Genomic DNA, 144,179 nt, shown 5'->3' with positions numbered 1-144,179 from the left:
TTCCGAAGCTCTGAGGGCTCCTGATGGGATTAGGTTCAGGTGGTGTGGGCCGAATGATCCCCGAGCCAAAAAAAGGAAGAAAAAAAAACAACCTCCTCCTTCATAGTCTGTGTTGAATGCCCAGAGACTGGCCCTAGTTACTTTCAAGGTAAGCTCTTTGGAGCAACCCCTTTGCCAGCCCTGAGTTTTCTGTCCTTTCAGTAGCTCTGAGGGCTCCTGATGGGATTGGGTTCAGCTGGTGCCCTAACGCTGGGACCTCCCTTGAGACTCAGATGGAAGGACCCAGCCAAGGGGCTACAGGATTCCCAGTTCTCTCTATGTTTCCCTACCGTCTGTGTTGGGCGTCCCGGAGACTGGCTCAGGTTGCTTTCAAGGTGAGTCCTCAGAGCCCTGAGGTTCCAGCTGATGCCGTGGGCTCAGCACTCTGGGTTGGGTGGGAATGGGTCTTGGGACCTTCCTTCTGCCTACCCCTTAGATCCGAGTGATCTAGGGTTCTGGCTTTTGGGGTGTGGTACCTTTTGATCCAGGTCCAGGGGGAGGTTTCCCCAGGTCTATCCTGTTGTTCAGTTGAATTTTGGTGTCCTAGGGCACTCGGTTTGCAATCGGTAAGGAAGGGTTTCCGAGGTCTGAACTTTCACTGCTTCTACGTAGCCATCTTGACCGGAAGTGGCTATTTAGAATCTTAAAAGATGATGCTTTTAAAGTGTTCCATTCAATATGCCAGAAAATTTGGAAAACTCAGCAGAAGACAGTGGATTGGAAAAGATCAGTTTATGTCCCAATCCTAAACAAGGGCAATGCCAAAGAATGTTTAAACTACCAAGCTATTGAAATCATTTCACTCACTAGCAAGATTATGTTTAAGATTCTGCAAGCTAGGCTTCAGCAATATGTGAACTGAGAATTACCAGAAAAGCAGGCTGAGGGGGCAGCTGGGTGGCTCAATGGATTGGGAGTCAGACCTAGAGATGGGAGGTCCTGGGTTCAAATATGACCTGAGATATTTCCTAGTTGTGTGACCTTAGGCAAGTCATTTAACCCCATTGCCTAGCCCTTACCACTCTTTTGCCTGGAATCAATACATAGTATTGATTCCAAATGGAAGGTAAGGGTTAAACAAAAGCAGGTTGATTTTCAAAGAGGCAGGGAAACTAGAGACTAAATTGCCAACATTCAATGGAGTATGAAGAAAGCAAGGGAGTTCCAGGAAAATATCTACTTTGCTTCTTTGGCTACACTAAGGTCTTTGACTGTATGGGTCACCACAAAATGCAGCAAATTCTCAAAAAAATGGGAGTGCCAGATCATCTTGCCAGTCTTCTGTGGAATCTATATGCAGGTCAAGAATCGATAGTTAGAACCAAACGTGGAGCAACTTATTAGTTCATGATTGGAAAAGGAATATGACAAGGCTATAGATTGTCACATTTATTTAATTTGTATGTAGAGTACATCATGCAAAATGCCAGGCTGGAGAAATAAAGCTGGTATTAAGATCACCAAGGGAAATATCAACATACTCAAATATGCAGATTATGCCACTTTGATGATCAAAAGTGAAGAATTGTAAATCTCTTGATGAAGATGAAAGAGGAGAGTGTTGTGGCTGGCTTGAAGCTCAGCATCAATAAAACTATTATCTTGGCATCTGGTCCCATCACATCCTGACCAATAGAGAGAGAAGAAATGGTAGCATTTTATACTCTTGGGCTCTGCAATCACTGTAGACAATGACTACAGTCATGAAATTAAAATATGCTTGCTCCTTGGTAGGAAATCTATGGCAAATCTTGACCCTATACCAAAAAGCAGAGACAATTTCTTGCTGACAAAGATCTGCATAGTCAAAACTATAGTTTTTCTAGTAGTAATATATGGCTGTGAGAATTGGACTATGAAGAAAGCCGAGCAATGCAGAATTGATGCTTTCAAATTATGGTACTAGAGAAAAATTTTGAGAGTCCCTGGCACTGCAAGATCAAATCAGTAAATACTTAAATAAGTTAATTCAGACTATGCATTGGAAAGTCAAATACCGAAGCTGAAGCTTAAATAATTTGTTCACATAATGAGAAAACAAGATTAATTAGAAAATACTCGGATGCTTTTGAAACATTAAAGAGAAGGGGAGAAGGGGATGGCATATAGTTCCATAGAAGAATCGAATATGAACTTGAACTGGTAGAAGGAGATAGTAGAAGATAGAAAGAGATAATAGAGGATAGAATGGTTTGACATGCTATGGTCCATGGGGTTACAAAGAGTAGGATAACAATATGGTATAATAATATCCTATTCTATTCACATACCATGCTTTATTCAACCATTGCCTGACTGATGGGCAGCCTGTAAGTTTCCAGTTATTTGCCACCACACACAGAACTCCTACAAATATATTTATACATATAGTTCCATTTCCTCTTCCTTTGGTCTTTTTGGTCTACAGGTCTAGTAGTGATATTGCTAGATCAAAAAAGTATGTGCAGTTGTGTAACTTCTGGGGCATAGTTCCAAAATGTTTTCCAAAATGGTTCAAGTATATCATAGCTCTACCAATAGGGTTGCATTGGTGTTTCTGTTTTTCTTAAAATCGCTTGAATTTGGAGGATCTTATCAAGGTCTTTGTAGAATATCTCTATTTTTTATCCTCTCCAACAAATGTTGGTGCATTACCAACAATGATTTTAATGGTGATCTTTTTGTGAATACTTATCATAAACACTGAAACTGGAAAGGACCAAACATCTCTTAAAATTATTTCTTGTTGAGTTTTGGGCACACAACAAAATCAAATTTTATAACTCCCTTTATTTGACTTTCCAAGGAGAACTTATGAGCCATCTTTATACTTAAGACCTTAGGTCTTCATTTTTTAATGTAAAGATTAATCCAATTTCCTCCAGTAAAATATCTATTCATTGGTCACTGGACAAAGATTTTGCATTTATGGCAATGCCAGCTATTCAAATATTTTTTGGTCATCTAAAAACTGTGATTCTTTGTACCCAATGCCCCCTTTCCCCTCACTTTGCCACAATCACAACAGACTAATAATAGTAAGGGGCTTCCCACAGCTAAAGGACATTTTGTATTTTTCTTTGTTTCCTGGATTTCTAGGGCTGAAGAATTCATCACCAAGAGGCCAGCCCACTGTTGCTGCAGCAGCTGCTTCTGATTCTCTCTCTAATGAGCAAGTCTGGCCCTCTGAATACAGGCATAGTCTCTTGTTAGCGCCATACTTTAAATCTTTCTGGTTTAGTTGATGAAATTTGCTCTATGAACCCATCCTTTGAGAACCCATTGTCATTTCTTTGCTTTGGTGAGGCAAACAGGACTTTATTCGTTGGTATGTACATGTATGTAGACATAAAAATGTCTATGTATTTGAAATATTGAAAAATTATCCAAGTGTTTAAGATACCCTTATCTTTTATATGTTAAAATAATATCTTTGGTGTCTGCTCTATAGTTAGAACTAAGAAATAGAGCCATATAATAAAATATAACATAACATGTTATATTTTATTATATGATATCATATGTATGTAAAACATAATGTAATGTTGTAAAAGAACATATCACATTACATGATTTGTGATAACATATATTTTTAAAATATATATTTATATATTATATGGCTTCCTTCAAGACTCAACTCAAATCTTACCTTCTGCAGGAGATCTTCTCTAATCTTTACTCTCCCCCATTACATTCTCCTATCTGAGATTACCTTCTCTATACATTCTGTATGTACAAATTTTTACATGTTGGTTCCCCAATTAAAATGTGAACACCCTTAGGTCAAGGAACTGTGTGTTTGTACTTTTTGGTATCTCTTGTGCTTAGCATAGTATCTAGAACGTAGTAAACTTTAATAAATGCTTATAAACTTGTTACAATATATGATAGAGTATATTGCGGTACAATATAACATGGCATGATGTAATGCTATGTAATATAACATAATGTAACAATATAATATAACATAATGTAACCAGACATTTCCAACACAGGACTCCAACTCATATTCCTCTGCTGCTTCATCATCTCTCCATTAGTGTTTTAAGTCTGAACCTCGTGCTAAGTAGACCTTATTACTACTTATTTATAGCCCAAGAGAATCAGAGTTGTTTCCCTCAGCAGGTCTGACAGGGGATTGTGTTAGCTGGATCTGAAAGAGTGGCAAGAAGAAGGTATCCCATAGAGGTAGATTGCACCCAGAGAGGGTTAGTCAAAGGACAGGGGTGTCACTAGGAAAACACCTTCTTTGTCCTTCATTACTTTTCCTTTATTCTGAATATTGTGAAAAAGCAACATTATAAAATAATGCAAATTCTGAAACTATATTATACAGCAGAAATGTTTGACCTAGAAAAAAAAATTGTATTCAGACTATTCCCTAGTGTAAAATAAGCCATAAATTTCATCAAACTTTGCATTTCTAGGCTGCTTCTTAAAGATGACTCCAATTATAGCTGGGATTATTGCAGAGAATTCATGAGAGGACATATTCAGGAAGAACATTCATCTTCAAGCTTTATACAACCTCCCCATGAATCCTAGAGGAATCCATCAAACCCATCATTATTGAGTGAGTGGCTCTGGAAAAGGCCCTCTGCTTGGGGTTATATGGGGAGCATCACAAGAAGCTCTAAAACTTAGTCCTCGTCCTTACATTACCTTCAATCTTGTTGGAGAGATTTGACATAAATACATGCAAAGTAAAATAACAAGTGACTGACTGAAAGGGTGAAACATTCTGCCAAAGAAAAGAATCTTCCTGGGCTCCACCTACACACTTGACTCAATATTCCTTTGGGCAACATTTTTACTTTGGAACATTAACATAAAGTTCATGCACCTCAGAGAAGACAACTCACATTTATATTAGGCCTTAAGCTTTGGAAAGCACTATATACAGTATCTCATTTTATCCCTACAACAAACCATTGAGGCAGGCAATCCAATCATCATGGAGATATAGAGTCCATGGACAATCTTCACACTTCGGTCCATCATGTGCAGTTTTCTCAGATTCAAGAAGATGTGATCTTCTACTCATATTTACTAGATAGCAAGAGGTCACAATTAGGAGTGTGTTGGTATATGTTTAACAATTGGTTCTCCAAGGGGGGGGGAATTGTACAAACACATTATTTTTGTTCATAAAACATTTTTAAGTTTAATGTGCACTTTCTTCGTCCCTTTCTTAAGCTTCGACAATCGAAAAAATAATGAATCAAACTCTGATTTCTTATAATTGTTTATTTCCAAGGTATAATGCTCACATTGCAAATTTAACAAGCAACTTCCCTGAGTCCATTTGAGATAGTTCTAGCACACTCCTGGCATAATATATATAATATATAACGACCTGTGAAGAATAGATCCTGACACCTTCTTTCAATTTATAATCCAGAGTCCTTTTCTGCTATATTTCTTTCAGAGAAAAGGCACCTAATAATGATTAATTTAATTTTTAAAAAGAAAGCCAAATTGCCAGTTTCAAAAATGAAAAAAGGCAAATTGACAATCAATGAAGAGGAAATAAAAGCAATGATTACGAGCTATTTCATCTAACTATATGCCAATAAAACTGGCAATCTAAATTAAATAGATGAATATATACAAAAATAAAAATTTCCCAATTAATCAAAATAATATTCAGAATACTTAAATAATTTCAACTTAGAAAAAAGATATTAAGTAAGTAATAAATGATTTTCCTAAGAAAAACCTGCTCGACCAGATGGATTTAAAAACAAATCAAATTAAACACTAAAAGAATGATTCATTCCAATACTATATAAACAGTTGGAAAAAAGAGGTAAAGATGTCCTACCAAATTGTTTCTATAATACAAATAGGATCTTAATATTAGAGAGAGTCAAAACAACTGAAGAAAACTATACAACTTCCCTAGTTATTTTTAAAATAATATCTTATTTTTCCCCAAGAACATGTAAAAAAATTTAACATTAAAAAAAAGTTTTGAGTTCCAAATGCTCTTTCCCTCCCATTCTCATTCCTTTCTTCCCACCCCTTCTTCATCCCTCAGATGGCAATCTGATATAAATTCTACATGTACAACTATATAAATATTTTTCCATATTAGTTATTTTATGGAAGATAACAAACAAACAAAAAGAAGTAGAAAGAAAATGAACTAAAGTTGTTTCAGTCTGCATTTAGATTCCATCAGCTTTTTTCTCAGATAGCAGATGACATCTTTCATCATGAAATCTCTGGGGTTGTCTCAGATTACTTCATTGCTGAGAATAACTAGGTCATTCACAACTGTTCATCAAAAAACATTGCTGTCACTTTGTACAATGTTCTTCAGCTTCTACTCATTTCACTTTGCATCAGTTCCAGCAATTCTTCCAGATTTTTCTAAAATCATTCTGCTTGTCATTTTTTAAACTTTCAATTCCTTTTATTTTTAAAATGACATAAACACTTTCTTTTATGCAATTGTTTTCTGATCTTTTGCAATTCGAATTTTCTCCATCCTTGTCCTCTCCTGCCCCTTCCCCAGATGGTAAACAATCTGATATTGATTACTTCAATGTTAATCATGCAATACAAATTTTCAGATTCCTTGTTGCGAAAGAAGACATATATTGGTAATGTAAGAATAAACTTGTGAAGGTATGAGGCAAAAAAATTGTATGTTGCAATCCACAATCATATTCTGTGACTATAGATAGCATTGTCTTAGATCCTTGTATTGCTGATAATTGTTTATTCATTCACAGTTAATCATTGTACAATATTTCTATTACTGCATACAATGTTCTGCTCACTTCATTTTACATCAGTTCATATGAATCTTTCCAAGTTTTCTGAAATCATCCTGTTTGTCATTTCTTCAGCATTCCATTACAACTATATACCATACATATCATACAACTATATACCAACTTGTCTTGCCATTCCTAATGAATATTGTTACAAAAATTTTACATAAAATAAACACTATGGTCATACACTATGACCAGGTTAGATTTATATCAGTAATAAAATTACTGGTTCAATATTAAGGAAAATTATGAACATAATTGACCATATCAAAAATGACAGAAATTATATGATTATTTCAATAGTTGCAGAAAAGAATTTCACAAAATCTAACATTCATTCCTACTTTTTAAAAAAATCAGTATAAGAGTGAATAGAGTTTTTCTTATCCAAAACCAAGGGCAAACATTATCTATAATAATAATAAGCTAGAAATCTTTCCAATAAGATTGGGATGAAGCAAGGATATCCAATTTTACCATTATTATTCAATATTATACTAAAAAATACTACCAATTAGACAGGAAAAAGAAATTGAAGTAATAAACCTAGGCGATGAGGATATAAAACTATCACTTTTTGCCAATGATATGATGGTTTATTTAGAGAACTCTAGAAACTCAACTAAAAAGTTAATTGAAACAATTAATAACTTTAGCAAAGTTGTAGAATATAAAACAAACCCACACAAATCATCAACATTTTTATATATTACCAACAGAACCCAGAAGGAAGGGATAGAGAAATCCCATTGAAAATAACTGCAGACACTATGTAATTGTTGGGAGTCTAACTGCCAAGACACACAAGGAACTATATGAACCCAATTACCAAATACACTTCACTGTAAGGATTAAAATTTATGGAATACGGGGAGACTGAGGCAGGTAGAAATTAGTTTCTCTCTGCAAGGAGTATTATATTTTTTAGAGGTTTATTAAAGGTTAAAGATTAAGAATATACAAGTAAGAAACATGTGTCTAGGCCAGAGGCCTAGACAAAATAACCTCACATCATGGAAGAGACGCCTCTGCTCCAAAACGGAAGTTCAAAAAAACTTCAAAAGCCTTTTCCTCAGTTTAAATCCCTTCTCGATCTTGGCCCAGGTGAGATTACAAGGCATTCTGGGGAAGTGGAGCAAAGGCTCATGGGGATTGTAGTCCTGTATTCGAGTCTATTTTTCACATCACACAAATAAAAATAGATTTAAATAATTGGAGAAATGTTAATTGCTTGTGGGTAGGTCAAGCCAGTATAATAAAAAGGAGTATTTTACCTAAATTTATTTACTTATTCAATGACATACCAATCAATTTACCAAAGAATCACATTACAGAGCTAGAAAAAAATAACAATTCATCTGGAGGAACAATAGGTCAAGAATATCAAGGGAATTGGGGCAGGTGGATAGAACACTTGGCCTGGAGCCAGGAATACTCCTCTTCTTGAATTCAAATCCAGCCTCATATATTAATACTTATTTGACCCTGTGCAAGTCACTTAACCTTCTTTGCCTTAGTTCCACATCTGTAAAATGAGCTAGAGAAGGAAATGGTAAATTACTCTGTTATCTTTACCAAGAAAACCCCAAATGGCAGTCATGAAGAATGGAATACAACTAAACAACTCAGCTATGTGGGCGTCATGAAGAACAGAATACAACTAAACAACAATTTAGCTATGGGAAGCAATCTAGTGGAAATTAGGGATAGACCAATATCTCATTCCATGAGCTCAAAATGGGTACAAGCAAATTAGTGGAGCAGAGAAGGAATTGCCTATCAGATCTATGGATAGGAGAAGAATTAATGACCAAATGGGAGACAGAGACTTTCACAGGAGGTAAAATGGATAATTTAGATTATATTAAATTTAAAAGCTTTTGTAAAAACAACACCAATATACCTAAAATTGGGGGGGGGGAGGCAGGAAACTAAGGGGAAATCTTTACAGTAATTTCTCTGATACAGGTCTCATTTCTAAAATATATAAGAAACTGAATCAAATCTATTAAAATAAGAGCCATTTCCCAAAAGATAATGGTCAAAGTATAAGAAAAAATTCAATTAAGTAGCTTTTAATCACTTACATTAGTCTTAAGGATTCCTTTATTTGTTTGATAAATTGTAACTGTGATTTATAATACTTTATATTTCATTTTTACATAACAAACATTAATTTATAAATGTATATATAACTATGTATAACATGCATATATAAAATCAGTAAGAATAATCAAGAAATAGAACTTCCGGTTAAGATGGCGGCTTAGAGAAAGCTAAAGCTCAGATCTCCAGAAAACCCTTCCCGACCAATCTCAAACGATAAGCTCCTAAGGCGCCGAAATTCAAAACGATCAACAGCACAGACCCTGGGAACCCTCCTCCTGGACCTGGACCCGGATCAAAAGGTACCGCTCCCCTTAAAAGCCAGAACCCGAGATCACTCGGACCTCAGGGGTAGGAGCGCAGAGTCCAAGGCTCCCGGAAGCCGCAGCCCGGCCGGGCTCAGAGAGCAGAACCCTCAGGGCCTTCTACAGTCCCGGTGAAAGTTACTGCCTGGGGCTTCCGCTGCAGAGAGCTGGTCGAAACAACAGCAACCCTCAGGGCCGGCAAGACAGCCTCACGGGCTGGATCCTGCTATCCAAGTCTCAGTGAAAGTCCTCGCCCTCGGAGCTTGGGCTAGCTGCAGCCCATCCCCCCGCAGGCTGACGAAACAGCCTCACGGCCAGCGATTCTGAAGGCAACTTCCGGAAAGCGAGCCGGGGGGAGAGTGTGGCCTTGTGGTCCGACCCTTCCATTCCAGTTCCAGTGAGGCATATTCAGTTTAACCCAGGGAAAGCTCATAGACAATCAGCCCAGGACTAAAGCCTCTGATCACCAGACAGAGACAAGAAAAACTAATCCTCCACATTCAGAAATGGCAAACTCCACAGAACCACAGAAGCCCCAAAATACCAAGAAAAATAAGAAGAAAGGGGCGACTTTGGACACATTCTATGGAGCCAAAATACAAAATACAGAGCAGACAGAAGATAATATAAAAGAAAATGCTCCAAAACCTTCCAAAGGAAATGGAAACTCTCCACAAACCTATGAAGAATTTGAATCAGAAATGACCAAAAAGATGGAAGCCTTCTGGGAGGAAAAGTTGGAAATAATGCAAAAGAAATTCACGCATCTACAAAACCAGTTTGACCAAACTGTAAAAGAAAACCAGCCTTTAAAGGCCAGAATCAGGCAGCTGGAAGACAACGATCGTGTAAAAGAGCAAGAATCAATAAAGCAAAGCCAAAATACCAAGAAATTAGAAGAGAACATAAAATATCTCACCGACAAGGTGATAGATCTGGAAAATAGGGGGAGAAGGGATAATTTAAGAATAATTGGACTCCCAGAAAAGCCAGAAATAAACACCAAACTGGACATGGTGATACAAGATATAATCAAAGAAAATTGCCCAGAGATTCTAGAACAAGGGGGCAATACAGCCACTGACAGAGCTCACAGAACACCTTCTACACTAAACCCCCAAAAGACAACTCCCAGGAATGTAATTGCCAAATTCCAAAGCTATCAAACAAAAGAGAATAATCAAGAAATAATTATAAAGTATATTGTGTAATTAAATTAAGATTAACTCTTGAACTTTTCTCCTTGAATAGTGTCCTCTCAGAATTGTGATATAGGGCAGAAAAGACATTATGAAACTTGACCACTCACCTTGCCCTTACCTTCTGGTACCCAAAAAGAGGAAGCCCCAGCAGTGGTTTCCCTAACTGAGAAGAATCAGCTCAAGACTGACCTACCCATTACATAAATACCTATGATTATGCTATAAGCATCTGTAAGTTGTAAGACTTGGGATTTCAGACCATGCTGGGTGATTCCACAGACCTGTGACTTTAGTTCTCAAATAAGACTGCAGCTCTCATAATAAATTCAGGTTTGCTCAGAAGATCTTTGCCCAGTTCCTGCCCCCCCCCCTTTTAAACAAAAGGATATGAGTAAGCAGTTTCAGAAGAAGAAATCAAAGATTTCGATATAATATAAAATACTAATATAAAAATGCTCTAAATCACTAATAATTGGAGAAATGCTGATTAAAACAACTCTGAATCTCACTTTATACTTATCGGATTGGCTAAGAGGCAGAAGGGAATAAAAGGAAGTAATAGGTGTTGGAGGGGATGTGGGAAAACAGAGATCATACCAGAAAGATGTTTGGAACTATTCTCAAATAGGTGTTAAACTGTACATACCCTTTGAGAATCCAGCTTTGACATATATAACCTAAGTGTTAGGGCAATTCACTTAGCTTCTCCTTCCTGACTTTAGTTTTTTCATCTGGAAAATGAAAGGATTGGTCTTGCTGATATTTAAGATGCTTTTTATCCCTTAAATTTTAGCTGGGAATCTTGACTGATATTTTTGTTTTATTTTCATTCCCTTTCCAGAGTCAGTCAATCAATTATAACTCATACTGTAAAATGACATAAGAACAATTTAAAATTGGACTGCCTGTTGACACAAATAAGTTACATTCTCAGCAAAAACTCAGACTGCCTCTTAATCTTCCTATTCCTCTATCTTCTATTTTCTTGCCCTTCTATTTCTTTTTTAAACTAAGAATAGTTAACATGTTTATAGCTATTATTATTAATTGTTATACATTGTTACCATATTATTATAATGTAATTATAATATATGATATCTATGTTATTAACAGCTCTTTAAGGTTGACAAAGTGCTTTACAAATACCATCTCATTTGATCTTCACAACAACCCAGAAATGTAGATGCTATTATTTCTGCTTTTTAGGCAGGTTGGTGGCTCCGTGGATAAAGAGAAAGGCCTGTCCTGGGTTCAAATTTGAACTTAGACACATCCTAGCTGACCCTGAGCAAGTCACCTAATTCCAAATGCTTAGCCCTTACTGTTTTTCCTTTTTGAAACCTACACACAGTATCAATTCTAAGAGACAAGGTAAAGGTTGGTTTGTTTGTTTTTTAAGTATTTCTGTGAGGGTAGCCATCGGGTTGTCATGGACCCCTGGTGAACTAGGGCTTTGCTCACCCAGCATGTGAAGACTGCTTTGGCTGAACAGATGGAAGAAACCAATAATAAGGTTCAACGGCTAAGATGGCGACGCAGCAAAGCACTGTGGAGTGCTTAAGGCATGTTGGAGCACAAAAGACAACATGGCCATCCAATGCAGCTGAGGAAGTCTCCAGATGTAACGACTTTTCGTGCCACTGGACCCAGGCTTCCAATGCCAAGAGAGTGTGACTGTCTCTGTGCATCAACTTTTCCACTTAAATCTTCATGCACAAGTGTCTTTGTGCACAAAAACACACAAAGACAATAGTCATCCATGGTTACCAAGAGACTACGACTACTACTACTATTTCTGTTTTATAGATGAGTAGACTGAGGCCAACTAAGGCTAAGTGATTTGCCCAGGGTTGCTCAGCAAATGACTAAGGCTCAGGTCTCTGAACTTATATTTTCCTGACTCCATGGTTAGTCTTCATAGCCTGAGCCCATGGCCTAGTGGACTCTTATCTATTGTATCACTTAGTTGTTTCTAATCTCCCTCCACTTGCTATTTCCTTACTCCTACTAAAAATGCAGTAACACTCATTAACTTTTAATCAGGTCTTAACTTCCCCATATCTAATAATTTAATCTTTTTCTTATGACAGTGGACCTATATTATATTGGATCTACTCATCTATATTTTAGAGTCCACGTGGTACCATAGAAAGCACTATCAAAAATGAATACATTCCATTCATTCATTTAAAATATGTATTAAGCCTAATATATGTAAAGAATTCAGGAAGAAACAAAGAGAAATGAGATATGGTCCCTATTCTCAAGTAGCTGGCTGTCTAGTAGGTAATATGCATGTATCTGAAGAGCTATAAAATAAAATAGAATAAAGGGACATACAAACCCCTACAGGGTCATGCAAACCATATAGGCAGTTCCACAAGGGTTCTGATGAACCTCTATCATGGAGGGCATTAAAAATAAGGGAACTGATAAAATACTTAGGAATCTATCTCCCGAGACAAACACAGGAACTATATGAACACAACTATAAAACACTCTCCACACAACTAAAACTAGACCTGAACAATTAGAAAAACATTAACTGCTCATGGGTAGGATGACCCAATATAATAAAAATGACCATCCTACCCAAACTCATTTATCTATTTAGTGCCATACCCATTGAACTTCCAAAAATTTTTTTTTACTGATTTAGAAAAAACCATAACAAAGTTCATTTGGAAGAACAAAAGATCAAGGATATCCAGGGAAATAATGGAAAAAAAAATACAAAGGAAGGGGGCCTTGCATTCCCAGATCTCAGACTATATTATAAAGCAGCGGTCATCAAAACAATTTGGTACTGGCTAAGAGACAGAAAGGAGGATCAAAGGAATAGACTCGGAGTAAGTGACCTCAGCAGGACAGTATATGACAAACCCAGAGAACCCAGCTTTTGGGACAAAAATCCACTATTTCATAAAAACTGCTGGGAAAATTGGAGGACATTGTGGGAAAGATTAGGTTTAGATCAACACCTCACACCCTACACCAAGATAAATTCAAAATGGGTGAATGACTTAAACATAAAGAAGGAAACTATAAGTAAATTAGGCGAACACAGAATAGTATACATGTCAGACCTTTGGGAAGGGAAAGATTTTAAAACCAAGCAAGACTTAGAAAGAGTCACAAAATGCAAAATAAATAATTTGGAATACATCAAATTAAAAAGTTTTTGTACAAACAAAACCAATGTAACTAAAATCAGAAGTAAAGCAACAAATTGGGAAGCAATCTTCATAAAAACCGCTGACAAAGGTTTAATTACTCAAATTTACAAAGAGCTAAATCAATTGTACAAAAAATCAAGCCATTCTCCAATTGATAAATGGGCAAGGGACATGAACAGGCAGTTCTCAGCCAAAGAAATCAAAACTATTAATAAGCACATGAAAAAGTGCTCTACATCTCTTATAATCAGAGAGATGCAAATCAAAACAACTCTGAGGTATCACCTCACACCTAGCAGATTGGCTAACATGACAGCAAAGGAAAGTAATGAATGCTGGAGGGGATGTGGCAAAGTGGGGACACTAATTCATTGCTGATGGAGTTGTGAATTGATCCAACCATTCTGGAGGGCAATTTGGAACTATGTCCAAAGGGCGATAAAAGACTGTCTGCCCTTTGATCCAGCCATAGCACTGCTGGGTTTGTACCCCAAAGAGATAATAAGGAAAAAGACTTGTAGAAGAATATTCATAGCTGCACTCTTTGTGATGGCCAAAAAATGGAAAATGAGGGGATGCCCATCAATTGGAGAATGGCTGAACAAATTGTGGTATATGTTGGTGATGGAATACTATTGTGCTAAAAGGAATAATTAAGTGGAGGAATTCCATGGAGACTGGAACAACCTCCAGGAAGTAATGCAGAGGGAAAGGAGCAGAACCAGGAAAACATTGTACACAGAGACTGAAACACTGTGGTACAATCGAAGGTGATGGACTTCTCCATTAGTGACAATGTAATGTCCCTGAACAACTTGCAGGGATCTAAAAAACACTATCCACAAAGCAGAGGATAAACTGGGGGGGGGGGGGGGGGGAGGAAAAGAAATGACCAAATAAAATAATGTTTAAAAAAAAAAAAGGAAACTGGGGGCAGCTAGGTGACTCAATGGATTGAGGGCTAGGTCTAGAGACAGGAGGTCCAGGGTTCCAATCTGCCCCACCATACTTCCTAACTGTGTGACCCTAGGCAAGTCACTTAGCCCCAATTCCCTAGTCCTTACTGCTCTTCTGCCTTAAATTAATTCTAAGGCAAAAGGTAAGGATTAAAAAAAAAAAAGAGGAAGCCCTGCTAGCTGGATCCAGGTACTGTATCTCTACCATAGCTGGAATCAAGAAAGAGAGATACTTTGTTTAAACTATCTTTTTGTATAGTCTTCCATGAATTCCCTGTCTCCTATGTAAGGCCCCAGTGATATTCAGCATATATGAAAGTTTTTTTTATCTTATTTCTAATGAAGGAACACTAGGGAAATAGCCAAGGGGGTGGGGTGGGAGTGAGAAGGGGGACAATAGTTTACCAACTAGATAATCCACCCAGAAACATCCATTGATTGGTTTTTTATTCATTAGTGTTTTGTTTTGGTTAACAACGTTTGAATCAACAGATACTTTCTTAAAAGCACAGGCTTTTCCAAACATTCTAACTCAACCACTATCTTGTATTTGCAATATTTGTTCAACTTATACATTTCCATTTGGAAATATTTTATTAATGTCCTTTGTTTTCAAATAACATTCATTTCCAAAAATATCCTGTATCTCTCCCCATTTCAAAGACTTAATAAAGAAGGCAAAAATTGATCTTGATAGTATATGCAATGTCCCACACCCACAGTCCCTGTCTCAGATGAAAAGAGGGAGATATATATTTTTTCTTCTCTTCTTTGGGACAAAGACTGATCATTATAATTCCAAAATATTAGGTTTCAGTTTTTTGTTCTGTCTGTTTGTATTGGTATAATCTATTTTTTCCTGGTTCTATTTCATTGAGAATCAATTCATGTAAGTCTTTCCATGCTTCTCTTTATTCCTCATAGTTGTCATTTCTTAAAGCTGTATATTTCATTAATTCATGGACCACAACTTGTTTAGTCATTCTCTAGTTTATAGGCATCTACTTTGATTTTTTTGCTACTAGAAAAAAGCATCACCATTTCCTATCTACCCTATATAGGCATCTAGGTGGCAAAGTGTGTAGAATGCTGGGCATAGAGCAGGGAAGATCTGAGTTCAAATCTAGTTTCAGATATTTACTATCAGTGAGACCCTAGACAAGTCACTTCACCCTGTTTTCCTTCTGTAAAGGAGCTAGAGAAGGAAATGGCAAACCACTCCAGGATCTTTGCTAAGAAAACCCCAGATGGGATCATCAAGAGTTAGATACCACTGAACAACAATAACAAAAATCAATCTTGTATATAGCTTGTTTGTACATATTTATTTTTTTGTTTCCCTCATTAGATTGTGAATACCTCAAGGATAGGAATTATCTTTTGCTTCTCTTTATATCCTTACAGTACCTAGTACACAGTAAGCATTTAACAAATGCTTATTAACTGATCAACTGTCAATATTGTGTGATATTTGAGAGCTTTCTCTTTCTCTTTGGTATATGTGTCTAGTAGTGGAATCTCTGGATCAAAGGATATTGATATTTTGCTCACTTTCTATAATAATTTCAAACTGCTTTGAAGAATAGTTGAAACAATTAAAAGACCACTTTACCAACAATGCTTTGGTGTTCTTGTCTTTCATTCCACAACTTCTCCAGTTCTGTCCTTCCTTCACCAGCTCCATCCTGAGGGCATGCACAGCTACCATCCAGTTAACAATAAGAGAATTTTCAGGCCAGCTTCTTACTACATTTGACTCATCTGATGAGAGTGTCCTGATTGGCTTCTGAGCTGGAAAAGCTAATGAAACTAAGTGCCATGCCTAGTAGAAAAGGAGAGTGAATCTATAGCTCTCCAGGTGAGAAGATTAGCAAGGAAGTGGAAAGTGATGGCCATCCTTTATACCAACAGAATAGTGGGTGGCACTGGAGCTTCCCTTGTAGAGTGTGGGACTCAAATAACTGGGTTTGACCTGGGACCTTTGTTTCTAGTTTGTTAGAGAAATTAATAGGTGGCAGCAGCTGTGTCCCTTAGAATGAAAGTGGATGATGGAAAAAGAAAGCATTTGTAGAGTTCAACAACCTCCTTCAGAGAGGCTATCAGAAAGATCAAGTTTGACTGTTTAAACAGACAATGTACAGTGAAGAGATAAAATAGATAATTAAAGAAACTGCCAAGTTGTGTAATAATTTGATGAAGCTTAATTAACAGTGTTCTAGCAGATTGTAATAGTAGTTATAAGATACTACATTTTGTTATAATCATTCTGTACTGCTCACTATGACTCTTTTATGTTTTGTGTTCCCTTTTCTGTGAAGGAATAAAAGCTACGTGATGAATCTGATTCTTGTTTCCACATCGGGTATGCTTTTACTTTTCTCCTTCATAGAAATTTTGTTTTTAGACTGAGAATCATCATTACCATTATATAAAAAGAAACTTTACCTAAGTAACAGGAACAAGGATAATGAACCACTGAAGAAATTACACATCTTTTTGAAAAACCAGGCCTCCTCAGAAATGAATCTATGTAAACTGCATTGTCTAGGTGTTGTGGGGGTGCCAAACTTAGCTTAAAAATAAAAAGAGAAATTTATTAATTTATAGAAAGTAATGTTGCATCTGGCCAGGAACATAGTGTAGGTGGAATAGCAAGATGAAAGGGTGCTCCCAGAATCCATCAATTCTGAGGATTATATACATTTTACAACAGTGGGGACGTGATGTTGTATCATGGTGTGGATGTGATTCAGGCATTTGGTGTGTGTGTGTGTGTGTGTGTGTGTGTGTGTGTGTGTGTGTGTGTGTGTGTGTGTGTGTGTGAGTTCATCTGACCAGGGTCTGCCTGAAGACCCTCATAGTTTAGGGGACAGATGGATGCCTGAGATACAGTCTGATGGTATCAAGGTCTAGCCTGGAGATGCATCTCTCTATCCATCTCAAATCTAAAGAACGATCCAAAGATAATAATAATCTCAGGGTCTTATAGAAGTTATCAGATGTTCTGTTCTTGAGTTAGGAGTCACAAGGACAGAAGGGAGCAAAGGAGTTTCTCTGCTTAAGTTTGCCTGGATTTGGGGGGTATGATGTCCATGCCATAGGTAAAGATTAGGGACTGATATAGATCTCCAAATTCTTTGGCCCAATCCAAGGAGTGTCTTTACTCCCTGCTAGAATTATCTCTTTGCCCCGTGTTAGTAATTTGAAGCAATCTTTTTTTTTTTTCCAGAATAAAATTTTATTGATACTATTTGTTTTTACACTTATTTATCAATGTGTCCTTTCTCTCTGGCCCTCTCAGAAAGCCATCTTTTATTTTAAAAAATAATGAGCCCAGCCTCTATAAGCATGGGAAGAATGCTCAATTGACATAATCCTCATGTGGATTTTGGACTATGCATGGATATTCTGTAACTAATTATAGTCTGTTAATAATCTGGTAAAAAGAAGCCTCACTGACTGGATATTGCTAGAAGTGGGAAAAGCAGTCCAAAGGCATTAATCAATCAAAATCTTTAGCTTTCTTGCCTGATGAAGGTTCTGATGGAAGAAGAGAAATAATGCTGGGAGGAGACATGTTATAAACTCTCTCCAATCAGGTATGTGAACAGTGAATATAAGCATCAGTTCTTTTCCCTTGGCATTTATTTTCTCACTTCAGTTGAAGGAGATTGGAGATGGAAGTCCAGAAGTGGAGCTCATACAAGGTTTGGAGTGAGGGACAATCTTATGAACCCAGCCTATCAGTTGCTGAGATAGGAACTCATCCAGCAGTATTGTTGCATTTGGACTTGAACTTGGTGAGTCCGATGTCATATAAAAACTACATTGTCTGAACCTACTCTCCCTAAGTTTCAAGAAAGAGGGAGGACTCCTTAACCTAGCTGCTAGAAAGTGGTGGTAGAGTGTTTGTACTTTTTATTATATCTTCAGAGTAAAATGTTGGAAAACCTAATTTATTGGTTAAAGATCTAATTAATTGGTTAAAAGGAATTGGGGTGCTAGTCACTGGCACCTAGTAGTAGGGACAATACTCCAGAATGGGTACTAAAGCCAATAGCATTAAAGATAACTCTAACTACTCAGGAGTATCCCCTAGAACCTTAAGAGAGAAATGTAATTTCCCTTGCAAGGGGACAGGAGGAAAAAGAGAATTGTTCACTAAAATTAACCATTTTATTAATTTCATCATAAACATTCCATTTAAATTGCTTTGTTATTTTTTTCATACATTGTTGTTGTCATTGTGTATATTCTTTTCCTGATTCTGCTTAATTCACTTTGCATCAGTTCATATCTTCCAATACTTCTTTGTATTCATCCTATTCATTGTTTCTTAAGCCATCATAACTTTTCATTACATTCACATTTAGCCATACTCCAAATTAGCCAACACACCATAACTCCATGGAAGGCAATGAAGCTGTAGAACTGCAGGCAGAGAGGGCAGAGAAGGCAGGAAATACTGCACTCCCATGTGGCAGCAAAGCCTTGAGGATACAGGGGAGCAGAGAGAAGGACCTGCTGAATACTTCCATGTGGTAGCAGAGGGCCTGAGGCAGTAGGACTTAGAGCTGAGGACCAGCCCAATCCATGAAACAACAGGGGAAAAGCTATTATGGGGTGCTGAATATTCACTAGTTTTGTAACCCTGGGCAAGTTAGCCTCTCTCAATCTCAGTTTCTTCATGTAAAATGAGGATAATAATAATACTTCTCTTACAGGATAGTTTTAAGGATCAAAGGAGATTACCTATACATTATATAAATACTATCTACAGCTTCTACCACTACTACTACCACAACTACCACTATTACTTCCAACATTACCACTACTGCCCTCCTTGAAGCATATGCTCAGCAGGAATCTCTGGGTTAAAGGATAGGGATACTGCAGTTATTTTCTTCATATTTTCCCAAATTACTTTCCAGAGTGGTAGAGACAATTTATGCTTCTGCCAACAATGAATCAGGGGGCCTTTCATTTTACAACCTGATGACTATTTTGATCTCTTGTAATTTTTACTCATTTTCTGAGTATGAAATGATATTTTAGAGATCATTGATTTGGATTTCTCTTAGTAGTAGTTATTTGAGACCTTCTTTCATATAATTGTGTGTATTAGTTTGCAATTTTTGAGAATGATTTGTTTGTATCTTAACCATTTCACTGTTGAGAACGGCATTATACTTTTTATATTTCTATTATGTATGTGTTATGTATACCTTTTGGATATGAGACCTGTGAGATTTAAAATGGTTGAGGTCTTAAACTGTAGTGATTAAAATAGTGGAAGATATAAATTGTGATAGATATAAGAGAGGGTGAGTAAATTTGACCGCAGAAATATGTTTCACTACAGTGTCTTGGGTTTAAAATCAAATATAAGGTGGTCGCCAGGGAAATATTCCCAATTATTCAAATACCCAAGTCAATTGGGTTTTATAGAGATTTTAATTAACAATACAATGAGTAATCAAAGAAAGAGAGAGAGAATAAGAAAGGAATAAGTATGAAGGGCCTCAAGCCAATATGGCCTAGACCTGAGTCTTGAAAGAGAAATCAGTCAGTTTTTTAACACTTACCACAAGGTCTGACTAAACAAGGAATACTAGTGACACCAGGCCAGCATCCTTCCTCAAAGAGTCTTCCAGCCAGAGATTGTTTCAAAGGGCCTCTCTCAAGAGCCTCCAGAGCTCCTACCCCAGAGGGACAGAGCCCCTCAGAGGAGCTCCTCAAGGAGTTCTCCTTCAAAATGAGAGTCAGAAATCGTGATCTTTTGAATGAGATCCAAGCTCTTATTTTTAGGGCAAAATCTCCTCTGTCACCTCCCCTAAGTCCTTACATCTACCAATCACTGTAGATGTTTCTAAAGGACCGCCCATTTTGAATTCACAGCTGAGTAGTTTTAATCTCTTTAGTAAGTCAGGAAAAAATGCTGCTGTGTCGACAAATTTCATTAGAAAAAACCTCTGAATAAGTTATCACCCTTTTAGGTTTAAGTAGTTTACAAGTTGCCCCACCTTTATAGGTACTTAGTATCCCATTGTATCAATTCTAAAACAGTCATGACTCAAAGAACTTCCTGTCCCTTCCATAAACACCGATCAAAGTACTTTCATTGTTTAGCAAGCCGTTTTCTATCCTAAAGCAGTCTTAAGTAAGGTGGAGCAGGGACACTCCCATAGCTAGGAGCCCCCACACTCAAGTAGAGTTCTCACCATCTGGTAGGGAATTTTTTTAAATAGAAGATTCCCCAATGGGAACATTCATAAGTCTGAGAAATTTTGAGGTTTACAGACCCTTATCAGAAATACATAGTACAAGAAGTAGCTAGGTGGCTCAGCAGACAGAGAGCCAGACCTAGAGACAGGAGGTCTTAAGTTCAAAACTGCCTCACACACGTCCTAGCTGTGTGACCTTTGGCACATCACTTGACAGTCTTAGCCTTACTGCTTTCTTACTGCTTTTCTGCCCTGGAATGGATACTCAATATTGATTCCAAGACAGAAAGCAAGGATTAAAAAAAAAAAAGAAATATAAGATGCAAAGTGTTATTTTGTTGGGGAGTGGAGGTGTACCAAAAGTGTCCCAAAGTGTCCTGTATAAATTGTCTCTACTGTTCTGAAAAGAAATTTGGAAAAATATGAAGAAAAGTCCCAAGTGTCCCAAAAGACAATTTCCTTCCTTATCCTGGTTATATTAATTATTCATGTAAAAGCTTTTCAACTTTATGCAATCAAAACTATTTTATCTTTTGAGGTAAACTTTATATTGCAACAAATCATTAAAATTATAAGAAAAATAAATTAGTTGAAAAAATCTTTGCAGTAAACTTCTCCAACATATATCATTTCCAAGATATATTATGGAACTGGTTCAGATTCCTAAGACTAAAAGCCATTCTCTAATTGATAAGTGGTCAAAGGACATGAATAAGTAGTTTTCAAAGGAAGAAATCCAATTATCAACAACTTTTTTTGGGAAATGCCCTGTAATTACAGAAATGTAAATTAAAGCAACTTTGAGATTCTATCTCATACACATTAGATTGGTAAAGATGACAAAAGCAGAAAATTATAAATATTGGTGGGGAGCAATGCTGTGGGTAAACAGAAATATTAGAACACTGCTGGTAGATCTATGAATTGGTCTAGCCATTTTGGATAGAAATTTGGAACAACACCCAGAAAGTTATCAAGTTTTGTTACCCTTTGACCCAATGATACCACTACTAGGTGTCTACTCCAAGAAGATGAAAGAAAGTGGAAATGGTTCTATATGTACAGATATATTTAAAGCAGCTCTTTTTGTAATAGGCAAAACTAAGATGATGTCCTACTATTGTGAAATGACAAAACAAATTATGGAATGTAGGTATAATTTAATATTATAGTGCTATAAGTTATTACTAAATGGACAGTGTCAGAGGAACCTTGGAAGACCTGTGGGAGTTATACAGAATGGAGTGAGAATAATTTATACAATGATAACATTAGAGAAAAACAACCACGTCTCCATGGACACATGTCCAAAATACACACAGAGAGTAACAGTGGTAAAGATCTAGTCCAACTTTTTCTTTCTTAGCTTCAGTTCTATAATTGAGCTCCCAGCATTCCTGTCCCATTTTTTTGACGGACATTTCTTATACCTTGTTATTCAGATGACCATACCTTTAATTAATTTATGTCATGGCATAATAAGCTATTTTTGCATGTGATAATGAAATGTTTCAACTTTTAGATCCTAACTTTGGGCCTTGAAGTGAAAGGGGCATAATATCTATGAGAAGGAGAGATGGTTAAAGTATGTCAATATTGACATATTTCTGAATATTTGCTTTTCTGGATTGGTCCTCAGAGATAGAAGCCCTAGCAGAGCTAGGAAAGTGACTAGAGCTTATAGATGTGTATGTGGGAGATTATATCTGGTGTTCAATGGTTTAGAAGGTATCTATTTGCTTTCCTTCGTAAATTACTGGGAATCCAGAGCAAGAATATGATGGGACTAAAGGAGAAATGAAACATAGCAAACCATACAAGGACAGTCAAGCAGATAATCTCATCTGTTGTTGGAAAAATTATTCATTGACCTTGGTTAGGAAACACTTGTAGCTTTCTCTCAATGATTGTTTCAACTCCGTAGTCTTAGACCAGACAGTCTTCTTTAATAATTGTAGAAGTATCTGGTCACCTCCTCTATGCTGCCCTTGTACAGAATTTTTTCTCATCTCATAACAAACTCTGTGCATTGCATAGCAAACATTTACCTTAGGAACTTTCCTCTTTCTGATTCCCTTATTCTCTATCCATCCAGTTCCTATGAAAAGTATTGTGTTTCTGTTTTAAATTTCTACAGAAAGCTGCTGATTGGCTGTGTTCTCCAAGCAAGCTGAAAAGCTTGGAAGCCAAATTTAAAACAAAAGAAGCTGACATTGTTACAGAAAGTAGTCTTCCTTAGCATGCTAAAAACAAACAAGCAAACAAATGAAAAATCTTTTTTTTTTTCAATTTTGGTGCTCAAGTTATTTGACTCTACTCAGAAGATCCACTTGGTGGGTTTCATTCTCCCTGGACTTTCCAGCAACCTAGGCAGAAAAATTCCTCAACAGGGAGTAGAATCAGGACAAGAGAATAAATTAGCATGGGATAAGAAGTCATGTTGTGTTTTGTATAGGAAAACTCACAAAGGGGTGAAGATCCCAGTGGCTTTGCCTATCTATGTTGAATCAGGCCACAGGACCTGAGGCAAGGGTAGGACTTAGGTAGAAAGTTATAAATTAGAAGAAGTAATTTCTGAAGCTCCATTAACTATGACATTTGGTGAAGATGTAACTAACAGAAATTGCTTCAGGCAGACCACATAGAGTAGAGAAGATATGTTGAGGTAAGAGAGGGAACATCTTCTAGGGACCAAAGAATGGAAAGTTCCACATAGGTCAAGAAAGCATCAACACTTGAAACCTAAGAGAAGATAGTTGAGGGCTAGGGTAGCTTAACTCCTTCCCCTATGAACATTAGGTTAATTTTTCCTTAAAAGGGGGAGAGAAATTCCCTTAAACTTGATTAACCCAGGGGGCCGATGTTGATTTCAAATCGTTGACTTAATTTCCTTATCATTTGAAAATGAGAGACTCACTGCACTCGTTCAACTACAGATGTCCTCAATACCTGTCCTTGTTGGATATCCTTCTCTTTTGGGGGCTAAGTTAATCTTTTGTTAACAGTTTAATGAATGACCCATGACTATCTCACCTTGTTCCATTATCCAACCTAAATTACCAGAAAACTTATCTAAGTCAGAGCCAACCCAGAGTAGAAGGCTTCATTCATATCACTAGCTCTTCCCCATGATATTCCCCTGCCAAAATTAATTAATTAATCAATCCCTCTTTGTAACAAACAAGCATAGTTGAACAAAAAGAAGACCAAACATTTCACTGACAATATCTGAAAAAATGTATGCCTCATTCTGTACTAGAAGTCCCTCACCTCTCTGTCATAGTAAAGATCACATGTTTAAAGAAAAAACATTAAAGGAACAACCTCATTGAGAGAAGTGGGAAGTAAGAGTTAAAATGTTTGCTTAGAAACTTCTGGATCATGTACCTAAAGACATGGAGGACTAGATATTTTCTATGATGGTCACAACCTCTCCAAGAAAGAAATTATGTGACAAAGATAAAACAGATGAACCATTTCCATTATTTGGGACATCTGGAATTCAAAAGAAGGGGGAAAAAACCACCTCCTTATCTTGCACATTTAGCATCTTTCTACTACCCTTACAACCCCCCCCCCCCCACACACACACACTATGCTGCCAGCTACAAGGCTGCACTGGCTAATCCAAAGACACAAAACAAATGGGCTTCCAAAAAATTTCTTTACCGAATTAGGAAAAAACATAACAAAGTTCATTTGGAAGAACAAAGAGTCAAGGATACCCAGGGAAATAATGAAAAAAAAATACAAAGGAAGGTGGCTTTGCAGTCCTATATCTCAAACTATACCAAACTATACCAAAAAGCAGTGATCATCAAAATAATTTGGTACTGGCTAAGAGACAGAAAGGAGGATCACTTGGGGTAAGGGACCTCAGCAAAACAGTCTATGACAAACCCATAGAGCCAAGCTTTGGGGACAAAAATCCACTATTTGACAAAAACTGCTGGGAAAATTGGAAGACATTGGGGGAGAGATTAGCTTTGCATCAACACCTCACACCCTACACCAAGATCAACTCGGAATGGGTGAATGACTTGAATATAAAGAAGGAAACTATAAGTAAATTAGGCAAACACAGAATAGTATACTTGTCAGAACTTTGGGAAAGGAAAGACCAAGCAAGAGGTAGAAAAAAGATCACAAAATGTAAAATTATTAATTTTGACTACATCAAATTAAAAAGTTTTTGTACAAACAAAATTAATGAATCCAAAATTAGAAGGGAAGCAACAAATTGGGAAACAATCTTCATTACAAAATCCTCTGACAAAGGTCTAATTACTCAAAGTTATAAAGAGCTAAACCAGTTGTACAAAAAAAATCAAGCCATTCTCCAATTGACAAATGGGCAAGGGACATGAACAGGCAATTCTGAGTCAAAGAAATCAAAACCATTAATAAGCATATGAAAAAGTGTTCTAAATCTCTTATAATCAGAGAGATGCAAATCAAAACAACTCTGATGTATCACCTCACACCTAGCAAATTGGCTAACATGACAGCTATGGAAAGTAATTATATGCTGGAGGGGATGTGGCAAAGTTAGGACATTAATTCATTGCTGGTTGAATTGTGAATTGATCCAACCATTCTGGAGGGCAATTTGGAACTATGCCCAAAGGGCGATAAAAGACTGTCTGCCCTTTGATCCAGCCATAGCACTACTGGGTTTGTACCCCAAAGAGATAATAAGGAAAAAGACATGTTCAAGAATATTCATAGCTGCACTCTTTGTGATGGCAAAAAAATGGAAAATGAGGGGATGCCCTTCAGTTGGGGAATGGATGAACAAATTGTGGTATATGTTGGTGATGGAATACTATTGTGCTCAAAGGAATAATAAAGTGGAGGAATTCCATGGGGGCTGGAACAACCTCCAGGAATTGATGCAGAGTGAAAGGAGCAGAACCAGGAAAACATTATACACAGAGACTGATACACTGTGGTACAATCAAATGTAATGGACTCCTCCATTAGTGGTAATGCATTGATCTTGAACAACCCAGAGGGATACAGGAGAAAAAACACTATCCACATTCAGAGGAAAAACTGTGGGAGTGAAAACATGGAAGAAATGCAACTGCTCAATGACCTGGGTCAAAGGGGATGTGAGGATGTAGACTAAATGAACATCCTAGTGCAAATACCAACAACACGGAAATGGGTTCTGATCAAGGACACATGTAATAACCAGTGGAATTGCAGGTTGGCTATGGGAGGGGAGGGTGCAGGGGAGGGAGGAATAGAAAATGATTTTTGTAACCAAGGAATAATGTTTGAAATTGACCAAATTAAAAAATTAATGAAAAAAAAAAAAGAAAAACAGAAGAACATTTGCTTCTGCCTTAGATAGACAGAAAAGGTGAATGAATGCAGCAGCCAAAGTCAGGAATAGCAATAGTGACAGTGACAGCAGAGAGACCAATAAAAGACTCTTCTAAATATATTCAGGAGACAAGGATGAAGACAGAAGTCAGATGATGGTAACAATGTACAGAATCTGGCAAAACCCTGACTACATCAAGATTATCCACCCTAAAATGAACACACTCTTGTGAAAAAGAAGAACTAAGCAAAAATGTTTAATTCAATGACCATATCTGATGCTGTATCCATTATTCTCATCTTGTAGTCCCCCATATCACTACTGTGATGAAGTAGGAGTATTTTGATATTTCTTCTTTAAGAACTTACATTTGGTTTTTCCACTAATCAGAGTTCCACTTTCTTATAATGACCTCTTCTTTTACATTGTTATAATCATTATCAATATTACTCTCTGGGATCTACTTCTTTCCTTCTCCATAAATTCACATAAATCTTCCCTGAATTTCTGATATTTATTGTTTCTTACTACATAACAATATTCTATGAATTTTTAAACTATTTCCCAATCAGTGGGCATCCATTTTAATTCAAGATTTTTGCTTCCCCAGCATGTTCCTATGACTTTTAGGCTATATATGGGACTTTTGTTTCTGTCTTTGCTTTCCTTGGGATATATGCCCCAAAATGGAATCACTGGGAGAAAAACCAATATATTTTTCTTGAATAAATCCAAGGTAAAATCCAGAATGATTAAACCTCTTTGTAGTTCCACTAAATACTGACTAGTGGCACCTTTTATCATTTATTCCAATTTGTATGGAATATTTTCTTTGGCATTTGTTTTATTTTAATAGGTTTAGAAGATTTTTTCATGTGATTATTTATAGTTTTGATCTTTCAAAAACTACATATGCAAGAACCATTTATCTATTGGCAAATGGCTTTTTGTGCTGTATTATTTTTGTGTCATTTTCTGGCATATTTTAGATATGACTCTATAGTTTTGAGGTCTAGTAATTTTTTTCTTTCTTCATTGTTTGTTTTCTTTTTTATTCTTTCTGTTGGGATGCTGCACTTTTTATACTTCCAAAAGAATTTTGTTGCTTTATCTAGTATTAAAAAGTATCTCTTGGCAATTTATTTTATACAGAATAAAATTTTAAATTAATTTAGATGCCATTGTTGTTTTTCTTCTATTTTCATGGTTCAACCACGAGCAGTGAATTGTTTTCTAATCATGTCTCCTCTGATTTCTATGTAAATTTTAATTAACCTAAAGAATATTTGTCTATGTTACTTAGCTTGGTTATTTAAAGGAAGATTCTAATTTGAGACAACTTGACAGAATTTTCTCACATTAAAAATGTGTATAAGAATGTATTATGCAATTTTCATGAACTATCTTTGATGGAATGTATTTTGTTGAGGGTTTTAGTTTTAATATTTATTTTACAAAATAAACTATATCAATAATTTTAAAAATGATTACTTGCAAACATGTAGTATTATCTTTTACCTCTCCCCTTCCTATGCATATATGAAGAAAAGAGAGTTATTATGAATATTAATAATGAATGATATGTTTCAATCTGCATTCAGACTCCATCTGTTCCTTCTATGGTGGCAGATAACTTTTTTCTTCATGAGTCCCTTGTATGTGTTTGTATTTATTTCTGTGTATAGACTCATATTTATGTTGATATTGAGTCATTTTAGTTGTGTCCAACTCTTTGTGACTCCCTTTGTGGTTTTCTTGGGATAGGCACTAGGTTAGTTTACCATTTCCTTCTCTCAAGTTCATTTTACAGATGAGGAAACTGAGGCAGGCAAGGATAAGTGAATTATCCAGGGACATATAGCTAATAAGTGTCTGAAATGACATTTGAACCCAGGTCCTCCTGATTCTAGACCCAGTGCTTTATTCACTTTGTCACCTAGCTGCCATATATACATATATATCTGTATATATAATCTGGCTCTACTGGAATTGAAATTGCTCCAAAGCATGGATCTAAGTCCAGAGATGAGAGGCTCCCATTTGTGAAGATGGGAATAAGCACAATGTTGCTGCTCTTTGTACCTAGCAATGTTTGTTTTTTTTTTTCATTTGAATAAGTTCATCTAGTAAATTTAGAACATTATTTCCTGGTTATATGAATCTTAAAACTACTCAGACTCTACTTCAGAGGATTTGATTAAGTAATTCTCTTATTGTAACAATGGAGGTACTTGATCAGGAATGTATTGAGAACTCTTAAAATTACTCTACCCTACTCAGACAGTGCCTTAGGGGAAGATAAAGTTGTAAACTCCTAATGGAACAATGAAAGTTCCTAACTCATATTTACAGTGAAGCTAAAACCTTAAGCTTAGTCTATTTTTAGATCTAATACAAAAGGGTGCTAAGTATCTATAAAGGTTAAATTAATCAAAAAAAGGTCAAGTAAATTACAAAAGGCAAGCTTAACAAAAGAGGTGTGAAGTTTTAGTCTAACCAGAGAAAGTGAGAACCAAATAAGATGAGAACTAAGAATGGGCAGTCCTGGGAAAAAGGTGTCTACTGTGATTGGTAGATGTGAAAATTTAGGGGAGGTGACATAAGAGAAAATTTCTTTAAAAGAAGAATTCAGTTCAGTTTGGAGTTAGTTCAGTTTGGAAGCTGAATTGGATATCTGAACTCAGTTCAGAAGTTCAGGAGTTCAGTGGAGGACTAGAGCTTGCTTGAGCTGATCTTGTGGTGAGTGATAAAGACTGACTCACTCTACCTTAGGCTCAGGCCTCGGCCATTTTGGCCAAGGCCCTTTCTACTACTCTCCCTTTCTTTCTCTCCCTCTCTCTCCTTCCCTTAATTCCTTCATTTGTATTAATTAAAATCTCCATAAAACCCAGCTGACCTGGGTATTTTCATATTTGGGAATTTTCCAATGGCGACCACTTATTTTTAGATTTAAAATCAAGACACTAAAAATTACCTTTACAGTTTGGCCAAAACCTTTGCAGTTTTGGCAATTCACAGTCTAGGAAAACCACATTTTCACAGTTACAGTTATAATAATCACATTATTTCCCTCCCTCCCCAACACCCACCTTTCCCACAGCCCATGTCAATTTCATTGGGTATTACTTGTGTCTGATCAGAACCTATTTCCATGTTGTTGTTTGCACTAGGATGGTCATTTAGAATCTACATCCCCAATCATATCCCTTCGATCCATGTATTAAAGCAGTTGTTTTTCTTCAGTGTTTTTACTCCCACTGTGTTTCCTCTGGATGTAGATAGTGGTTTTTCTTGTAGGTTCCTCCAAGTTGTTCAGGGTCATTGCATTGCCACTAATGGAGAAGTCCATTGCTGTCATGTTAGTGAATCTGCTAGGTGTGAGGTGATACCTCAAATTTGTTTTGATCTGCATTTCTCTGATTATAAGAGATTTAGAACACTTTTTCATGTGCTTATTAATAGTTTTGATTTCTTTAACTGAAAAATGCCTGATCATGTCCCTTGCCCATTTTTCAATTGGAGAATAGCTTGATTTTTTGTACAACTGGTTTAGTTCTTTATAAATTTGAGTAATTAGACATTTGTCACAGGGTTTTTTAATGAAAATTGTTTCCCAATTTGTCGCTTCCCTTCTAATTTTGGACACATAAGGTTTGTTTGTACAAAAACTTTTTAATTTGATGTAACCAAAATTATTGATTTTACATTTTGTGATTTTTTCTACCTCTTTCTTGGTTTTAAAGTCTTTCCTTTCCCAAAGATCTGACATGTATACTAGTCTATGTTCACCTAATTTGCTTATAGTTTCCTTCTTTATATTCAGGTCATTCACCCATTCTGAGTTTATCTTGGTGTAGGATGTGAGATATTGATCCAAACCTAATCTCTCCCATACTGTCTTATAATTTTCCCAGCAGTTTTTTTGTTATCAAATAGTGGGTTTTGGTCCCCAAAACTGGAATCATTGGGTTTATCATAGACTGTCTTGCTGAGGTCATTTACCCCAAGTCTATTCCACTGTTCCTCCTTTCTGTCTCTTAGCCATCACCAAATTGTTTTGATGATCACTGCTTCATAGTATAGTTTGAGATCTGGGACTGCAAGTCCTCCTTCCTTTGCATTTTTTTCATGATTTCCCTGCATATCCTTGATCTTTTGTACTTCCAAATGAACTTTGTTATGTTTTTTTCTAATTCAGTAAAAAAAGTTTTTTTGGTAGTTCAACGGGTATGGCACTAAATAAGTAAATTAATTGGGATAGGATTGTCATTTTTATTATGTTAGCTCATCCCACCCATGAGCAATCAATGTTTTTCCAATTGTTTAGATCTAGTTTTAATTGTGAGGAGAGTGTCTTGTAGATGTGTTCATATAGTTCCTGTGTTTGCCTCGGCAGATAGATTCCCACATATTTTATATCATCTAGGGTGATTTTAAATGGAATTTGTCTTTCTAATTCTTGCTGCTAACAGATGGGTTGGAAATATATAGAAATACTGATGACTTATGTGGGTTTATTTTGTAGCTGGCAAATTTGCTAAAATTGTTGATTGTTTCGACTAGCTTTTTGGTTGCTTCTCTAGGATTCTTTATGTAAACCATCATATCATCCTCAAAGAGTGATAGCTTGGTCTCCTCATTGCCAATTTTAATACCTTCAATCTCTTTTTCTTCTCTAATTGCTACTGCTAGTGTGTCTAGTACAATGTTAAATAATAGAGGTGATAATGGGAATCCTTGTTTCACTCCTGATCTTATTGGGAAGCCTTCTCATTTATCCCCATTGCAGATGATGTTAACTGATGGTTTTAAATAAATACTGTTTATTATTTTTAGGAAAGGCCCATGTATTCCTATACTTTCTAGTGTTTTCAATAGGAATTGGTATTGTATTTTATCAAAGGCTTTTTCTGCATCTATTGAGATAATCATGTTTTTGTTGGTTTGCTTGATGATATGGTCAATTATATGAATGGTTTTCCTAATATTGAACTATCTTTGCATTCTTTGTATGAATCCTACCTGGTCATAGTGAATAACCCTTGTGATGACTTGCTGGAGTCTTTTGACTAGTATCCTATTTAAGATTTTTGCATCTATATTCATTAAGGAGATTGGTCTATAATTTTCTTTCTCTGTTTTTGACCTTCCTGGCTTTGGAATCAGTACCATATTTCTGTCATAAAAGGAATTTGGTAGAACTCCTTCTTAGCTTATTCTGTCAAATAGTTTGTATAATATTGGGATTAGTTGTTCTTTGAATGTTTGATAGAATTCATTTGTGAATCTATCTGGACCTGGGGATTTTTTCTTAGGGAGTTCTTTGATGGCTTGTTCAATTTCTTTTTCTGATATGGGGTTGTTTAGGTAATTTATTTCTCCCTCTGTTAATCTAGGCAATTTATATTTTTATAAGTATTCATCCATATCACCTAGATTGCCTTATTTGTTGCCATATAATTGGGTATAGTAGTTTTTAATGATTGCCTTAATTTCCTCTTCATTTGAGGTGAGGTCTCCCTTTTCATCTTGGATACTGTCAATTTGGGCTTCTTCTTTCCTTTTTTAATTAGACTGACTACTACTTTGTCTATTTTATTTGTTTTTTTTTTCAAAGTACCAGCTTCTAGACTTATTTATTAAATCAATAGTTCTTTGACTTTCAATTTTATTAATTTCTCCTTTGATTTTTAGGATCTCATATTTAGTCTTCATCTGAGGGTTTTTAATTTGTTTACTTTCTAGTTTTTTAATTTGCATGCCCAATTCATTGACCTCTGCCCTTCTTAATTTGTTAATATATGAACTAAAGGATATAAATTTCCCCCTGAGTACTGCTTTGGCTGCATCCTACAGGTTTTTAAACAATGTCTCGTCATTGTCATTTTCTTCAATGAAACTATTAATTGTTTCTACGATTTGTTCTTTAACCTATTTTAGAGAATCATATTGTTGAATTTCCAATTAATTTTTGATTTACCTCTCCATGTACCCTTGCTAATTATTATTTTCACTGCATTGTGATCTGAGAAGGTTACATTTATTATTTCTGCTCTTTTGCACTTGTTTGCAATGTTTTTATGCCCTATTACATGGTCAATTTTTGTGAATGTACCATGTGCTGCTGAAAAGAAAGTATATTCCTTCTTCTCCCTATTTATTTTTCTTCACATGTCTACTAACTCTAATTTTTCTAAGATTTCATTCACTTCTCTTACCTCTTTCTCATTTAATTTTTGGTTTGATTTATCTAGTTCAGATAGAGGAAGGTTCAGGTCTCCCACTAGTATAGTTTTTCTATCTATTTAATCCTTTAGCTCCACTAGTTTCTTCTTTAGAAATTTGGAAGCTATACCATTTGGTGCATACATGTTGAGTACAGATATTTCCTCATTGTCTATACTGCCTTTTATCAGGATGTAATTTCCTTCCCTATCTCTTTTAAGTAGATTTATTTTTACTTTGGCTTTGTCAGATATCATGATTGTGACTCCTGCCTTCTTTTTATCAGTTGATGCCCAATAGATTTGGCTCCATCCTCTTACTTTCACCCTATGCATATCTGCCTTCCTCACATGTGTTTCTTGTAGACAGCATATGGTAGGGTTATGGATTCTAATCCACTTGGCTATTCGCTTGCATTTTATGGGTGAGTTCATTCCATTCACAGTCAGAGTTATAATTACTAGCTGCACATTTCCCAGCATTTTGATTTCTATTCCTGGTCCTTCCTTTTCTTCTTTCACTATTTTCTTCTACACCAATGTTTGTTTTTAATCAGTCCACCTAGTTCCCACCCTTATTTTACTTCCCTTTCTACCCCCCTCCCTTCTTATTTCCCCCCTTATTTTCCCTATAGTCTTTCTAAAGTAACCCCCCACCTTCTCCCTCCCTTGTACTGCTTCCCTCCCCACCAGTCCATTTGTTACCCTACTACTCCCCTATAGGGCACAAATCTATTATCTGCTCCAATGGATTGGATTGTTCTTCCACCTTTGAGTCAATTTCAAAGCACATAAGAGGTGAGTATTTCCTATCTCCAGCTTCTTTACCCTTCCAGTGTACTGATGTTCTCCCCCTCCAGCCATGAGCTTCTTTGTGACATATAAATTTAACTCCATTTGTTTCTTTTCCCATTTCTATTAGTATTATCCTCTTCTTTTTAGCTCTGGTTGTATATATACGTATATATATATATATATATATACGTATATGTATTTATGCATGCATATATCTATATACCTATTTATGTCTTGTCCTTTCATCCTATACAGTTTGTCACTCTTCCTTCTAAGTGTAATTCTTCTAGCTGCCCAGGTGATAACAATAGTTTTTAAGAGTTACAAATGACCTCTTTTCTTATAAGGATACATAACATTTTAACTTATTGAGTCTTTTAAAAAAAGTTTTGTTTTGTTTTGTTTTGTTTGTCCTTTTTCAATTTTTAAAATTACCTTTTGATGATTTTCTTGAGTTCTGGGCTTGGGCATCAAATTTTCTGTTCAGGTCTGGTCTTTTCTTTGCAAATTCTTGGAATTCTTCTATTTTGTTGAATGACCATACTTTCCCCTGTAAGAATATAGTCAGTTTTGCTGAGTAGTTGATTCTTGGTTGTAGACCTAGTTCCCTTGCTTTCCAGAATATCATATTCCATGCCTTTCTGTCCTTCATTGTGGATGCAGCTGGATCCTGTGTTATCCTCACTGTGGTTCCATGGTATCTGAATGACTTCTTCTTGGCAGCTTGTAATATCTTTTCATTGGTCTGATAGTTCTTGAATTTGGCTATAACATTCCTAGGTGTTGTCAGTTGGGGATTAAGTACAGGAGGTGATCTGTGGATTCTTTCAATTTCCACTTTTCCCTCTTGTTCTAGAATATCGGGGAAGTTTTCTTGAATCATTTCCTGCAGTGTTGTGTCCAGGCTTTTTCTTTTGTCATGGTCTTCTGGTAGACCAATGATTCTTACATTGTTTCTCCTTGAACAATTTTCTAAATCCTCTGTTTTATGAATGAGATGCTTCATATTTTCCTCAATTTTTTCATTCTTTTAGGGTTTTTTTTTAATAGTGTCCTGCTGCCTTGTGAGGTCACTTAATTCTAGTTGTTGTATTCTGGTTCTTAAAGACTGGATTTCATCTCTGGCTTTTTGGTCATGCTTCTCTTTCTGGTCTGATTTTCTTTGGAGGGGTTCTTTCGTCGTCTTTATCTCATCTTTCATGTCATTTGCCTTATTTTCAAGCTGATTGATTTTGGCTTCAAGACACTATTTTCTCGTTTTAGTTCAAGTGCCTCTGTTTCCAGATGACTTATCTTAGTTTTTATGTTCTTTTTCCAATTGTCTTTACCCTCTCTTAATTGTGTTTTGAATTGCATTTTGAATCCTTCCAAAGCCTGTATCCAATTCGCTGGGGTTTCTGATTTATCATTTGCTGATCCTCCCCCTGTGAATCTTAAAAACTACTCAGACTGTACTTTAGAATATTTTATTTAGCTATTTCCTTATTGTAACAATGGAGATACGTGGTCTAACAAGAATCAGGAATGTCTTGGGAACTTTACATTACTCCACCCATGCTTAGATATACTTTAGGGGAAGATAAAGTTGTAAACTCCTGATTGAACAATGAAGGTACTTAACTCATACCTTATTGTGAAGCTAGAACTTAAACTAAGTATATTTTTAGATCTAATACAAAAAGTGCTAAGTATCTATAAGTGTTAAATTAGTCACAAAAAGGTCAAGTAACAGTACAAAAGGCAAACTTAACAAAGAAGTGTGAAGTACTCAGAAGATATAATCTAACCAGAGAAGGTGAGAATTAAAGAGTGGTGAGAACTAAGAATGGGCAGTCCTGGAAAAAAGCATCTTCTGTGATTGGTAGATGTGAAAATTTAGGGGAGGTGACATAAGAGAAAATTTATTTAAAAGGAGGGATAAAAAGTCAGTTTAGGCAATTCAGTTCAGAGTGGAATTGGATTCTGAACTCTGTTCAGGAGATTGAGTTCAGTGGAGGACTGGAACCCAGCTTGGAGATGGTCTCGTGGTGAGTGATAAGACTGACTACCTTACCCTTAGGCTCAGGGAGGCCACTTTGGCCAAAGCCTTTAACTACTGCCTGGATCAGCCTGAGCCAGAGCAGTTTAAATTCTCTCTCTCTCTCTCTATTTCTCTCTCTCTCTCTCTCTCTCTCTCTCTCTCTCTCTCTCTCTCTCTCTCTCTCCCCTTAATTCCTTCTCTCTATATTAATTAAAATCTCCATAATTCCCAGCTGACTTGGGTATTTTATTATTTAGGAAATTTCCCTGGTGGTCAATCATTTAGATTTAAGTCAAAACACTAAAAGTATCCTTACACCCCTCTGTTCCATCCTCTGTATAGAAGCTGTGTATTGTAATCTCTTTCTTCTTTTTCTGTTGTTTGTTCATATTCACCCCTTCTTTGCTCACCATATTTGTCTGCTTTTTCTCCTCTCATTTTTTTGGTTTTGGGGGGCTTCTGTCAGTCTCCCCTCTTGAACCTTTGATAGAAGATCTCTTGGTGCAGTCTGTGGGGGAGGGTTGTTGGGGTTTGAGCTTCCCTGTCCTCTGGAGGCTTTTGATTGTATTAAAGTCCAGCAGTCAATGAGGGAGGGGTGTGGAGCCTGGGCTTCCCTGAGTTCTGAAGACTTTTGATGGGATTAAGTTCAGCTTGGTTGGGCTAGGTTTGCTCTGAGGCCAAAACCTCCTGGAAGGCTGGAGCAAATATCGAAGATCTCTACAACTCTGCCCAGGCTGCCAGGTCTATGCTCCCTTTCCAGCTCCTTCCCCCCCATCTGTGTTTGATGCTCTGAGCTTGACACAGCCCTGCCCACAAGGTACACCCTCCAGACCAGCACCTTTGCCCACCCAGAGGTTCCCACTGCCACTGGAGGCTCAGCGCTATAGGTGGGTGGGTGGAGGGGTCCTGGGACCTTCCTTCTGCCTTCCCCTTAAACACAAGTGTTCTCAGATTCCGGCTTTGGGGGGTAGGGGGCATACCTTTTGAATTGAGCCCAGCAGGAGGTTTCCTTGGCTCTGTCTTGTCAGTAGGTTTGATTTTCAGTGCCCTAGGAGCATTCAGTTTGTGATCTGTAAGAAGGTTATTCAGAGGTCTGAACTTCTGCTCCTTCTAGGCCGCCATCTTGACTCTGCCTCCTAGCAGTGGTTTTTAATGTTAGATTGGTATAGTTGATGAAGTGCTTCCCAACTTCATCATAAAAAAGAAATTAGAAAGCAAAGTCTTAGTGAATAACTACAGTTTAATAGTGTAACAGTTTATGAGGAGGGGAGATAAAAGGTATAAGCTAAAAACTACATACTTCTACCTGAACTCCATCCTTTTATGGTTCCTAGGTAGATGCATGACCAAGTAGAGGATCAAGGAAGAAACATTTCCTTCACTTATTGAAGGCAAAGTGATAAATCAGAGGTATAGGAGACTACAGGTATATATAGACTACAGGTATAGTATTTTTAGACATGGCCAATGTGCATATTTGTTTTTATTGGCTATGCTCATTGATTACAAGGGATGATTGTTAAATTTTTTTGGTGGGTTAAGTATTCCAGGAGAGAAAAAGATGAATGGAAGGAAGGAAGGAAGAATCCAGAAGGAAATGTAAACAAATGGGATAACTTTGAAACTGATAGTCTGAATTTAAAAATCTATACATAATGATTATTGGTAATCTATTCTTTTCATATGGAAATGCTTTTGTTTATTAATGTTTTCAAGCTCCAGATAGCAAAGAAAAAAAATTTAAACCCTTACCATCTGTCTTGGAATCAATACTGTAAAGGCTAGGCAATGGGGGTCAACTGACTTGCTCAGGGTCACACAGCTGGGAATTGTCTGAGGCCAGATTTGAACCCTGGACCTCCCATCTCTGGGCCTGATTCTCAATCCACTGAGCTACCCAGTTGCCCTCAAAGAAAAAAAAATTTTAAAGAATATTCAAAGCATTTTCTGGGTAGGAGTGGGAATGGGGTGTGACACCCACAAACCAATGCAAACCCTAAAGATCATTGCAAATCAACTGCCTACTTTTCCTCTAGGTCTTGGTCTTTCATTTCTCACTAACTTTGGAAGAGGTGCTACATGCACAACACAAATGCAAAAAGAGACTTCTGGTCAAGATGGCGGCATAGAAACAGCGAAAGTTCAGACCTCAGAAACCCTTCCTTACCGATCGCAAACAGAGTGCTCCTAGGACACCAAAAATCAAGCTGAACAATAGGATAGACCTGGGGAAACCTCCCCCTGTACCTGGATCAAAAGGTACCACACCCCAAAAGCCAGAACCCTAGATCACTTGGATCTAAGGGGTAGGCAGAAGGAAGGTCCCAGGACCCATCCCTCCCAACCCAGAGTGCTGAGCCCACGGCAGCAGCGGGAACCTTAGGGCTCTGAGGACTCACCTTGAAAGCAACCTGAGCCAGTCTCCGGGACACCCAACACAGACAGTAGGGAAACATAGAGAGAACTGGGAATCCTGTAGCCCCCTGGCTGGGTCCTTCCATCTGAGTCTCAAGGGAGGTCCCAGCTTTAGGGCACCAGCTGAACCCAATTCCATCAGGAGCCCTCAGAGCTACTGAAAGGACAGAAAACTCAGGGCTGGCAAAGGGGTTACTCCAAAGAGCTTACCTTGAAAGTATCTAGGGCCAGTCTCTGGGCATTCAACACAGACTGTGAAGGAGGAGGTTGTTTTTTTTTATTCCTTTTTTTGGCTCGGGGATCATTCAGCCCACACCACCCGAACCTAATCCCATCAGGAGCCCTCAGAGCTTCTGAAAGAACAAAAACCTCAGGGCCAGTGAAGGGCTTACCTTGAAAACAATCAGGGCCAGTCTCCAGGCATTCAACACAGATTGTGGAGGAGGAGGTTTTTTGCTTCAGGGATCATTCGGCCCAAACCAGATGAACCTAATCCCATCAGGAGCCCTCAGAGCCCAGGCAAGCCATGACCCCTCCCCCCTTAGAGAGCAGGGTCTGCTGAAAAAACAAAAACCTAGAGGCGAAATCAAGATGGCAGCCTAGAAGGAGCATAGACCTGCCAGCCTGGCCAGAGCTTTGGAGATCCTCCATATCTGCTCCAGCCGTCCAGGAAGTTTAAAACTCAGAGTAAACCCAGCCCAACTAAGCTGAACTCAATCCCATCGAAAGCCTCCAGAACACAGGGAAGCCCAGCCTCCCCATCCATCCTCATTGACTGCTGGACTTTAAGCCAATCAAAAACCTCCAGAGGACAGGAAAGCTCAAATCCCCAACAACCCTCCCCCAGAGATTACACCAAGAGATCTTCTGTTAAAGCTCCAAGAGGGGAGACCGATAGAAGTCCCCAAAAAACAAAAAAAGGAGAGGAACAAGAGCACAGACAAATATGAGGAGTAAAGAAGGGGTGAATTTGAACAAACAACAGAAACAGAAGAAAGAAACTACAATAGACAGCTACTACTCAGCAAATGGAACAGAGGGGGAGAGATCAGCAAACGATAAACCAGAAATCCCAGCGAATTGGATACAGGCTGTGGAAGAACTCAAAACACAACTAAGAGAGGCTGAAGACAATTGGGAAAAGAACTTAAAAATTAAGATAAGTCATCTGGAAACAGAGACACTTGAACTAAAACAAGAAAATAGTGACCTGAAAGCCAAAATCATCCAGCTGGAAAATGAGGCAAAGGAGATGAAAGATGAGGTAAAGAGGATGAAAGACAATCTTCAAAGAAAATCAGACCAGAAGGAAACAGATGACCAAAAAGCCAGAGATGAAATCCAATTTTAAGAACCAGAGTAGAACAGTTAGAATCAAGTGACCTCACAGGGCAGCAGGACACTATAAAACAAAACAAAAAGAATGAAAAAATTGAGGAAAATGTGAAGCATCTCATTCACAAAACAGACGATTTAGAAAATCGTTCAAGAAGAGACAATTTAAGAATAATTGAACTACCAGAAGACCATGACAAAAGAAAAATCCTGGACATAATACTAGAGGAAATTATCTAGGAAAACTGTCCCAAGATCCTAGAACAAGAGGGGAAAGTGGAGATTGAAAGAATCCACAGATCACCCCCTGTATTTAATCCCCAACTGACAACACCAAGAAATGTTATAGCCAAATTCAAAAACAATCAGATGAAAGAACAGACACGACAAGCTGCCAAGAAGAAGCCATTCAGATGCCATGGAAACACGGTGAGATTAACACAGGATCTGTCTGCATCCACACTGAAGGACCGAAAGGCATGGAATACAATATTCCGGAAAGCAAGGGAACTAGGTCTACAACCAAGAATAAAATACCCATCAAAACTGACTATATTCTTACAGGGGAATGTATGGTCATTTAACACAACAGAAGAGTTCCAAGCATTCATAAATAAAAGACCATACCTGAACAGAAAATTTGAAGTCCAACCACAGAACTCAAGAGAATCATCAAAAGGTAATTTAAAAAGAGGGGAAAATAACAACTACAACAACAACAACAAATTTTTAAGAGACTCAATAAGTTAAAATTATATGTATCCCTATAAGAAAAGAGGTCATTGGCAACTCTTAAAAACTTTTGCTATCACCTGAGCAGCTAGAAGAACTACACTCAGAGGGAACTGTATAGGATGAAAGGACAAGACATAAATAGGTATATAGATATATGCATGCATAAATACATATATATGTGTATGTGTATATATATACATGACTAAAGCTAAAAAAGAAAAGAGGTTATGACTAAAAGAAATGGGAAAAGAAACAAATGGGGGTAAATTTATATGTCACAAAGAAACTCATGGTGGGAGGGGGGAGAACATCGATACACTGGAAGGGTACAGAGGTTGGAGATAGCAAATACTCAACTCTTACGTACCTTGAAACTGACCCAAAGAGGGAAGAACAATCCAATCCATTGGGGAAGAGAATAGATTTGTACCCTATAGGGGAGTAGAAGGGTAAAAAACAGACTTGTGGGGAGGGAAGCAGTATAAGGGAGGGAGAGGGTGGGAGGGGGCATTTTAAAAAGACTACAGGGGAAAATAATGGAGGGAATAAGAAGGAAGGGTGGTAGAAAGGGAAGTACAAGGGGGACTGATTTAAAGTAAATCACTGGACTAAAAGGTAGAGCTGAAGAAGAAAGGTTAAAATTAGGGAAGGATATCAAAATGCCAGGGAGTCCACAAGTGACAGTCATAACTTTGAACGTGAATGGGATGAACTCACCCATAAAACATAGACGAATAGCAGAATGGATTAGAATCCAAAACCCTACCATATGTTGTCTTCAAGAAACACACATGAGGTGGGTAGACACCCACAAGGTCAGAATTAAAGGATGGAGTAAGACCTTCTGGGCCTCAACTGACAGAAAGAAGGCAGGAGTGGCAATCATGATATCTGATAAAGCCAAAGCAAAAATAGACCTGATCAAAAGAGATAGGGAAGGTAATTATATTTTGTTAAAAGGGACTTTAGATAATGAGGAAATATCACTAATCAACATATATGCACCAAATAATATAGCACCCAGATTTCTAATGGAGAAACTAGGAGAATTAAAAGAAGAAATAGACAGTAAAACCATATTAGTGGGAGACTTGAACCAACCATTATCAAATTTAGATAAATCAAATCAAAAAAGAAATAAGAAAGAGGTAAAAGAAGTAAATGAAATCTTAGAAAAATTAGAATTAATAAACATATGGAGAAAAATAAATAGGGATAAAAAGGAATACACCTTCTTCTCAGCACCACACGGCACATTCACAAAAATTGACCAAACATTAGGTCACAGAAACATGGCACACAAATGCAGAAAAGCAGAAATAATAAATGCAGCCTTTTCAGACCACAAGGCAATAAAAATAATGATCAGTAATGGTACATGGAAAACCAAATCAAAATCTAATTGGAAATTAAACAATATGATACTCCAAAATTGTTTAGTTAGAGAAGAAATCATAGAAACAATTAATAATTTCGAGGAAAATGATAATGGTGAGACATCCTTTCAAACCTTTTGGGATGCAGCCAAAGCGGTAATCAGAGGTAAATTCATATCCCTGAGTGCATATATTAACAAACTAGGGAGAGCAGAGATCAATCAATTGGAAATGCAAATAAAAAAACTCGAAAGCGACCAAATTAAAACCCCCCAGCAGAAAACCAAACTAGAAATCCTAAAAATTAAGGGAGAAATTAATAAAATCGAAAGTGATAGAACTATTGATTTAATAAATAAGACAAGAAGCTGGTACTTTGAAAAAACAAACAAAATAGACAAAGTACTGGTCAATCTCATTAAAAAAAGGAAGGAAGGAAAGCAAATTAACAGCATCAAAGATGAAAAGGGGGACATCACCTCTGATGAAGAGGAAATTAAGGCAATCATTAAAAATTACTTTGCCCAATTATATGGCAATAAATACACCAATTTAGGTGATATGGATGAATATATACAAAAATACAAACTGCCTAGACTAACAGAAGAAGAAATAGAATTCTTAAATAATCCCATATCAGAAAATGAAATCCAACAAGCCATCAAAGAACTTCCTAAGAAAAAATCCCCAGGGCCTGATGGATTCACCAGTGAATTCTATCAAACATTCAAAGAACAACTAATCCCAATACTATATAAACTATTTGACATAATAAACAAAGAGGGAGTTCTACCAAACTCCTTTTATGACACAAACATGGTACTGATTCCAAAACCAGGCAGGTCAAAAACAGAGAAAGAAAACTATAGACCAATCTCCCTAATGAATATAGATGCAAAAATCTTAAATAGGATACTAGCAAAAAGACTCTAGCAAGTGATCAGAAGGGTCATCCACCATGATCAAGTAGGATTTATACCCGGGATGCAGGGCTGGTTCAATATTAGGAAAACCATCCACATAATTGACCACATCAACAAGCAAACCAACAAGAACCACACAATTATCTCAATTGACGCAGAAAAAGCCTTTGATAAAATACAACACCTATTCCTATTAAAAACACTAGAAAGCATAGGAATAGAAGGGTCGTTCCTAAAAATAATAAACAGTATATATCTAAAACCATCAGCTAATATCATCTGCAATGGGGATAAATGAGAAGGCTTCCCAATAAGATCAGGAGTGAAACAAGGATTCCCATTATCACCTCTACTATTTGACATTGTACTAGAAACACTAGCAGTAGCAATTAGAGAAGAAAAAGAAATTGAAGGCATCAAAATAGGCAAGGAGGAGACCAAGTTATCACTCTTTGCAGATGACATGATGGTCTACTTAAAGAATCCTAGAGATTCAACCAAAAAGCTAATTGAAATAATCAACAACTTTAGCAAAGTTGCAGGATACAAAATAAACCCACATAAGTCATCAGCATTTCTATATAACTCCAACACAGCTCAGCAGCAAAAACTAGAAAGAGAAATCCCATTCAAAATCACCTTAGACAAAATAAAATACCTAGGAATCTATTTCCCAAGACAAACACAGAAACTATATGAACACAACTACAAAACACTCGCCACACAGCTAAAACTAGACTTGAGCAATTGGAAAAACATTAATTGCTCATGGATAGGATGAGCCAATATAATAAAAATGACCATCCTACCCAAACTTATTTATCTATTTAGTGCCATACCCATGGAACTCCCCAAAAATTTCTTTACTGATTTAGAAAAAAACATAACAAAGTTCATTTGGAATAACAAAAGATCAATGATATCCAGGGAAATAATGAAAAAAAAACACAAATGAGGGGGGCCTTGCAGTCCCAGACCTCAAACTATATTACAAAGCAGCAGTCATCAAAACAATTTGGTACTTGCTAAGAGACAGAAAGGAGGATCAGTGGAATAGACTGGGGGCAAGCGACCTCAGCAAGACAGTATACGATAAACCCAAAGATCCCAGGTTTTGGGACAAAAATCCACTATTCGATAAAAACTGCTGGGAAAATTGGAAAACAGTGTGGGAGAGATTAGGAATTGATCAACACCTCACACCCTACACCAAGATAAATTCAAAATGGGTGAATGACTTAAACATAAAGAAGGAAACCATAAGTAAATTGGGTAATCACAGAATAATATACATGTCAGAGCTTTGGGAGGGGAAAGACTTTAAAACCAAGCAAGACATAGAAAGAACCACAAAATGTAAAATAAATAATTTGGAATACATCAAATTAAAAAGCTTTTGTACAAACAAAACCAATGTAACTAAAATCAGAAGGAAAACAACAAATTGGGAAAAAATCTTCATAAAAACCTCTGACAAAGGTTTAATTACTCAAATTTATAAAAAGCTAAATCAATTGTACAAAAAACCAAGCCATTCTCCAATTGATAAATGGGCAAGGGACATGGATAGGCAGTTTTCAGATAAAGAAATCAAAACTATTAATAAGCACATGAAGAAGTGTTCTAATTCTCTTATAATCAGAGAGATGCAAATCAAAACAACTCTGAGGTATCACCTCACACCAAGCAGACTGGCTAGCATGATAGCAAAGGAAAGTAATGAATGCTGGAGGGGATGTGGCAAAGTAGGGACATTAATTCATTGCTGGTGGAGTTGTGAACTGATCCAACCATTCTGGAGGGCAATTTGGAACTATGCCCAAAGGACGATAAAAGAATGTCTACCCTTTGATCCAGCCATAGCATTGCTGGGTCTTTACCCCAAAGAGATAATGGACAAAAAGACTTGTACAAAAATATTCATAGCTGCGCTCTTTGTGGTGGCCAAAAACTGGAAAACGAGGGGATGCCCATCAATTGGGGAATGGCTGTGCAAATTGTGGTATATGTTGGTGATGGAATACTATTGTGCTCAAAGGAATAATAAAGTGAAGGAGTTCCATGGAGACTGGAACAACCTCCAGGAAGTGATGCAGAGGGAGAGGAGCAGAACCAAGAGAACATTGTACACAGAGACTAATATACTGTGGTATAATCGAACGTAATGGACTTCTCCATTAGTGGCAGTGTAATGTCCCTGAACAATCTGCAGGGATCTAGGAGAAAAAACACTATCCATAAGGAGAGGACAAACTGTGGGAGTAGAAACACCGAGGAAAAGCAACTGCCTTAATACAGTGGTTGAGGGGACATGACAGAGGAGAGACTCTAAACGAACACTCTAATGCAAATATTAACAACATGGCAATGGGTTCGAATCAAGAACACATGTGATACCCAGTGGAATCACGCATCGGCTACGGGGGGTAGGGGGAAGGAAAAGAAAATGATCTTTGTCTTTAATGAATAATGAATGGAAATGATCAAATAAAATATTATAAAATTTAAAAAAATGAGGCATACCAAATAGAAAAAAAATGCAAAAAGAAGATAACTACCTGATCCATTAGTTATCTAGTATACCATCAAAATATACCCTCAAATATCATCTATTACAACAACAAGCCAAGATTATCATGTGGAAGGCCTTCCCATTCCTTGCATGCTTTATTGCCACACAATGCAACTCCTTTTCAGATAATGACAATAGAATCCTTTCTTGGAAATAGAAAGTATGCACCAGTCATCTCCTGAAAGAAAATGAAAACACCACATATAGAAAAATATTTATAGCAGCATTTTTGTGATAGTTAAAAATTGGAAACAAAAGTATATACCCATCTATTAAGGAATAACTAAGCAAATTTTAATATATGAATGTAATGTTTTGTACTGAAATAATGTATGTGATGAATTCAGAAATGCATGGGAAGGCAACGAATAGTAACACACTAAAAAAAAAAGTCCCCAAACAAAAGTAAATGCAGTAAAATTATAAAATTCAAGAAGGACTCAAGTGAAGACATGTGAAAAAACATCCCCACCCTACTCCTGATGGAGGTGAGAAATGCACAGGTATTACACACAGCTCAAGTTTGGGGACTTTTTCAATGTATTAATCTGTCATACTGATTTCCTGCCTCACCCCCATCTAAAAAATACTATTTGTTATATTGGATGGCTCTCTGGAAAGGGATAGAGATGGGAGATTTGTGATAACTATAAAGATGTAAGAAACAAAAGCTATTAAAAGAAACTTATTTTTCAAAATTTAAAAATACTTATATTTTTAACACAGCTGAGGCTCTATGGCTCTATGAGGCTCTAACCTGTATGAGCTTCCATAGCTGAGGGAAAATCTAATCTAATTTTACAGATGAGGAAACTGAAGGCAAGGTTAAACGATTTGTCTATGATCATAGAAGCTTCAAGTGTCCAAGGTAAGATTTGAAGCCACTCCCTCTCATTTCAGAGCTAATTCTCTTCTCCTGCAACAGGCTGCTTTCTCAATTTTATAATCTATAATCTAGTTCTCTAATACATAGTTACATTTTAATACTATTTATGTTATTAATACTTAAATAAGAAAATACAACATATATTTCAATATCATTCTAATTCTTATACTTTTATAGGCATGTATCCCATGTAAATATAGAGTTCCATTTTGGTGTTGTTCACTTGTTTTTCAGTCATGACTGACTCTGTGACACTATTTCAGGTTTCCTTGGCAGAGATACTGGAGCAATTTCCCATTTTCTTCTCCAGTTCAATTTATAGTTGTAGAAACTGAGGCAAACAAGTTTAAATGACTTGGCCAGGGTCACATAATGAAGGAATTGAGTAGGTTAGAACAGCAACTATTTAATGAGTAAGTCATACTGACTCCATCTTGTGACTTAATTCTGGAGCCAGATTCAGTTCTCTTTCAATTCAATTTTGAGTTTAGTCCAACTTCTGCCTTGTGAGAAAACTTTATTCAGTTGTAGGAATTAGGAGAAAACCCTATTTTATTGTTTCAACCTAGCCCTACATGGCTAGAAAACTGGACTACCCCTTCTCCCTCCCAATTTACAAAGTCTCTTAGCTTTCCTTCAATTAGAAAGTAGATTCCCTAATGTTGTATTGTTTCCTTTTAATTAATTGGCCTTATTTTATTAATTGTATTTAGTGTATACAAGTCTGTCTCCCCCTGTATTCAATGGCAGCACCCCAAAATTCCCAGACTTGACAATCTGGGTCATACTCAAAAGGAATTTTTTTCCATTCCCATATTCCAAATACCAAAACAAGAGAGAGAGAAAAGCCACAACTTAGTATAGCTTTAGGCTAATCAGTTTTATTCCTTTTGCAATCTTTTCAAATTATAGTCTTTGGTTTGATTGTTTAGTTGTGTCCAACTGTCCATGATTCCATTTGAGGTTTTCTTGGCAGAAACTGGAGCATTTTGCTATTTCCTTCTCCAGCTCATTTTATAGATAAGGAAATTGAGGCAATAAGGGTTAAGTGACTTGCCTAGGGTCATGCAGCCAGTAAATGTCTGAGGCTGGATTTTAACTCAGGAAGATGAATCTTCCTTACTCTTAGTCAAGTGCTTTATTTATATTGCCATGGATTACTACTATATAAAAACCAGTGATGGCTTGTCTAAAATAGCTAAGAAATTTGTTTCAGCTTCAAGTAGATAAAAGGCAGAATGCCTGAATACAAGAGGATGTGTTTTAAATTCCTGCTTCCTATATAAGGACTCACTTTTGTATGGCTAATGGGACCATTCAGCAAGTAAATCTGTAGCGCTCTCACTTTTCAAACAAGTAGATTATTATACCAGAGAAACAGTTAGAAGAATATCGATAAAATATAATGAAGAAAGAGACTAGGAATCTGAAGGACCTCTATCAAATCCTGACTCTAGTACTGGTTGGATAATCTTTAGTCAATCAGTTAAGTCATTTTAGACATCAGTTTTCTCATTTATAAAACAAGAATAATATTTGCAGCATTCAAATGTACTGTCATATAGCTAAAACTGAAAATTTCAAAGTAAAACAAAAGAAATAAGAGGAAGATCATAGGCGCAATGCCAAAACAGTATTAATCCAGTAAATTGTATTTACTGGTCTGAAAAGCTGTGGGGAAATCCGTTTTCTCAGTGAAATTCCATATCACCCACCAGGTGGCACTGGCAAGCAAAGCTGAGCCTTCCATCATTCCCTGAGCTAGGTGACTTGTCTGACACACTTTCCTAGTTCAAAGGAGGTGTGGCTTTCCTTTCATCATCAGGACAACCAGGCTGCCCCTACTGTTTTTGTTTCCATTTTTTAATTCATTCAAATTTAATTAGGATTGCATTGGTCTAATATATTCTAAGTATTATACAGGTCTTCTCACTTTTCCCTAATAGTTCTAAATTGGCTTTAAGAACTCCAAGTCATCCAGTAATACCACTCCTGGGTCTATATCCCAAAGAGATTTTTTAAAATGGGAAAGGACCTATTTGTACAAGAATATTCATAGCTGCACTTTTTGTGGTGGCAAAAAATTGGAAATTGAGGAAATGTCCATCAATTGGGGAATGGCTAAACAAATTGTGGTATATTATAGTGATGGAATACCACTGTGCTATAAGGAATGATGAACAGAATGATCTCAAAAAGAGCTAGAAAGATTTACATGAACTGATGCACAGTGAAATAAGCAGAACCAGAAGAACATTATACATAGTAACAGCAATATTATGGAATAATCAACTGTGATAGACTTAGTTACTAACAGCAATACAATAATCCAGGACAATTCTGAGGGACCTATGACAAAGGATGCAGATGAAAGTGTATAATTTATCACTTGTTTATTTGGGTATATGTTTGGAGATCTTGGTTTTATAAGAATATTTATTTATTATAAAATCAATAATATGGAAATGCATTTTGTATGATAATACATGTATAGCCCAGATTGAATCACTTGTCTGTTCTGGGAGAAGGAAAGGAAGAGAGGGAGGGAGACAATATGGATCCTATGACTGTGAAAAACTTTATTTACTAAAATTAAAAAAAAATTTTTTTTAAAGAACTTAGATCAGCTCAGATCAGCTTCCATTGACCAGATTGTTTCCTGGGGAATTGTCTGAATGGGAGACCATCTTTCTCTAGAATTGAGAATTTCCTTGCTCTTTTTCTTTCTTTAATTTATACCCAAATCTGAATAACCTGAATAATAAATAAACTAAAGCAAGCAATATATATGTTGGACAACATCTTTATTGCAGGTTTTAGAAATCAAAATAGAATTTAAGGGAGTAATGGAAAGTAGAATTGAAGAAATTAAGTAGCAACAGGGAGGCTTGATTTCCCCAGAAATGGAAAAAGCAGATATAGGAAGGAGCAGGAAGAGAAGAGCATTCACCATCATCCTCTTCCATGCTTGCTTGAGTGAGCAATGAATTGGTTAATCACACTTCTTGGTCCCACAAGACAATCAAAAATTCCAAATGTTAATTTTTTAAAAGCTCTTACTTTCTATCTTAGAATCTATACTTAGTATCACTTCCAAGACAGAAGAACGGTAAGGGCTAGGCAATTGAGGTTACTCAGGGTCACATAGAGCTAGGGAGTGTCTAAGAGCAAATTTGAATCCAGGACCTCCATTCTCCCGACCTGATTGAGCCACCTAGAAGCCCATCTCAATGCTGATCTAATATTCTTCTCTAACCAAGAGTACGCAAAAGCAACACTATCTTTTTATTTGCTTGTCTTTCTGTAAGTCCCATTTCCAAAGTTTGGAGGAGGGATTTGAGAATCTGAATACTGTCTGAGTATCTGGTCAAATCCCTCCCGGCATATTTATATCATTTTGGGGGCATGCCTAAATTGGGATTATATTCCATTATATGGCCACAAAAACTTGCATTTCCTTAGAAAATCAGCCATATTTTACTTGACAAAAATGTATCGCAAGCATCAAATTTAAAAAAGATCAATAATAATTATACCAGTTCCAGGAAATAATCTCAAGGTTCCATTCACAGCAAATATATATTAATAGTACATGATGGTTGTTTTTATTTTTTATTTATTTATTTGGGGGTGGGTGGGGCTTAAGAAAGACCTCAGTTTTTATTTATTTTTTTCCATTTGAATTAGTTTATTTAGTCAATTTAGAACATTATTCCTTGATTACAATAATCACATTATTTCCCTCCCTTCCCTCCACCCACTGTTCGAGCAGCAATCGGGCAATTTCATTGGGTATTACTTGTGTCTTTGATCAGAACCTATTTCCATGTTGTTGTTTGCACTAGGATGTTCATTTTAGAGTCTATGTCCTCAACCACATCCCTTCGACCCATGTATTCAAGCAGTTGTTTTTCTTTGGCGTTTTTACTCCCAGTGTTTCCTCTGGATGTGGATAGTGGTTTTTCTCGTAGATTCCTCCAAGTTGTTCAGAATCACTGCATTGCCACTAATGGAGAAGTCCATTCCATTCGATTGTACCACACAGTGTTTCAGTCTCTGTGTACAATATTCTCCTGGTTCTGCTCCTCTCACTCTGCATCACTTCCTGGAGGTTGTTCCAGTCTCCATGGAACTCCTCCACTTTATTATTCCTTTGAGCGCAATAGTATTCCATCACCAACACATACCACAATTTGTTCAGCCATTCCCCAATTGAAGGGCATCCCCTCATTTTCCAATTTTTGACCACCACAAAGAGCGCAGCTATGAATATTCTCGTAAAAGTTTTTTTACTTATTATCTCTTTGGGGTACAAACCCAGCAGTGCTATGGCTGGATCAAAGGGCAGACAGTCTTTTAGCACCCTTTGGGCATAGTTCCAAATTGCCCTCCAGAATGGTTGGATCAATTCACAACTCCACCAGCAATGCATTAATGGCCCGACTTTGCCATATCTCCCCCAACCCCTCCAGCATTCATTACTTTTCTTTGCTGTCATGTTAGCCAATCTGCTAGGTGTGAGGTGATACCTCAGAGTTGTTTTGATTTGCATTTCTCTGATTACAAGATATTTAGAACATTTTTTTATGTGCTTATTAATAGTTTTGATTTCTTTAACTGAAAATTGCCTATTCATGTCCCTTGCCCATTTATCAATTGGAGAATGGCTTGATTTTTTGTACAATTGATTTAGCTCTTTATAAATTTGAATAATTAGACCTTTGTCAGAGGTTTTTGTAATGAAGATTGTTTCCCAATGTTGCTACCCTTCTAATTTTGGATGCATTAGTTTTGTTTGTAAAAACCTTTTTAATTTGATGTAGTCAAAATTATTGATTTTACATTTTGTGATTTTTTTTTCTAGCTTTTGCTTGGTTTTAAAGTTTTTCCTTTCCCAAAGATCTGACATGTATACTATTCTGTGTTCGCCTAATTTGCTTATAGTTTCCTTCTTTATAGTAAAATCATTTACCCTTTCTGAGTTTATCTTGGGGTGTCTGATGTTCATCCAAACCTAATCTCTCCCACACTGTCTTCCAATTTTACCAGCAGTTTTTATCAAATAGTGGGTTTTGGTCCCCAAAACCGGGATCTTTGGGCTTATCATAGACTGTCTTGCTGAGGTCATTTACCCCAAGTCTATTCCACTGATCCTCCTTTCTGTCTCTTAGCCAGTACCAAATTATTTTGATGACCACTGCTTCATAGTCTAGTTTGAGATCTGGGACTGCAAGTTCTCCTTCCTTTGCATTTTTTTTCATGATTTCCCTGGATATCGTTGATCTTTTTTTCTTCCAAATGAACATTGTTATGTTTTTTTCTAATTCAGTAAAAAAGGTTTTTGGAAGTTCAATGGGTAGGGCACTAAATAAGTAAAATAATTTGGGTGGGATTGTCATTTTTATTATGTTAGCTTGTCCCACCCATGAGCAATCAATGTTTTTCCAATTGTTTAGATCTAGTTTTAATTGTGTGGGGAGTGTTTTGTAGTTGCGGTTCATAGAGTTTCTGTGTTTGTCTCTGCAGATAGATTCCTAAGTATTTTATGTTGTCTAGGGTGATTTTAAATGGAATTAATCTTCCTAATTCTTGCTGCTGAGATGTATTGGAGATATATAAAAATGCTGATGAATTATGTGGGTTGATTTTGTATCCTGCTACTTTGCTAAAGTTGATTATTTCCACTGGCTTTTTGGTTGAATCTCTAGGATTCTTTAAGTAGACCATCATGTCATCTGCAAAGAGTGATAGCTTGGTCTCCTCATTGCCAATTTTAATACCTTCAATTTCTTTTTCTTCTCTAATTGACACTTCTAGTGTTTCTAGTACAATTTTAAATAATAGAGGTGATAATGGGCATCCTTATTTTACTCCTGATATTATTGGGAATACATCTAGTTTATCCCCATTGCAGATGATGTTTGCTTATTGTTTTATACATATATATATATTATTTATTATATTATATATTATATTATATATAAAATATAATTATTTTTAGGAAAAACCCTTCTATTCCTATACTTTCTAGTGTTTTCAATAGGAATGGGTGTTGTATTTTTATCAAAGGCTTTTTCTGCATCTATTGAGATAATCATTTGTTTTTATCGGTTTGCTTGTTAATATGGTCAATTATGTGGATGGTTTTCCTAATATTGAACCATCCTTGCATTCCCAGTATGAATCCTACCTGGTCATAGTGAATGACCCTTCTGATCACTTGCTGGAGTCTTTTTGCTAGTATCCTAATTAAGATTTTTGCATCTATATTCACTAAGGGGATTGATCTATAGTTTTCTTTCTCTGTTTTTGGCCTGCCTGGCTTTGGGATCAGTACCATGTTTGTGTCATAAAATGAATTTGGTAGAACCCCTTCTTGGCTTATTCTGTCAATTAGTTTGTATAATATGGGGATTAATTGTTCTTTGAATGTTTGAAAGAATTCATTTGTGAATCCATTTGGACTATATATTTTTTTCATACTAACATTTGGAAAGTATTATACAATACTGCCCTTTGGATTTTTGGAATAATACTTAGATAGGATTGTTATATAACATTAGGAAGTTACATATTCTTTGAGCTTCTGGAAGACATAGAGGTCTTCGGCTTAATCATATTCAAAGATATATACTCTAGTTCCTCAAAGAATTAATTTGAGCTTGGCAAATGGTACAGCACATTGGGAAACTGGAAAAATGATCAGAAAGCTTAATTTGAAAATAGCAAAGTTCAAGGACTAGGAATATTTGGAATGTAATCCAAATGTGAAATAGACTATCCATATTGTAAAGACAAGGGTCATTTAAAACAATGCCTACTGATAACGTTTATAACATGTAGACATTTAAAGGATAATTTTGGTGATTATTCCATGGAAACCTAAACCCTACACTGGTAGCTTCTCTAAATGGCTTACATCTTTAAAACTGTTTAACTTGCAACATTTGATTTTTGTAGTGGGGTCTAGCAAAACCTTCACACAGCTGCCTGCAGATACCTCTTTGAGGTGAATCATTCTTAAAGATCATTCCCCATATGAATAAGAGACTAGTTTAGGAGAGTAAAACATGAAACGATAAATTCAGGTCTTCAACAAGCTTCGCCATCTTTCTTTTTATAGATTACAGAAAGTCTGTGCTGAGGGATGTTTCCGAAGTACAATCCAAGGTCATCCTCCTCCAAGTCTCCAGGAAATTTAGAAACTGAAGACATCGAACTAAAACTTTATAGCCTTTTCCTTTTCACCCCTCCCTAAAGCAAAACAATTATTATTTTATCTTCTTCCTCAGCTTCTAATTAGCCAGTCTAGAAGACCTTGCTCTTCAAGAAGCCCAGCTGGCTCATTTGTATCTAAGGTCATTCTTAACTTGCCCCTGTGCTTGGCATAATGAGCTGAAGAAAAGGGGGAAATTGCTACTAATTAGTGCTACAATCTAAAGATTTTTTTGTCTTTAATAGCCCAAGAGTATTATTGCACCAGCTTTATCTGTGAAACACAGTGCTGGAAAATCAAACCAAGACAAAAAGAGTAGTGAGTGTGATTTCTGTTTCTTTTGTTAGAAAGCATGTTGATTTTATTCAAATGACTAAATGCTCTAATGGTGTTCTTGTTATAGAATTTTTAGGATTAGCTGAAGTTCACGCTATTAAAACCAACTCCAAGCAGTCACAAGGGATCTCCCCCAAAGATTTTTTGTGACCGGATTACTGTTAATCACCCAAACAGCTGCTGAAAAGTGAGAATTACTAATACCGAGATCATGTATTCCACTGTAAATAAACTTTTGCTCCTATGGCATCAGATGCCAAAGAATAGAGTGGCTGAGCTAATAATATTTTCATTGACCGAAGAAGAGAAGAGACCGCTCCAGAGCAAAGACTGTGTTTTGGGCTAGCATATTTTCTATCTCCAAGACAAAAGACTATAGATTAATGTTTGCGGATGGGGGTCTGAAAATGAGAGGGATATTGCTATTTAAATGGTGAAACTTTTAGCTGTCCTTTTTCCTCTGGGTCTCTCTTTTCCACTTCCTACCTCAGTGTCTATATCCTCTAAGAAGACATTTGCTAAGTGTACATACTTACACTGTCTACAAATGTTTACAATGACTGATGTACAAAGTGATGACTGTAGTATCGTTCTTTATAATACTATCACCGTGCATTTGGTAAGGTAATAAATATAGCCATGGTTTCTAGTACTGTTGCCCTGAGTACGATGGGACCATCTGTGTGCTGGTAAATTTTTAACAAATGACTCACTGGGGAAAAAAATCGAAGTGGTCCAGCCACTTCATGACCTTCTTGTGTGGGTCTAAGCACCTAGAAGAGAAGTCAGGAGCTGGGAGAATATGGGTGGAAGGATTACAGATTAAGGGAGAAAGGACATAGGTATAAGAAACACACAAAGAGACACAGGAATCATCAGTGTCACGTCAGCCTGTCAGCTTCTCCTCAGATGGTCAGAGAGAGAGAGCGCACGAGTCAGATGAATTTTTATATATTTTACTTTATCTATTTACTTTATTAAGGGATGTAGCAATGGGGACTATGAGATGTCAATCAAACAGTCAGCACATCAGAAGTTTTAACGTAGTAGTGACTACCAAAAGGAACAGATGGCAACATAATAGTACCGCCAGGTACCCAGTAAGAGGCTCATGTGAAACCTCCCCCTTTCTGGCACACTGGTACCAGCTTATCAAATGTAAGGGTCAGTCTTTGACATTACAAAGGACCTTTAGAACTTGTCTGCTAGCTTTCAGACTGCAGAGAGTAGTAAAGGTTTGATTTTTAAATTCCACACAATTTAAACCTCAATCAATTTAAGGATTCAGAAATCAGTCATGTGAAATATTAGAAATATATCCACAAGTCTGGCCCACAAACACTACTCATTAAAGTCAGCTTTTGAATATAGTTCTTCAATGTCTTCATGATTTGTTATAACTGAAACCCTTCAAAAATTGACTCATGATGCACTTTTTTCTTTTTTCTTTAAAAAATTAAAAAAAAATTTCCCCAAGATTACAGGATTCATGTTGTCTCCTTCCCCTCTTCTGTCCCCCTTCCCAGAGTTGACAAATGATTCCACTGGGTTATACATGTATTATCACTCAAAACCTATTTCCATATTATTAATTTAATCTTTAATATTAACATTTTCTCCATCACTTTCCTTAGTCTCAATAATCAACCATACAATAACTCAATCTAATTTGTAGTGTTTGCTTATTTCTGAGATGAGAATACTCTGAAAATATAGCAATTACCTCCTCAGAAAGCCCATAGGAACTGGCTCTAGCATACGCCCTGGTGGGACCATATTTCTATGTTATTATACAATCTAAATTAAATGTTATACTCGAGATTGTTTAATGACCCTTTTCTTTATAATCTTTTGTTTCCTAAGAAGATAGCTACCTGACTGACACAACATAAAGCCCTGACTAGAACCTGAGTGTCTATTCTGCCTAGGAGAGGTAAGTCACAATTAATTGGATATCTTTTTGATAAATGTAATACTGGTTCCTGCATGTGCCCAGATCACCTAACATGGAAAAACCTTGCTTCCCCTACATTCCCCTATAGTCTTTTTTGATTGGTTGCATTGACTGAATCTTTAAAAACTGTCAGACTGGAACAGTCTCTTTCATTCCTGCTATATTAAGGGGAGAAATAAGAGACCCACAGTTCACCCAGAGTGGGATCACCAAGAATAGAACTGGAGGGCAGTGGCAAAATTCCTCCCCAACCATGAAACAGTCTGAGAATGTTCATTTCTGTTCCATGTTCTTTGTCCTTCTCTTTTTTAGACACTTTTTGGTAAACCCCACTGCTCCCAGGAATTTGAGCCAGGATCTAGGTGTAGGGATTGGGGCCCCACATGTATAGTGAGGCTCCATGTGGGAAGAGGGGTTATCCCTGTGTGGTATGAAGGGAAGCAGAATAAACATCTCCAGCTTTTTGTCAGCCTACCCTTCTCTAAGGGAGACCAATTCCTGTCAGGAGGAGGAGGAGCAGGAGGCTACTCTGGTCTCCTCATGGAGAGGGAGTACTAGGCTAAAATTCTATCTGTCTGATTCCTTAAATCTGGTTAATCTAGAGGATATGATCAGGTTCAATCTAACCTCTGATCACTGTTTCTAATTATTGGGGAAAGCAGCACCCTAAGCTCTATAGAAAAGGTTTGACGTCTTTCCCACCCAATATCAGTGCCCCAAGAACACACACAGTAAATAGCAAAGAACCCATTTTTCCAGATTGTAGAAAAACAGAAATCAGAGAACGTAGGCACAGGAGAGTGGAGAAGTTCCATTGGGAGCAAGATAGTTCAGCTCAACCAAGACAGTGTCCCAGATCTCACCCAAGGGGGAAACTCCCTGCATTCTTAAGAGAAACAAGCTGGGAACAGGGAAAGGATAGAGACTGCTGGCTTCTTTCTTGTCTTTCCAGGGACTTTTCCTTTAGCAACCTGAAGTGGGGTTAGCCTTGTCCATCTTTTCTCTTGAACCTGGATGCCAGGAGCTCCCAAAACAACTTTATGCTTGAAGAAAACTTAAAGTTTGATCCATCCCAATGGGAACTGGCCTTGAAGAGTCCAAAAAGGGATTGCTGGAGTCAGGAACCTCCTTATCTCACCCACTCTACCCAATCCCTAGCACAAGGCAGATCACTCATCTCAACCAATAGAGACAGTCCAGTACTAGTGAGGTCTGGGACAGGTGTTACACAGGCAAGATGTTGCAACCTGTCACCCTGGGTGAGAAGTCAGGCTGTCTAGTACTTGAGCCAAAAGGGAGTTTGGGTTTTGGAATTCAGGGCTGTATTCCATTGGGATTATACCTTTTGGAGCAAATATTCCTTTAGAAAAGTTAATCCAACTGTTCATTGGAACTGAGTTTCAGAGAATTGCTCCCAAAGACATTCAGTGGAGACCAATCTGGAGTCTACATAGAGGTCTAGGAAAAGACCCTCAGTTGATAAGATTAGAAGAAACTACTACTTAATTGAATCAGTTCCAAGTAGGTTTTTCACTAGGCAACCATAGAACTCTATTCCCCTCCTTAAAGAATGAGATTGTCCAACAGCAACAGCATCAAACATTCCAATGAAGCATCAGCCTCTGAGGTCTGGAATTTCTGGAATTGCCAGCTGTGAGCCCTTCATGATGACTTCACAGATCAAAGCTGGCTTGACAGTTCAAAAGAAGAGTCAGGAATTCTTTCTGACCTATGGCCTGGAGGTTCTCAGGCTGGCAGTGTGGTTCCTCACCATGAACCTTCCACACATATCTAATGGCCTGATTAAGGCCATCCAGGACCTTGACTCAAGGTTTTTGAACAAGATGTATGTATAAATTGAGTAGCCGATTCTGTTGTGTATTAGTGAGTCTAATCCATTCACACCCAAGTGCTCCTGGAATAATGACCTATATTTTAGTATGGAATAGGGGATTAGTGGATTTTCTTACTTTAACAACCATCCACTGGCAGTGCACACACACACACACACACACACACACACACACACACACACTCACACACACATGCACTCACACTCACAAACAAAAATGAGGGTGTAGCTGAGGTTCATGATGAGATGTGTTGGGTTAAACAAAGAATAGGGAGTATACTTCACAGATGAGTGTCATAGCTACAACAGAAATCATTCTGAATAAATATGAATATAGAGATTCAGAACATTTATTTTGCCATAACTGTGGCTAAGCGTATCATTCTACTGACCAAAAGAGCAGCAGAATAACATTGCTTTCAAATTCCCATTGCCTTTAAATTAAACTGTTTGGATTCCATTTGGCTCTGTAATCTGCAGAACTTTCTGGCTATTGTTGAGGAGATTTGAGGGCTGGAGACTCAAGGATGTTTGAATATTGAATTTTGTCTCTCCCTACTGCAGGACTGCTTTCTGCTTTACCCCAATTCAAGGCAATTCCCACAACTCTATTATCTCATTTGGCATATTGCCATAGCACCTATAATTGTTATTGCTATTCTATTGTTTTGATGCATCTAATGGATTAAATTAAAACACAAAGAACTTTGTATTTTGAACCAACTAGAATAATTAGAGTGGTTCCATGGCTAAGAGAAGTGGGTCTGAAGTTAGGAAGATTTCAGTTCAAATCTGACCTCAGATACGTCTTAGTTGTGTAAAGATTAAAATTTTGGGGAGACTGAGGCAGGTAGGAATTAGTTTCTCTCTGCAAGGAGTATTATATTTTTATGAGGTTTATTAAAGATTAAGGATTAAAGAAAATACAGGACAAGAAAAACACGTGCCTAGGCCAGAGACCTAGACAAGATAACCTCACATCATGAAAGAGACGTGTCTGCTCCAAAACGGAAGTCCAAAAAGAGCCTATTCACAACCAGGTTTAAATACCCCATCTCGCTCTCGGCCCAGGTGAGATTACAAAGCATTCTGGGGAAGTGGAGCAAAGGCTTGTGGGGATTGAAGTCCTGGATTCAAGTCTATTTTTACAGTTGTGTGACCCTGGGCATGTCACTTAACCCTGACTGCCTGACAAAAAGACCTCTGGATCCACAGGAGAAGGAAATGGCAAACTATTCCAGTATTCTCACCCATGAAAATCCCAATGATAGCTATGGTCCATAGGATTTCAAAGAGTCAGAAACAATAGGGCAACAACAGAATAATTCGATTACAGACTCTGAGAACAGGGATTATCTTTTGTTTCTTTTTGAATCCCTTGTACTTAGTACAGTGTCTGGCACATAGTAAGTGCTTAATAAATGTTTGTTGACTAACGTGTTTTATTATTGATTAGCAGCTACAAAATGAGATCCTAGAAATTAAAGAACATAGAGTTTCTATCTGTACTTGGTACAAAAAAATGGAGAGAGCCTCTGTACATGTTACTTGGCAAGCTCTTGCCAGAGTCCTCCTTAATAGGAGATGGTCACCTACTGGAGAGTCAGTGTTACTTTAGAAAGGGCTTTAGAACAAGGTAGTGTTTGCTGTCTGACAACTCCAAGAGAAATGCTTGGAGCAGAACAGAAATCTGTACAAACCATTCATTGATTTGATCAAGGTCTTTGATACTGTTGGTCTTAGGGGCTTATGGAGGATCCTGGTGAAATTTGGTTGCCTGGAATTCATCCGTCTTTTATTTCACTTCCATGATGGTGGGCTTGTATGAGTTCTGGATAATGGATGATATTCCTGTGCTTTCCCAGTCACCAATGGAGTAAAGTAGGACTGTATGCTGGCCGCCATGGTTTTTAGCACCATGTTTTCCTTAAAGTTGTCAAATACCTTCAACTAGGACAAAAATGGTGTCAAAGTCAGCTACCTCATTGATGGTAAACTATTTAACTTGAAAAGGCTACAAGCAAAGATGGAAATAGAAGACAAATTGGTATACGAGTTTTTATTGGCAGATGACTGTGCACCCAATGTCACCTGAGAAGCAACAAAGCATGGATTGATGCTCTGCCACTTGTGGTAATTTTGGTTTGAAAACCAACACCAAGAAAACAGAGGTTCTTCACCAGCCAGCACCACACCATCCATACGTGGAAGTTACAGCAAATGGAGAGATGTTGAATGTCATGGATAAGTTCTCTTACTTTGGCCATATTCTTTTCAGGGATGCCCACGTAGTTGCTGCACACATTACCAGAGGTAGCTCAGTGTTTGAGAGGCTCCAAAGGAAAGTGGAAGAGAGAAGAGCTATTAGGCTTCCTACTAAGCTGTGTAACAGTTAAAATTTAGGGGAGATGGGGAGAAAAGTGTCTGCTGTGATTGGTAGATGTGAAATTTAGGGGAGGTGACACAAGATAAAAAGATCTTTAAAAAAAGGATCAGAGGCCAGAAGAAGGATATTTGATTTGAGATTCGAGTTGGATGGAGGATTCTCTGACTCGGTTTGGACTGGAGGAACTGAACCCCTGGAGGAACTTATGTAGGAGACCTCAGACTGCTTTTCCATTTTAGACAGTCACTGTTGGTGAGTGAAAGGCTTACTTAGTGACCCTGCCTTTCTGGGAGGTCTACAGAGAAAGGCCCATCGTCTTGAGACTTTTTTCCTCTGGCTGGGGCTTAGAAATTCTAACTGATATCAGAAGAAGCCAGATCTCTCTCTCTCTCTCTCTCTCTCTCTCTCTCTCTCTCTCTCTCTCTCTCTCTCTCTCTCTCTCTCTCTCTCTCTCTCTCTCTCTCTCTCTCTCTCTCTCTCTCTCTCTCTCTCTCTCCCCTCTATTGTAAATAAACTACCATAAATTCCACTTACTTTAGTAATTCATTTTGGGATTTAGAAATTAAATCCCTGGCGACCACCGAAGTAATATATTTCAGCCTCAACCACAATTAATTTTAACAGAATTGACACAAGGGGAGGGCTCACAGAGAGGTCAGAAGAAGAGTTGATACAAAGATACTCTTAAGGTCTCTCTGAAGAACTTAAGTATCAATTAAGGACACAAGGGAAATACTGGCACTAAACTATCCAGCATGGTGTGCCGGCATCAAAGAAGGTGCAGTGCTCTATGGGCAAAGCAGAATTTCAGAAGCTCAGAAGAAATCTGAGATGCACAAAACTAGAGACATCTCTATCCCAAATATTCATATGAGCTATTTGTGCCCAACTTATGATAGAATCTTCTAAACTTGTCTTGGACCGATCAGCCATAGCTGCCACCTGCCACCCCCCCCCCCCCACTGTATTGTGACCTCAATATTGTGATACCATTTTGGTCCTCTTTAAAAATGAAGGACTAACAACAATAAACAGTGAGAGGTCTGGGCCCTCATTGGTCAATTCCCTTATTACCCTTGGAAAACTATATAGAAATATATATAAGCAGAACCTGAACAATTTACACTATGAAGAAAAGCAACTTTAAAACAATTTAAAAAGAGATGAGAACTCTGTTCAATTAGATGACTAGTCATCCCAAGGACCTATGATGTCTCTACTTATGTCATCCCAAGGACCTATGATGAGGCTCATCTCCTATGTTTAATTTGTTACAATTTTTTTGATGGAGGGAGGGGATTTATAATGATAAAAAGAAAAAAAGAAAAAGTGGTCAATAGACTTTTTTTTTTCCCTTAGTTCATAGAAGAGAATTTACAGAAACAGAAGTAGACAAGCAGGACAGCTTTGAATTTATTATACACTTTATTTTAAAAAAGCAGATTGTATGGGATAAATATTCATGATTTCATGTACAATTATTTTTATTATCATGTTCTACTTTGTATATGGAAAGGTTTACTTTGGCATTTTCAGAATTTTTTAAAAGAGTAACCTCTTTGAAGTTCCCTCTCTTCTTTGCACGAGTGCAAGTGGGATATTGCTTATGCTGTCCCTTGCTTAATTTAGCTAAATTGCTTTTACTCCCCTTTCATTTTTCATTTTCTTATAAGAGACAGCTACCTGGGTATGGGTAGTGGATGGGGTGGTAAAAGCAAGCAAACAAAAATATTTGTAATTTAAGAAAAAAACAAACTTGTGCAGGGGTTACAAGGCTCTCTAGCATTTATTAATCACCTATTATGAGCCAGGAACTGTGCTAATCACTGGGGCTACAAAGATAACTTCATCTTGGTACCTTCGCTCTTAGATGATCTCCAATTTATTGTGCATAGTTTTGTTTTTGCATAATCCTTTGCTTGTGTCCTCCAATAGACTGTGAAATCCTAGAGAGCAGGAACTGTTTGTTTTGCCGTTCTGTGTATCCAGTAAATGGTCCCTGCCCTCAAGGAGTTCACTTTCGAATAGGAGAGACGACCTGCAAAAAGCTTGTGTACAAATAAGATACCGTAGATGTCATTCAGTTGTTTTAGTTGTCTGACTTCCTGATCCCATTTGAATACAGACAGGATAAAGTTAATAACCCGGGTTAGGAACTTCGGGAAAAGACTGGGAAGTAGCCTCAGGGAGGGGACGGGTCCAGGGGGCGGGTTCTTGGGCTTAGGGGGCGGGGCGCAGAGGGCGTCCTGCGAGCTCCAGCCGTTGCCGCTCCCCTCCCCCTTCCTTTCCAGCCGCCACGTCAGGCCACGTCCCCGCTCATGCGCACGCCGGGCCGCGCGGTGGTGGTTTCCGGGCTGTGCGACTGCGGGCGGACTCGTCCGGGCCGGGTCCGGAGTTCAAGGGCCAGGCCTGGGAGTTGGGGAGGAAGCCTGGGGCAGGGGTCTGAGTAGGGGCAGGGAGGAGTCTCGTCCTTTCGGAGCGAGCGGCAAGATGAATTTCTTTCGTGGGGTGATGGGGGGTCAGAGCACCGGACCCCAGCCCTCCGGGGCCGAGACGGTGAGAGCAAGGAGAGGGAGGAGGAGGGAGGACCTCGGGGGAAGGGGCGGCCCCCGCTGCGTTGGCAGCCCCGCGGGCTGGGGGAGGAAGGCGGAGGGCAGGGGATGTCTCGAGCCTGGTGGGCCCTCGGTGGGGGTGGGGCGAGAGTTAAAGCCCAGCTGTCCGAGGAGCCGGGCGCCCAGGCGCCCTCCGGGGTCCACTCTGGGGCGGGGGGCGGGGCGGCGTCTCGGGAGTCAGTTTCTTTGTACCTGGTGTCACTTGGGCTGGCGCTGCCTGTCTCAAGTCCGGCGGACCTACTCGTCCTCCCTCCCTCCTTCCCTCCCTCCTCCCCTCTGTCTTGCTCTTTACCCCTTGTGTCTGGGGTAACCCAGGGAGCCCTTCTTAGTCATGTCTAAAATAGTTCTACAGGTGTACTTATAGGTACATAATATTTATACACACACGTGTCATCTATTCTGAATTGTGCATCTTTTCAGAACCATGTTAACTATATAAATATACGAGACCAATTATAGGTTGACTATATAGCTTGTGTATAATTAACTAAAGTAATATATAACATGAATATGATTACATGGATACAGCATAAGAAGTCAGTAGCTCATACATAATTAACATATGTAATGTATAACATGCATGCACATACATAGTCACATACCCACATATGAGCTTATATTTAACTGGCTTATATATTTATATAGCATATGTGTATTACTTGCTTTCTATATTGCTTATGTATAATTGGTGCATTCACATGTTACAAGCTACATATACAGTATAACATACACATACATATTGTTAAATATATACATATACTTTGTAACCAACACATGCAACATATATGTATATGCATGAAGTGACAATATGCATATGGTTTTATGTGTGCTGTTTTTATATTAAATATTCAGCTTATGTATAATTAACACATTACATGCATACTGCTATACATATACATACAGTTTATGTTATCTTTGTTGTGTATCTTTGCAGCTTATATGTAATTAACATGTAACATGCATATAGTCATAATATACAGTTTTATATTATCTATAGCTTAGATGTAATTAACATAATATGTAACATACACATCACTACACAGATTCACATTGTGTATATAATAGATTTTTGCATAATAGATATACATACATGTATTGTATGCTTACACATACGTTTATCTTCAGAGCCTTAATACTTGTTTGACCCATGTGGACAAGTCATTTTATCTCTGCCTCTTCAGTGCCCTCTGTAAAATGAGATATGCCAGGGTTGTTATAAGGATCCCAGCTTAATACTGGTAAAGCACTTTAAAAAGCTTACACCTCCCTGTATATGGTATGTATGGTATATTGACATCAAATGTGATTAGTTCAGAAATTGGGTGGGTGGGCAGAAGTGATCTGTTTAATTTCAAGTCCTCTATATCCTGCCCCAATCTACTTCTTCCACCTTAGCTTTCAAGAATGGAGTGGCAAACCATACTTTTTGCTGTTTTATTTCCTTTTTTAAATTTTAAATGAACTTGGAGCATCAACAAATTAGTCAATAAGCATTTATTAATTGCTTACTATGTGTCGGTGCTAATAATGGGGATATAAAGAAGGATAACTGTCCTTGCTCTCAAGGTGCTTATATAGCCTAATGGCAAAAACAACAGGAAACACATAGTTCAATATTCAAAGAAGAAAGTGGATTTTTCGTGAAACAGAATTTTGATTCCTTAACACTTTTTCCTCCATTTTCCTTTTTTTAATTAATGAGCATTTTAAAATAATTTTTATTGATGTCTTGTTTTTATATCATAGTTTTCCACATTACCCATCCCCTCTCTCCCAGAGAGTATCCTACATAACAAATAGTACTTTTTTAAAAACAAGAAAAGAAAAAATCTGCACAATTCATCATACAGTGTATAATCTCTGTGAATACCCCTCCTTCCACCACTTCTCCAAAGGGGTAGATTTATTTATTTTTAGGATTTTTTTTAACCCCTTACCTTCCATCTTAGAATCAATACTGTGTGTTGGTTGTAAGACCGAAGAGTGGTAAGGGCTTATGGGGGTTAAGTGAACTTGCCCAGGATCACACAGCTAGGAAGTGTCTGAGGCCAGATTTGAATGTAGTACCTCCCATCTTTAAGGCTTGCTCTTAATCAAAGGGATGGATTTTAAGGGTCCTCTCATTTCTTCTTTTGAGTCCTGCTTGATCGTCATAATTTTGGAATATACTCATCACTTTTTAGTGTTATAGAATTACATTTCTTTCTTTTTGAATTAATGTGTTTTAGAATATTTCATTGATGCTCTTTTTTTTTTAACTTTGCTGTTCTCTTTTCTTCATATCTTCACCCACCCTCCCACGAAGATAAAAGTTTACCCTTGTAGTAAGTATAATTAAGAACAGCAATTTCTCATTCTTCAGCTCTAGTCCATTACCTGCAAAGAGGTGGGAAGCATATTTTTCTTACAGACTTGTGAAGTTGTGATTGGTCAGAGTTAATTCTTTAAAGTTTTTTTTTCCTTTATATTGTTGTTATTGTCTAAATTGCTCTGGTGCTACTCCCTTTACTCCACATCAGTTCACACAAGTCTTACAGGTTTCCCTGAATCCGTCCCTTTTGTAATTTCTTATAGTAAAGTAGTATTCTATTATATTACTATAATTTGTCCTATTTCTCAATTTATGAGGTTCCACTTTTTTGCCATTTCTTTACTATAACAAAAGTGCTGCTTTTATATGTATTTCTACATATAGATTGCAAAATTTAAGACGTGGAAGGCCTTTTTTTTTTTTAATTGTAGTATAACCCATATACCAGGAATTTCCCATTAATCTCCCCTCAGATACTTCCTAGCTGTGTGACCCTGGGCAAGTCTCTTAACCTTTATGTGCTTCATTTTCTAAACTGTAAAATGGAGACCAAAATAGCACCTACCTCATAGGGTTATTGTGAGGATCAAATGAGATAATATTTGTAAAACACTTAGTATAGTACCTGGTACTTGTTGTTCAGTCAGTTCGGTTGTGTCCCACTCTTATTGACCTTATTTGGGGATTTCTTGGTAGAGATACTGGAGTGGTTTGCCATTTCCTTCTCTAGCTCATTTTACAGACAAGGAAACTGAGGCAAACAGGATTAAGTGACTTGTTCATGATTGTACAGCTAGGAAGTGACTGAAGCCAGATTGGAACTTACAAAGATGAGTCTTCCTGACTCCAGGCCTGGTATTCTATCCATTAAGCCACCTTTCTGCTTGGCATGTAATAATGCTTATTTCCTTCCCCTCCCCTATAAAATACAAGTGGTCATCTGTCATCTGCTTCAAGGTCTCCTAGGATGCATAGTCTACTCTGTCTTGGAGCAGACCCCACTCTCACCTTGAAGTGGACCATTCCACTTTTGGATTACCAACTAAGGAATTTTTTTCCTGACATTATACCTAATTTTGCCTTTTTGCAACTTAAACTTAGTGCTCCTCCTTTTTCTTGCCCTCCTTCACATGCCAGCCCTTCCAAGACAGCTCTCTTCTGCACTGAGTCTTTCACAGGATAATTATGTCCATTTCCTTTAACCGTCCTCATCTGACATGGACTCAGGATCCTTCCCTGCACACTCTACAGTTTCTCAGTGTCCTTAAACTGGCACCTAGGACTGACCACAAATACTTCATATGAGGTCTGAAAAGGGAAAAATATAGAGTTGGATTGTCACCTCCCTGACTTTGGAAGCCATGTCTCTCTTAATACAGGATCATGTAAGCCTTTTTGGGCACCTTTTCACATTATAGAATCATGTTGAGCTTTTGGTTCACAAAAACCTCCAGATCTTTTCCTAATCAGTTGCTTCCTATCCAGGCCTCCCCTACATTGTGATTGTCACTTTTTTTTTTCTTTTGGTTGTTCCTTAAGTGCAAGTCTGGATACTCATCTCTGTTGAGTTTCTTCTATTAGATTTGCCAAGGGTTAGCAAACAACAGCTTAAGGTCAGCCCCTATTTTTGTATACTCTCAGATAAATTAAAGTTCTATGGTATTTAAAAATTTAAAAACCATTCTTAGCTCCAAGCTGCAATTGGTGGACACTTGGCTCTAAACTGTTAATATTATTTTTGGATTCTGACTCTTGATCTGGGGTTTTGGCTATTCCTCCCTGCTTTGATCCCAATCATTGATAAAATGCCAGAAAGGGCCAAACAGATCCCTGTGGTACTCCACTGGAAACTTGCTATGTTGCTGTTGAAGCATTCACAACTGCATTTTTTAACCCTTATATTCCTCCTTAGAATCAATACCATGTATTGGTTCCACGGCAGAAGTGTGGTAAGAGGTAAGCAGTGGGGATTAAGAGACTTGTCCAGGATCACACAGCTAAGAAGTGTCTGAGACCTCCCGTCTCTGGATCTGGCTCTCAATCCATTGAACTATCCAGCTACCCTGCAACTACTTTTTGAATCTGACCATCTACCTACTTCTGAATCCATCTTGTATTATTGTCTAACTCTAAGCCATATCTGTCCATCTTCTTTAATGTATGAAATACTTTATTAAAACCTTTGCTTAAAACTAGGGAAGCTTCATCCACAATATCCCCTTCTACTAGTTTAATAATTCTGTGAAAAACTGGAAATGAAGTTTGTCTCTTCTTGATGAAACTAGGCTGATGCTTTCTAAACACTTTCCCCTTCTAGCTTTTTGTCTGCCATTTCTTTTTAATAATCTATTCTAGACTTGAATTAGGAGTTACAATCAAACTCATTCTAATAGGACAGAATTTTTTATTATCTCTTGGGTATCACTCTGTTAGTAATTTTACTTTTTCTTTTCTAGTGTAAAGTCATTTTCCTTTACAGAAAACAAAATAAAGTAGATTTTCTTCATTATCAGTTACCAATCTCATCTCATCAAAGATCTGTCCTTTTTTGATCCTTTTTCTCCCCAGCATAGCTACAAAAGTTTCTCTTGTTAATTGTCTTTACCTTTTCTCACTAGCCTCTGAGTTTTAGATTTCCTACCACTTTTTATAGGACTCTTATTTATCTTCTCAATTTATCTTCTCAATGTGATTCCTTTTTAACATCAGAAGTTGTTTTGTGAGTTCTTGTGTCGTGTATCTATAGTGGTCTCTCCAAACAAATCCACAGTACTATTGTTGGCCTTTATGTCATCAGAATTTTATTCTCGAATTGTTTGTAATATGTTTTCCTAGAATCTATTGTGCAAATCGGACTATGTCCTGACTATATCCAGCATTCTTTTTCTCTTTATTTTAATCTCTTTGGGGTGTATATCCCAACTAATGGAATGTCTAATTGAAAAGGTTCACAGTTAGTGATATTTTGCGTGTAATTTTAAATTGCTTTCCAGAATGGTTAGATCAAGTAACAGTTCTACTAACAGTGAATTGATATGCTCATCTCCTTATGACCCTTTAATAATTGCCATTTTCCTTTTTTAAAATGCCATTTTTGCCATTCTGATTAACTGACATGGAATCTTAGGGTCATTTTACTTTGTTTCTCCTATTAGTGATTTGGAGTGTTTTTCATTGGTTATTGATATTGATAGCCTTTTGAGATGTCTGTCTTTTGATCTTTTTGGAAGTGGTTATTGTTCTTTTTTTAATTATTAATTTCCTATATATCTTGAATGGCAGACCTTTATCAGAAATTTTGTTGCAAAGATTTTTTTCCCCTCAGTTAACTATGAACCTTCTAATTTTACTGCATATGTTTTGTATGGGCAAAATATTTTCAATTTTATGTGATCAAAATTAGTCAATTTCCTATGATCCTTTTTTACTTCCCTAGTTATAGTTATGAAAGGCATTTCTTTCTCTGCTCTTTTAAGATTACGATATTGTGGTCTATGGAGTGAGTTATTGGTCTAAGACTAAATTTGGGGGCAGCTGGGTAGCTCAGTGGATTGAGAGCCAGGCCTAGTTTCAAATCTGGCCTCAGACACTTCCCAGCTGTGTGACCCTGGGCAAGTCACTTGACCCCCATTGCCTAGCCCTTACCACTCTTCTGCCTTGGAACCAATACACAGTATTGATTCTAAGATGGAAGGTAAGGGCTTTAAAATAAATAAAAATAAAATTCAAAATTTGATTCTGCCTTACTGTCAATTTTCTCAGCAGTTTTTATTGAATAGTGCTTTAACCTTCTAGTTAGAATCTTCTGTTTTAATGAATACTACTAGTTTTTTGCTTCTGGGTTTTATGTTTTGCTGATGAACTTTTTTTGTTCTTTTAACCAGTCCCAGATAGTTTTTGATAATTGTTGTTTTGTAGTCTTGGCTGCAATCTTGGTTACTATTAGGCCCTCTTCCCACTTTTCCCCTTGAGGTTCTTGATATTGTATTTTATTTATTTTTTTATTGTGTAATTTATTTAATAGTGTAACCCTTCTGGAGCTTAAATAATATGGGATTTCAAATGAATTTAGGTAGCATCATCATTTTTATTATATTGGCATGACCCAATCCTGAACAATTGACAAAACTAATTATTTTAAGTCTTATTTCTTTAAAGAGTTTTGTAGTTGATTTCATGTATTTTCTTTTGGGTGTTTATAAGGTAGAGTCTTAGATATTTTATACTTTCTGTAGTTATTTTATTTCTTCTATCACTCCCTTATATTACTATAATTAGCATTTCTAGATCTGCATCAAATAATAGTGACAGTGATCATCCTTTCTTTAGTTCTCAGCTTAGTGAAACAGCCTCTCCTAGTCTTTCTAACATGAGAAAAGGCTAATATTACTTTCTAGATAAATACTTTTTGCTGTGTTAAGAAAGGAAAGGCATAGGGAATGGACCTGTGATTTCATTGATCTTAGGGATTCCTTGTTAATGAATCTCCATCTACCAGTGCCTTCTCAGCAATATAAATTTTATTACAATATTGCTATTACAAAAACTATTACAGTATTGCCTACAGTACTGAGAAGATGTGATTTACCTAGGGGTTACACAGTCAGGAGTGCCCCTTCCCTAGGCTTTTCATGCTGTCCTGACCTGTGTTTACTTTTGTCTGTCTTTCTGTCTCTCTCATCCTTTTTGTGTATTTGTTAGCAAATATGGGAAGCGTGGTTTTGTTATATCTTTTCACTTTACTATCTTAACCGAATGTCTACTTTTTACTGTTCTTCACACAAAACATTCCATCCCTCACCTCTGTGCTTTTGCACAGGCATTCTAAACATGGAATTACATTTTCTGCTCACCCTTTCCTCCTAAAACCCCTATTTCAGAGCCTACTGAAAGCATTCTTTCTCCAGTCTTTTACTGGCTCCATCTGTCAATTACCTTTTATTCACTTTGTATATGTTTATTTTTAAATTTTGTTTTTTAAACCCTTACTTTCTGTCTTGGAGTCAATGCGTATTGGCTCCAAGGCAGAAGAGTGGTAAGGGCTAGGCAATGGGGGTTAAGTGACTTGCCCAGGGTCACACAGCTGGGAAGTGTCTGAGGCCAGATTTGAACCTAGGACCTCCCGTCTCTAGGCCTGACTCTCAATCCACCGAGCCACCCAGCTGCCCCTACTTTGTATATGTTTAGCATGTATTTATTTTGTACATACTTTGGTGCTTGTGTTCCCTTGTTCAACAGTAAGCTTCCTGAAATTCTCTAGCCCCCAGTCCTTATCACAGTGCCTTTCATACAGTTAGTATTTAATAAATTTTTGATTACTTGATCAAGAATTTTGCATTGTGACCTCTTTTTTTTTTTAATTGGAAGCCAAACTTCCCCAGGTTCAAATCATGCCCGAGATACATACTAACTGTGTAAACTTGGTTCTCTTTCCTCACCTGTAAAATGAGGGTGTGGAATGTGATCCACCTGCAATGTTCCTTCTAGCTCTTCATCTATAATCTTGTGATGAAATTTCAGATAAAAGTTGGTTTATTTAAGTTGTAGCCATACAATGTAAAGGGAGTGAGTGAGGCAGAGTTTCTGAGTATATTGAGGCTTGACCTTGGAGTCAGGGAAACTGACTTCAGGCCCAATATTTCTGATATAATTGCTTAAGCCAGGACTTAATCTGTCAATGCTCCCAAGCAGTCTCTTTAATTTAATTTCAGAGCACTTGCCTGCTAGAGATATGACACCAAGACTTACCTATCCTCATGAAATTACAGCACTAGATGAGGGGGGAGTAATATGATTAATCCTTGGGCTTGATTTTGTCATTAATCTGGAGTTGTACCAGGTAGTTTTATACCTCTCTTGATGCTTTAGTTGAATTTATATGATTGTATACAATTTAGTCTTTAAAGCAAACTTGAGTTTTGGATTTTTGGTTCTAAAATAGATATCCCCCTCTCAACTAGTGTAGGTAGAATGGGTAGAGTATTAGACTTTGTCAGGAAGTGTGAGCTTCATTTTCCTTAGTCACTCTAGGCAAGTCATTGAATTTCTTAGCCTCAGTTTCTTATCTGTAAAACAGGGATGATAACAGCACCTACTTTATAGGGTTGTAGTGAGGATAAAGTGAGACATGTAGAGCTCAAGGTAAACTCTAAAGCTTTATGTAAATGCTAATAATTATTGTTGTACAGAAAATTGTGCATGCTTCATGTGGTTATGGTCAATTCAGTTCATCAGTCGTTATGTAAGTGTCTGCTGTGCACAGGCACTATGCCAAGGCTGTAGGGAGTTCTGTGTTAATGAAACTTGAGGATCCAGTATTTATAAAGCTGCACACATTCTTTGTGTTTCACACATCCTATTCAGCTCTAGTTTTTCATTGCAAATACTTGAAAGCCCAATGGTTCACTAAAGGGCTACTCTTTCCCCTTGCGGGGTATAGTCAGCTTTTCAGGACAAGTTCCTTTTGACTGTAAGCCTGTGCTTTTTGCCTTTTGAAGTGTTATATCCCTAGATCTCAGGTCTGTAGTGGCAGCTACAACATGTGAGATCCCCATGGTTTTTTGGCTCTTTCGGGTTAGAACTCTGGGTTCAGACTTTCCTGAGATACTTCCTTTTTGGAATTCATTTCAGGAGGTAATGGGTGGATTCTTTCTGTCTTTGCCCTTATATTTTAATATTTGGGAAGCTTTAATTCATCATTATCATATCTGGTTTTCATTTCTTTTTTAATCATGGTTTTCAGGAAATCTGATGGTTTTTTAAAGTGATCTTTCTTGACCTGTTTTCTAGACCTTTAAAAAAAAATACACACACACACACACACACACACACACACACCCTTAATTTGCTTCTGCATTTTTGATCTTTAGCTTCTCTTTTCCTGCTGTCTTGTGGTATCATTTGTTTCTGTGGGATCTTTTAGTTGTCAGGGAGCTCATTTCTTAGGTAAGATTCACTACTTTTTCTGCTAAGTGACTTATAAATATTTCCTCCAGAACTTTATTTCATTTTTTTATCTCTTGTTTCATTTCTTCTAGGTATTCATGTTGTCCTTGTGAAAAATCCTTTTTATTTTGGTAACCCCTTTTAATCTCAATAATTTTTGATACTAGTCAGTTTTTTATTTATTTAGCTTCATCCCAGGACCCTACTCTGCTTTTGGTCTTGCTTTGGTTTTTCCCCCTTTCCATCCCCCAGGATTCTTGCACTGATATTCATCTTCTAGGTTTAGAACCTTGTTAGATCTTTGAGGTTCAGAAAGTTGGCTCTTTAGGGTCCTTCCTGGCATTTCAAGACCTGGACATCAAAGCCCCTGGACCCAACTTTCCCAGTGTTAGTGTGACGGTTACTGATTCCTTTCTCTTTTGTCTGGTGTTCCTAGCACCCCACCCTGCAGTCTTCTTGAGGGAACCTTGCTCTGTAGCTGCTTTCAGACAGTCTTGCTGGCATTAACTGGCTGTGGCCAACTCTCCTCATGCTGATGCTGGCTTTGCTGATTTCCCCAGCCTTCCTCTTTTCTACCGACTGACTATTTTTGGGGTAGAATAAACCACTTATTGTAATTCATCATTGATTTCCTTCTCATTTTTCTAGTTGTGAACTTTAGAATTTTGCTATATTTAAGGGACCTAAGCCACCTACCTCCATTTGGACAGTTATATTGTCAGAAGCTGTTCCCACTATCAACCCAGTTTCTTGATTTGTTTGCTAGCTTTTCTCAGTCACTTGCTAGTTAATGATTCCACATTTAATAGTCTGTCTCTAACATGACATCACTCACGTTTCTCCTGTCTTATCCAGCAGTAACCTCTAATCTTTGCCTAGTAGAGCCTTTGTACTATTAGAGTAAGTTAACTTCTGCTATACCCAGAAGGAACTTCTTAAATATTTGTTGAATAAATAAATTATACTCACAGATCTATTGTCTGAAAGTGGCACTTGGATACAAGGAGCAGGCCAATCTTTTCACATTCTAGCTTTGACATAAAAGGAAAGACAACAGGGAGCAGGTGTCTTCAGGAAAAAAATAGACTATGGAAGGATAAAGAAGGAAATAGAAAAAATTCTAAAGATCATAAAGTTATTATCCTTTCCCTCACAGAGTTTACATGAACTTGGCAAGAAATAGGGGCTGGTACTAGAGAAGCTTCTTTTTCACACTTTACCATGAGGGAGTCAGGGATAAGACAAGGGTTAGTAAAAGATGCAGATCCACCCCAAAGAGGTATAGGAACTGTGATATTACATTAGGTTAGTGATGAATTAATTTGTTTTTTCTTCTTGGTAGGAGGAGGAGAAGGAAAGCCTAGGCCAAACAAAAAGGCAGCCAAGTTTGTCTTTGATAGCTTATCAGTTCTTTCCCTGTGCCCTTTAACTAAATTCCAGTGTTTAGTTGATGTTGACTCTCATGTGCTGGTCTAGGCATAATATCTGCCAGGCTGTTTTCTAGTTTTCATCAAATAGGAAGTTCTTTTCTCATTTTATGTTTTCTGGTGTGTTAGGGATTGGGCTATTCCATTATTTCTGATTCTTCCTTGTCTGTTGCATTGATCTACCTCTCTACTTTTGATCCTTTGTTTTGTAATCTTAAGAATAGAGTGAGTACTGTGTTGTCTCTGGTCTTGAATTGTTTTACTGGACACAGAACTAGATGTTTTTTCACCTTGAGCAAAAGCAGTTTGAAAAGGGACTGGAGATGGTGGGTTGGGGGAGAAAATGGGTAGGGGAAGAAGAGGAAGATCCAGTATTATCTTCTGGAAGAGGATTTATTCTGTCCCTAGCCATACAGGATACCAGTGAGATCTCCTAAACTTTCTATTAGCAGTTTTTTAAACATTTTATTTCTTTTTTAAATGATGGATGTTTTATTTATTAGAAAAATAAATTTGTTTTTGAAATTTTTATTTAGTCAATTTGGAACATTATTCTTTGGTTATAAGAATCATATTCTTTCCCTCCCCTCACCTCACCCCTTCCCATAACCAACGCGCAATTCTACTGGGTATTACTTGTGTCCTTGATCAAAAACTATTTCCATGTGGTTGTTTGCACTAGGATGTTCATTTAGAGTCTACATCCCCAACCATATCCCCCTCGACCCATGTAATCAAGCAGTTGTTTTTCTTTGGTGTTTCTACTCCCACAGTTTAACTCAGAATGTGGATAGTGTTCTTTCTCATGTGTCCCTCCAAGTTGTTCAGGATCACTGCATTGCCACTAATGGAGAAGTCCATTACATTCGATTGTACCACAGTGTATCAGTCTCTGTGTACAGTGTTCTCCTGATTCTGCTCCTTTCACTCTGCATCATTTCCTGGAGGTTGTTCCCGTCTCCATGGAATTCCTCTACTTTATTATTCCTTTGAGCACAATAGTATTCCATCACCAACATATACCATAGTTTGTTCAGCCATTCCCCAATGGAAGGGCATCCCCTCATTTTCCAATTTTTGGCCACCACAAAGAGCGCAGCTATGAATATTCTTGTACAAGTCTTTTTCCTTATCTCTTTGGGGTATAAACCCAGCAGTATCAGCAGTTTTTCTGAAAAAAGAGCTTTTAAAAAAAATTGCCAGTTTTGTGTTCAATCTTTTAACTTGTTTAATGCTGTGCTGTTTCTTCTACAATAGATCCAGAAACTTTGTGATAGAGTAGCTTCATCAACTCTTTTGGATGATCGAAGGGATGCTGTCCGTGCTCTCAAATCATTATCTAAGGTTTGTGACAATTTTATTTTAAAGTATGACATTTAGATTAATTTTTAATTCTTTCTAATAATATCTTTATTTTATGGACAGAAATACCGTTTGGAAGTAGGTATCCAAGCTATGGAACATCTGATCCATGTTTTGCAGACAGACCGGTAAGTTTCTATATCTTATAATTTTTAAGTTAGTCAACAGGAATTTAAAAAAAAATATATATATATATATACACATATATATATATATATATATATATAGCTATATATGTGTGTATATACACACATGGAGTTAAAATTACAGAAATTATTAATGTAAAATATCTCCTGCCTTATCTCAGTCTCCACTTAATCTGGCCATTTTGGGTACTGGAAGGAGGCAGATATTGGTCCAAATTGGAAATGCAGCTAGTTAAGGGACTGTTTATAACCTAGACCTTGAAAGGCGGCAGCAGATAAGGGCCAGGAATTGTGTGGCTATAGAATAACAAGAACTCACATATGATTTATGGTCTACATGAACATTTTATTTACAGTAATCTTCTGAAATAGGTACATGCAATATTATGACCATTTTATAGATGGAAAAACTGAAACTCAGAGAGATTTAAGTGCCTACAGTCAGTCAAACATACCAGTAAAGTCTTAGAGTCTCAGGATTCAAATTGAGGTCCAAGTGTAAGTACTTTTTGGATTTTCACATTATTTGAATTTACCCAGGTTCTTAAATGGTTCCGATTATGCTAAATTAGTTAAGATTTTATGTAGCTTTTCCTCTATAAACAGTTAAGAATTAAGAAAGTTGGTTGATATAGCCGATATTCCCATTAGGTGTTGGGTATCTGAGAAAATTTGTATGTCAAGGATATTTTTCCTTTCTAAAATGTGAAGTATGAAATTACTGCATATATCATAAATAATACATTAGGCCTTTCTTGAATTTCCCAGTTGTTAGTTATTTCCCAAGTAACATACACATTTCCCACATCATCTTGTGTTTATTCACTCGTGGGTGTGTTGTTTCTGCTTTGTAGGATGTAAATTCTTTGAGAGTGAGGACTGTCTTAACTTTTATATTTGTATTCTTGACTCAGAATAAGAACTTAATAAATGCTTGCTACTTGATCGATGTATTACCCTGACATTTTTTCTCCAGAGTGTTAGAATCAGCATTAATGAGTTCAGTTTCCCATTACCCAACTGGTTTGGAAAATTTTACCCTATAGAAATTTTTAATTAGTTGTAAGAGTTTTGGTCAAAACAAGTATTAGCCTTAAGCATTTGATAATTTCTTTTTTACAGTTCAGATTCAGAAATAATAGGTTATACTTTGGACACACTCTACAATATAATGTCTAATGATGTAGAAGAAGAGGAGCAAGGTAAGTGTTTAGTTATTTCTGTCTTTTTAGGAACAAGTTTATTGTTTAAAAATTTATTATGGATATACACAAGCATTTAAATTTGTAAGGTTTTTTCTCCAGCTACAATCAGTGCAGTACAACTTTGACTTTTAGGATTAGTGCATAAAGTTGTTCCAAAATGAAGTGTTAAAAGTTTTAGTGCTGGGGGCAGCTGGGTAGCTCAGTGGATTGAAAACCAGGCCTAGAGATGGGATGTCCTAGGTTCATATCTGGCCTCAATCACTTCCCAGCTGTGTGACCCTGGGCAAGTCACTTGACCCCCATTTCCTAGCACTCTGTGCCAATACACATTATTGATTCCAAGATGGAAGGTAAGGATTAAAAAAAAAAAAGTTGTGGTGTGAATGCAACTATATATTTTTATTTATTGATTTGTTTTTGGTAAGATAGCATAATTTAAACTTAAAATGCCTGAATTTGTGGAAGAACTTATATGCTGCACACGTTTTGTTTTTTGTTTTTGTCTCTGTGACTGATCTCCAAGTTTGCAGATAGAAGAGACAACTGCTACTTGGACACATATTTTGGAGCCATTTAATTGTTTCAAGCTTCCTGTATCTGAAAAATGTTAAAACTAGAACAAGATCAGTTTTTGTATCATTTCCCTGGGGAGAAATGTTGGAAATGGTTACAGGATGAAAGTGTTTGGCATGTTACTATAAAATGGAATTGGATTGCCATTTATTGGTCCTTTTGCCATCTAAGTATAACTTCTTTATCATTAGTGTATATGGTTTTTAAAAGATTAAGCTTATATGAACTTGTAGTAAATTATAGGTGTGTATAATCATTCTTTACTAGAGTTTGTATCTCTGCAGTAACATCTATAAACAGAAGTAACTTGTAGAGAATTTTTACTTTTTCAGTTATATTTTGTCAAAGTTATTTTAAGAATACACACTATTCATAAAGAAATATATATATATATATATAAATAGTTTGGTTACAATAAAATTTATTAAGTTTGTTCTATCTAATATTCATTATTAGCCTTTGCATTTTCAGGTTTTGTTTTCTATCATCTTTTCATCTAGATAGTAATCCACATAGTTTTCCAACTACTTTTGTTAGCACCATAGGCATTAATAGTTAAAAAACATCACCTTTGAATTGAAAAAGCAAACATTTATCCATAAATTGAAAAAGCTAAGATTTATTAAAAAAAAATTATGGGGGCAGCTGGATAGCTCAGTGGATTGAGAGTCAGGCCTGGAGACAGGAGGTCCTGGGTTCAAATTTGGCCTCAGACACTTCCCAGCTGGGTGACCCTGGGCAAGTCACTTAACCCCCATTGCCTAGCCCTTACCACTCTTCTGCCTTGGAACTATTAAATAGTATTGATTCCAAGATGGAAGGTAAGAGTTAAAGAGAGAGAGAGAGAGAGAGAGAGAGAGAGAGAGAGAGAGAGAGAGAGAGAGAGAGAGAGAGAGAAATTATAAACCTGGTAATGATTTCCATAATCAAATCTATCTTGAAGCAGCTCATATCTTAGTTTTTAAGACTATTCAATAGAATATGTTAATTTATCCACTTGGATTTATTCAGTGAAATGTTGCATTTCCTCTGGCAAATAATACTCTTTGCATTAAGAATTACTTCATACCCAGTATTTCTGAAGTAAGCTGTAATTAAGATATATTTTTGGGGTAAGAAAAGAGATATTCTTTAACTACCTTTTCCTTAATTCAAATTACCTAATGTTCTTAAGCTAGGGTTGTTTTCCTGTAACATACTCATTTTTACTTGGTATGGTTCAGCAGGATTGACACATTTTGTGTCCCTTTGTAGAGAGAAGCCTCTAAGATTGTTTCTTAGTGTGGTAGAATTCTAAACATACTACTGCACCTCATGTCCTGATGATGGAAGTGGTTTCATACAAGAGTTTTTATTGTTCTCAAAAAATTAGAAATAACCTATTAACTACGTCTCATTGTTGCTCAAATTTTAGAATTAAGCAATCAGCATAATGTCCCATCTTTTGTAATATGAAATAGAAAAAATTTGATAGAAAGTAGAGATATTTTGAAGTATCATTATTTAAACAGCAAAAACTGGTGTGAGCTTGTTAGGGATTTTTATGCCTTACAGTGTTGAACAACAGTGACAGGAATTATTAAAATTTTTGATAGTTAGATCTAGTTACAATTCCATTTTTTATTAAAACGCACCCTTTCTTACTCTCCTACTATTTACTCCTAGCATTTTGCCCACAACTCAATACTAGTAATCTTTCATAGATGATAAATCTTCAATTAGCACTTTTTGGTATTCTTGGGTTGACCTGAATGGTAATAGTAGGATCTGTCGCTAATTGATCATGTAACTTTGGCCATAGCATTTTGCTGATCTTCAAAGTCCACGAATCAAAAATGAGAGGACTAGTCTAATTAATTTATAAAATTTCCTCCAGTTCTAAATTTCATATCAGTCTTAGAGATTATGTTGTGAGACACTTTATAGTATCTGTTTTCTGGACTGTAAGAGATAATCAGGCTTATTATACATATGAAGGCTTGAAAAGCTTATCTAGGAAAAATGATTAATCATCCAATTTCCAACTAGATGTAAAATTCAGTTTTCCCACTGAAGATTAGAGAGTATTTATAAGTAAGAAAATGAGAGTCCATATTAGAGGATGAAACATTGGTGTTGCTTGTAATATCTTTTTAAATTTTTTTGTAAGGACTTGGAGGGAAAACAGTTTCAGGGTTACATCTTGGTCTTCTTTTTGTGTATTTGAGTTTTTCTTTTCTTTGTTTAAAGTGTAATATCAGAGGTTTCTGTTTAGAAACTGAAGAGAGAACTCTGCAATACCAACAGGGCCCGTAGGCAAGCAGGAATTACAATAAGGATTATTTTTTATGTACTATATGTAAAATTCAGGGATAGACAATGGGAGATACACAAAGAAAATACTAATCCAGTTTTGAAGTTGAGGAAACTGGGGCAAACAAACATTAAGGGACTGAGCTATAGTCACAGAACTAGTGTTTGAGGCTAGACTTGAACTCAGGTCTTCTGGACCCTAGCTTCTGTGCTCTGCATTATGCCTCTGTTTAAGGCATTAAAACTTAACTCTCTGCTAAGAGAGTTGCAACCAAAGTGCTATCTAGGGTCTGAAGGGGGAGAGCTCATTGCTACCAGTTTAGGAAACCTTCACAATATATTCATGACTTATAGGAATTTACAAAGCATTGGTAGAAAAATGAACTAGAAATTTAAGTGGAAAAAGGTAAAACCTCATAGCTAAAACTGAACCTTGATAGGATCATTATGACTTAATATTGAAGAATGCCTTATTTAAAAGAAGGAAATGAGATCAAAGGGATAGTAGAATAGTATTCTGTATCATGTTAGCTTTCTAGGGGCATATCAGTGTACCAAAGTGTGAAAGTATGGCAGAGGACCTTTGGATAAGGTTCAGTGGACAGAGAAACAAGCAGGACAGGAACAGGAACATAATATTGAATGCTCAGCTAGAAGATTAGGAATCCAGAAGCAGATCACAAAGGTGACACAGAGGCAGGACATTCTCCTACCTGGTTACCTGCTGGAAGTTGCTTTCTGGTTGGGGTAGAGGAGCTGAGAAAATCTTGAACTGCTTTAATAAAATGTTATCCTTCAGAAGGTAGAAAAAGCAACAAGGAGACTACTATTCTGGATCCATCCCTGATGAGCCAGGAGGAACTGGCTTTTAAGTAGAAATAATGGAATCCTAGGGAGGAAAGGGGCCATGCTATCCTTAAGTTCACGATAGAGAAGAACCATTGTTGTATATAGGCTTTGGGAGAACTCTTGTGAAAGCATTCAGAAGAATTGGTAGGACTCTGTGATCCTGAGATACTACATTGAGCATAAACTTCTTCTTTTGATGAAACAAACAACAAATACTTTGAGGGAAGAAATGAAGTAAAAGGTTTCTGAAGAGAGTGGTTTGGATATCCGAAAAGTTGTAAAGCTACTCAGATTTTTAAAGTATGAGTACAGGCAATGGCAGTAAGAACAGATAACTGACAGTGAACATAAAAGTGACATAGTCCAAGAGTGTCAGTATCTCTTAAGCTCAGAATGAGCCAAGATTTGTGATAAATGCAACAAAAGGAATTTGAGTGTGTATTGGAGATGAGAGAAGGAAGATCAAAGGACCGTTTGGGGTGGATGGAACTAATGAAGAAAAGAAGGTAGACTTACTAAAGTCATATTTTGCTTCTGTTTTCTCTACCTAGGAGACTGGGAAGCATAGAACAAAAATGATTAACAGGGAATTGAAACCCAAGATAAGTGAGGAGATTCTAAGGGTAGCTGCCTTCATATGTCGAAATCATCAGGCCTGGACCAAGTATACTACACAGGGTACTGAAAGAACTTATGGATTTGATTGCTTAGTTGCTGGTGGTGATTTGTAAAAAATCCTGGAAGGTGGGGAAAGGTGTCACAAGACTGGAGATGGGCAAGTGTGGGCCTCATTTTCAGAAAGGAGTAAAAGTTTCTTTTAGTTAGAAGCTTGACTTTGACTCCTGGCTAAATTCTAGAAGGCTTTATCAAAGAATTGATTTATGAGCACTTAGAAAGGGAAGTAGTGATCACTAATTACTGTCAAGGGTTCATCAAGGAGAAATCAGACCAGACTTATTTGATCTCCTTTTTGTGCAGGAATACTAGAGGAGGAATAGGTTAGGGAAATTTCAAGCATCACAGTAGATATCATGTGACTCTCAATAGCTGGATTTGAAAAAGGCATTTTTTAGTTTTTAATTTTGTGAATAAGATGGAGACAGGTAAATATGTAAACTGGTTGAACAATCAGACCCCCAAAATGGTGATAGATGAATCAGATTAAACATAAAGAGTGAAGTACCATTGAAATGTTTTTGATCCTCTTATCATTCTTTTTCTCAGTAACTTGAATGATGGCATGCATATTGCACTTATTTGTGGATTCCATGAAGCTGGAAAAGATAGCTAAAATTTTGCATGACAGAATTGAGATGTAGAAATGTCTGAATGTAATAAATTGTAAAGTAATAAAGATGCTTTATTTGAGAGGGGAAACCTCAAATTCTCAAGTACAAATGGAAAAGACATGCCCCAGATAAATATCTGATTGCTTTAGTGCAACAAATAACAAATAGTAAAAAAGTGAATAATCAGTCGTGCTCCATTAGAAAAAAGCATAATATAGGAATACTCTACTCAGGAGATCTGGTTGAACCATATCTAGAATATTATTTTCAGTTGTGATCTGTATGTATCAGATAGGACACTGACAGGCTAGAGTTCTTCCAGAGGCTGGCAACTACAATGGTGAAGGATCTGGAAGCCATGTCAAATAATAGTTGAAAGAATCAGTTAAGCATTTCTTAAGCAACATGTCATACTAGGAGCATTGTGCTAGGTACTAGGGATGCAAATAGGAAAGTAAGATAGTCTCTGCCCCTCTTTAGAAAATGACATTCTGTTATAGGAGACACTGCATATTCACATATGAATAAATACAGGATACATAAAAATATGAAATTGTGTGTGTGTTGGGGAGGGGCACTAAAAATTAGAGAAAGAATTTGTTGTTTGTATCTTTGGAACTGTCTCCCCTAGTCTGGAAGTGCAGCAGTCACTCATGGGACTTTACCCCAACATTCACGGTCATGGAAATGTTAGCTTCCTCTTCATTTTTTTAGCCTGGCCTACTTTGCCCTTCCTTAAGCAGCCTGATGGTCTCTTGTTCTCAGGAACTTGTCATACTGGTGCTGGACTTGGCATGATCAGCCAATGTGAACTTTAGCTGCAGCTCAGAACTAGAAAACTCGAGTGATCTGTCTGCCATAGCATCCTCAGAAACAGGGTCTCCAAGTATGTGTCACAGCACCAAAGGCCTTTGGAAGAACATAGCACTTGGGTTGAACCTGGAAGAGCTAGAGATACCAAGAGGAACTAGGAGTGTTTGATTTAGCCAAGGGAAGATGGGGAAGACTGGGAGAGTGAGGACATGGTGGCAGATTTTCAGGATTTGAAGAACTTTTCTATGGAAGGGAAGGAACATTTGTGTATAAGTTAAAAAGAGAGATTTTGGCTCAATGAAAGAAAACTTTGTTACAATTAAGGTTGTTTGAAAATGGAATGGACTGGCTTGTAAAGCAATGAATTACTCATCACTGAGAGTCTGAATTATTATAGAAACACTTTGGGTTGCTAGTGGAGAGGAAATTCTTGTTCAGGAACAAGGATGTATGTATCAAATTCATGGCCATATGCCTGAACCTGATTAAAATATAATTGGTTGCCTGAGACACTTCCTAGCTTTGTGATCTTGAACAAGTCATTAACCCCAATTGCCTAGCCCTTACTTAGAATTGATTTTAAGATAGAAGGTAAGGATTTATTTAAACACACACACACACACACACACACACACACACACACACACATATTGTTCAACAAAGTAAAGGAAAATACAAAACAACATAGTAATGTTCATTTGTGGTTTTCTAAGATGTAATCCACTGGAATTTGGCAACATAATATTAGATGACTTCAGATTTCCCTTTAAACTTTAAGATACTGTGGTTCTATGAGTTGGCCACATTTGAACTAGACATAGGAAACAGCACGAACCAAGGCACAGAAATTGGTCATATATAGTAGAGTAGCCCTCTTTGCACTGCAGTGTATTATGAAATGAGGCAGAAAAAATGGACTGGCATCAGATTGAAGGACAGAAAACAAAGGAATTGGAATTTCCATGCCTTGTGAAAGTGAAATCCTTTAAAATTAAAGAGTTATTAAAATATTCTGTTAGAAATTTGTGGGAGAGTGAAATATTGACCAAGTTGCTCCTCAGCTCTGTCATGGCCCTTTGTTACCCTTTCAGAAGGCCATGCCTACCCAGCTGCTGACTGGTGGCAGAAGGTAAAGGACACATGGCATCCACTTGGAAATATTTCATCTAATGGGTTCAAATTATCTTTGAACTTCCAAGTTTAAAAAATGTGCCTAGTGGCATACTGGCTCAAAATCTTGACAGCGTTATTTTAATATCTTATGTGAGTTTGATTTATTTCTTATAACCAACTAATGTCTTAAGGTAATAAATAGGTAATGGGAACTGTTTAAAAGCTCATATTGTTTTGTGTATGGTGCTGTGTAGGAAATGCTTATCTTTTTCAACCATTCTCTCTTCTTTCTTTTATGTCTACCTTTGCAGATGATATGGAAGGTAAAAGAGATGCATTTATATGTGCATGATGCTTTTTGGCATAATTTTTGATAACGTAAAAACTGTTATGTGATTTCTCCCCCTTCATCTTTTGGTAAAGATTTTCATATTGAAAGTGGCCTTATTTGAGAATTCCTTTGTTAAAGTCTTTAATGAAGTTATATTTTTATTGATTGCATTTGTATTTTACACGTGGATATTTTTGTTCTCCAGAACTAAGGAAATGTTTCCAGGGCAGTTTTATAATTAAAATAATGGGATGTTTGACACTATGACAATGCATATATCAAACCAGTTCGGATTTTCTGCCTGGAAAAAGATTGCCTTACTGTATTTTTACTTGTGTGTTTTTAAATCTATTGATACATTAAATGAAACCCAGCAAACCCTTGAAAAGCTAACTTTAACCCCCTACAAATTATAAATAGAAAATATTTTATTGTTTATAGAATTCATCATTATCATTTATTGGAACATCATTACCATATCTTGATGTTCCCCTTCTTTGCTCTATTTTGTAACAAAGATAGTTAAGCAAAACCAACTACTGCAATGATGTTGATTCTGACAAAGTATATATACTGTTATGTACTTGTAATTTCCCACCTCTCTACTGAGTAAAGAGTTGTGTTTTTATCATCTATGAAATGTCCTTTTAATGTGGACCATAAATATTAACACGGACAATTTGAAAAACAATTTCCTGAAAGCATAAAAATACTGTTTAGTTTAAACTTAAAATTCAATAAGTATAATTTTAACTTTTATTTTTGTGTGGATTAAGTGATTTGATTTTTAAATGAGGAAAGAAATGCTACACAGTCATAAACTGGGTTGAAATGATAATTGAACAAATACCCAATCCAACGTAGGCTTATTTGTGAAAAAATGACAAAGGAAAATAGCTTCTTAGTATGTTTAGTGTTATCTTTTATGCTGATATCATTGTTTAAATTAAATGAGAACTATCTGTGTCTTTTTGGAATAACTAGAGCAGTAGTCCTAGAATTTGTGGTGGCAATTGGAAGGAGCTACCATTAGATTTTTTTTGGTATGAAATATTTGCCATAATTGAATTCTGTTTTTTCCAAGTTATGTGGAATCTTTATTATATGCTAGTAATATACAAATATTTTGTTGAAAATAAGTAATTTGGGAGCCTGAATTATTTTGGCAAAAATTTTACTTCTAAAAAAGTTGTAAAATGTTGACTCATTGGGTTCTTATACAATGCTTTTCAGCAGTGCGTGTTCTGTTCTTTATTCTTCAAAACAAAAGCAAAACGGTCTTGACAGAGGCTGTAAAATTCCACAGCTATGAGAAGAAATTTGTAAATTTACCAAATTCTTTCTGAGTAATATCACTGATTATAAAAATTAGAAATGATTTAGTCCAAGGCCTATCTTTTTACAGATGGGGAAACCAAGACCAAGAGAGAAAAAGTGATTTGTCCAAAGTCATCTAGGCTCTAAATGGTAGAGACAGAATTTCAGCATATGCTGTCTTATCCCAAATCCAGGACACTTTCCACTGCTCTATAATGTTTTTTATTTATTCTGTTTTTATATGCGTTTTTTTCCTCATTAGGATGTGAGATGAAGCATGTCATGACAGCTGACCTCAGTTGCTTCAAGTTTCATAGTTGGGAATTTGGGCATTTAACCTTTCAGTGCCTCAGACAGTTCCCAAAGATTCTCCATTACAAATCAGGGGCTTATCCACATTGGTAGAGGGAGTTTTTTCACTGGGAGTTCCCTATATTGGGGAAGTCACAGGTCTAGCTCTCCCTGTTTAGTCTCCTTTCCCATTTCTAAGGCTCAATATTACATATGAGTATATACCTATCTTGTGACTTTTTAAAATATTTACTTAGTATAGCACATCTTAGTATTTCTTGACTCATCTTTTGCTCTTTTCCTATTACTGTTGCAGTCTGTAATTTACTTATTCTGCTCTTTGTCCTATTACAAATATCTTAAATTAGAAAGCCACTTCTTCAGTTTACCAATATTCACTTTATCAATATCAGCATAAAAATTGGAAAATTTCAAATAAATCAGGAGCATATTCTCTGTTCTGCAACTTTGTGTTTCAGTTTTTTTTTTTTAATTTAGTTAAACTTTTGTTTAAATTGATCAGAGTCAGGGTGTCATATTGGATAGTCTTTGAGGGAGCTTCATTGGAGACTGTGGCTTCGTTGGGGTACTTGGAGCTCAGCTTCAACTTGGACTCTGACTCCTGGACTACTTCGTTCAGATTCCTTGTTTCTGATACCTACTAGCTGTGGTTCTGGACAAATAACCTTTCTGTGCCAGTATCCTCATTGATGAAATGGGAGGATCAGACCCGATAATTTCTAAGGTCCCTCCCAGATCTAAATCTATGATTCTATGATCCTAACAGTGTTGAGGTAGCAGAACATTTCTCTTAGTTTCCCATTTGAAATACAAAGTAAATGACTAACAAGAGAAGGCGCACAATGTTTCACCAGCCCCCCCATTCAGGGAGATCTTGTGTTCTAATATTGATCTGTATTTTGCTAGCTGTGTGGCTGTGAAGAAGTTGCTTATCCTCTCGGTGTCATTGTTTTCTCATGCAAAAATTATGATGGAACCAGACTGTAATTTTAAAAGTCTCTTCTAGCTCCATAACTCTATGGAAGTTGCTTGTTTTTGCTAGGTAACAGAAGGGAAGGGGCACTCCCCTTTGTACCAGTTCTTTTTTACTCTGCATACCAAGAGGGTAATAATTCCAAACATGGTTCTGCCTCTACCACTACCAGCTGACTCAGGTCAATTAGGGTTACCAGGAAGGTTATCAGGTTCTCCTTCCACCCTTTTTCTCTGTATTCCTTTCTCCTTAGAGAGATTACTTAAAGAATACTTTTTTCTTTTAAACATATCTTGAACAAAGCAGCTAGTTTTTAAACCAACTTTTCCAGCACAGATTGTTCATTCCTTCCATTTTAAATCTATGAGTGGAGATATGCTTTCCCTTTTTGTCTTTTTAAGATCACAGAATTGGTAGTTTCATCTCCACCTTTGGGGGGTGGTTCAGACATGCAAAACATTTATCAGACATGTACCATTGGACCACAAGCATATTTGTAATTGAGCAGTATTTTGTTTTTCCATATATGGAATGCTAGACTGAGCTCAGTCCAGGGCCATGGATCATACTAAAGAAGCTCTATGGTATTTTAAGGACTGATGCAATCAACATAATATCAAGTACAAATAGGACCATTTTGAGAACCTTGCTATTGCTATTTTTAAGGAATGCTCTCTAAATTTAGCCTTTGTGTGAGAAATACTTTATGACACTTGGCAAATGCCTTTGGTGAGCATATAACCCCGTTCTGCCCTTTGCTTGATATTGATTATTCAAATATTGGGCTTTAAACAAATATGTCTCTGGTTGCATCTGTTGGGGATTCTTTATGATCTTATATATGCATGAGAGGTAGTTTGGAGGAGAACTTTTAAGACTGAAGTTTGCTGCATTAAATAAAAATGTTTTTCTTAAATCAGCAATTAACTTTGCCTTTCAGTAAGTTGTATGATTGTGGAAATTTGTTATTGCTGTAGAATATAATCTGGGAAAGCCTGATTGTTCCCTTCTCATGTGTTCCTGAAAGATGATACACTCAGGTTATGTTCTGAGTGTTACAATAAAAATTATAAAATGGGTATTTAGGTTCAGAATTAAATATTATATATTATCATTTCTAATCTTTAAAAATCTTTCCCTAGTTGAAGTCTTTGAAATAGTTCCCTGTGCCATTTCAATTTTCTCTGAGCCATTTTCCATTTTAGTGGGTAATTCCACTGTCAATAATGATGCTAAGGAAATAGAGGCAAATCACTTTTATTTTGCATTTTTTTTGTTTTCCCCTTTTAAAAATTTCATTTATTATATGCTTTTAGGATGAAATAGATTTTCACAGTACAGCTCTCTTGCTTCCCCCAAGGCTTTGTCCTAGATCTTGATCTTTTCTCTGTACTTGGTCTCTTAAGGGAACCCATCAATTTCCATGGCTTCAACTTGGCAGGTGGCTTCTCAGATCTTTGTATTCAGCCCTTCTCTCTTTCTGGAGCGCTCTAGAGTTGCTTATCAGATATTTACAACTGGGTGTCCTATAGACATCCCTAACAGCAAAATAAAATTCATTATTTTTCCTTTGAAAGGGATTTGTTTTTTTGAACTTCTTGAGAGGATACATTTTTTTTTCAAGTTATCAGATTATTTTATATTTCTTACTTTCATTCTAATTCCTCCATTAAACTAACTGCTTGAGAGCAGAGGTTGTGTTTTTTGCTTTGTTTTGTTTGTTTGTCTCCTCAGTGCCTGGCATGTAGGAAGCACTTAATAAATGCTTGACCCTATCATATCTTATCAATTGCAAAGTCTTGTTTCCTTTTCAACATTTCTCCACTCATATAGGTCACTGTCTTGGATTAGGACATCATCACTTCTCACTGGCTTCAGCTGACCTTTCTAGGCATATAATATATTTAGTTCCTTTCATGCACTCTGGATCAACCACACTGGCTTTATTGGTTTTTTTCTCATGCTTGACATATTCTATTTTCTTTATTTTAATAGAATATTTCTGTTCTGTTTTCTTCTGAATTCCCTCATATTTTATTTTATATATATTTTATAGTTTACTTTGGTATATCAGTTGTTTCTGCCAATAGAATATAAGCTTCTTAAAGAATATAAGCTTCTTAAGGGGAAAGGATTGTTTCTTTTGACTTTGAATCTCTTAATGCCAGGCACACAGGTACTTCATGAACATAGAACCCAGGGACACTTTTTTTTTTTTAACCCTTATCTTCTGCCTTAGAATCAATATAGTGTATCGGTTCCATGGCAGAAGAATGGTAAGGGTTAGGCCATGGGGGTTAAGTGACTTGCCCAGGGTCACACAGCTAAGAAGTATCTGAGTTCAGATTTGAACCTAGGACCTCCCATCTCTAGGCCTGTCTCTCAATACACTGAGCCACCCAGCTGCCCCCAGAAGCACTTTTTTAACACAATGAAAAGAATTATTATGTAGCTATGTAATGTTACAAGGGAATCACTTTAAAAGACTGATATATATTAATTTAAGGTCGCCAAGGAATCAGCTATGTAATTCCTAAATGAAAAACTCAAGTCAGCCGTCAGCCTTTTTTGGAGTTTAATTACAATAGGAGCAAGAAAGGAATTAGAGATATATATAGAGAGAGAAAGGGGAGAGAAGGGAATAGGGCTTAAATACCCCTTCTGTTTAGGCTGGGCCAAAAGGCCCAAGCCCTTAGATAGCTGGGGCAAAGAAAAGAGATCAGTCCCTTTCACTCACGTGTCCAAAATGGAGAAACAGTCTCAGAGGCCCCCACCTTCAGCTTCCTTCCGAGCAAGCTTCCTCAGAGACCAGGAACCACACCGACCAAAAACTCAATCCTCTCTCCCGAGTCTCCAGACCCTCCTATCTTTTAGGGACACCATCCAAGTTGCCTCCCCTCAGTCCTCACATCTACCAATCACTCTTCATCAATTTCCCTGTCAATGGAGGCTCTCGCTTAACCCAGGACCGCCCAGAGGTTTCTGGCCTTTATGTCTGTTGAAGGTCATATTTTCAAATGATTAAATCTATACTCCTTTGCTACAGCCCTTTCTAAATCCTGTTAACTTGAGTATGGTAGAGATTGGAATAATTAAATTTTGATCTAGGCTGCAGCCCTTACTCAATCCTATTAGGACTGAATAGGGTGGAGTATCTCCATTGTATCAATTCTAAAATCAATCAAGACTCAAAGAAATTCCTGTTCTATGCTTAAGCATAGGTCAAAGTCCTTTCCATTGTTCAGCAAAGGGTCTCTGTCCTAAAGTAATCTTAAGAAGGGAAGAGAAAGAACCTCCCATGCCAATGGAGTTCCCATTCCAATAGACTATCAGTAAGAAATTTTCCAAGTATGAAATATCCCAATGGTGAAATTTTCAACAATTATAAGTCTAAGGAAATTTGAGGTTTACAGTAAGGAGTAACATTAGTCTTGCCTTCTTCACATCTGACCTTGATTTTTCATGGTTTTCAGGAGGCATCTTACATATTTAAAGTACATGTAGTATACTTTAATGTTTTTTGAACTGTAAAACAAAGCTGTTCAATAAGCAAGGTGCAGAGTATTATTCTCATTTTCATTGAAGAGGAAAATAAGTCTTAGAAGTTGTGTGTATTATCTTGAGTTCATGCAGTTAGCTCAAGATCAAATCAAGGTGATTCAACTTTTACCCTTTGATTGGTAAAATCAGTGAAGATATAACATGAAAATGGATGATTATCACTATGTGGAAGGTGTCCATTACAGCATTAAGATGGAAAAGATTCAGGGGCAGATAGGTGACCCAGTGGATTGAGAGCCAGGCCTTGAGATGAGAGATCCTGGGTTTAAATTTGACCTCATATACTTCCCAGCTGTGTGATCCTGGGCAAGTCATTTAATCCTCATTGCCCAGCCCTTATTGCTCTTCTGCCTTAGAACCAATTTGCTTCTAACATAGAAGGTATAGGTTTAAAAAAAAAAAGGGTAGAAGAGATTCCTTATAGATTGTGAGATCTAAAATACTCCTGCTTATGGATAACATTGTGCTTATTGCATTAGTCAAGCTTTGGAACATGTTGTAGACTAAATGAAATCCATAATCATTTAAGTTCAGCCTAACCATCTTCATAGAAAAAACCCAAGTGATTGAAGAATGCCTCTTGTCATTATGCTATGCAGAATATCATGAACAAATGGTATCTAGATTGCATTTGGAAAATTGCTTGGTGTTTTTCATAATTCCGGTATCTTCTTTTTAATTATTATTTTAATTAATTTTTTTAAACTCCTACCTTCTGCCTTAGAATGAGTACTGTGTATTGGTTCTAAGGCAGAAGAGCAGTGAGGGCTAAGCAATGTTGGTGTTAAGTGAATTGCCCAGGGTCACACAACTGGGAAGTGTCTGAGGTCAGATTTGAACCTAGGACCTTCCATCTATAGGCCTGACTATCCACTGATTTACCCAGCTGCCCCCTACAGTATCTTCTTGAAATAAAACCTATATTTTCAACTTAACTATTTTTTTTTCTGGCAACATTGTATGACTGTCAGGTTCTGCCACAACCTCTTAGGAATTAAATGTTCTGGGGCACCCAAAGGGCAATGGAAAGGGTTAAGGCAAGTATAAATTGCTTCTTATTACTAATAAAGAATTACGTAACAGAAGAGAATGCAAGCTGAGCAGATAGCTGAACAAAAGGCTAACCGATGGATGAACTTAATCTACAAGATCATATTGATTAGAATATCAATCAAATAGGTATTAATTCCTACAGTATCTTTTTACTGTTTATCTTTTAAATGTTATTGCTGAAGTGAGTTTGGGTTCATGTGCACCTTCTGGTGAGGGGATGTATTTAGTTGTGATAAACTTCAACCCATGAAAGAAAGAGGTAGAAGGTGACTGATTAATAATGAAGAAAACTATACTCACTATCATTTAATGAATCAACAAAGATTTATTAAACCCGTTCTTTAAGCCAGGTCTTCAGAATACAAGTGTTAAAAAATGAAACAATACCTACTCTCAAAGAACAACTTTATGGGATCTTTGCTAGTGTAAAAAGGAATTCTTTATTCTTTTTTTTAATTTAACAGGAACCTGGAGGTCCTCTTACCAGAGATGTGTAGAGATTAGCCAGCCCACAGTGATGGGAAGTAGAAACCATAGAGATAGGAAGTGAGGTAGGAAAAGGGGAGAAAAGGCTGTCAGAGTCAGGCAGTCAGTTGCTGACAGTTAAGGCTGGCAATTGTGGAGAAGTTGGCTGCTGGGCATGAGTTGGTTGGCATTTAGTTGCTGGAATATAAAAGGTGGGCCTGAGCTTACTGAGAGGGCTTTTTGGCTTTAGCCTTTAGAGGGCTTTTTGGCTTTTGGCTTTTGGTTTGGGCTGTTTTTTTTCTTTCTTTCTTTCTTTCTTGAACTTTTTGGAAGATAGCTGTTGACAGACATAATTGGGGTTGGATTAAACTTTGGGTTGGAACTTTGTGGGGTGGTTGCTGGTTATAGGTAGATATAGGCAGTTCTAGGTAGTTATAGGATAACTAGTATAGACATTAGGAAATTTTCTTTTTCTACCTCTTTCCTATATTTCTCTCCTTTACTATATTCATTTTACTATATTTTTTAATATCTATTTTAATTAAACTAAATTGTTAAATTATTAAAAGCTGCTCTCTTGTTTTGTCAAAACTCCCAATTTAACCCATACATTTAATGTCTAGCCAGCTAGGAGATGAACCCTCAATCTTCTGATCATTTTCCTTTTTACTGAAACTATCCCTAAATCAAGTTCCTAACAGTTAATTCGGTTATAGCTGTTGATCCTTTATGTTAAACAGCACCATCTACTTACAGAAGTAGAACTGCAAACAAAATTAACAATTAGATTAACTATGATTCTGAGTAGTCTAGTTTAAATTGTGATGCTGTTTCTTGTCTATCTAAAATGGCTTATTATCCAACAGAATATTACACAATGGCTTTATGTAGCACTGTTCCTAGCCATTCTTACAGTGATAGGAGACTTGACATTTTTCCTATTCCTCCTCAGGAAGATACAGAATAATAGTTTTGTTGAACTAAAAGCTCACCTTGAAGAAAAACTAGAAAATAACTTGAGTGGCCTTAAGAAGCTGGAGAAGAGTTTGGGAGGAATCTGAAGACTTCTATAAAAAAGCATTAGAAAAGCTTGAGAAATCCCCAGAGTAAGAAGAGAGATTTCTCTGTCAACACTCCCTCATCATTAGAGCTGACTCAGTCTCTGTCCAGTCCTGCTCCCCACAATTCTGCTCATACTAAAACTACCTCAACTCCTCCTCATCTTGTTCTAGCTATCTCTAAATCTACCCAGACTCCTCCCACTCAACCTATTTCCCTGCTGACTTCCATTACCTGTTCCATAGCAATTCAAATAAAAAAACAAGAGACAGAAACCAAAAATAATTCAGTTAAATTCCTATTCCCCTTAAAAGAAGTACCCACCTTTAATAAGAGTGGAGATGTAATTTCTCTAAGGCATCATACACCATTTACCCCCCAAGATATTGAGAGATTCTAGCAAAATCTCCCTTCTTTTGAGGATGATTATCTTTTGAGGATAAAAAAGCTAGAAAGCCTTTTTCACACATATAATCCTAGATGGATTGATATTGAAAATTTGCTCCAAGTTTTTTTGACAGAAAAATAAAATTGTCTCTCTTGTCAATCAGGCTCAGGGAAGGAGAGGAGTTCATTGTCCTCCTCAAGATCCAAAATGGAACCCCAACAATGAGCAAGATTACACAAGACTATGCCAGGCTAGAAAGTCATTATTAACCACTGTGAAAACTTGCTCTGATAAGCCTGATACTTGGACAAAATTTGAAAATCTTAAACAAAATCCCAATGAAAATCTGTCCCATTTTATGGATAGACTTATTGTGCTGGGAGGTAGCTATAGGATCTTGCCAGAGAAAGGGATGTCAGACAAATAAGGAGATAGTTTGTGAAAAACTGTTGTAAAGTGGTCAGAAATTATTTTAAGATCAGTTGTCTGAATTGGGCTAATATGGTCTTTCAAGAATTGAGAAGAGTAGCAGTTTATGTATTTAATGGCTGTGAAAAGCAAGAGGAGAACAGTGACTTAATAGTGACATTAAGGTAAGTAATTAGAAGTTTAAAAGAGGAAATTGAATGAGAAAAAGCAAATCAAGCAGTGGCCATAGCCTCTTTGCAAGAATACACAAATCAAACACCAATTTATTGCTTCTGTGGAGAAAGGAGTCATGTAATGTTAAAACTGTAAAGGTAAAAAGTAATGGTTGGACAATAATTATGTTGTTTCCAATATTTATTATATCTCAAATAAGAAATTTATTTACAAAATAGAGAGGAAAAAATAAAGTGGAGAAATGTGAAGGGGATAGAAAAGTTATCTATACTATCTTAATCCAGGCAGAGATTAATTAGCACTCAGCTAGAAAGGCCAGTAGTGAGTAATCACACAACCTCCTCTAAGATGGAAACTAGTCTTTCCAGAAACTAGGAAAGGAGTCAGCCTTTCACTTACCATTGAAGTAATCCAGGAGTCAGAGTCCAAGTTGAAGCTGAGCTCCAAGTACACCATCCAAGCCAGTCTCCAATGAAGCTCCCTCAAAGACTATCTCCAGGAGACACTCTTTTCAGACTATCTTCTCAAAGACAATCTGTCTCAAGCCAAAGGTTTTTGTGGCTTTTATGATGGTTCCTTGTCCCTTTCCCTCTTCACAGGGGTCAATCACAGTTTCCATATTGTCTAGAACTGCCCAAAGGCAGTGTCTGTGGGATCGACTTCTTGCCTTCTGAAGGTTAAGTTCTCATCTAAGGGTGTAAATTTTCTAAAATTAACCTTTTGGAGAGGTGCATACTCATCCTGACTAATTGAGTTTCTGAGGGTATGAATTCACTAAGTGGTTTGTGAGCTCCTCCACCTAGTTCAAGCTTGTGTTGATTCAGTCAAAAGGTAGACAAAGGAGAGTTAATTCTGTCTTCACAATCTAGTGAGTGTTAGCTTAGCATAGACAATAGAGTAACAGACTCTCTTTCACAGTACTCAATAACATAAATTTTAGAAATAATGGGAACTCTAGGAATAACAACTTTAGAAATTATGACAATTTTTAGAAATAATAACAATAGAAATGCATATAGAAATACTAATCCAAATGAGGCAAGTGATAATTTATAAAAATATATCCAAAATGGGACTCGTCCACTCAATACTCAGGGTGGAAATCCCCCTCAATGAGAGGAACCCCAGAGAAATGGCCAAGGACCTTCATGAAGGTCAGGAGGGGAGAAAGGACTCTGGAATCAGAGAATGAAACCTTTGATTTCCCAGACACTGATATCTTAACACATTATCCCAGTCCAATCTCCTCTACATAGTAATGAGCCTCATGTAAACTTGAAAATTGGGGATACTTATTATGTGTCCCCACATAATAATAATAATAATAATAATAATAATATTGCCTCTTAGACACTGAAGCTTCCAATTCAATGTTGATGAGTAAACTATATTGTTGTTGTTTCCTTAACACTGCTCTTCTTGACTGATCTCCCCAGGTTTTACTTCTCACTTAAGTTAATTCTAGAAATACCTGGGGCTTGGGTAAAAGGAAAGTAGATTTCCTGGAGTAAAAAAAAAAAAGATAAAACTTTGTTAATTTCAGCTTAACAATTATTCTCCATAATAAAAAAAATGCAGTTTTGTTTTCAGAGATTTTTGGCTGTGAGATGGAATTCTGTTGGGGTGGTGCAGGGCTGCTGAGAGGGAGTGAAAGTTTTTCCCCAGGTTTGGCCCTCATAGCTAGTTAAGAAACAAAGCAGCCTGCTAGCTGGTTTTTAAGTTTCTAGAAAATAAAGATAAGCCTTGTGTGTATTTAGATACTTTGAACAATAAACAGAAATACTCAGTACTATTTTTTTTCTTTTTTTGTCAGCAGTGATGTGATTCTCCCCCCCTCCCTTCCCATTTTAACTATGTCTGCTCATTTCCATATCATGTTGATATTAAATGTCATACATGGGGTGGGAAAGGAAATTCCAATAAAAAACCTTTAGGTTTTTGCATGTTGCAAATAAAACAATTTGAAATTCTAAGAAATTATCTTTTCTGCTGTGTGGAAGATTTAATTTAAGTGACATTAAAATAAAAAAAATTTTTAAGAAAAATCCTTATTCTAAATGACAGATTGAAAAATGGGATCAAGTGAATAGGTTTTGATAATGTTTATTTTTCATTATTTGTCTTAAGCTTTTATTTAACTGAATGAAAATGACCATTATTTTCACTGTTTCAAGGGGCTTTTCCCCATTTTTGGAGAAACAGTTCAGTGTGGGAGTGGTGGGAAGAGTTAAGTGTAATATTCTTAGATAATGTTAGAGGATCAGTATAGTAAAATTAATAATCTTCTGAAAGAGTTAATGAACAATTGATGGGTAACTTAATTTCAGAATTGTAGTTAATAAGAATTTAAGTCCTTACTATATTCCAAGTAGTATAATAAGCACTGGAAGTACAAAGAAAGGCAAGCAGCAGTCTTAGCTTTTGAGGAGACTACATTTAAGAAGTAAGACAGAATGTAATTAACAAGATATATCTATGGAGTAGGTGGGAAGCACTCTGAAGGGGTAAGACTAGCATGTGGGGGCACTAGAAAGGCCACCTGGAATAAGTGAGATTTGAGATGTATCTTGAAGGGAATCCAAGAATATAAAAGGTAAAAATACTTTAACACTTGGATATTTAATGACTGAACTTTTAGGAGATGTATCTGATTACAGTCTTAACTTAAAAATATGTATTTTTGTTAGAAATTTTTTGATCTTTGTTTTTGTATCACTTTTATTTCCAAATATACCTCCTCTGTTCCCCCAGGCCCCCTCACTCCATTTAATCTTGTTAAAAGGGAATTAAAAAACCGAGGTTAAAAAGTATCACCCCAATCTGATAGTATATGCAGTGTTCCATAACAGTGGTCTTCTACCTCTGCCCAGGAAAGCATAGATGTTCCTTTCTTCTTTGGAGTCAAACTTGCTATAATTACACAGCATTTGGCTATTTGGTCTTTGGTTTTGTTTTTAGATTTTATATTATTATACTTATTGCATGTGTTATTTTCCTGGATCTGATCATTTTATTCTACTTTGATTCATATAATTCTTTGAATTCTTTTAAAGTCTCTGGTTTCTTATAGCATAGTGATATTCCATTCATATTTGTGTGTGGATAGTTATCCCTTAATCAGTGTTCCTCTAGCTTTCCTACTAGTGTTGCTCTAAATATTTTGCCTTTCTTTGTAATTTGTATCTTTTATCTTTTTGGAACATATACTTAGTAATAGAGTCTTTGGATCAAAGGCCATGGACCTTAAACATATGCTGATTGAAGGAGATCTAAAGATTGAATGTTGACTGAAAATTAAATCTAAACCTTTAAAAAAAGTTACTGGTGCTTATGAAAGTAATTCTATTGAAAGACTAGACTTCCATTGTTAGAACTATATCCTTCATAATTATAATATTAAATGTTAATACTTAGAACATTAAAATTCGACAAATTAATTGCTGAAAAGCCTCAAAAAAGGAAGCCTCAAAATAATTTAGCAACATACTGAAGTATTTTATATTTGAATGTTACAGAAGACAATTCTTCAAAGCAGAGTGATGATTTGGGAAGCCAGTTTACAGAAATTTTCATTAAACAGCAAGAAAATGTTACACTCCTTTTATCCCTCCTGGAGGTGAGTAGAGCACCTTACATATTTTAGAATTTTGTGAATTTAGAAGAGATGTCATACATTTAATCTTTTTTCATTGTTATGATGCTACCAAACATAATTTAGGTCTTCTGGTTGTCTCTCATTTCTCAGTTTTTATTATTGCATTATTTGAGATAATCATTGCTAGTCATGCTTCTGGCACTCCCTGTGTGATTATGGTCAGACCTTTAACCTTTCTTGAACTTTAGTTTCTTCATCAATAAAAATGAGAGGGTTGGAATAGATGGTCTTTGAGGTCCCTTTTGATCCTAGCTGATTTTCTTGTCTTAATTGCTTTTTTAGTCCCAAGCGTAATCTTGATGTATCCTTTACTTTTTGCATATTTTAAATGTTTCTTGATAACAGCAAATTGTTATTTTGTTTTCTCATCCATTCTGTTTTTTTAATTAGGAAATTTAATCCAGTGACACTTAAAAGTTATAATTATTACAGTTTATGTCTTTCATCAACTACTTTGAGTATTTATGACTATAAACTTATTGCCTCATTAAATTAGCGCATATCTCTGTACTTTTGTTTTATTTATACAAATCTGAATTTTAACCTGATCTCCCCTGATTACTTCCTACAGCTTTTTCTGTTCTCAGTCTATTTGAGTTTACTTGTGTTATTCTCTGCTCCTATGTTTATTTAATAATAATAATAACAACAATAATAATAATAGCTAACATATACGTAGCACTTAGTATGTACCAAGCACTTTTCAAATGTTATCTCATTTGATCATCACAGCAAGCCTGGAAGGTAGATACTATTATCCCCATTTTACAGTTAAGGAAACTGAGGCAAATAGCGATTAAGTGATTTGCCCAGGATCTACCAGCTGATAAACAATATAGAGTATACCTAATCCTCCCTACCTGCCCTTACCAACCCAGACCATATCCATTCTTCCACTCCCTTTCTTATTTCTTACTCCTAGTTTTCTTTAGATTTTATTCCCAGACATGATAGTTCTAGATAGAGGAATTAAAGTACAGTGGAAAGTATTTCATAATCCTAACTTCAGGTTCTAGACCCATTCTTTTTCATTTCTCTTTTTGATATCTTGCTAGTCTTCCTCTGAAGCCATGAATCTCTTGTACTCTCCCAAAAACATGACTTTCCAGGTAATCTCCTCACTTCTTCCTCATATGAGGAATTAATATCAGGATAGATATAGGAGTTCTTCTGAAGTGTCATGCCCTGTCTGCAGAGTTTGCTACAAGACTTGGCTCCTCATGTCTGAGGAATAGGGATACATTCTTCCCTTTGAGTTTTGCCTATCGGTGTTCTACTCTATTTTCTTACCACCCAAAGTCAAGAAGAGAAACTGAGAGTTAAATGTTCATCTCCTATTTGAGCCCTGACCAATGATTATCTGGAATTTCCATTTAATTTCTTTCTCTGTATAACTGAGTATTCCTACTATTTCAGCTCTTATAATGTTGAATTATTGAGAGAATGAGATTTTTTTTCTCCCCAAGATCCTCCTTTTTTCTATCTCTTCTGTTTTTGATTATTATAAAAAACAAGATGTACTAATTAGATTTATGGTTTCACACTCAAGTATTTTAAGGGTTGTTCTGCTTAGTCACACAGAGCAGAAATAGGGGCAATGAGTGAAAGTTGCAAAGAATAAAATTTAAGCTTAATGTAAGGAAAAATTTGCTAGCAATTAGTAATATTGAAAAATGGAATGGGATATCTCAGACATTATTAAAATGCCCTTCACTTGAAGCAAAGATTACTGTCAAGCAAATTGTTAGGTAGACACTGAAATGCTTTATTTTAACTCAAATTCTGTAACAATCTTACTTCTTCTAATAAGGGAGGCTACCTTGGAAACCTTATTCTAACATTTTTCCAGAATTCTGATTTTGGATTTTAAGGATATTTCACCTGTTATTTTTCCTATGGGATAATTTGGCAGAGGACAGGAAGAATTGGATAAAAGAAGGCTCAAAAGAGAAAATTGGGCAGATGGGACTCCTCTTCCCATCCCTCATCCCAGCGTTCCACCTATAGATGCTAGAAATTAAAGCAATCCTCAGTAATTTACCAGAGATTCCAATCTTCTTTGGATAAGGAAGTAAACATCAAAGGGGGGTGGGGGGAGATGTTGACATATTGGACTTTGTGAGATGTTTTTTATATAATTTTAAGCATTATGTGAAAGGAAGTAGTGAAATTTGATAGAAGACAATAATAAATGTGTGGACATTTCAAGGCACATTGAATGAGGATATACCATTTCTAAAAATGCTTTCTGCTATTTATCTAATTTCTGTGGTTCTTTTTTTGTGTGCAGTTAGTAATAAATTACTGATTTCAATTAATGCTCTCTTAATTTCCTTTACTTTTCAAATTAGTTTTAAAAATTCATTAAAAAATTTAAATTGAAAAAATTTATATGCTCTGATCAGTTTAAAATGGCCTAAAAGTATATATATAAATGCTTTATAATCTCTATTGCAGGAATTTGATTTCCATGTTCGCTGGCCTGGGGTGAGGCTTCTTACCACACTTTTAAAGCAGCAGGGACCACAAGTGCAACAGATTATTCTTGTTAGTCCTATGGGTAAGAGACTTGCCTAATTTCAGTTTATAAAAATGCTTGAAAATGGAATTGTAAGAGTGGTTTTACTCTTGACACTTTGATTCATTTTTTTAAGATGTATTTCTGGACTACAGATGTTCATGTCGTATGATTTGCTTATCCTAGGTGTTTCAAGATTGATGGATTTGCTTGCTGATTCCAGGGAAGTTATACGTAATGATGTAAGTAAATAGAGGCCCAAGAGACTGAGGTTGTTCTGTTTTCACTTTAAATGTTTCCTTTCCAGACATAATTTTAAAAACAGTAGAAGCCTGATACTGTTTCTATACTTGATTTGTAGTTTTATATGAGTTAGAAAGGAGAAGAGAATGTTCATCTGGTTCCATAAAGGATAGTATAAGATGACATTTTTTTTCCTTTTGTTCCTTTTTATATAGATCATAGTTTTAACCAAAATATTTGTTGCTATTTAGGCCAGTGTAGCACATCAGTCCCTTTCTCAGAAATGGTGCTAGCATAATGCTGTGTCCATTCCTTTCTCTACACATGTAGAGGAAAGCACTGTGGACACTGAACTCTGTGAGCTAGTCAAAACATGCCAACGTAGGGTTTTGTCCCTGATTTAGAGAGCTCTTAGTTATACAGATTTTGTTGTGCCCTAAGCCCAAGGCATTGGAATATATGCATTTGAATTTATTAAGTCTGGGTATTTTACTGATTAATAGTTATAGAGCATAATTAGCTTAAAAGAGTATTCACTTTCTATTATACCTTTAAAGACTTGCTTATAGAGATACAGTTTTAGGTTCCTTGCTATTTCATGAAATTGCCCTTTATTATTTTTCCAAATAGCTGTATAAAATTAAAAAAAAATCTGATAACTTCTCTGGACCTCAGTTTCCTTATCTGTTAAATGAGGGGATTAGACTAACTTATTTCTGAGACTGCTTCTAACTTCCAAAATTATGTGATTCTATCATTTTGATTGGCTCATTTCCTATTAATATTTTAAGCTATTAAACATTCTTTCTCTTATTCCCCACTAGGGTGTCTTGTTACTGCAAGCATTGACAAGAAGTAATGCAGCAATTCAGAAAATTGTTGCTTTTGAAAATGCTTTTGAAAGGTTACTGGATATTATCACAGAGGAGGGAAATAGTGATGGAGGTATGGTATGAACATACTAATAATATGAAGTGTTATTTAACCTTTTTAGATTAAATACAAGGAGTTTTTTAAATACTAAGAAATGAAGAAGTGATAAGTCATAGAAAGTGAAAGCATTTACTTTAAAATCATGATGCAATCCAGATTCTGTGACTCTTCCCTATCTTTTCATATAATATGCTACCCATTACAGAAAACTGTGCCACCTCTTTCACTTGTGGCTGGTGGACAGGGGCTGAAAAAAGTAAAAGGCAGGGAGGTAGTATGTTAATAAAGTATTCAATAATAAAAGTGCAGTATGTAATAATCATAGCTGGTAGCTGACTCAGTAGATGGAGTGCTGGGCCTGATGTCAGGAATTCTTGAGTCCAAATTTGGCCTCAGACGCTTATTGTTTTGGAATCCTGGGCAAATCACTTAACTTCCATTTCCTCTAATCCACTAGAGAAGAAAATGGCAAACCATTCTAGTATCTTTACTAAGAAAACCCCATGGACAATCTTGGAGTTATGTGGTCCATGGGTTCATGAAGAGTCAAATATGACTGACCAACAAATATGATAATCAAGGAAATGGTAAAGTCATAATTGGATGTTTACTATCAGAAAATAAATTCAGAATAAATGAATTATTATAATAGTTATTTTTCTAGTTACTGTTTTGGAAATAGCATTGAGAAAAAAACATTCCTTTTTCATAGAACTATGTATCTTAAAAAGATGGAAATTTTTCTATCTTATTTTAGTTCCTAATAATGTAGTATAGAAATTAAAATGTATTTCAGATATGGAGTGGAAATATACTTTGCCTTTAGTTATATGATGCTAGCCACCTCTTCCCCTTACAAACACAAGAGAAAAAAATTTAGGATTTTATTATGGCATTACAAATTTATTTTGGTAGAGTTCAACAAATAATTATAGAACCTTTCTATTGTGTCTTCCCAGTGTGTGGGAAGTATTTTGTTTTAAATGTGAATAAATACATGTGAACTATTTTGGTTTAAAAAATGAGATTACTTCTCGTTAGGGAAAATCAGGCAGTGTCCAAGAAAAGATGAAGTTTGCTTTGAGCCTCTAAGGATCAATAGGATAGGAAGGGAAGAACTTTCCAAACATGGCAAATATGAGCAATGATCTGGAAGTAGCCAAGCAAGGGATGTGTTATAGCACTGATTAGTTCATTTTGACTGGAACATTGGGCTTACAGAGTTTCAACATAGGTTGGAGCCCTATCTTAAAATATCTTTAATAGTATACAAAGACTTAATTCTTTAGACAGTGTAGAAGTACTAAAGTTTGTCAGTGGTGGAGGTTACTTGATCAGACCCACTTTTTAGGAGATTGCCATATGGAGGGATGGCCAGGAAGACTGGCAGTAATCCAGATAAAAGGTAACAAGGACCTGAACTAAGACTGTGGCTGTAGAAATGGAAATGGGGGATCATTTTGGGAAATGTTGCAGAGTTAGAGCTGATGACAGACAAGTGAGATAGATAGGGAGAGAGAGAGGAAAGAGAAGATGTGAAAGGCATTAGTAACTAAGTTATAGTCTTAACTCATATTCACCTTAACTTTTTAATGTATAATCAGACAGTGATGCTCTAGAATTTTCTTTCAGATCATAACTAAAACAAGTTTGTCTTTTCAGGTATAGTGGTTGAAGATTGTCTCCTCCTGCTTCAAAATTTGTTAAAGAACAATAATTCCAATCAGAATTTTTTTAAAGAAGGTTCCTACATTCAGCGTATGAAACCTTGGTTTGAAGTTGGTGATGACAATTCTGGCTGGTCTGCACAAAAAGTGACTAATCTTCATCTGATGCTTCAGGTAAAATGTTCTTTGACACAAATATAATGGGAACTTTGTACAGCTCTTTCAGAAGAAAGTATATAACATAGTTGACTTGTGGAGATTCCTGATAGGATTTCACCCAATGAAGAGTTGATAAATCTTTTGTTTTAATCTTATAGATATGATTTCTTGACTTAGAGAAATACCATTGTAAGTTAAAGCCTTTCAAATCCAGTGAGGTATTTTCTGTTTATGATGTTTTATATGATGATGAAGGTTTATCTGTTAATGATGTTTTATAACTTTATGCAAACTTATAGAATAATGTAATAGAAACCATAATTTTAGAATTAATGCAACAAGTTTTTCTCTTCAGGTATTTATAATACTTCTCTATGACTGGTTCTAGAAGCTAATGGTAGAGCTAATATTAGACTCTGTCTGACTCTGCAAAGCACTTATTTGTCACTTATTCAGTGTTCTTTCCATTATATGTAGTATCAATTGCTCTAATTCTGTCAAGGTCCATTGTTGTCTGTGACAGGAGAGTCTGTGACTACAAATGGATGAATCTCTAATTTGAACCTTAAATTATTCAGTGCATGCATTGTTCTAGGCATTGCAGATACAAAGATAATGAACATTCTAATTGATCTTTGCCTCAGTCTCTCCTCACTCCAAGCCATTCTTTACTTAGCTTGAACTTCCTGAAGTGCAAATTTAGTCTCATTATTGTTCATGAACTCCCATGGCTCCGTTACTTCCAGGATCAAATACCAAATCCTGTTTGGCTTTTAAAACTCTTTATAATCTGCCCCTTTCCAATTTTTTCCCACCTTCTTTCCTTTTCCATACCCTGGTTTCCTTGCTGTCCTCACCCAAAACATTCATTCTCCCAACTCCATGTTTTTCCACTGGCTTTAGTAGGTGTATCTTCATCTGAACACAAATAGCTTCAATAAAGTAAGACTTGTCTAAAGTGAATTGAAGAAGAGAGACAGGTGGGAAAGTAAAAGGTTACTTCTAACTAGGGTGTCTCATGCTAATTAAGTCTTGAAGGAAGAGAATTATTTCAGCAGCTAGAGATGTGGAAGGAGAGAAGGTTGTGCCAAGCATGCTGGGGAGGGCTGAGCAAACACAGAAGCAAAAGGAGAAGGAGGGATCAGGGTATGGGATCCAGAATGCGCCAGTGTGACTGGAAGGTAAAATATACAAATAATAATGGTTTGAAATAAGTCTGACAGCTTATTGATAGCATGCTATGCTTTCAATATTTTCTTTTAAACATTGAAGAGTGTGCTCTACTAGTTACGAAGCTATCCAGATTGTCCAAGTAAGAAGTAATGAAGTTAGGGAATAGGATAGGCATAATGAGAGACTGATGGAAGAATCATGACTAGTAAAAAGGATCAAGAGAACTTAACTTCTTTGAGGTTTCAAACCTTTGTGATGGAAAGGATGTTGGTGTTATCCACAAAGGAGCATAGTTGGGAGAAAAGTCAGGTCTAGAGAGAGAAAGAGAGATGGTAAGTTCTCTTTTGAATAGACTTCATTTGAGATATTAGTATAGCATTCAAAAGGAGAAATCTTCTAGGCATTTAAAAACAAGGCACTGAATGGAGCTCAGGAAATTGAGAGCTGAAGATATGTAAGCCCTCTAATAGAGGTGGTAGCTGAAGCCATGGAATTTGTTAAAATCTCCAGTGAAGAAAAAAGATGGTCAAATACAGAGTTTTGGAGAATACTCACCTGGTACATTTGTGGCTTGGGAAGAACAGGCACAACTCATGGAGGGGATGGAAAAGGAAAAGTCTCAGAAGCAGGAGGAAACCCCAGAGATAGTGTCAGAAGAACCAAAGGAAAGGATAGTATCTAAAAGTGCCATGACAGTCATCATTGTCTAATGTAGATGTAATGTAATATCAAGAAGGGTGAAGACTGAGAATGAGGATTCATCAGTGAAGGATCTTGAGTGACATAGAAGAGAATGGTTTTAGTAGGGTGGTGAGGAGGAGACAGGTTTTTTTTCCCCCTGAATTCAGAAGAGAATTCTATCAAACTTTTATTTTATTTTTTGAAAATTTTATTTAGTCAATTTAGAACATTATTCCTTGGTTACAAAAATCATATTCTTTCCCTCCCTCCCCTCCCCCACCCCTTCCCGTAGCCGACATGCAATTCCACTGGGTTTTACATGTGTTCTTGATCAGAACCTATTTCCATGTTGTTGATGTTTGCACTAGGATGATCATTCAGAGTCTACATTCCTAGTCATATCCCCCTTAATCCATGTAATCAAGCAGTTTTTCTTCGGTGTTTCTACTCCCACAGTTTTTCCTCTGAATGTGGATAGTGTTCTTTCTTGTAAATCCCTCCAATTTGTTCAGGATCATTGCATTGCCACTAATGGAGAAGTCCATTACATTCAATTGTACCACAGTATATCAGTCTCTGTGTATAATGTTGAGGAGACAGATTTTGAATAACATTGGGAAAGAGGAATGGATTGGTAAAATTGTAATGACCTGCTCTAAAGGTGAGCTAAGTAGATAGTGCCAAGTTGAGCTAACTTAGACAACACGCTTATGTAATTAAAATAAATTGCTTCAAATATTTTACAGCTTTCATTGATTGTCTCTTTAGTCTTGGCTTGGTTTCCAGAAGAGTCATTAAACTTGTAGACCAATTGTGATACTTATGACTCTTCCACCTTTCTTTTTTTTTTTTAAACCCTTACCTTCCATCTTGGAGTCAATACTGTGTATTGGCTCCAAGGCAGAAGAGTGGTAAGGGGGTCAATGACTTGAGCAATGGGGGTCAAGTGACTTGCCCAGGGTCATACAGCTCTTCCACCTTTCTACAAGTTGCAGAATATTTGCCACCCATTGCTTAGGCTTTATTTTGTGGTTTCCTTCTATTTTATTTTCATTTATTTATTTATTTGTTTTTTTTATCTTTCTATCTACCTATTTATTTATAAGATTTTATTTAATTAGTCAATTTATAATATTTTTCCTTGGTAACAAGAATCATGTTCTTTCCATCTCCTCCCTTTACCCTCTCCCATAGCCAATGTGCAATTCCACTGGGTTTCACATGTGTCCTTGATAAAAATCTATTTCCATATTGTTGATCTGTGCACTAGGGTTATTATTTAGAGTCTGTAACCCTAATGATATCCCTATCGACCCATGTGAGTAAGCAGTTGTTTTTCTTCTGTGTTTCTACTCCAACGATTTTTCCTCTGAATGTGGATAGAGTTCTATCTCTGAATTATTCTGGATCATTGCATTGATGATAAAAATAGAGAAGTCCATTACATTCAGTTGTACCACAGTATATCAGTTTCCGTGTATAATGTTTTCCTGGTTCTGCTCCTTTTACTCTGCATCAATTCCTGGGGTCATTTCAGTTCACATGGAATTCCTCCAGTTCATTATTCCTTTGGGCACAATAGTATTCCATCTCCAACAGATACAACCATTTGTTCAGCCATTCCCCAATCAGAGGTGTAATATTTATAGGGGAAAATGAGTGGGATATGAAGAACAGGGTATACAGAAGGTTTTGTAGCAGGGAATGGAGGAATTGAAGGGAGAGAGGGAATATGGTTGCCAGTGAGGTAAAAGGAGAGAGATGCCCCATGCCGAGAGGCTATTTTTGAAAAATGGGGTTCCTGAGAAATGGGCCACTTATGATAGCCTGAGGGGATGTCTTCTCTATAGATTGATGTTGCAGATACCCCAGAGCAGGTAAGCACGGACCCTCCTGAGGGACATGCCTCCCCCCAGACTTACTCACCCAGCAGGGATTCAATAAGGACTGTTTTATAGTTGAATGACTGTCCTGAGGTTCAGCTCCCTCTTTGTCCCCTGAAATATGTTAGTCCTCTTATCTGACTGCGATATTTCAAATATTTTAATAACAAGTTTGGATTGGGGAGGTATCAGGGAAGAGGGATTCCCTAGATGAGGTTTGAGTCTGTCTCAGTTTTTGAGCTGAGGCCAGGCCTCACAGGCTGGTGGAGGATTTCTGTTATTCCTGTCTGTGCTAATCCGTGCTAGATTTCTTAAGTTCAAAGTCTTAGCAATAGACAGCAAGAGGAAGAAAGTTCTGACCTTAAGAACTGGTTGGGCCTGTATCTTCAGGCTGATGCCCCTAAAGACCAGCCTTACAGTTCAAAATGCTTCCCTTACATCCTTTTCTTTTTCTTCCCTAATTGCTACTGCTGGTGTTTCTAGTACAATGTTAAATAATAGAGATGATAATGAGCATCCTTGTTTCACTCCTGATCTTATTGGGAATGCTTCTAGTTTATTCCCATTTCAGATGATGTTTGCTGATAGTTTTAGATATATATGGTTTATTATTTTTAGGAAAGGTTCTTCTATTCCTATTTTTTAGTGTTTTCAATAGGAATGAGTGTTGTATATTGTCTAAGGCTTTTTCTGCATCTATTGAGATAATCATGTGATATGGTTTTCCTTATATTGAATCATACTTGCATTCCTGGTATAAATCCCACCTGATCATAATGAATAACCCTCATGATCACTTGTTGGAGTCTTTTTGCTAGTATTCTATTTAAGATTTTTTTTTCATCTGTGTTTATTAGGGAGATTAGTGTATCATTTTCTTTCTCTGTTTTTGACCTGGATTTGGAATCAGTAACAAATTTGTGTCATAAAAGGAATTTGGTAGAACTCCTTCTTTGCTTATTCTGTCAAATAGTTTGTATAATATTGGGATTAGTTGTTCTTTGAATATTTGATAGAATTCATTTGTGAATCCATCTGAACCTGGGGATTTTTTCTTAGGGATTTCTTTGATGGCTTGTTCAATTTCTTTTTCTGATGTGGGGTTGTTTAGGTAATTTATTTCTTCCTCTGTTCGTCTAGGCAGTTTATATTTTTGTAAGTATTCATCCATATTACCTATATTGCTATATTTGTTGCCATATAATTGGGCATAATAGTTTTTAATGATTGCCTTAATTTCCTCTTCATTAGAGGTGAGGTCTCCCTTTTCATTTTTGATACTGTCAATTTGGTTTTCTTCTTTCCTTTTTTAAAATTAGATTGACCAATACTTTGTCTGTTTTATTTGTTTTTTCAAAGTACCAGCTTCTAGTCTCATTCATTAATTCAATAGTTTTTACTTTTAATTTTATTAATTTCTCCTTTAATTATTAGGACCTCTAATTTAGTTTTCATCTGAGGATTTTTAATTTGTTCACTTTCTAGTTTTTTAATTTGCATGTCCAATTCATTGACCTCTGTCCTCCCTAATTTGTTAATATATGAACTCAAGGATATAAATTTCCCCCTGAGTACTGCTTTGGCTGCATCCCATAGATTTTGAAAGGATGTCTCATCAATGTCATTTTCTATAAGGAAATTTTTAATTATTTCTATGATTTGTTCTTTAACCTGTTTTGGAGAATCATGTTATTTAATTTCAAATTTTTGGTTTGCCTCTCCATGTACCTTTACTAATTATTATTTTTATTGCATTATGATCTGAAAATATTGCATTTATTATTTTTGCTCATTTGCACTTGTTTGCAATGTTTTTATGCCCTAGTACATGTTCAATCTTTGCGAATGTACTATGTGCTGCTGAAAAGAAGGTATATTCCTTTTTGTCTCTATTTATTTTTCTCCACATGTCTACTAACTAATTTTTCTAAGATTTCATTCACATCTGTTACCTCTTATTTATTTTTTGGTTCGATTTATCTAGATCTGATAGAGGAAGGTTCAGGTCTCCCACTAGTATAGTTTTACTATATATTTACTCCTTCACTTCCACTAGTTTCTCCTTTAGAAATTTGGATATTGTACCATTTGGTGCATACATGTTTAGTACTGATCTTTCTTCATTGTCTATACTGCCTTTTATCAGAATGTAATTACCTACCCTATCTCTTTTAAATAGATTTGTTTTTGCTTATCTTTGTCAGATATCATGATTCAGACTCCTGCCTTCTTTTTCTCATTTGATGGCCAATAAATTTTTGCACCTTGTTTTAACCTTTACCCTGTGTTTGTTTACCTGTGTCGTGTGTTTCTTGTAAACAACATATGGTAGGATTTTTGTTTTTAATCCACTCTGCTATTTACTTGGTTTTATGAGTGAGTTCATCCCATTCATGTTCAGTTATAATTACCCCCTGTAGATTCCCCAACATTTTGCTTTCCTCTCCTAGTCCTGCCCTTTTTTCTTTCACTATTTCCTTCTACACCAGTGTCATTGTTTTTAATCAGTTCCCCTAATTCCCACCCTTATTTTAGTTCCCTGTCTCTCCACCCCCCTCCTTATTCCCCTCTTATTTTCTTTATGGTCTTTTAAAACTATTCTTCCCCCCGCCCCCCCCCCCCCTTGTATTGCTTCCCTCCCCACCAGTCTGTTTGTTACCCTTCTACTTCTCAATAGGGCATGGATCAATTCTCTGCCCCAATGGATCTGATTGTTCTTCCCTCTTAGAGTCAATTTCAATGCACATTATAATTAAGTATTTCCTGTCTCCAGCTTCTTTACCCTTCCAGTGAATTCCCCAACTCCACCATTGGCTTTTTTTATGAAATATAAATTTACACCATTTTGACTCTTTTTTTCCCCATTTCTTTTAGTATTAATCTCTTTTTTAAACCTCTTTTATATATATTTATTCATCTGTGTATTTGTATAAATCTTGACATTTCGTCCTATATAGTTTGTCACTGTTCCCTCTAAGTATAATTCTTGTAGATATCCAGGTAATAATAACAATTTTTAAGAGTTACCAGTATCATCTTTTCTTATAGGAGTACAAATAATTTGAACTCATTGGGTCCCTTTAAAAAAAGTGTTCTCTCCCCCCCCCCCCCCCCCAGCCCCTTTCTTAATTACCTTTTGGTGATTCTCTTGAGTTCTGTGCTTAGGGATCAAATTTTCTGTTTTGTCTTTTCTTTATGAATGCTTGGAACTCTTCTATTTTATTAAATGCCTATACTTTGCTCTGCAAGAGTATAGTCCGTTTTGCTGGGTAGTTGATTCTTGATTATAGGCCTAGTTCCCTTCCTTTTTGGAATATGATATTCTATGCCTTCCAGGCCTTCAGAGTAGATACAGCCAAATTCTGTGTTATCATAACTATGGTTGCATGGTATCTGAATGACTTTTTCTTAGCAGCTTATAATATATTTTCCTTGCTCTGTAGTTCTTGAATTTGGATATAACATCCCTGGGTGTTGTCAGTTAGGAATTAAGTACAGGAGGTGATCTATGGATTCTTTCAATCTCCACTTTTCCCTCCTGCTCTAGAACTTTGGGGCAGTTTTCTTGGACAATTTCCTGTAGAATAATGTCTAGGCTTTTCCTTTTGTCATGTTCTTCCAGTAGTCTAATAATTCTTAAGTTATCTCCCCTGGCTTTGTTTTCAAGGTCTGTTGTTTTGTGAATGAGGTGTTTCATATTTTCCTTAGTTTTTTCATTCTTTTGATTTTAATTTATAGATTCTTGCTGCCTTGTGAAATCATTTGCTTCTAGTTGTTGGATTCTAGTTTTTAAAGACTGAATTTAATCCCTGACTTTTTGGTCATCCTTCTTTTGCTCTTTCATTTTCTTTGTGTCATTTTTTAGCTGGTTAATTTTTGCTTTCGAGACACTATTTTCTGTTTCCAGATGATTCATTTTGCTTTATAAGTTCATTTCCCAGTTGTTTTGAGCCTCTCTTAATTGTTTTTTGAATTGTATTTTGAGTTTTTCCAAAGCCTGTGGCCAAATTGCTGGAATTTCTGTGTTTTTGCTTGGTGTTCCTTGGTTCTCCTCTGTTCCATTTTCTCATTCTTCTTTACCTGGATAGAAGCTATCAATTATAATTTCTTTTTTCTTTTTCTGTTGTTTACTCATATTTCCCCCCCTTCTCCCCCCCCCCCCCCCCCCCGTAATTGCCTGTAGTCTTGCTCCTTTCATTATTTGCTGGATCTGTTATTCTGAGCTGTTCTGTCCTGAAGGGGCTTCTTCTCTGCTCTGCTGATTGACTAGGTTAGGCTGATGGTATTGATGAGCCCTGAGGCCAGATCTTCCCCAGCAGGCAGCAGAAGATGAAAAGGAGCTGGGCTTCCCACCTTGTTACCAAGGTTGTAGCCTATAGTGGGTGCAGCACAGCCTTTGGGATTGGGGTGTTGGAGCCTGAGCTTCCCTGCTCTCTGAAGGCTTCTTATCTGTCCAATGATAAGATAGAGCCAGGGTGGAGTTAATCTGCAAAGCTGGATGTGCCCTGAGGCCAAAACCTCCCAAGAAAGGGGGAGGAGGTAAGATGAAGTATCTCAGCTGTGACTAAGCTGCCTTCTTTGCTGCCTTCTCTGCACCTTTCCTCCAGCTACCTCCCCTCTGCCTGTACCCAACACCCTGAGCCTGGCACAGCAATGCCCCCAAGGTACTCCCTCTGGACTATCGCCCTTGCCTGCTCAGAGATTCAAGCCACTGCTGGAAGCTCAGTACTGTAGGTGAGGGAGGGGTCCTGGGACCTTCCTTCTTCTTTCCCCTTCAACCTGAGTGTTTTAGAATTCAGGCTTTTTTGGGGTGTACCTTTTAAGTTGAGTCCAGCAGGAGGGTTTCCTATTTCTGTCCTGTTGTTTGATTTGATTTTCAGTTCCCTCAAAGCATTGTGGTTTTGATCAGTGAGGAAGGGTTCTGCTGAGGTCTGAAGTTGTGCTGCCTCTAAGCTGCCATCTTGACCACGCCTTTTTCCTTCTATTTTAAAAATAATTCTGTTTTCTCTTTTCTCTAACCTAGCTTGTTCGTGTCCTGGTATCACCTACAAATCCTCCAGGTGCTACCAGCAGTTGCCAGAAGGCGATGTATCAGTGTGGGTTATTGCAACAGCTTTGTATTATCTTAATGGCTACTGGTGTTCCTGCCGACATTCTGACTGAGGTAACGTAGATGATTTGTTTGGAGAGAGGCTAATTGGAACTGGGAATTAGTTGTTCATTTCATTCACATTTACTTGGCATCTGTTCAATGAAAACTACTATTAGAGAAGTTCTAGAGCCATGATGGTGAATCTATGGCACCAGAGCCAAAGATGGCACACAGAGACCTCTCTGTGAGCACACATGCTGTCACCTACCAGATTTAATTATTAGAAAGGCAGAGACTCAGGTGGAGTTGCTTCTCTCCCCCTCTCCACCATGCCTCCCTGCTCACACTCTGCCCAGCAGCCCAGTAGAAGCATTTACTCCCTCCCCCAAGCAGAGTACTCAGTCCTCTCCTTCCTCTGGTTGGGGTGGGGTTAGAGCATAGCATGCAGTCTTGGGGTTTGGGGGACAGGGCACGGCATGTGGTCTCTAAAAGATTCACAATCACTTCTGTGGGATACCAAAAAGATTGAGAGTTCCAGAACTTGCTCTCTCCGGAATGATGTGTACATAAATATCATTAGAACCTGGTAAAATGTGAAAGTGCAGCAGGTGAATGTCTCAATGATTTAGTGCATAGAGTATGGGAGCCAAGAGTCAGGAAGACCCTAATTTAAATGTGGCCTCAGATAAGTGTCTAAACTCCCTGGATGACCCTGTCTGCCTTAGTTTCTTCATCTGTAAGATGGAGACAATAATAGCACTTGCCTCCAAAGGTTGTTGTAAGGATTGAATAAGATAATGCTTTCATAGAAATCCTGAAAACACTATATAAAATGCTGACTGTTAACATTTTAAGATGATACATGTCCATTTTCACTGCTGTCTCTATCTATATCCCATTACCACTTCCCCTACAACTATAGCTCTTCCTTAGAGTTTAGCTCTAAGCCTTGCCCTCTTTCCAGGCACACACTCTTATAGCCTCATCGACTTCAATAGCTTTGGCTGTATTATCTCTATGCAAATGATTTACAGATTTATATATTGAGTCCAGGTCTTTTCCCTGAGCTTCTGATCTACAGTAACACCAGTTGCTTATTGGATACTGGAGACATTTTAGATTCTTCATATCCAAAACTGAACTTTTTTCCCCCCCAAACCCTCTCCTCTTCCAAATTTCCTTGTTTGTGTTGAAGGCACCACCATTGCATCCCAGGTTTGTAGCTTCAGCATCATCTTCAGCTCCTTACTCTCCCTTGTCTCACATACCCAGTCAGTTAAAATCTTGCTGCTTCTGTAACATATCCAGAAAACTATTCCTTCACTTACACATCTACCATCCTATTTCAGGCCTTATCACCTTGCACTTCAATTAGGAGGAAACAGCCTCTTTATATTGGTCTCCCAGCCTCCTCTCTACTTGCTCCAGTCCACCCTACACACTGCTGCCAAAGCCATTTTCCTTAAGTGTAAATATGACCATATGACTACTGTAGTCAACTCTTTTAGCTTCCTCTCCTCCAGAATAAAATATAAACTACTCTTTTTAAAGCCCTAGACAACCTGGCCTCAACTTATCTTTTCAGCCTAAGTGTGCATCACTTCCTTCCTGCGTTCTGTGATCCATACAAACTGATTTCAAAAGGTTCTTCATCGCTTATCTCTGTGAATGTGCTCCTTTCTTATCTTTGCCTCATAGTCCTTCCCTTCCATTTTTTGCATGAAGCCTTTCCTGACCTTCAGTTTCCACTGTTAATGCCTCTCCCTATTAACTACCTTTTATTTAATAACTTAAAATTACCTTATGCTGAATATGTGAATACATATGGGGTGGTGCTTTTTGCATAGTTCCATTTTTTGTATTTGTATCCCTTGCACCTCATTCAATAACTGCCCTGTAGATACTTGTTAAAGATTTATTGGTTGTTAGTTTGGAGCAAGGTTCTTATTTTTTCATGTGTCCTGGACCCATTTGGCAATATGATGAAACTTATGGACTTCTTAGAATAATATTTTTAAATGCATAAAATAAAAAACATAGGATTACAAAGGAAGATAATGACATTGAAAGGGAGTTATAAAAATATGGTTTTGTACACAGGTTCTTAAGCACAGTTTAAGAAACTCTTTTTTAAAAATTCTGTTCTGAATTTTCTTCCTTCTACTAAGAAGGCAAAAAAAAAATCATTACAATAAACATGTAGTTGTACAAAACATACATTTAGCTATGTCCAAAAAGAAAGAAAAAATCTACTTCAATCTCTACTCAGTTCTCTACATGGAGATGGATAGCAGGTTTCTTCATGGCACAGGGTCCCTAAAAAGTTTGCTAGCCCTGATTTAGAGGTAAACATTTTTTTTTCAAGGCTGGGCAGAAATATTTTGCAATGCTAAAGAAAAAAGTTACAATTATATTGATTTTTAAGAGCTTTGGTTATTTTGTGCTTAGATGAGATTTCTTAGTTATAATTTCATTCCGTGGCAAAGAGTTTTTTTGTTTTTGATTTTTTTCCTCCAAATGAGTCTTCCCTGAAGTGTTTTGGATTGGCGAAACTTTTTTTAAAAGTTATTTTCAGGATGTTAGTGGAAAGTATTTTACAGGGAGATTTAGATTTATGAGTGCATTTGTAAGAAATTTATATGAATTTTAATTGTTTCAAATTATTTCCTAATGATCTTTGCAGTTTTTCAAGCAGACTTTGGAGATTAAACTAAAAGGGAAGCACTTAAAGTTTTTCCTACTCTGAAACAAGCATTACTCTTCCTTCTTTGTTTATTGTGAATGTTCAAATTCTTCTCAACAGACTATTAATACTGTATCAGAAGTTATTCGAGGCTGCCAAGTAAACCAAGACTACTTTGCATCTGTAAATGCACCTTCAAACCCACCACGGTAGGAAAAAAGGGATATATCAGCACCAATAAAAAATTCCTTTGGAAACATACTTAATTGACTTCAATTTGGTAGGAAAACATATATGCATCTTTGTCTTCTAAATCCTTAGTAGTCAAGAGATGAATCTTTTCTGCAAATCAGATGTACTGGATGTTTGATTCTATATTTGGAACTTTGGGCACTTGGTTTTTTCCCCCATTTTTAAAATCAGTCACTAGAAATATCTACCTGTATGATTAGAAGTAATTACCATTTGACAAAGCATGCTGCCTTTCTTCTCCAGAATAAGACTTCCCCTACACTTCACCTTTACCTGTGTCTTGACTAAAAATAAACCTGATGTAGTGGGCCCTCATTCTAGAGTTATTGAACTGAATTAACTCTTCAGCTGGCCTGAATCCTTATTGCTTGGATTCTTTACCCTGAGGTAGAGGAAAATAGATTTAGTTTTTTTATGTTATTTTTTGGAAATATTTGGATAGAATTTTAGTGGTGAATTCTGGATAGGTATTTCCAAAAATGACTGGTGGTGTTGCTCCCATTTGATAGATGAGGAAACCCCAAGAGGGTTAATTTGTCCAAGATTAACCACCTAGTAAAGGGGCATGAAAAGACTTGTCATGTCCCAGGGCCTCTGCCTCCAATAGTGTCCTTTACATTCTCTTATACAAGAGGGTGGTGCTTTGTCTCTAGGAGATAATTATGGATGAATAGGCAAATCAGTTTTTCAAGTTTTCCTAACTGGAGGTGTTTGACCTTAGAAAAATTAGATAGCCCTTGGGGGAAAAAAATTCAAGCAACCCTTCCTACATACCCATTAACTGTCATTTTGCTCCCAAATCTCAAACTGAGTCTTCTGCTTTGTGTGCTTTGGTTCTGATATGCATTTTTCTTTTAAAAATGAAACAGGCCTGCAATTGTTGTGCTTCTGATGTCCATGGTTAATGAAAGGCAGCCATTTGTCTTGCGCTGTGCTGTTCTCTACTGTTTCCAGTGTTTCTTATATAAAAATCAGAAAGGACAAGGGGAAATTGTGTCAACACTATTGCCTTCTACTATTGATGGTAAGTAAGGTTTTTAAAGAGTTTCTAAATTGAATCTAAGGCTTATATCTAAAATATTTTGCATCCTGAGTCCATCCTCCTATTTCTGAAGATTAATCTTAATGTTAAGTATTTTCATTTGAGTAATTCTTTACTGGTAATATGTTGTGGCCTTTTAGGTGACCCACAGTTTGAATTATTTGGGGCCTGGGATTCCATTGTTTGCAACCTTATATGACATTGGTAGAATTACTTAAGCAGGAAGGATAGAGATAAAAGTTAATGTCAAATTCATCTTGTATTTTAAAAAGAAAAGCAAACTACATAGTAGATGTTCACAGTTCATCATATAGCTCTCCCCTTATGTTCTATAATGAATATGGAAAAGCTCATTTAATTTTGTTAGGTTCAAAATTTTAAAAATCAGTATTTATGAACATCAAAAAACAAAAAAAAAATTTCTAGACCTTTGTTTCAAGAAAAGGCTTGATGTCATTAAAAGCACTACATAGTTTCCCCAAAGGAACCTAGTCTTCTTCCTCTTTTCTCTTTCTCCTCCTCCTCCCTACCTCCCATTCAATTCTAGTCCCAGTCCATTGTACCTCCATAACTTCTGTCCAAGATTTGCTGAGAGAGTCATAAAACTCAGCAAGGATTCTTTTTATTATTAGATGTTTTTAATTGTGATTTTTCATAATAGGTTCTTGAGGTCAATAATGTAGATCAAAATTCACAGCAGAGTAAATGTATTTTTCCTAAATAAACCCTTCTCACCAATTTTGCTTTCTAGAAATTTAGCTTTGTGCTCTGTAAATCCCAACACCAAATTTTATTTTACATCCCAGAAGCCCCCAGTCTCCTCATTCTACCTTCCTTCCTTCCATCATTCTGTAGACATTTGTTAACCATGCTCACCATACCTTTCTCATTCACTAAACAGTTTAAAAAGACCAAAATCTAAAATCCTCAGCAAATAATGCGAAGTGCAGCAAAATAAATATCTTCATTGGCTATTTCCAAAAAATTTATATCTCATTTCTGCATATTTATTTCATAATCACCTCTCTGGAAGGAGAAGGGGATGGGGAGAAGGATAGGAAGGAGATTCATCTTTAGGTATCTGGACTCAGTATATTGTACTGAGCAGAGTTCTAGTCTTTCACAGTTTTTCTCTGTAATGTTATTGTCATTGTATATTTATTGTATTGTATTGTATATTGTATATATATATATTCTAATTCTGCTTATTTTATGTTAGTTCATATAGAAGTTTTTGCAGTTTCCTCTGAAACTGACCATTTCATCATTTCTTATGGCACATAGTTATATTTCCATTATATTTATGTACCACAGTTTGTTTTGCCATTCCCCAAGAAGTGGATGCCTACCTAGTTTCTAGTTTTTGACTAAGATGAAAAACTGTAGAGCAGGGGCTCTCCCTGGAGTCGTTGGATAGATAGACTGACAGACTTGCCTCTCAATAGAATTGATGTTGTTGGTAATCCTGTGTAGTTTGTTTTATGAACTTAAAAATATTCATATAAGGAGGAGTCTGAAGGTGACATTAAGACTCTCAAAGGGGTCCAGGAAACAAAAATGTTTTTAAAAGTTTTCATGTTACAGAACAAACCATAGGAGCAATCAGACCCAACCCTCAAATTTTACAAGTGAGAAAATTAAGTCTCACAGAGATTAACTGGCTCTTCCCCAAGGTTATTTTGGTAGTAAGTAGTAAAACTAGGCTTAAAGTGTAGGTTCTCTGACTCCAAACATGGTACTCTTCTATCTCTGCATTCAGGTACATATTATAGGATGGATATTATAGTCATTCTTTATCCACTTGACTTTCTCATTCTGACAAGCCAAATTCTCAAGTGATTATAGAAGAAACATGTCATAGTTTTGTTGGGAAAAACTCATGCATTTAAAAAAGAATTCTCATCCCTCTCTGTAAGCATAGTTGTATCTGAATTGATGTATTGGATAAAAATGTGCAAGTCTTCTAAACTAGTTGAATTTTAATTTGGAAATGTGGTTTGAAAATACCGAGAAAATCCAGTTTCTTTATTGTTTTGTATTGATAGATTACTTATAATAAATCTTTCATTTTCCTAAAGTTACCAAAAAATCATTTCTGCTCAGCTCTTTATTTCAACCAAGAATCTATTTTAAAAGAAAATCTAAAAAAGTGGAGACAAAACTATTCCTCCTGATAACATGAAAGGTTTACCACTGTTTTGCCATTCCAGCCAGCTACAAAGGGCATAATTTGTAGAAATAGAAAAGGGAAACCTGAAAGACATTCTCTTTTAAAGTTACCTGGGATATACTTTGATTGTTGACTGTCTAAACAAATTGTGGCTCATGATGTAATGAAAGATGAATTTGCTATATAAGAAATGAGGGGAAATGTATTCATATATTTTAATTTATTTGGGAAGTTTTATTTAATTAATTAATTTAGAGTATTTTTCCATGGTTACATGATTCATATTCTTTCCCTCTCTTCCCCCCATCCCCCTCCCTTAGCCAACACGCAGTTCCACTGGGTTTTACATGTGTCATTGATCAAGACCTATTTCCATATTATTGATATTTGCACGAGGGTGATCATTTAGAGTTTATATCCCCAATCATATCCTGAGAGAAAATTTATAAAAATGGAGCCATAGTAAAATGAGAGCCAGCAAAACAATCTACACAGTGTCTAGATCGGGGTCCCCAAACTTTGTACATAGGGGGCCAGTTCACTGACCCTCAGACTGTTGGAGGGCTGGACTATTAGAAAAAAACAAAACCCAAAACTATGAACAAATCTGTATAGCACTGTCTGGGATAGCAGAGGCTGCAGCACTGGTTGTGATGGGTTTGTCACACCTTGCACAGGCCCATCATCGCCACCACTATACCAAGCAGTAGTATACACTGTGCAGAATCCCCTCCCCCAGATCACCGCTCACCATGCTGACATCTTCCATTGTGCAGCTGCCTAATCTTTTGCAAGGCGCCTCTTTCTCGTTCAGTTACTCTCAGAACAAGGCGCCATGCAAAGGATTATGTCACCGGAAGTATCACTGTACGTGAGCGACACTGCGCTTTGCGGCACCACCACATACAGTACTCCAGGAGCTCTCACTAACCACTAATGAAAGAAGCGCCCCTTCCAGAAGTGCGGTGGGGGCCAGATAAATGGCCTCAGGGGGCCACATGTGGCCCGAGGGTCATAGTTTGGGGACCCCTGGTCTAGAGTCACATGAAGGATAGACAGTTCTTGTTTGACCACACTGTCCAGGCTTTTCCTTTCACATATGACCAAGTCTCCTCTGCAGAAGTGGAGATTGCTGATGCAGAATGGTCCAGCTTATCCTGCTTTTCCTCTTTCTATGTGTGGCAAGGGATGACTCTCTGGGCAAGGGAAGAATGTATTTTTATATGAAAATGAAGGTAAAAAACTAATAAAAAATTTTTTAAGAGAAAGAAAAGGCAAATGAAAGACAAAGACCTGACTGCTGAGGAATCATTTTATTGGATTTGAAAGGAATCACTTTTCTTTGAATTGTTTTAGAAGCAATTTTTTTTTCAGCTCCAGTTGGTGTCTATCATTGATATTTTTCTAAGACCTTTTAAATTTCTTCTAGTAATTCTTCCATAATTTCCTTCTTGGCTACCTTTCCTCTCCCTGGCTTTTTCCTTTGTAACTTTTCTGATTTACCCACTTTGGTATAAGAGCAATGGGAGGTAAATAATGACATCTTGTATTTTCATGACATTAGGTGGGAGCCTATCTCGTATGTAGTCCAGCTCCTCAGTCCTTTCTGTAATCAGTTTGATCCCATCTATGGAGTTCTGTAACCTTCTGCTGTTGATTTTGTAGCTACAGGTATTTCTGTCTCGGCTGGTCAGCTGCTATGTGGAGGCCTCTTTTCTACGGATTCCCTTTCAAATTGGTGTGCTGCTGTGGCCTTGGCCCATGCTTTGCAGGAAAATTCTACCCAGAAAGAGCAGCTACTGCGGGTCCAGCTTGCCACGAGTATTGGCAACCCTCCGGTGTCCCTGCTGCAGCAGTGCACTAATATCCTCTCGCAGGTGCAGTACTTGGCCATCCTTGTGTTCAAAGGGGAAGGGAAAATGTGCACTAAACATTTTGATGTCAGCACATAAACCCTCCAGGATTTATGGAGCATCAGAAGTATTTGCAGAGAAAGGAGAAAAGAACAAGGCTCAACCCCTTGTTGTCTTTTAGGAATAGAAAGAAGCTGACATCTTCTTAGAGCAGGTGTTTAGTTGCTCTGGTGCCCGCTGTATTATCCTGTGACCTTTTGTTATGGCACTTTGTTTCTGGCATTAGTTTGTACTACATAGTATTAATTTGGTTTGTACCACCATGGCTCTCCTTTGTTTTGCATCTTCACTTGGAGCAGAGCACTTTGCTTGAAATGGCAGCTTGAGCAAAAATACTTAACTTCTCTCTGCTTCAGTTTCCTGATCAGTAAAATGAGAGGGCTGGACTTGATGGCCCCTTTAGTCCCTTTTGACCAAAAATCTGTCATCCTGTGACTTAATTAGGGCCTTCCATAGGAATTGTGATAGAACTTTTTAAGGACAAAAAATGAGTATTAGAAAGCAGAGCGTTTCTTGTCACTAATAAAAAAATTCCACCTTTATCTCAATTTCTAGTAGTTTTTTATCTCTGTATTAAAGTAAAAAAACATAAATGTCCCACATTTAGAAGTAACCCTTATCCTAAAAAGCCATTTGTAGCCATTTAATATTTGCAACTCTAGCTTTTGCTATCAGAAATCCTGTCTTAAGCCGAGTAGTTGTTGACTATCTAGCTATGCCTCCATACACTGAATCAATGAGTAGCCATAAAAGTTTATGAATAATGAGAGAGCTTTAAGGTGATTCATTTCAGCTCTCAGATAATTGCAGTCCATTCTCTTTACCCCAAGATATTTAAAGAATATTTTAGTAAAACAGTTTGCCATAAATTATTAGTTCTGTGATAGTTTTAAAGACTGGGGGTGGAAGGGCAGAATTTTTGTAGGACTTTTCCAGATTTAATTTTTTTTAAAATAGTAATACATGTGAATTTTTTAATGTATAATTTACAGGGTGATAAGATCGACAGACGGGTATGTATCATCTGGTGGAGCTTAGGTATTTCCCTCCTATAAATAGGGCTTTTCTGTGTCTTGGGTTCTACTGATTTTTTTTTAACTGCTTGTTGAAGTAATATCCTACTTACACTTTCATGTGTCACCAAGATAGCACTCTTAAGGGCTTCTCAGTGGGTTGCTGCAGTGGTGTCCTAGGAGCTGTGGCAGTGACTATCGTAAGCTGGCCTTGGGCTTTCTCTTGGGATGCTTGCACTTTGCAGACTTCAAAGGGTTTTAGTTCAAACTCTCTTCTTTTCCCCCTAATGTTTTTTAAATCAGGTAAACTTTACTCAGGCCCTTGGTAAATATTTAAAAGAGGTATCATGAGAACATTTGGGAATGCTTTGATTTACTTTTTCTGAGTGATTGGCAAAAAGAAATAATCTGGTTAAACATAGACCTGCTTGGGTGTATGTTTTCACTTTAAAATCCATATAACACTAGTTGAGTTGCTAAATTTACATGTTTTTATATTATAGGTAAGTTAATGATATTGAGCATTATGTCTATGTCAAAGCATGATTGAATATTTTATTAACATAAGAATTCCATCTTGGTGCTTTTTGCAGTATTTGAAAAGGGTGGGTCTGTCATATGTGCTGGACTTGATACTCTATAAATATTGATGGGAAATGGACATCAAAGAATGCTTTTTAAAAAAACTCTTGCCTTCCAACTTAGAACCAATTGGTTTTCAGGTGCAAGAATGGTAAGGGCTAGGCAATGGGGATTAACTTGCCCAGGATCACACAGCTGGAAAATTTCTGAGGCCAGATTTGAACCGTCAGCCTCTTATCTCTACGCCTGACTCTCCATCCACTGAGCCACATACTGCCTGAAAGAATACATTTTTTAGTACTTTTTGATATGTAAAACAAATTTTGCTAGACCTAAAATTCCTGAGCCATGTTTGTTCTCATAACTGAAATTGGTCAAAATACCAGACATGGTTTTATATTTTGCCCCACCCCCCCCAAAAAAAGTAAGAGATAAATTATCTTGAAATGGTCACTTGAAATTTTCTAAAAGATGATTTGGGCTGATTCCTAAGAAGAATTCTCTAGCACTTAAAATTCTTAAAAAATGGAAATACAAGGGGCTGCTGGATGGCTCAGTGGATTGAGAGACAGGCATAGAGACGGGAGATCCTGGGCTCAAATCTGACCTCAGCTACTTCCTGGCTGTGTGACCCTGGGCAAGTCACTTAACCCCCATTGCAAGACAGAGGATGAGATGGAAGGGGGAAGGGCTTTTAAAAAAAATACATTTGCCTTTTTTTAAAAAATTTATCCTCTGTATGGCAAAAGTAAAAGCAATAAATGAAATCATAAAGTAGAACCTCCACATCTATACAAACAAAGCAAGCTGATCCGTTTTTCTGTCTAAATGGTTTGTTCCACTGTAAGTGATCTAGTCATTTTTAATTAACTGAGGTAGGGACTGTCTTATTTATCATTTCTTAATCACTTGCACATGCCAAGCACTTAATGCTTATAGAATTTAATTTGGAAAGAGCACTGAACTCAGAACTTTATGCACACACTTTGTGTCTTACAAATGAAAATTTTTACATTCTTATTATGAAAGAACAAGTTAAAAATTAATTATTTATGCATGTCATAATTCGACACAGATTGTCTCATCCTTTGAAAGCGGATTCTTTACCTGAATTTGTCTTGCTAAGTGCATACCACAGTGCTCTTTAGGTGCTAAATGAAAGTTTGTGGAATGGAATCCTAGTTTTGCAGGTTGTCAGCATCTGTGAGTTTTGGCCAAGGTACCTTCATGTAGCAGCCTAGGAAAAATGAGGATGCAGTCAGCTTCCTGGTTTTGTTGTGATGATCAGTAAGACTATGCTAGTGAACCCACCATACCAGTGTGGAGATATTCTTTGTGCTTATAATTGTGTAATTAGAATGTTTTGAAGATAAGTTTCTGTAACCACACCCCTCTTCCCTCCTCTGGTAAACTTGTCTTTACTCAGGCTTTACTTTTCCTCTACTTCCAAGTGATTATTAATAAATCTTATAAAATATACTTGGAGTTATTAGACATTAATTTTAATCTTACATAAAGATTAGGGGAAGAAATCTCAAATGTCTGAGGAAGATAAAAAGCAACAAAGACACGAGTCAATGCTCAATTAATGCGTGGTTACTGGTTGACTCAGGCCTGCTTCTTAAATTAATCCCAATTGTATAATATACATTATAAAAGTTATGTGATGTATAACATATAACAGATAATATATATTATAAAAAACTTACACACTAATATAAGTATAAAGCAAACAGAAAGCTTCTAGCCTGCTAGAAGAAACAGGGCTGTTCCACTCCTGGATTTCAGTATTGGAAATGCCTCCTGACTGGATGGGAAAATTACGGTGTTTTTAATCTTCCTTAATTAAAAAACATTTTTGAGCCTTTATTTTGGAGGAGAGGTACAAAAAAACTTCAGTCAGGGAGATGGTGGAAGGAGAGGCACGACCCATTTTGCCTAAACAGAAGCTCTAACTAATGCCTTTCCTTGATTAGTTTGGAAAATGACATTGAGAATTTTTAGTAAAGCTGAGGTTGTGCTTGACACCAAGTAGAATTTCAAGACAAGACAGTTAGCTGAGATTCTATGTACTGGCACTTATACTGTAAATGTGTGCAAACACATGCATTATGTGTGCATTTGCTTATCTGTGTCTGTGAACATATATATGCAATGGAAAGAGCTGTCCACTAAACTTCAGGAGACCTAGGGTCTAGTTACAGTAGCTGTGTAACCTGGGCAATTCCATTCATTTCCTGATTACTCAGTTTCTTCATTTGTAAAATAAAGTTGTACTATATGGTTTCTAAGAAAGCTTTTACCTTAAAGACTTTATAACCAACAATGAAATTGAAAAAGCTTTATGAGTAGCCTCTTAAGGTGTACTGTAATGGCGGGAAGAGAGCAGTACTGGAACAAAGATCTCCAAATGTCTCATTAAGACTGTATCTTATCCAATATTTTTGGAATTATCACAGTATGGTGCAGGTACATTTTTTTTTACTTCTTCAGAAAGTTCTGTGCATTCCATGCTCTTGTCATTGTTCCCATTCAATGATTTTTTTTTTTAAGATGAGACTGCAAGTACCAGGGTGTTGGCTTTTAGTGGTACAACCCAAAGAAGATTTGTGTGCCTGTGATCTGAGGATCAGCTTGGTTTAGTCAGGAGAGATTCCACACACGGAGCTTGCCTAGGGAGTCTAGACTAGAGCAGTAGGGCTATTTTCTTCTAAGATTGCATCTTAGACATATTTGAATTGCTTTAAGAGAGTTTTCCACATTTTTCAGATTGTTTTTCCTGTTAATATTTTAGGTAGGCCAACTTATATTTGTGAACATTAATTTTTACTAATTCTTATCAAGTTCTCTTCATCTTACTTATTTGAGCTTGCCATTGATTGCATTTGGGAGTGCTGTGTGTGGATAATAGAGGAAAATACTGTTTTACTGAATATTAACTGCATGCTAGGAAGCTGATCACTACAAATATACCCAAAATGCTTTTCCTCCTATTGAAAGTTAATGGTGGGAGAGGAAGGGTAGCAGGGACTAACTGTTAAAATTCTTAGTTTGATGAGAGAGAATTTGGTAAAAATGCAGAATTTATGGGAAGACATTCATGCCATCTTTTTTGTTTCAGGGAAGCAAAGTACAAACACGAGTTGGGTTATTAATGTTGCTTTGTACCTGGTTAAGCAACTGTCCGATTGCTGTCACACACTTTCTCCACAATTCAGCCAATATTCCATTTGTATCCTTTTGTTTGTTTTAGATAGCTAAAGGTGGTTGTTTAACTTTAATGTTTTTCTTCTAGAAGTAATGCTAGGCTCCAAATTTGCCCATCTCACCTTAACTATGCTAAAGCACATGTAAGTATTAGGGGAGTATAGGAGATATAATAATACATTTCTGATGAAATCTCACTAATTTCTAACACGGGAAATTATAGCATTCATTTGTGTGACTCATTAAAACTGGCTTTGTACATGTACCATGATAGAGAATTTTTAAATGGAGATTTCTCCAAAGAATGTATAATAGTTTTTGCAAGTAGAAAAATAACATGCATTGGGCATATGATGAAATTTGTTGTCTTCCTTAACAAGATTTTCAGCTTACAGCACAAATAGCAGAAAATCTTGGAGAAGAGGAACAGTTGGTTCAAGGCTTATGTGCCCTCTTGTTGGGCATTTCTATTTATTTCAATGATAATTCACTTGAGAACTATATGAAGTAAGTAGAGGCCAAGATTCATACTTTTAAGTGCTGTGGACAAAAACAGTTGCACATGCTCTTAGGTTAGCAAGTATGAGTGTTTTGACTTTGTCAATTCTCAAACTAAGATGTAGACAGCCTGTGGTATGCTGCAGTGGGGGAAAACCAATAGAACATTAGATCATTTAAGTGTGTGTCCTCTCTCCCATAATGACAGAGATGATGCTTCATCCTTTAAATTGTGGGTCCTCTCAATACCCAGCCCAGTGCTTTTCATAGAGGAGGAGCTGACTTAAAAGTTTATTGAATTGAAATTACTATCAGTTAGCATGTTTATTTGGTACCAGGCTCTGTGTTAGGTTTTGGGGATGCAAAGACAAAAGAAGAAACAGTTCATGCTCTCCTGAAGCTTCCATTCTAATGAGTGGGACAATGTGTATAGGATAAATAAAAAGTAGTTAAATACAAGGCATAGTTAGGGAGGGAGGGCACTAGCAATTGGGGAAAAGCTTCATGTAAGAAGTGGTTCTTAGACTGTCATGAAGATTCAGAGAGAAGGATTCTATGAAGGAAGGGTAAAAAGAAAGTGTGTTTTTTGGCATAGACGATAGTAAACATTTATTAATCCCTACTTTGTGCCAGGTACTATGCTAAGTGCTAGGGATACCCAGAAAGGCAAAAGACAGTCCCTGCCCTCAAGGAGCTCACAATTTAATGGGGAGAAAACATGCAAACCACTATGTAGTAACAAACTACAGGAGATACATACAGGCTAAATAGGAAATAATCAGCAGAAGGAAGGCACTAGAATTAAAAGGGATCAGTGAACACAGGCACAAAGTTGGTTCAGTATTGTATTTAAGCAACCAAGAAATCCTTTTCTGGGTATTAGAGTATTAGAAGTACAATTATGTAATATGGTTGGAAAGATAAGTTGGGACCAGATCATGAAAGGTTGTAAAAGCTAGAAGGCTTAGCGTTTTATCCTAGAGGCAGTAAAGAACTGCTGGGTTTTAGGGAATAGGGGAATGGTGATCCGTGCTTAAGGATAATCACTTTGGAGGGATGTGGAGCAAGAGAAACTTGAGGCAGGGTTTCTGTTAGAAGGCCATTGCATTGGTCTGGCAGTAGAGATGAGGACTTGCACCCATCAGATGCTGATTATGTGTGTAGAGAGAAAAGGTCATGTTTGAGAGATGCCATAGAGAGAAGATCTAGCAACATGATGAGCAATTTAATCAGCAGTTGAGGACAATAACACCAAGGTGACAAATCTAGAAATTTGAGATGTCTGATAAGAGGTGCTGAACTAGAGCTTAGCAGAGAGACAATAAGCAGGCATTTCAGTATATACTATGTGCCAGGAATGTGTTAGGCAGTGGGAATACAAAGAAGGAAGAGATCTGTTCTTCAGGAGCTAATATTCCAAAATTAGGGCTGGATACATGGAGCCATCTGCATGAACATAATAACACATGGGAGCTGGTCAAATCAGTAAGAGTAGAAAGAGGGAAGAGTAAAAGCCTAAGAACGAGCTTTGGGGTACAATAGAAAAGGTCAGACAGGGAGGAAAAACAGGAGAGGAATACACAAAAACCCAGCAACGATGGTAGCCAGGAGGCAAGAGTGGGCCTCGATATCCATTCTAATGGAAGACTGAGAGAAGACCATCAGACTGGGCAGTGAGAGATGATGGGTAACTTGGGAGGAAGCATTTCAGGTTGAGTTGAGTGATAGGGTCAGAAGCCAAACTGCAAGGGAATGAATAGTGAATGAAAGAAAAGAAAGTAGAGGCACTGAACTAGTAAAGGAGAGAGAAAATGATAGCTTTAAGTGATAGTAGGATTCAGTGAACCTTTTTTTTAAGAATGGGGAGCAGGGCAGCTAGGTGACTTAGTGGATAGAGAGTCAGGTCTAGAGACAGAAATTTCTGGGTTCAAATCTAACTTCACACACTTCCTGGCTGTGTGTCCCTGGGCCAGTCAGGCTGGTCAACTCCAGTTGCCTGGCCTTCACCACTCTTACTTTAGAACCAATACTTAGTATTGATTCTAAGATGGAACAAAGGGGTTTTTTGTTTTTGTTTTGTTTTATTTTTTAAATAAGGGAGACCTGAACCTGTCTGAATTTGTTAGGCAAACAATAAGTAAGGGATTAAAGGGAAAATCTGATGTAGGAGATGGGAGGGGAATGGGGTCAAGGACCCATGTGGAGGGGCTGGCATTGGCAATGAGAATGGCCTCATTAGAGACTGGAGATAAAGAAAGGAACAAGAGGGAGGTCATGGTAAATGTACCCAATTTTCTTTTAAGAGCTCAGGACTTAATTCAAAGAGTAGGAAGCAAAGAAAGGGGTGGCAGCCTCTCTTGGGCCTTGGATAAGGATTTAGGGAGAAAAGGTTGTTTTGTTGCAGTGAGGGCCTCATTAGATAACATAAGTAATCAAGAAATTATATTATTTTTCATTGAATCATAATTTGAGTGTTTAGTGTTTGAACTATTAGTAATTTTTTTGTCTTCCTTTTTTTTTTTAGAGAAAAACTGAAACAACTCATAGAGAAGAGAATTGGCAAAGAGAACTTCATAGAAAAACTGGGTTTCATTAGCAAACATGAATTGTACTCAAGAGCTGCCCAGAAACCACAGCCAAGTTTTTCTACCCCAGACCACATGATGTTTGATCATGAGTTTACAAAGTTAGTGAAAGAACTTGAAGGTGAGACAGGTTGGAGACAATGTATTTGAAAAGTAACTAGGATAAGTAAACACCCATTAAATAGGTTCAAAAGACATCATGAACCCCAGAATGGCAGTCTTTTAGACCAGAGCATTTTACATTTTTTATTCTCTTTTGGGCCAGCATTTATTTTTTCATTGCTAGATTATGCATAGTTATTGAAATGTTGTTTACAGAGTTTGAAAGATTTAACTATGCACCATCTTTTTCAGGTGTCATAACAAAATCCATTTATAAGTCTAGTGAAGAAGATAAAAAGGAAGAAGAAGTGAAGAAAACATTGGAACAACATGACAGTATTGTGACTCACTACAAAAATGTAATCAGAGAGCAGGTAAATGCCAGGACAGATATTCTCTGGCCTACAAGCCTTTTTGGTTTAAGGGGAATTCTTTGTAGGAGTGTTCAGGTAGAATTTTGTAAATTAGAGGATAAAATGCAAACTCATCTTAGTTCCAGTTTCATAACTGAAACCTCTTCCATTTTGACAAATAGACTCTTGCAGAGTTAATATTTCCTTTGAAGGCTCTCAGTAAAAAATTTAAAAAGTGCCAGCATTAGTTGCAACTTAGTATGGAGCATTTAGGCTAGAAGTTCTTAATCTTTTTTGTGTCACAGACCCCTTTGGCAATTCCTGTGAACCTGTGGACTCCTTTGTTCTCAGAATTATGTTTTTAAGTACACAAAATACATAGGATTGATACCCAACTATGAAACATAGTTATTAAAAAGATGTTCATAGATCCTAAATTAAGACTGATTTAGATGAACCATCTTCCTTAAAATCACTTGAACAATTTTTCATTTTCCCCATCTCCCTTTATTTTTAAACTCAAGGTTTCACAGCATTGATTTATTATAGTTTTGATGTTGGGTAGATAGTGGTGAGGTTCAGGCAGCCCCTTTACATTAGGACAGCCTGTGGTCTTGGAAGAAGTGCTATAATTTCAAATGATGTGCATTAACTGATTTCTCCTGAAAGACTCTTTCCTGCTTCTCCATTGTTTAATAGAAATTATTAAAACACTACTCTAGTTCAACATATTTCTGTTATTAAGTATCTACTGTGTGCAAATCAGTGTACTGGATAGTGGGAGTGATAGAAAATCTGAATTAGGCACGCCTCTTTCCTAAAAATTACCCACAGATTCTTGTTCTAGTCCATGGGAACACAAAGCTGAGTCTGTGATGGACTTGAGAGGCTATTTTGTCAAATCTTCTCATCTGCAGATGAGCAAACATACACAGGAGCATGCCACCCATGGAGTAGACCTTGGAAATAGGAATTGAATCCAGTTTTACTGCTTCTGGTACCAGTGTTTTTCAAACTACTGCTCCACTCCCTTCTGTCTTTACTGCAATATATTAGGAAGTGAAAGTGAACTTCATTGTGCTTATAGACCAGAAGGGCTGGGGGGTGGGACCTTGAGAGGTGGAGTGCAGATTTGTGTTGAGATCATGGAGAGACTTTTTAAGGCCTCCTGAGGAATGGCTGTGCTTGTTGTTGTTGAGAAGTTGATCTAGGGAAGTTTGGCAAGCGCTCTCTCAATGTGAATTCTCTATAATGCAAGCATAGGTGTTACTTGCCTCCATCAGCTGGGTTGTATACTGCTTGCCATAAATACAGAGGCAGACAGAGCTCTTTGAGTCTTAAGTTCCTGTGAGTCTAATCATTTGTATAAGACTACTTGTTTGCACGTCTAGCACTCTCCCTACCCAAGACATCTGTCCCCCAGGGTGAAATCAAAGTATGAATATAATGTTTTAGGTTCAGACTTTAAATTTTGAGTAGAGTTTTCTTTAGCTGATGGTGGTTTGGAAATTAATCTAATGTTGTTGGAAAATAGTGAGCTTATCATGGTACCTAGAGGAACATGTCTTTCTTGTACTGAAACTATGATCAATGACTTTAAAGAAATGAGAATGATTTCTCCTGTGACTTAGTTTCAAAAAATGTCAAAATTGTAGATTGAGATCATCTAGTCCAGCCCCTCTAAAACAGAAATCCCCTGGGCATAATCCCCAAACAACTGATTATGCACTTTCATTCCTTGGATGGGGAGAATTCCTTACTTTATGATTACTTTTCTCCTTCCATAATGGGAAAATTTTCCTCCTATCAAACTGAAATCACGTCCTTAAAACTTCTTCCTTATTTTACTCTCTAGAAGTCAAACAAAGCAAATACAATTTTTCCTCTTCTACATTTTCTCACAGAATTCAAACATGAGTTCAATTCAATCCAACAGTGTTTAAACACCTACTGTGTGGAAGGCATTGAGTTATATCACAGTCTGAACCTTTAAGGACCTATGGGAGGTGGGGATGAGAGCCAAGGGAGAGATACTACCCACAAGGATAGAAGTGCAGAGGAGTATCCCTGGAGAATATGCTATTTACTTAAGTAAATAGGACCCATAATTTTATTTCATATTTCACACCACCTTATAGAAATGATTGTCTTGAGTATGTCAATTCTTTTTTCTCTTTTTAAAAAGCTTTTATCTTCAGTCTTAGAATTGATACTAAGTATTAGTTCCAAGGCTAAAGAATGATAAAGGATAGGCAGTTGGAGTTACTTGACTTGGTCAGGTTCACAAAGCTAGGAAGTAGCAGAGGCCAGATTTGAGTCCAGGACCTCCCATCTCTGAGCTTGGCTTTCTATCCACTGAGCCACCTATCTTCCCCTAACACATATATTCTCTTGACAGAAGTTGTCTTTATTTTTGTTTCATAGGATTTCCAACTTGAAGAACTAAAACAACAGGTTTCTACTCTAAAATGTCAAAATGAACAGCTTCAGACAGCTGTCACGCAGCAAGTGTCTCAGATCCAGCAGCACAAGGACCAATATAATCTCCTCAAAATACAGCTAGGTACCATGATCCCCCTTGAGTGCTTTGTTGGTTATATGTTATGTAATTTACATATGTGATGCTTTCTGTATGGTTCTTCAGGTCCTTTGATTTCCGTTTGATGACTATTTCATAGAAAAGGGCTTGGCCTTTTTTTAAATGAAAGTCTTCGGGGATGGAGGGACTTTGCTCTTGGATTTTTATTGATTCAGTGGACTCCCTGTGAGCACATGCCCTACCCGAAGTTTGGCATCTGTCCTAGAACTTAAAATTTTAAAGCTATATGTGAGATACTGTCTAGGTGCTGAGGATATGGAGACTAAATAAAACAGCCTCTGCCCTTTAGAACTTCAGTAAGTTGACCACTGAGATTTTCTTTAAGGCTCAAATTTGTGATTCTGTAATATAATTAAATACAGACCAGTCTTAGAAGGGAAATAGAAAAGATTTGAGGAGAGAGGCAATTTTGCTATGAAAGCTTTTTTTGCAAAGAAGCTTCATGGAAGCCATATTGAAGCAAGAAAGTGCTATAAGTTGTTAGAAATAGAAAGAGAATCTTTTAGATACATGAGAAATGATATGTTTAAATGCTCCAGAATAAGTGAAAATAGGAAACAATAAAGGAAGGGTGACTAATCTGCTTTAGCTGGAACATAAAAGGCCTGAAAATAAGCTAGAAAGGATAGCTTGAAGCCAGCTATGGAAAGCCTTCGGTGCTTAACTTAGAAAGTTTACATTCTATTTGATAAAGAGGGGCTGTTGAACGGATTGAAGCAGAGAGTGACATCATCACCTGTACACCAGGATGATAACTTTGGTAGCCTTGTTGTGATAGGTCTCTTAAGGGATCTGCTGTCTGGAGAGTGGAGGCAGGACTGATACCCATTCTGGTAGAGAAAGAGAGAATGAGCTCCAGAGTTGACATGATAACAGTAGGAGTAGAAATATACAAGGAGAGGAACCCAAGAGATACTTTAGAGGTAGAATCTATAATCTATAGGACTTAGCAGCAAATTGAATTGGAAAGAGCTATAAGGGAGAGAGAAGAGCCAGAAATGACTCTAGAAAAGAATTGGATTGGGGGAGGGGTGAATAGAGGGGTAAAAGAGTCCCACTTTGGATTATGTTGAAATTAACTTTTAGGTAGGACATCTGCCGAAATGTTCCATTAGACAATTTGGAAAAAAAGAATTAGAGGTTCTGCAGGAACAGTTAGAGGTGTCATAGATATAGTGTACCTGCATTTCAGCAAAGCATTTGTCAAGAGTATCTCATTATATTGTGGAGTGGAAAGAGTATTGTGGTTGAGGTGATACTTGGTAATGGGCTGACCAGCGACAAAAAGTAGTGATCAATCGTCACATATTACATACGGTAAAAGCTGAAAGCCTCTAACGGTATCATATAAGAGACATGATTATCTATCCCCAGTAGGACTCCCAGAGACTTTATCTTTGCTTTGATATATGTAGGTGTTTGAATCTTCCGGGGCAAATAATGGCAAACTTTAGTGTTCTATAACTTTATCAAATTTCATGCACGTGTAATAGGAAAAGACAATCCGCATCATGGTTCTCACAGTGATGGAGCTCAGATGAATGGCATTCAACCAGAAGAAATTAGCCGGTTAAAAGAAGAGATAAAAGAATTAAAAAATAAGCAAGAACTTTTACAAGGCCAGTTGACAGAAAAAGACTCTTTGATTGAAAATTTGGTAAGAACTGAACATTCAGAGTATTAAACTAGGAAAATAGTTCTCTAATCCTTTTAATTTTACTGTGACTGCTTCTTTATCCTTCTTCAGTTGACCTTATATATTGCTTCAGTAAACTTGGTAAAGAGCTTGTTCTTTCCCAGATATATCTCTAAATTCTCTAATGGTCTCATAAGTTGCAAGTTGTGTGTGCCAAGGCAAGAGAATAGCTGGTCTTGAGATGTATTTTCTGTACTGTCAAACTTTATATTTTCAAATATGGCACTTTAAAACAGCACAGAATATAATGTTATACTTAGAAGCGATGCAGAGACAAATAGACCAGTGATAGTCAACCTTTTAGAGACCGAGTACCCAAACTGCAACCCTCAGGCCACATGTGAGATCCATGTCTTACCCCAGACAGGGAGGGAGGAAGCGCTCCCATTGGACTGCTGGTCAGAGGGGCGGGTAATGAGAGGCATGTCCTCAGGCACATGGAGAGGGGGAAGGGAGCAGTCCCCTGCAACATGAGTGCCATCTGTTCGCCAACATGGGACTAGATCATCCATTCTCCCTGGAAATTCTGAAGCCTAGAGTCATTACAGAGTCAGACAGCTAATTAGTTAGAGTTGGGCCTAGAAATCCAGGTCTTCTCAAGGTTAAAAAAGTATCCAGTCTTTTTTTAACCTTGCTGACTGACACTAATTTATTTTCATGGTTTATTTCTTTATTCATGTAGAAATCTACTCAGTCAGCACCTGGGAAAATGGAACAATCTCTAGAGACTTGTATGGATGGTGAATCTGAAAGTACTACAAAATTGCAACGGGTAAATTTTTGCTTTACTTTCTTTGTTCATAATTAAAATGAATGCTCCAAATGATCATTAATCTAGTCTACTTTTATAGATGGCAACAAGAACTTTTGACCAAATAGTCATCTTTAATTTTTGACACTTTTTAGAATCTTTTAAAATATTATTAATTTTCTCTTGCTTAAAAGATCTTTACTCAGATTGATTTCCAGACTGTGAAATAGCAGTTATAAGAAAATTTAAAAAGAAACTAAGCTACATGGCATAGCTTTTAAGTTACCAATGGCTGTGTTAAAATGTAAACTTTTGGGGGGCTGCTAAGTAGCTCACTGGATTGAGAGCCAGGCCTAGAGATGGAAGGTCCTAGATTCAAATCTGCCTTTAGACATTTCCTAGCTGTGTGACCCTGGGCAAGTCACTTAACCCCCATTGCCTAGCCCTTACCACTCCTTTGTCTTGGAACCAGTACACAGTATTGATTCTAAGATGGAAAGTAAGGTTTTTTTAAAAAGATGCGAACTTTTTCACCTAATTTTCATGACCAATTTTTCATTATAACTTCTAAGAAACAATTTATTTATTTGTTTGGGGGGATAGGATGAACATATAAAATATCAAGATGTTTCATCTTGGTATTTATATGTGCCACATAGTTCACCCTGTCCCCAAATAAATAAATTGCTTCTTGAGCACTTGCAAGGGAGAAGAAAATTGAAAAGGTAACTTTTCAATGTTTCAAACAGATCTCTTTAACTGGAAAAAATGAGCTTTTTGCTTTTTTCTGGAATCTTTTGTACCTTAAAAATCCCTTTTGATATGCATAATTTTGCTTCAGAGTTTTCATTATTAAGCATGTTGTTTTTCTGATTCTACTTACTTCCCTTTTTCATCCTTTTATGTGCTTCCCTGAATTCTTACTGTTCATTGTTCTTATGAATCAGTGATTGTCCATTACATTCATGTTTCACAGTTGTTTAGTCATTCCCTAATTGATGGGCAGTTACTTCATTTCTAGTTATTTGCTATCACACAAAATGCTTCTGTAAATATTTTGAGGTATGTAATATCTTCCTTCTTGTCTTTGGTGGGCTTTTAAAATGCCCAACAGTGGGATCTTTCTGTTAGAGTATGAACAGCTTACTTTTTAAAGCAAAATTCCAAATTGCTTTCCAGAATGTTTGGATCATTTTACATTTTCATTAAAATATTAATATATGTCTTCTTCAACCCCCATTTCTGACTTTTATCATCATAGTTAACTGGCTGTGAAGCCCCAGAGTTACTTTAATTTACATTTTTCTTAGTATTCATGATTTTGAACAATATTTCATATGGTTGTTGCTAATAGTTTAATTCTTTTTAGAATTATTCATGTTCTTTAATGATCAATTGTCATATACATTTTTCCCTTTCTTTATGTATCCTGGTTGTCAGACTCCTTACCAAAGAATACTGATGCAAAGTTTTTTTATTCTCCTAACTGACAATTTTTTTTCCTTATCCTAGCTGCATTAGTTTTGTTTCATTCAACATCCTTTTAATTTCATGCAAATGAAATTACTTATTTTATATTTTGGGATCTTTTTTTCTCTCTCGTTCAGTTAAGATGTATCCTTTTTTTATTTTATCTTGTGACCTTTTACATTCAGGTTTTTTTCATCCACTGTTACCAGATTTATCTTAATATAATTTCTGTCAAACTGCTCTTCTGCTTGCCTAGCAGTTCTTTTGAAAGTTCTTCCTTAGGTTTATCAATCACCCAGTTTTTTAATTTAATTGTTTCTGATTTCTATTCATCTAGTCTATACCACTGATTACTTTTCTGGTTTTTAGTCATTACCAAGCAGTACTATAATTGCCCCCTCATTCCTTCCTATTCCTCCTTTATTCCTACCTTTTTCATTGTTTTCCTGAAATTCTCTAACCTTCGTTCTACCATACTAATTTTGTTTAGCCCTATCAATAATCTAGTTGTGATTAATATAGCAGCAAATATATCATTTCAGGTAGGCAAGGTTATTTTCCTTACAGTCATGGGGGTCAATCAAGAGCAATGACCTTTTAGTTATTTGTCAATTCTTATTTTGGTGAGTGTTTTGCAATTCTGTATTTCTTCAATGTGACTTGGTAGGTAGACTACCAGATATTTTTATTCTAATATATTATTAATATAATTGTCATATATAGAAGTGCTGGTGGTTTTTGTGGATTTAGATTTTAAGCTAATATTTTATGGAAGATTTTGTATTAGTTTCTTTGCTCATTTTCTGTAGTTTTATAAATAAATATAAAAATGTTTTTGCCACTTTTGTCTCTGAAGGAAGTTGAAACACTCAGGGCTCAGCTAAATTTGCAGTCTGTGGAGATCTCTAAACTACAGATGGAAAAGCAGGAGCTATTACAGAAAACTGAAGCATTTGTAAGTGACTTTGATTTCTTTATCCATTAATAGCAAACCTAGGGGTGGGCTGACTTGGTTGCTTTAGGCCTATTCTCCTGCCTTGAGGAGGTGGCACACAGTGGCCTGAAAGCTTCTTGCTTAGTCCATCATTTGGAGTCTATCAGCTCTCTACTGGTACAGCAGAAAGAGCCTAGTTTTTGAGGCCCAGATCTGGTTCTTAGTTTCTGAGAACTTCAGGACTGTTGTTTCTCTTTCTCTCAAAAGAAGGCATTGAACAAGATGATCATTGAGAGCCTTTCCAGCTCTGACTCCATGGTCACATTTCAGGCATTATAAACCATACTTCTAACTCAGAACAACTTTGACCCTTCCTTTCTAGATGTGCCTCCTTTATTTCTTAGATCTGCCTGTACGACTTTGTTCCCTGGTTCATGTTCCCTGGGCTTTAGGTTCTGCCCCGAGTGCCATTCATATCATAAGACAGTATTTCTCACATAGGAGTTCATTTGAGAATTATTTTGTCTAATCTTGGAAACCAGATTTCAGATCCAAAATGAAATAAAAAATATATCTAGTAGTCTGAGCTTTGCTAACTTAACATTTTAAACTTGTTTTTAATTAATTTCTGCTTTTAGACTAAATCTCTTCCAGTCTCGGGAGACAATGGCACTGTAACAGCAGCAAAACCCACTGACATAGAGGGTAGACTCTCTTCATTGGTTCAAGAGACTAAAGAATTAAAGGTTGGTAGTGGCACTTCCATGCCTAATACACAATATTTTTAAATTATAAAATGGAGAAAATTCAGAATTTTATTCCACTGCATATTTGGAAATAAACTCTGGAAATTTGGATGAAATGAAATAGTTTTTCTGTGGCAGTATATGATTAGTTTTTGATCTGCCTTTTCCTGAAATCTCTAGCTCTGTTTCTGATTTGAATGGAAAGGTTGTAACTCAAATAAATTATTTTCTTGTTGATGGTATTTAAATGGTTTGCATGGAAAAAAGTTCATTTTCAAAAAAGTAATTGTGTGAATTCAATAAACACCCTCCAAGGCTGAATTGGATGCAGTGGATTTGAAAGAAAAGAACATTTCATCATGTCCTACTGCCATGTGAGTGCTCCTTGCAGCTTAGTAACTTGAACATTTCTGTTGTCAGAATGAAGTTAAAGCTCTGTCTGAGGAAAAAGCATCTATAAAACAGCAGTTGGATTCATCAAACAGCACCATAGCAATCTTACAGAATGAGAAAAACAAACTGCAGCTGGGACTTGCAAAAGCTGCCAAAGAACAGGATGACCTCTTGGTGCTTCTGGCTGATCAAGATCAGAAAATCATTTCATTAAAAAGCAAACTCAAGGATCTTGGTCATCCGGTAAGGCCACTTGTTTCTAACAGAATTTGTCCTTGCAAAGATTTTGTGCCACAGTTGTATTTCATTACATGTTCGGTTTCATATTTCTTTGTAAAGTGCTTAGAAATATTTCACTTTGAAGGTGCTCACTATTGTTACAAGGGAATCACTTTAAAAGACTGATATATATTAATTTAAGGTCGCCAAGGAATCAGCTATGTAATTCCTAAATGAAAAACTCAAGTCAGCCGTCAGCCTTTTTTGGAGTTTAATTACAATAGGAGTAAGAAAGGAATTAGAGAGAGAGAGAGAAAGGGGAGAGAAGGGAATAGGGCTTAAATACCCCTTCTGTTTAGGCTGGGCCAAAAAGCCCAAACCCTTAGATAGCTGGAGCAAAGAAAAGAGATCAGTCCCTATTACTCACGTGTCCAAAATGGAGAAACAGTCTCAGAGGCCCCCACCTTCAGCTTCCTTCAGAGCAAGCTTCCTCAGAGCCCAGGAACCACACCGACCAAAAACTCCACCCCCCCCCCCCCCCCCCCAGTCTCCAGACCCTCCTATCTTTAAGGAAACCATCCAAGTTGCCTCCCCTCAGTCCTCACATCTACCAATCACTCTTCATCAATTTCCCTGTCAATGGAGGCTCTAGCTTAACCCAGGACTGCCCAGAGGTTTCTGGCTTTTGCACATGTCTGTTGAAGGTCATATTTTCAAATGATTAAATCTTTACTCCTTTGCTACAGCCCTTTCTAAATCCTGTTAACCTGAGTAGGGTAGAGATTGGAATAATTAAATTTTGATCTAGGCTGCAGCCCTTACTCAATCCTATTAGGACTGAATAGGGTGGAGATTTATTCCAAGTATCTCCATTGTATCAATTCTAAAATCAATCATGATTCAAAGAAATTCCTGTTCTATGCTTAAGCATAGGTCAAAGTCCTTTCCATTGTTCAGCAAAGGGTTTCTGTCCTAAAATAATCTTAAGAAGGGAAGAGAAGGAACCTCCCATGCCAATGGGGTTCCCATTCCAATAGACTATCAGTAAGAAATTTTCCAAGTATGAAATATCCCAATGATGAAATTTCCAACATTTATAAGTCTAAGGAATTTTGAGGTTTACACTATATAGTGAATAATTCAATCTGGAATATAATTTCTTTAAGATTTTTATTATATTTTAGATATTTTGTGTATAGGAATACATATATTCCTGCATTTGAAGTATTGTCTTTGTTTATAATTTGTTTAACTCTTGCCTATACTTACAACTTAATATTTAATTTTTAGTAACATAAATTGATATGGCTGGCTACTGTTTTGTTAACAGGAACCACTAGAGAATAAGAAAATGCTACCATGTTTTAGTTTCTGTGCAGATTTTTTTCATGATAGGCTTTATCATGTGAGAGTAGCTGCCTATTTGTTAAATCGACCCATAAATCATTTTCCACAAGTTGCATGCATCACTAGGAAAAAGAAGTAGAGATTTATTTATACTTTAAAGTTCCGAATTGAAATGAAGTTTTCCATGTTATTTGGTCCAGGCTAAGTGAAAAAATTTTTTTTTTTTTTTTTACGGTTAGGTTGAAGATGAAGATGAAGATGAACTTGGATCTGGTGACCAGACTGGTAATGATGATGTTGATGATGATGTCGATGACGACGACGACGATGATGATGACAACAGTGACGATGAAGATAATCATCATAACGTTAATGAAGTAGTGGAGGGGTTATCCTAAGCTTTAAAGTACCTCTAGGAATAATAGAGACTGCCATGTAATTTTTATGATGGAGCCTCAGAGACAATACTTTGGTCTGTCTCCACACATAATAAAGTTTTTAGGAAGCATATTGGAAAGCATTCACTAAAAGACTATTGCCATGTTTCTGAAATGATACCACCCATATTTTTAAAAAGAAAAAAAGACCTAACTGGGTACAACACAATTCTGTTTTTTATTTAAGTTTTCTTGAATTCTTTTAGAAGATGACCATCTCTTAGCTTTAGACACCAAAAATGTACTGTTAAAAGCATGAGGTAGCCATACAACTTGCCTTAGTTCTTTGGTCATTTACTAAAGTCTCTGCATCTTATCTTTTTATTTTTGAAATGTGATTTGTGTATGCATTTGATTTAACATATTGAATTGGCTCTTTACCTCCTTATTCAGCATTTGTGATACTCTAAACTCGTGGGTTCTTTTAAGAGATGGACAAGTTTAAGAGCAGGAACAGGGCAAGTTTGGGGATTCATCCACATGTGACTCCCAAAATGAGGAGGTTGAACAATGTCGAGGGAGTGCCTTTGCAGCTCGAATGACTGCATCCTGCACCTAAGCAAAGAGGCAGGGACCTCTGCCATTGCATGAGGACATAGGGGCATGTCTGAGGCAGCTGTGGGGGTACCCAAGGGTGTGGTTTGGGAAGCAGAACACCCCAATTCAAGTCAACCCCATATAATTCCCACAGTGCAGTTTTAGCATGTTAGCTGGTGGTCACAGCCAGCTCCATGTTCTTGAGTTAAAAAGAAAAAAGCCCACCACTCTGATTTATGGCTTTTATACAGGGAAGCATCTTGAGGGCAGGAACTGGATCTTCTTCTTGGTATCTCTTAGCACCTTGCCCAGTGCCTTGCACTGAGTAGACAGTCGAGGGATGCTTGTTGAATTGAATTAATATTGAAGTAGGTTTGACGCATATAAAAGATTTTAAAAGAGTGCAATAAAAAAAAGATGTCAATCTCATGTTTTGGTAATAAAAATAGATATTACATTCACTTAAGCCCACAGTCATTTGTTTCATCATTGGTTTTAAATTTTGAGCAACAGTTTTTATTTTTCTTGATTGAATCACAATTCATATATATGTTTTTATATAAAATCCTGACATGAGGCTATTAGCGTTCTTCCAACTTTTAGGTACCTCCCTCAGGAGGCTGTCCTTGATTCCCCCTGATTGTTAATGCTCACTACCTTCTCAGATCAACTTGACTTATTTCTCTCTTTACATGTATTTCCCTATTAGAATAGAAAATCTTTGAGGGTTGGGCCTGTTCTTTGTATTCTCGGGACCATCACCTGCTCCTTTGCATGTAGGATTTGCTTCATTAATGGTAACTGAATTCATTTGATGTTAAAAGAGTTGTAAGGGAAGCTTGTGTTCATCTGTGTCTCCTTGTTCTTTCTTCCATTTTTCTTTCCAGTGGAAATAAAGGGAATATTAGGGAGGAATTAGGAGATCTTTACCTAGAGAGAGAAATTGAGGGAAGCTTGGGAGTCTTGAGATCTTTCCAACAAAGTGTGATATTTTAATTCTCATGAGGTGCTGCCAGGACCCCTGATAAAATTGGGAAAGTGTGTTTTTACCTTTTCCAGCTCTCCTTTCTCAAACCTTCTTTTACTTCTGCCTCTGCTTACCAGGCATCTAATTCCCTCGTGCCACCCTACCAATGTAAAAAGCTAAGCACCACCTCCAGGTCTACCTTTTCCTTTCCATCCCTAATTAGAACTCCCATTTTTCAGTGTTAGTGGCATTTAGGTGTTGCTTTTAGATTGGCATTAAAGGTAATATACTCATAAATAAAACTAAACTGTCCATTGGAACAGAAACCAACAAGACCATGACTTCCTAGAGAACTGAATGGAATCCAAATAAGATAAAATTCATTAGGGATCCATATTAAGCCTTGGACTTGACTCCTCAAAATCAGCTATCCAAATACAAGGTTGAGAGACGTGGGTAGGCAAACCTTTGTCTGAAAAGGCCTGGAGTTTGGGGTGGATGTTGTAACGTAATAATTAAAATGGATTTGACAAATATAAGAATGTTTAAAAATTGTTGCGGTCACCATTTATAATAATCATCTCTTAAGTCAAAAGGGCTGTTAGTAGCTTTATTGCAGCAAGGTAGAGATAGTAAAGGGGGAAAAGTAGGAAGGAGGTAGAAAATATTGCCTAGCTAAATACCCCTTAGTTGCCAATCCAAAGAAATCCAGCTCAACTCCAACAAAGGCTCCCTCAGGTCCCAATCACCAGCACAGAAGAGCGGGAGAGTCTTAGCCTCCAGGTTCCAATCTCCAGGTGGAAGTCTGTGAAAGTCTCTTCAGTCCAAGTCACCAACCCAGAATCTCCAACACAGAAGTAGTTCCTCCAACACAGACATCCTCTTTCAGCAAGAGCCAGCAAGGCAGCAGAATTCCAACATAGAGACAGCAGTGCAAAAGTCCTCCCTCAGCAAGAGTCAGTAAAGTAGCAGAATGAATCAGAATCCCCTCAGCTGTCTTTTATAGGCAATTTCCTCCATAGCACTTACTGCCTCTAGTTTCTAGTTGCTTTCACTGTGGGCTGGCCTGTCACATCTCAGGAACCAAAGTCTCTTAATTTGCCTAGCACTGCCCAGGGAGGTGGCAGTGCTTGCCATCTTTTAGGACTAACTGTTAATGACTAAGTAAGTGTGAAAGATGGGAGGACTCCCAAGTTCTTGATTAAGTTAAAATAAAAAGTTTAAATTCTCTTTCATAATGTCAAGCCCAGAAATTAATGTAATCTTAGAGCTGCACTAAGGAATAAGTAATGACCACTTCTCTGCATTTTATCCTGGTCAAAACACATATGGAGGACTCTGGTTGTGTATGGAACTTGCTGTTCAGTCCTGTCTGAGGCTTTGTGACCTGTGTAAGAAAAATGGCAGCCAGGATGGACCTTGCCTTAAGTCTAGGCTAGAGGAGAAAGGAATAGGCATAAAAAAGAAAAGTCCAGAGAGATATATTAGCTTATTCAAGGACTGTTGTGTGCAGGAGCAAATAAGGGAGTTATGAAGAGGCAGCTTTAGACTTGCTGTTGGGGGAAAGGAGGATTTTATCAATTATAGCTATTCAGAAGTGGAATGCAATTGGGGAATGGCTGAAGAAATTGTAATCTGTGATGGTGATGGAATACTATTGGGCTGTAAGGAATGAGCAGGAGGATTTCAGGAAGAGCTGGGAAGACCCTACATGAACAGATGCAGAGTGAGGTAAGCAGAAACTGCAATGTTGTGGAGCGATCAAATGTGATAGACTTGGCTACTAACAGCAATACAATGATCCAGAAGTGGAATGGATTGTCTTAAATTGTAGTTCTTCAGTGGTAGTCTTCACAGAGGGATTGGTTGCATGGATGAATGGATGGATGATCATTTTGATGTCTCTTACAGTGGCAATTTTTTTTGGGATATGAAGATATACAGGGGTGTGCAAATTAATTGGGAAAAGATAAAGTAAATGTATTGACATACAATAATATGCAATCTGCCCTTTGCCACAATCACCTGTTTTACAGTTTGGCTTTGAGTTTGCAAGATTTTGACACAGCATGTCAGTGTGTAGAGTCCTCCTCTTTCTAACACTAGCTCACTGACTCTGGTCTAAAATGAGTTCTTAAGCTTTTTTTCTGTTTTTTAGCCCCATTTGGCAGTTTGGTGAAGCTTATAGATTGCTCAGAATAGTTTTTAAATGGATAAAACAATTCATAGGATTGCCAAAGAAATCAATTACATTGAAATTAAAGATCTCGTGTTTTCCCATCCAGGTTCATGGAATCCTTTAGACATCTGTGGACCCCATGGAGGGAACCTTTGCTCTAACAGCATAAATTGCCATTCAGATGCCAATCTGAAGGGACTTTTCACCAGGCACTTCCTGTCCCAGTGAAATCAGAAGCCTGGTTCCACTTCTTTCCTGCCCTCCTCAAAAAAGTGTTTTTTACATTGCCCGAATTTAAAATCTATCTTCAACCGTTCCCCTTCTCAAGGAGCATCTCTTTTAACAAAAAAAAAAAAAAAACAAGAGAAGTGGGAAAAGCAATCTGGTAGAACCAAATAGCACATCCAGCCTACCTTGTATACTGTGTCCTGCTTCTGGATGCTTCCCCTCCCACAGAGAAGAGAGATGAGATTTTAAAAAAATACTCTGTGGCCAAACTTGGTTTTTATAATTATAGATTGCTATTTCATTTTATTGTTCTTTCCACTTAGAGTATTTTGGTTTTCTATAGTCTGCCTACTTCATTTTACATTCATTCATAAGTGTTCCTATTCTTCATTGAAGTATACATTTTCCTTCTTTCTCACCACTTCATGATACTCAGAGTCACATTCATTCTTCGCGCATTGTGGGATGTTTCCTGATGACCCCCATAAATCCACAGGCAGGAAGTGAAAATCTCAAGCTCTCACATTAACATCTTCACTTTGTACTGCTATTAAATACTAAGACAAACCTCTGCTGTGGTGTTACTTGGCATCCAAGTGTAAGCGATTTCTAGGAATGGGAGAGAATATTTAAAATGAAGGGATTCAAGGGATTCATTTTTTCCCTCCTGAAATGAGACTTCATGTAGCAAGAGCAAAGGGTAACTGTTCAACAGCTTATGTGTTCCACTGGTGGTCACTCATGTCCAGACCTATAGAGGAAGGACGTGGGATCCCCTGTGCAGGAATTTGGAAGGATATGGATGAGAGATAATTATGTAAGGTTTTCTGGAATGCTTTGGCTGTTTCTAGGGACTGCTTTTCCAGGTTGGTCAGCCCTGCACCCTTTCTGACTTTCTTCACTGCGTGGCATGATCAAGATATCATTGGCATATTTTCCAAGAAGTTCCTATCTGATAAGTTAAAAGTATCATCTCTTTCCTGGCACTGGTATCTTAGGCTGTGATTAGCCAGTGACCAATAAAGCCCTGCAGCATTCAGGGAAGTGGCCTCCTCTGCACCAAGAGGGTAGAAGCTTGGGCAGATTCTACTAAGCTGATAAAAGTTGGATGAAGGCCAGCCCTGAAGATTTTACACAGCTAATGTCCAAAACCCAGACCGGCTGAGTGTGAGGTTTTATATCCAGAAGCCGCGCCACCAGGAGATGGTTTGTTGTTCTTTTCTTTTTTGCACCCAGTAACTCCTAGGCAGTCTCCTAAGGACTGACTTTGATAGAAGTAGTACCCAATCTTGAAGCATAATCCTCTTATGAATCTTTGGGGTGTAGACTGCAATTCATTCATGTCTCATCTTGCATGATTCTCAGCCATGCCCTTCCAGTAAGAGAGAACCTATTTTATTTCCTGGAGGCCTTTGTTTAATAATATTTCAAATGCCAATGTAGAGCTTGGGGCTGCTCATGATCCATTTTGGCTATAGACCAGCCCACCTTTCTGACTTACGGTGCCATTTAGTAGAATCTAATCTTCGTTGGTTTATCTTCTTCCAAGTTCCTTAAGATCAGCTTGTGGCTTTCTGTAGCGCTTTGGACCACCCTCAATTTTGATTCTGGGATTTTAGTAATTTATGATTCAGAGCCTCGCGAGCTTGGAAGCTGTGGTGTGTGAATAGAGAACTGGCCTCAGAGGCAGAAAGACCTGACACATACTGACTCTAGGAGACCCTGAGAATGTCTGCGAACCTTTCAGGGGCAACTAACTTGCAGAGGAAGTTCCAAACTCTGCAAAGCAGAGCGGACTCTGAAGGTCGATAGTTTCGGGGATCATGCCCGAGTGTGCCCCCCCTAGTCTGCTCTGCCCCACTATGAAGTATTCAGCAAGTTTTTATGGAGAGATAAAGCAAACAACACATAAAGAGATGAACCCGATTTCTGTTGGTTTCTCTAGGTTCTCTAGGCTTTAATAGTCTGAAAAGAATTGGAAGAAGCCTCCAAATACAGACAATTCCTTGATGCTGTGATGAGAGTTAGGGTGTTGATTATGCTGTAAAAATGGAAGTAACCTGCGCACTGACAGTAATTCTGCCGTGACTGCAGCAGTACAGATGATTTTACAGTCTCTGGAGCCTCTGAAATGTCCATTTATTGGTGGAAATGACACATGCTAATGAAGTAGGAATCAAATTGTAAATATCAGTGTTATAGAAAATAATCTTCAACTACAGAGTCACTTGAAATCACTTGTAAACTTTTTAGATGCATTTAAGTATTTTAAAATGAATTAATCACTGGGGACCCATTAAGAAGATCAATATGTGTGGGACAGACTTGGAATAGCCATTTTGAAATGTTAGAATTTGTTCTATCTTTTTTCTTAAGGTATGTGCAAGTCAGAGTTAAGATACAACAAAACACTGAAATGACACATTGTCATAAAGATGAGTGTGTGGTTTCCTTTCCCAGCAAATAATCTTGTATCTAGACATGGGTTTTTATGTAACAACTCCAATGCATCAGATGACACTAAGTTTTAGTTTGGGGTTGTGAAAGGTTTAGGCGTTATCTCCCTTGCTACATCTAATTATTGCCCTTAATTTGGCTGATTTAGTAAAAACACAAAATTCCTTGATGATTTGCACATGCAAGAATTAGATTCCCCCTATACCACATTTTGAATTTGGGTTCATTTAAATAATGTATTTAGCTTCATTTCAATTCAACAAGCATCTAAGTGCCTTCTCTGTGCCTGACATTGGGATAGTCTGTGGGGATACAAAGACAAAAATCAAAACTTCCTTAACCACCTGGAGTTTGCTTTTGCTGGGGATCGAGGTGAAGAACAATCTCTTTGTCCCTCTTTCTCTCTTTCTGTAATAGACATATAAAAAGCACTTATATGTGTGTGTTTACATACTTATATGTATACATACACATATGTGAAGTTTAAGTAATTGTGATGATGGGGGGAAGGACAAGAGCTGGAGGAATCAGAAAAGGGCTTTGGTAGAAGATGGAATGTTAGGTAAAACTGGAATGGAGCCAGGGATTACAAAAGGCAATGGTGAGGAGGAAGCGTGCACCAAGTGTGGGGTGAAGCCAGTGCCAAGGTAATGATACACAGCATGTCTGGCATGCGTGGGGAACAGC

General features: G+C 36.9%; 1 protein-coding gene across 3 annotated transcripts; it reads left to right on the top strand.

Annotated features, from left to right (window-relative positions):
- The first annotated feature begins 61,364 nt into the window (after positions 1 to 61,364).
- Positions 61,365 to 138,122, top strand: USO1 (USO1 vesicle transport factor). Of its 3 annotated transcripts, XM_007495685.3 has the most exons (25): positions 61,365 to 61,685; positions 73,682 to 73,768; positions 73,850 to 73,914; positions 75,055 to 75,134; positions 95,644 to 95,744; positions 98,241 to 98,343; positions 98,488 to 98,543; positions 99,369 to 99,489; positions 101,140 to 101,318; positions 110,064 to 110,204; positions 112,936 to 113,024; positions 113,937 to 114,091; positions 117,945 to 118,156; positions 119,185 to 119,205; positions 122,909 to 123,019; positions 123,383 to 123,501; positions 126,017 to 126,198; positions 126,432 to 126,553; positions 128,957 to 129,095; positions 130,625 to 130,788; positions 131,510 to 131,599; positions 133,905 to 134,003; positions 134,621 to 134,728; positions 135,149 to 135,364; positions 136,927 to 138,122. In XM_007495685.3, exons 1-25 carry the CDS (start codon positions 61,620 to 61,622, stop codon positions 137,083 to 137,085), a joined length of 2,985 nt encoding a protein of 994 aa, XP_007495747.2. In that variant the 5' UTR covers positions 61,365 to 61,619; the 3' UTR covers positions 137,086 to 138,122. The 3 variants fall into 3 exon arrangements, with proteins under 3 accessions (XP_007495747.2, XP_007495749.2, XP_007495750.2); XM_007495687.3 differs by lacking the exon at positions 119,185 to 119,205; XM_007495688.3 differs by lacking the exons at positions 61,365 to 61,685; positions 73,682 to 73,768; positions 73,850 to 73,914 and adding an exon at positions 79,403 to 79,529 and having other exon boundaries at positions 75,051 to 75,134.
- Positions 138,123 to 144,179: the final 6,057 nt, after the last annotated feature.

Source organism: Monodelphis domestica, chromosome 6 (assembly GCF_027887165.1).
Source record: "Monodelphis domestica isolate mMonDom1 chromosome 6, mMonDom1.pri, whole genome shotgun sequence".
Lineage (NCBI taxonomy): Eukaryota > Metazoa > Chordata > Mammalia > Didelphimorphia > Didelphidae > Monodelphis > Monodelphis domestica.
Note: the sequence above shows the minus strand (reverse complement) of the source record. Positions and strands in the feature narration are given on the sequence as shown.

What these genes read in the sequence shown, in the direction of transcription:
- USO1 (XM_007495685.3), top strand. Translation starts at nt 61,620, where the DNA reads ATGAATTTCTTTCGTGGGGTGATGGGGGGTCAGAGCACCGGACCCCAG. An exon ending in CATGTTTTGCAGACAGACCG is followed by an intron (nt 73,915 to 75,054) that starts GTAAGTTTCTAT and finishes TCTTTTTTACAG; the next exon opens with TTCAGATTCAGAAATAATAG. An exon ending in TACAGAAAACTGAAGCATTT is followed by an intron (nt 134,004 to 134,620) that starts GTAAGTGACTTT and finishes TTCTGCTTTTAG; the next exon opens with ACTAAATCTCTTCCAGTCTC.